This window comes from Lissotriton vulgaris, chromosome 2_1 (genome assembly GCF_964263255.1).
Source record: "Lissotriton vulgaris chromosome 2_1, aLisVul1.2, whole genome shotgun sequence".
Classification (NCBI taxonomy): Eukaryota; Metazoa; Chordata; class Amphibia; order Caudata; family Salamandridae; genus Lissotriton; species Lissotriton vulgaris.
In genome coordinates this window covers 1,365,305,790-1,365,449,968 of record NC_141687.1, presented here as the reverse complement: position 1 = coordinate 1,365,449,968, position 144,179 = coordinate 1,365,305,790, and positions in this window count along the sequence as shown.

Here is a 144,179-nt window from a genome sequence, read left to right as displayed (position 1 = left end):
TTAGCGCTCTAGTTGTTCTTTAGAACACTCTGGGACATTCTGTCATTGGGCTATACTTGGGCTACATCTGGGTGATATTTGGGCTACATTTGGGCTCTTTTGTCTCTGGTGGCCATTTTGGGAGACTGCATGTCAGAATGTTTTAATGAAATAGAAAAGGATTTGAGAAGTCACTCAAAATGTGCCCTAATTTTTCATTCTGCAGCACTAATCATACTTTCTATGGCAAAATATACCCCCTCATGTTGTTTCTTTTTAAATTAAATGTTTTAAGAGTTACCACTTTATTCCAATCAAGATGGCTTCAGGTGTGCCATACCTTTGTAATAAGTAGGACTGTTAGCACTCTAGTTGTTCTTTAGAACACTCTAGGAGGCTGCAGTAGAACACAAAGGAATCAACTGACAGTCTCTGTCCTTGTTGGATGTACATGTTTTACTGAGAATGTCAGACTTCATTTTCACATGACTGAGAAAGATAATGTGAATTTACAGAAAATATGCTTTCAGTTTAGCTTATAGATCCCCTTCCAAACCACTGTGGGAAAATCATGAGATATTAGTTTTCTTTCAAACAATATTCATGACATCACAGCAGAAGGTTTTTTCACATGGTAAAATCACCTTAGAACCCACCACAATTCCTAAAACGAGTATGGTACCATCAACAAATGATTTATAATGTAACTAAAGTCCTAAAACCCTCTATTAACTACAATGCTTTTTAATGAGGTGCTATCATGTATATTGGTCCCAAGATGGCTGCCAACACTTCTTGGATGAAGTGCTGACAGCCAATCAGATCAGATGTGTGGTTAGGCTCCGCCCAGATATATATCTTTTTTTGAACCTAAATTACTCAAAATCCACAGGAGCACATATATTGAGACCTAGCAAAGGCACATCGGGCTAACAGTCCCTACAATTTTGCCAAGTTTCGTGCAAATCCATTCAGCCGTTCGAGCTAAAAGTGAGGCCAACCGCCCTATGGAAATTAACATGGGAAAAACGCGTTTTGGGACCCCCCTTTTTTCTCGCCCCCCCTTGATGAAACCCCCCCAAATTGTCAGGGGCTGCTCAGAAACAAAATGTTCCATTTTCCTGAAAATTTCAGCCAATTCCGTCCACAAAAGCCAAAGTTATTAGACATAGAATTTTCAAAAATCCCATAGAGAAAAAATCCTAACTATATATACCTACTGGCGGCCGCCAGTAGGTAATATATATATATATATATATATATATATATATATATATATATATATATATATATATATATATATATATATATATATATATATATATATATATATATATATATTACCTACTGGCGGTCGCCAGTAGGTATATATAGTTAGGATTCCGCCAGTAGGTAATATATATATATATATATTCACTGAAAAAACCATAGGTTTCACACCAGTTATAGTTAGGAATTAGCATTTAAAAAACCTATTAAATTCACTGACAAAACCATAGGTTTCACACCAGTTATAGTTAGCTGGAAATTTTACTGACATAAAACCATTGAAATTCCCACGTTATAGTTAGTTGGACTCACTATAACTTGCGTGCCTGCAATGCACTGCTGATGACGTCATATATTACATCACTCATGACATGGTCAGTGACATCACTCATGACATCACTGATGACACCATCCAGTGAATGTGTGTCTTTCTGAAAAATAAATTTGTTTTATATATGTATTTGTAAAGGTCGATGGAAGAATAAATGTTTAAATAAGTGTGTAAATGGATGTTTTTTTAAAAAAAATTGGTTGGTTAACTGGCTTATTAAGTGTATCTTAGTGAATACATATATTAGCGAGTATTGTTTAAATATTTAAATGTTTGTATCAGTGTTTCTCTTTGTGTATAAGTGGCTGCAGGGGTTGGTGACTGACTCACTGTTTGTATGTGTTTTGAAGACAGCATATGTGCAGGACTGTATGGGTGGATGAGTGTGTTTATGTGTGTGTTAGTGAGTGAATGACTGTCTCACTAGTGTCTTCATTAGTAACGACATATGTTTTAATCTAGTATATGTGAGTATTGATGTATATAAGTGAGTATAGTATATATAGTGAGAGATTGTAGGAGTTCCTGTTTAAATAAGTATGTGTTTCTATAAGTGATTGTTTAAGAGAGTAAGTATGTGTAAGTTTCCTTAGAAGTAAGGTGGTAGTGTGTGTATAAATGTATATGCAAATAAATGGATGTTCAATAGTTTATTTGCATGTGTGAGTATGTGTGTGAGTAACTTTTGGATGACTGCTGATGTGTAACAGGATGTATAGGTGTATCACTACATATGATGAGTGAGTATATATATGAGTGACTATATAGAACTGTTGGTGAATGAGTGGATGTGTATATAGATGGTGGAATTACTGAATTGGTTGTTGTTACTGGTTTGGGTATCTCCATTTTTTTGAAAATGTTTGTTTCTATTTTTGAATATGTGTTTCAAGCGTTACATTACACTGAAATTAGGTCTGTCACTCTGTCACAAGGATGGTGTCATCAGTGATGTCATGAGTGATGTCACTGACCATGTCATGAGTGATGTAATATATGACGTCATCAGCAGTGCATTGCAGGCGCGCAAGTTATAGTGAGTCCAACTAACTATAACGTGGGAATTTCAATGGTTTTATGTCAGTAAAATTTCCAGCTAACTATAACTGGTGTGAAACCTATGGTTTTGTCAGTGAATTTAATAGGTTTTTTAAATGCTAATTCCTAACTATAACTGGTGTGAAACCTATGGTTTTTTCAGTGAATTTCAAAGGTTTTTTAAATGCTAATTCCTAACTATAACTGGTGTGAAACCTATGGTTTTTTCAGTGAATTTCAAAGGTTTTTTTAATGCTAATTCCTAACTATATAAGACCTGAAAGCCCACCAGGAATCTCCAGTATGCGCCAGGGGACTGCATTGCAGAGAGGTGTAATGAAGCCACAACCCTTTTTACACCTCTCTGCAACGCAGCCCCGTGCATGTTTGAAGAGGGGGAACTAATTCCCCTTTCATACTGGGGGCCCATGGGGGCCAATTAGCCCACCTGGAACCTCCAGTATGCGCCAGGGGCTGCATTGCAGAGGTGTAATGAGACTATGCCACTTGTTACACCTCTCTGCAACGCAGCCCACTGCCGCGTTTGCAGAGGGGGAACTAATTCCCCTTGCATACTGGGGGTCCCTGGGGTCAACTAGTCCACCAGGAGCCTCCAGTATGCGCGAGGGAGCTGCATTGCAGAGAAGTGTAATGAGGCCACACCCTTGTTACACCTCTCTGCAATGCAGGCCACTGGCGCGTTTGCAGAGGGGGGACTAATTCCCCTTGCATACTGGGGGTCCCCGGATCATATCTGCCCAAACACCGATATTCCGAACGATTGTAAATGACTTTTCTTGAGAAACATTTGGATTTGGATTATCATGCCCTATACTTTCAATTTTTGAAAGACAGACTTTGAGGATGCTATGAATTACTCGTCTGCCCGAATTGTGTGGGTAAAATTGATACCTAGTCACTTTGAATAAGAATATACTTATGTCTCGTCTAACATTTGGAAGAAATATCTAGTTATATGACAACTGGATACCGACATAACTTGAAGGAAATAAGAACGCCCTGAAGAAGTTCTGTTGTACAGAACGAAACGTTTCGGCTGGCTGTGGTACATAAACTTAAGGAAAATAAAAGCATTTGAATATACCCCAAGATTCAGCGCTTCAATAAGGACTCTAAGTGATATGATTTGATTGGACTCATTGTGAAAGTGGTGCTGTGCCAAACTTTGGAATATTCTCCACTACTCTCTACTACTTACTCTCTCCTACTCCACTACTCTCAAATACTCACTGGCTACTACTCATTCTCTACTACTCTACTACTCTCTACTACTCTCTCTCTACTACTCACTCCCTACTACTCGCTACTCACTACTCCCTACTACTCACTATCTACTACTCTCTACTACTCACTCTACTACTCTCTCTCTACTACTCACTCTTTACTACTCACTACTACTCTCTCCTACTCACTCTCTACCTCTCACTCTCTACTACTCTCTACTACTCACTCTCTACTACTCTCTCTCTACTAGTCTCTACTACTCACTCTACTACTCACTCTCTACTACTCACTACTATTCTCTCTGCTACTCATTCTCTACTACTCTCTACTACTCACTCTCTACTACTCACTCTCTACTACTCACTCTTTACTACTCTCTACTACTCACTTTCTACTGCTCTCTACTACTCACTCTACTACTTACTCTCTACTACTCTCTACTACTCACTCTCTACTACTCACTCTCTACTACTCTCTACTACTCACTCTACTATTCACTGTACTACTCTCTACTACTCACTCTCTGCTACTCTCTCTACTGCTCTCTACTACTCTCTACTACTCACTCTCTACTCTCTATTACTCACTCTCTACCTCTCTACCTCTCTCTTCTTCTCTCTCTACTAATCTCTACCTCTCTACCGCTACCTCTCTACCTCTACACCTCTACCTCTCTACCTCTCTCTACACGCACACATATACACATATATGCATATATATATGCATATGCATTTATATATATGTATGTGTATGTATAAAAAAACAACAAAACATTTTTTTTTTTAAACAGCTACTTTTAAAACTGTCATTCTTTTTCCCCATGGTACGCTCCCCGGTACGCTTACCGGTGCGTGTACCGGTGCGCGTACCGGGCGCTCACCCCGCGAAAATAAAAAAAAAATATTTTTTTTTTTTGCCCCGCGGGGCACTTTTATGGCCCCCACATCAAACCTAGGGGGTCAAGGGGGGTCTACTCTGCCCCCTTATGGTCATTTCCCTCTTTGTTTTGGCCACCTCTCGTGTCTCGATCCTACCGAGACACAAGATGGCGGCCGCTCCGGACTGTTTAGAATGTTTACAGACACCCCAGAACCAATCAGCTTTCTGCGCGCAAGCGCGGCTATAGATATATATATTTTTTTGAACCTTAATTACTCAAAATCCACTGGAGGACATATCTTGAGACATAGCAAAGGCACATCGGGCTACCAGTCCCTACAATTTTGCCAAGTTTGGTGGAAATCCATTCAGCCGTTCGGGCTAAAAGTGAAATCGACCGCCCTATGGAAATTAACATGGGGAAAACGCGTTTTGGGACCCCCCTTTTATCTCAGCCCCCGCTTGACGAATCCCCCCCAAACTTTTCAGGGAAGGACCGGAACACCGCGAGGCCATTTTCAGGAAATTTTGAGGCAGATTCGTCAACCGGCGCCAAAGTTATTCCAAATAGAATTTTGAGATTTAACATTGAAAAAAATCCTAACTATAACTACCTACTGGCGACCGCCAGTAGGTAATATATATATATATATATATATATATATATTACCTACTGGCGGTCGCCAGTAGGTATATATAGTTAGGATTTTTTCTCTATGGGATTTATATATATATATATATATATATATATATATATATATATATATATATATATATATATATGCTTTTTTACTCCAAACAAACGCCACTTCCAAGTCCACCCAGGACTGGCGAAGCAAGGTAGGAGACGGACCACTGAAATTCACAGATCCTTTATTGCACTGTCAGCTGGCAAAACAGGAGGGCAATACGCGTTTCGGGCTCCACGAGCCCTTGTTCACATGCAAAGATCTAGTCAAACTTTTTTGTTTTTGTAATGCTTAGTGACTTGTTTAAGCCCCACCTTCAATGTCGTCACATGACCATAGACATAGAAAACATTATATGTTTTGAGATATTCCTTGTGCAAATACGCAAAATAAGTTAGATACATATATATAACTTATCAAGACAATTTTAAATTCATAAATGAAATTCTTTTTTTTAAAAGAAACATGTCTTGTCGCGAAGTTTGTAAACATATGACTGGATAAATCCATAGAATGTTATATCATAGAGTATATAGTGAAGGTCTTCAACATTTACAGAGGCAAAACAAGATATCAAAGTGCAAATAATAGTGCTGCTAGATCATAGTCTAGTTGTGCAAAAAGCAGTGACACCCGTGCTTCAGAGAGAACAAATATATGTAATGTGCACGAAGCATGATAAAGTGACCTGTGTATAAAAATGCAATGATGCTTATTTCAACAATTAGGATAAAATCACAATTTTGTCATATAAAAAGCAATATTAAAACATTCCATACAGGTATAAAAATATTATCATGTTAAAAGTGCTAAAAACACCCCTTAAAAAAGTGCTAAAATGTGTAAAATGTGATAAATATGAATATACAAAAGGAAGTGAAGAATTCATTGAGTTGGTTGCCGTGACTAACAAGGAACTTGACTAGTCACGGAAACTGTTATATATAGAAACAGATATCATAAAGATCAATACAACGGACAATATGTCAATGGGAATGTTGTCTAGGTAACAGGGAGCCTGACTACCTAGACAAATGTTGAAGGCAGCACTGCACAATCCAGCAACAGAGCTATATAGTAGTCAGAGAAAGTTGCGTAGATCCTCAGTATTGTTTAGCCCATTCGGCCATTTACTGTCGTATTCGAGGATCATACTGGACTCTAACTGTCTGAGTTTCAGCTCTCTATTGCCTCCCCGCCTAAGTATAGGGACGGAGGCTACAACATAATAAGTTAAACAATTAACATCTTTATTATGTGTACTTTGGAAGTGCCGAGCCACCGGGTACGTTTGATCACAGTGCAGAATAGCCCTGATATGCTGCAAGATCCTGACGTGCACCTGTTGTTTAGTGCTGCCAATATAATTCAGGCCACAGGTGCACGTCAGGACATAAACAGCATATTCAGTTTTACAGGTATGGTAGCCCACAATGGGGGTATCAACTAGCTTGAATGGGGTACTGTAATGAGTTTTATTGATGCCAAATTGACATGCTCTACAATTGGAGCATTTGCGGAACCCCGATACCGGTTGTAACCAACTAGCTTTCTGCTTTAGCTCTGGACTGCTTTGGTCCAGAGCAGTTCCCGTACTCTGTGCTCTACGAAAAGTTACCAGTGGTTTTTTTGGTAACATGCATCCCAAAACAGTATCCGTCAGGACAGTAGGCCAGTTACGGTTGATAATTTGTCTGATCTTTTTGTCTTGGCTGCTGAATGCTGTAATGAATCTGGGGCACTCATTCACTACTGCATCTATTGAAATGACTGCTTCCTGATCATTACTGGTCTGTTCTGGGAATAAGCTAGATCTAGATCGTTTGTCGGCTTTAGCCAAAGCCCGATCAAACACTGGATCAGAGTACCCTCGAGCTTTCAATCTTGTTCTCAATTCCCTGATACATTTGAGATACTCATCTGGAGAGCTACATATTCTTTTAATTCGTAGGATTTCTCCTAATGGTATGCTTTCAATGGTGTGCATAGGGTGGAGACTAGAAGCATGCAAGGTCGTGTTTCCTGCAGTGGCTTTTCTGTGAAGGGTCGTCTGTAACCTATTATGTTTATCTATATAAACGCAGACATCTAAAAATTCAATTTGTTTGGCACTGATGTGAGACGTAAATTTAAGATTAAGGGCATTGTTATTAATTTCATCGATGAATTGACATGCTTCCTTTTCATCACCTTGCCATACTATAAAGATGTCATCTATGTAGCGTAAGTATTTGACAATTTTTTCTCTGACCCATACCTGGTTTGTGACATTAAGAACCTGCTCCTCCCACCAGCCCACGTGTAAACACGCATAGCTGGGGGAGAAGCAGGCTCCCATTGCCACACCTCTAAGTTGTCTCCATACCTCTTTACCAAAAGAAAAGTAATTGTTTTGTAAGCACCATTCCATTAAGCTAATAACCATTTTATTGTGCTCATGAAAATCCAATGGCCTTCGCCCTAAAAAATGAGCTGCTGCATTTAAACCACAACTGTGGGCTATGCTGGTGTACAATTGCTCAACATCTAAGGTTATGAGGAACATATCATCTTGCCATTCCAGGTTTTCTATTTTTTTCAAGAAATCGCTAGTGTCGCGAACATAGCTAGGCAATTCGCTTACCAAAGTCTGCAAGAAAAAGTCAATGAAACGTCCCACATTTTCCCCGCTGCTGTTAATTATATATATATATATATATATTACCTACTGGCGGTCGCCAGTAGGTATATATAGTTAGGATTTTTTCTCTATGGGATTTATATATATATATATATATATATATATATATATATATATATATATATATATATATATTACCTACTGGCGGTCGCCAGTAGGTATATATAGTTAGGATTTTTTCCCTATGGGATTTCTGAAAATTCTATGTCTAATAACTTTGGCGTTTGTGGACGGAATCGGCTGAAAGTTTCAGGAAAATGGCACATTTTGTTTCTGAGCAGCCCCTGAAAATTTGGGGGGGTTTCGTCAAGGGGGGGCCGAGAAAAAAGGGGGGTCCCAAAACGCGTTTTTCCCATGTTAATTTCCATAGCCGCGAACTGGGCCGCAAACTGGTAGCGAAATGGGAATTCGCCATTTTGTGCTTCGTTTTAATTAAATTACTAGGTATAAGGGGGTGCGGGAGACGTATCCTAATCCCTTATGTTTTCTGAGGGTGGCTGAGGAGGCTCATATATGTTGATACATGTCTTCCAGCGGCTGTGCGTGAGCTTTTTTTTTTTTTGCTGCGTGACGTCTGTTAACGTTCGATTCGATGGAAATCAGGAAGTGTTGACCGCCAATTTGTCAGTGCGATAAAATATTTTGTTATAAATGAATCCTTATTGATAAACATTGTCTGCGCCATCTCGCCTTTTTTCCAATGCCACAATTTTGTCGTGCACGGCAGCCATTTTAGATGCCAGGCCGGTCCCAGGCTATCACCTAGCCCTGCGGATGTAGTTTATGGCCCCAGCTGTAGAGAATCCAGACATGCCAACCCTCCCGATTCAGGCGTGAGACTACTGATTTCAGTGCTAGTCTCCCGCCTCCCGATTTCTGCAAGCAAAAACCCGGGGGCATATTACCAACAACTAGCGATAATTTTTGTCTCTAACTTGTTTAGAGACAAAAATTATCGCCGCACATCGGCGATTTTTATCGCAGATAAACCTTGCTATTAGCAAGGTTTATCGCAAATGCGATAAAAAACGGCCGCAATGCATGAATATCGCTGAAAAGTCAGCGATATTCATGCATTATCGAGCAAATGCTCTTAGCCATGTTATCCACCTCCCATTGGATAACATGGCTAAGAACTGTTCAGGTCAGGTGTTAGCTTTTGGAGATATTCGCGCTTAGCGCGAATATCTCCAAAAGTTGGTAATAGGAGATAGCGATGTTAGGGACTGTTTCCAGTCGCTAACATCTTGGCACGCCCACTTTGCATGTCATTAGTGATAAATATCACTGACATGCAAAGCGGGGCCCAAGATGGTCGCTATCTCCTTTTAGCTGTCACTAACTGGTGTTAGCGACAGCTTGGTAATAGGGAGATAATTTTATCTCCGCTTTCTTGGCTTTTAAAGCCAAAAAAGCGGAGATAAACCCCCTTGATAATATGCCCCACGATTCCTCGGGGGTTTTAGCTGACAAGGCTTGGTATTGTGTTACGTGGTAATTTTTCCAGGAAACGTCAGAGGGTCGATGCAGGGGTTCTAGAAGGGGTGATAAACCATTTAAGCCTCATGAACAAGCGCATGGTTTTTTAAAGATCTGTGAAGTACTCGGGGCGGCGGTGTGTGTGTGTCCTCTTTCAGGAGCGGGCGGGGGGGGGGGGGGGCACTGCCAGCAACTTGCCAGGCCAGGCAGTGTTCAACACTTGCATCACCCTTTCTCTGCCTGCTATTGCGCTCCATGCTTCGGAAAGGTAAGAAAAAGAACGTGCATTTGAGTTTGAAATGTCCGATCCTGTAGCAGTACACTTGCAAAGCCCACACATGACAATAACCGGATTCAAGGCCCCATTCACCCGATTTTTTAAAAATATATAGCACTCCAATAAAGTGGGATTATAAAACTTTATTAACTTTTAAATATAACGAACGGAACAAAAACTGTAACAAACATTTAAACATTTTTGACAAAAAAAAGCAACAATGGTCAGAAGCTGTCTTTTGTGCGAATAGTCCCAAGGCAGCACAACGTGCTGAGTTCTGGACGGCACCCAGGTGATGTCACCTGGGTGCCGCACTGGTTTTTGGGATCCTACAATGCAGCTCAGAAAAACAGCGTGGGGCGTCCCGGGTGGTGCGGGGGGAGGCCTCGTCAGTAGCGGTCTGTTGTGCGAATAGTCCCAAGGCAGCAGAACGCGCTGAGATGTGGATGGCACCCAGGTGATGTCCAGTAAACTGCCGCACTGGTTTTGGTATCCTACAATGCTGCTCCGAAAATTGGCATGGGACGGCCCGGGGGGGGGGGGCGTGGGGGAGGCGGCGTGAACGGGCCATCCCAGGTGGCGGCCATCCAGCTGAGTTGTGCCCGCTCTTGCGGCTACAGCGTCTCGCTCACCATGTAGTTGAGTTGCTCCCACTCTTGCAGTGCAGCGATAGGCGGGTGCCACAGGACTCTTAAAATGGCGGACGGCTCTTCGGTTTTGGGCCTGGTCCACTAAAATGGCCCTAGGACACCTTGGAACTCGGACGCTTGCCTGCTAGGGCTTGGGCTCCATTCTCGAAAGCGTCCCCTCAGCCGTGAAGATTCTACAAAAGTCTTGGGGGCCCTCGACTCCTGCAGGCTTCCGGTGGGGAGCGGCTGCCATGATTGCTCGCGGAATGACCACGACGGAGCCACGAGATGGTGGTGCTCTCATGGTGACGCCAGCTTCAGTCTGAATCATCCAGAAACAAGGTGGGGCTTTCATCGTTTGGGAAAAAAAAATGTTCTAAACCAATGAAAAGTGTTATTTTTAGGTCATATGACCAAGCCTTCCATCTTTAGGAAACCAAAAGTAAAATGAACCAATGAAAAGTTTTATAAACAAGTCACATGACCTGTTATGCGGTATAGGGCTACAAAAAGCGTAGAAAATCCGTTGGCACGTGAGGCGGCGTCAGTAGCGGACCGGTGTGCGAATAGGCCGAAGGCAGCACAACGCGCCGAGATCCGGATAACACCGAGGTGGTGTCCAGAAAATTGCCGTACTGGTGTGGCCATCCTACAATGCTGCGCCGAAAGACGGCGTGTTCAGCTGAGTTCCGGTCACTTTTGCGGTACAGTGACTCGAACGCGCCGAGATCCGGATGGCACCGAGGTTGTGTCCAGCAAGTTGCCGCACTGGTGTGGCCATCCTACAATGCTGCGCCGAAAGTCGGTGTGGGGTGCCCAGTTGGCTTATGAGGTGATGTCAGTAGTGGACCGATGTGTGAATAGGTCGGAACCAGCACAAGGCGCCAAGATCCGGATGGCAAGTCCTGGATGTTGAGTGCCATCGTTGAGAGTTCTGAGCAGTGCTTGTAAGACTGTCTGAAGCTTATTTGCACCTGCTGCAGCTTCACTATTGCCCTGGTGTGGCCAAAGATCGCCCATGACATAGGCGGCCGGCTCCCGAGGTCCGGCGGAACTTTTTTCCTTTTCCTTTCTGCTTCTTGTCCCACAATCCGTTTCACCTGAAGACACGACCAGGTCCCTGAATGTGTGCAGGGGGACGCTATTGATTGAATGAAAATGGCGGCTTGACACAAAGCTGACTCAAGAGTTGCTGTTGATGCTATACAGACAAAAATTGGTTTTCAGTTTGTACATTCTTCAGGATTTTTTTTTCCATCCAAGGCTGATTGAGAGTTTGTAGAAAAATGGCTTCAGATTTTCCACATATTACTCTTCAACATTCTTCCTAAATGTAACAATGTGAGACTCACTAGGAGAATGGCTGTTTATCTTTCCTTTCAAAATGCTGCCAACAATATTTTCTGAATGGAAGACACCATCTTGTAGCATAAAGGGCCGAAAGGGGTTCTGGTCTGGCCGATGGTTGGTGGAGACATTTTGACTATATCTTGGACTTGCCCGGCCTCGCCCAAAATGGCGCCGGTATAAATGGGACTCGTAACTCCTTGTTGTGTACTGGTTGAACAACCTTGATATCACGAGATATGAATGCAGTTTTGATGCTCATGGCGGGCGGGGACGAGAATTGATTGAATATTTCTACATCCCTATTGATATTAAGTTCTGATGTGTTATTTATTACTGTACTATTGAAAGTTCGAATTAACGTCACCTATGGTACTTGCACGCAAATGTATATCTAGATAACTTTTTTGTAAGTGGCCCTGTCGTATTTTAATTACAAAATGTACGTCCACCGATTCCGCAACTGTTAGACATCTTAGTTCTTGCAACCTAATGGCTCGCTCGTTACGTTCCTCTATAATGTAAATGTCTCCTCATCATATACGATTTCAGTTTGCTCCGTGGCCGGCCCACGTGGTTATAGGCCCGTATTTGTATACTGACATTTTCACAATAAAGGTTTTTAAAACAAAACATGGTAGTAGTATTTACATTGGTAAAGTTTTTACTTTTAGTCACTGTTTTAGAATCAGTAAAAGGCAAGTGAAATAAAGCAGTCCAATTACATGACGGATAAAAGGTATAATATGTAGGAACGCAGTAAAGATAAATGGTCAAGGGCAGTTGTGTTTTCCACTCCTGCAACATAAAGTGATCGATAAGAATCTGATAATCAGGCGTATCGGCGACTAAGACAGCAGGCCGAGTCTCTTTTACTCAACGGCTCCGTCATGGAACGAAGAAACACCCTTTTTCTCGAAAAAGGAATATATTTTACTTGCAGGACAGTTGTAAATTTTCCAGGAAAGTACATTAGCCTGGAATATTATAACATATATGTTATAAAAAAAAAAGTTCGAAATCAATAAAAAGTGTAATTTTTAGGTCATATGACCAAGCTTTTCATCATTAAAATAACAAAAGTAAAATGAACCAATGAAAAGTTTTATTAACAAGTCACATGACCTGTTATGCTTACGTTACGCGCTGCGCGCCGCGCCCCGGATCACTTCCGGGTGCGCTAACGCGGCGTGTCATATAACGCATTACGCGACAACGTAGGTCAAGAATACAGTCAAAATGTCTCCACCAACCAGCGTTCGGAACACAACCCCTTTCAGCAGTCCAAAAAGTTCGGTTAAATGACAACAGAGGGGACAGGCAACAAGAACCATCAGTCAAAGAGGGGAGGGCAAGTTCTTCTCTACCGGGTCATGTTGGGGCGCTACCGGAACTGATCGAATTGGTAGTCTACAGTGTTTCTGGATGTTTCAGACTAAAACTGGCGTCAGCATGAGAGCACTACCATCTCGTAGCTCCGTCGTGGCCATTCCACGAGCAGACATGGCAGCCGCTCCCCACCAGAAGCCTGCGGGAGTCGGGGGCCCCCAAGACTTTTGTAGAATCTTCACGGCTGAGGGGACGCTTTCGAGAATGGGACCCAAGCCCTATCAGGGAAGCGTCCGAGTTCCAAGGTGTCCCAGGGCCATTTTAGTGGACCAGGCTCAAAACCGAAGAGCCGGCCGCCATTTTGAGAGTCCTGTGGCAGTCGCCTATCGCTGCACCGCAAGAGCGGGAGCAACTCAACTACATGGTGAGCGAGACGCTGTAGTCGCAAGAGCGGGCGGTAAACAGCTGAATGGCGGAAGAGGCACAGTGTAGCAAAAGCGGGCGGAATGGCAACTAAAACGGTAAAGGGGCGCCCCACTACAGCGTGTCTTCAGGTCAAACGGATTGTGGGACAAAGTCCAGAATAGAAGAGTCATCAAAAGGCAAAAAGTTCCGCCGGACCCCGGGAGCCGGCCGCCTATGTCGGGGGCGATCTCAGGCTACACCAGTGCTATAAGACTTGGGGAGGGGGTCGGAGCCAAGCGTCTTCTCCGAGTCCGTGCCATCACACCGCCCCTCGGGGGCCTCCGTCAAGCGGTTTAGGGAGGTACCATATAACATTGTTTTCAAATGCAGTCAGGTCCACAAACGACCCTCACTTACTTTGAGAATAGTGAAGCTGCAGTAGGTGGAAATAAGCTTCAGACAGTCTTACAAGCACTGCTTTTCTAAACATTTTTTTATTTTTTTTTATTTTTGCACAGTTTTATATTTTTTTTTTGTTTTCGATGGAGGGGAAACAACAAAGCACAGGCATTGAAAAAGGCTCAAACTCAGAACTCTGAACTATGGCACCCAACATCCAGGACTTGCCATCCGGATCTTGGCGCCTTGTGCTGCTTCCGACCTATTCACACATCGGTCCGCTACTGACATCATCTCATAAACCAACGTAATGTAAATAGTTATTTAATAAAATGTTTTACCCTGTTACTTTGCTGGTGTGTTGTCTATATGTTTAATATTTGCATAGGGTTTGTCGTTATTTTGGGCGGGGTGGGTGACGGAGCCGAGCTGTCTTGCAGCCCTCATGGTGTGGAGCTCAGTTCATCTCACTATTTTCGTATTTCTCATGAAGGGTTGTTCCTAATGTTTCTATTTTAGCGAGGTCAAAAAGAGATCCAATTAGTGGCCTACTGATTTTGCTCGATTACTTTTATTTTTTTACACGATTTTTCACGATTTTTTACTATCTGCAAAGACTAAACAGAGTATTGCGACTTTGTGCTTGTTTGTAAATAGAGAATGAACCAAAGAGAATCAATTGTAAAACAGTAAATGATTGGATAACAATCAATCAAATGGAGAGACAAGCAGGCACGACGGATTACAACGGGGGTAAAGGCCTGCGTTAACTACTCTTCACTATCTGCAAAGAGAGAGTACTACTAAGAGAAAAGAGGGGAGGGGGGCAGCGTTCAAAGCACATCAGCGTGCATAAACACGAAAAAGTTTTTACCTATCACGTACTTGACATTTTACAGCTTTTGATATTTGCTATTAAAAAACCAATGAAATTCACTGAAAAAACCATAGGTTATAGGCCATATATAGTTAGGAATTTGCATTTACAAAACCTTGAAAATTCACTGAAAAAACCATTGGTTATAGACCATATATAGTTAGGGATTAGCCTTTTCAAAACCTTATTTTACTCACACAAAACCATTGAAATTTCATATATAGTTAGTTCCACTAACTATATATCGCGCACCCGCAATCCACTGCTGATGATGTCACATATTACATAATTCATGACATGGTTAGTGACATCACTGATGACATCACTGATGACATCTCAAATGACATCACTGATGACATCTCATTTGACATGACTGATCACATCACTGATGATATCATTCATGTGATAATACCATGAACCTCTTCAGACTCTAATATAACCTTAGATACAATCAGTGTAAACAGACAGTCACAGACTGTCACTCATCCATGGAGCTACTCACACACCTAGTCAGTTATGCAAAAAATTAATCACACCTCCATTTTCTCAACTATACAGTTATACACACCTTACTTATTCAAACATATACTAACACATATTTACTTTACTCTCTTATACAATCCCTGATACATGTTCACAATGATCCATACAGCCACTCACACATTCACTGGCTCTTATGCACAGTTATTTATATATGTCAACTCTCACATGTACTGTGTTTTACATATGTACTTACTTTGACATGTAGCACTGAGATATCCATTCACTCACTAATACACTCATGCACAGTCAACCGCCCATACAGCTGTTTCCACATGCACTTTTGAACCCATACATATAGTGAATCAACTACTCACACATCTATGTACAGAGTCACACACCTCCCAGCCACCCATACACACACACTCAGTTTCCCATACAAATACTTGGACAACCAATGAATAACCCATACAGTTACTCATATACCTACTGATCAACATATGCAGCAGTTTGTAGAACAACAGATATAATGATGCACAAATTAAAACAGTTTAGTCACTAACCCATGCACTCAGTGAGACACATTTAATCACTCACTCATACAGTCAGTCATGCACCTACTAAATCCTTCATCCAGACACTTACACATCCACTCATTCTTCAATATGTAAGACATATTTTAACTTTACAGAAACATACAGTCACTGGATGTTGTCATCAGTGATGTCATCAGTAATGTCATTTCAGATGTCATCAGTGATGTCATCAGTGATGTCACTAACCATGTCGCGAATGATGTAATATGTGACATCATCAGCAGTGGATTGCGGGTGCGCAATATATAGTTAGTGGAACTAACTATATATGAAATTTCAATGGTTTTGTGTGAGTAAAATAAGGTTTTGAAAAGGCTAATCCCTAACTATATATGGTCTATAACCAATGGTTTTTTCAGTGAATATATATATATATATATCGAAATTCACAATCCTGCAGCACATGGATTCCAGCGAACACCAGCACAAAAAGCAGGTACAAACCACAATGAAGGGTGAAGAAGTGCTTTATTTCAGAATGGGCAGCAGCATGACGTGTTTTGTCCGGGGAACCGGCCTGCCTGAGCTGCGGAAGGAGCCTGCTGTTTGACAGACCGGCAGATGTGTTAAACAACATGACTGCACACGGAGCAGGAGCCGAGTGGGGGGTGTTGAGGTGCCGGTTCTAGGAGCAAGCTGCATGCCGCAAATCCACTTGGATGAAATGTTGAATATTATTTCTGTAGATGACAAACGACCCACTGGGGCAAGAGATGGGCACTACAAGGACCAGGAGGCCACAGTGGTGGCCACGCCCTCAAAGGCGGGGACTTTAATTAAATACAGCTGCTTAAAAAACATTTTGCCATCTCACAGTTACAAGCCTCAGTTCCTGATAAAATGCAGTAGCATGAAACGCGTCGGACTTCACAGGCAATGATTGTGTCAGTGGCTTTTCCCTGAATGCGGCAACCTCTCATAAAGATTTAAGCTTCACTTACCTGCTGTGGGCTCTTCCTTTACAGGCACCCTTTGGCGTTTGGATTGTAGCGGCCTGCCTGAGCCACGGAAGGAGCCCTGTTGTTTGACAGACCGGCAGATGTGTTAAACAACATGACTGCACACGGAGCAGGAGCCGAGTTGGGGGTGTTGAGGTGCCGGGTCTAGGAGCAAGCTGCATGCTGCAAATCCACTTGGATGAAATGTTGAATATTATTTCTGCAGATGACAAACGACCCACTGGGGTAAGAGATGGGCCCTACAAGGACCAGGAGGCCACAGTGGTGGCCATGCCCTCAAAGGCGGGGACTTTAATTAAATACAGGTGCTTAAAAAACATTTTGCCATCTCACAGTTACAAGCCTCAGTTCCTGATGAAATGCAGTAGTATGAAACGCGTCGGACTTCAAAGGCTATGATTGTGTCAGTGGCTTTTCCCTGAATGCGGCAACCTCCAATAAAGATTTGAGCTTCACTTACCTACTGTGGGCTCTTCCTTTACAGGCACCTTTTGGCGTTTGGATTGTAGCGGCCTGCCGGAGCCGCGGAAGGAGCCCTGCTGTTTGACAGACCGACGGATGCACAAGGAGCAGGAGCAGAGTTGGGGCTGTTGAGGTGCCGGTTCTAGGAGCAAGCTGCATGCCGCAAATCCACTTGGATGAAATGTTGAATATTATTTCTGCAGATGACAAACGACCCACTGGGGTAAGAGATGGGCACTACAAGGACCAGGAGGCCACAGTGGTGGCCAGGCCCTCAAAGGCGGGGACTTTAATTAAATACAGGTGCTTAAAAAACATTTTGCCATCTCACAGTTACAAGCCTCAGTTCCTGATGAAATGCAGTAGCATGAGGCGCGTCGGACTTCAAAGGCAATGATTGTGTCGGTGGCTTTTCCCTGAATGCGACAACCTCCAATATAAATTTGAGCTTCACTTACCTGCTGTGGGCTCTTCCTTTACAGGCACCCTTTGGCGTTTGGATTGTAGCACCCTGCCTGAGCCGCGGAAGGAGCCCTGCTTTTTGACAGACCGGCGGATGTGTTAAACAGCATGACTGCACACGGAGCAGGAGCCGAGTTGGGGGTGTTGAGGTGCCGGTTCTAGGAGCAAGCTGCATGCCGCAAATCCACTTGTATGAAATGTTGAATATTATTTCTGCAGATGACAAATGACCCACTGGGGTAAGAGATGGGCACTACAAGGGCCAGGAGGCCACAGTGGTGGCCACGCCCTCAAAGGCGGGGACTTTAATTAAATACAGGTGCTTAAAAAACATTTTGCCATCTCGCAGTTACAAGCCTAAGTTCCTGATGAAATGCAGTATCATGAAACGCGTCAGACTTCAAAGGCAATGATTGTGTCAGTGCCTTTTCCCTGAATGCGGCAGCCTCCAATAAAGATTTGAGCTTCACTTACTTGCTGTGGGCTCTTCCTTTACAGGCACCCTTTGGCTTTTGGATTGTAGCGGCCTGCCTGAGCCGCGGAAGGAGCCCTGCTGTTTGACAGACCTGCGGATGTGTTAAACAACATGACTGCACACGGAGCAGGAGGTGAGTTGGGGGTGTTGAGGTGCTGGTTCTAGGAGCAAGCTGCATGCCGCAAATCCACTTGGATGAAATGTTGAATATTATTTCTGCAGATGACAAACGACCCACTGGGGTAAGAGATGGGCACTACAAGGACCAGGAGGCCACAGTGGTGGCCACGCCCTCAAAGGCAGGGACTTTAATTCAATACCGGTGCTTAAAAACGTTTTGCCATCTCGCAGTTACAAGCCTCAGTTTCTGATGAAATGCAGTAGCATGAAACGCGTCGGACTTCAAAGGCAATGATTGTGTCAGTGGCTTTTCCCTGAATGCGGCAACCTCCAATAAAGATTTGAGCTTCACTTACCTGCTGTGGGCTCTTCCTTTACAGGCACCCTTTGGCGTTTGGAAATATATATATATATATATATATATATATATATATATATATATATATATATATATATATATATATAATATATATATAATATATATATTAATATATATAGATTATATATATAAATATATATATATATTCACTTAAAAAACCATAGGTTTCAGGCCATATATAGTTAGGAATTAGCATTTAAAAAACCATTGAAATTGCTCCTATATAGTTAAATGTACTAACTATATTTCGCGCACCCGCATTCCACTACTGATGATGTCACATATTACATCATTCATGACATGGTCAGTGACATCATTGATGACATCACTGATGACATCTCAAATGACATCACTGATGACATCACGTATGACGAATCCCCCCGAAACTTGGAAGGAGCGGAGCGCAGCGAGGCAAATTTAAGGAAAATTACAGGCGATCCCTCAATTGGCGCCAAAGTTATTCCCAATAGAATGTTCGGAATTTCCTATGGTAACTAGGTCCTAACTATATATACCTTCTGGCGACCGCCAGTAGGTAATATATATATATATATATATATATATATATATTCACTGAAAAAACCATAGGTTTCAGACCAGTTATAGTTAGGAATTAGCATTTAAAAAACCTATTAAATTCACTAAAAAAAACATAGGTTTCACATCAGTTATAGTTAGCTGGAAATTTTACTGACATAAAACCATTGAAATTCCTACGTTATAGTTAGTTGGACTCACTATAACTTGCGCGTGTAATGCACTGCTGATGACGTCACATATTACATCACTCATGACTTGGTCAGTGACATCACTCATGACATCACTGATGACACCATCCTTGTGACACAGTGACAGACCTCCTCTCAGTGTAAAGTAACCCTTGAGACACTTTTTAAAAAATAGAAACTGAAATTTTTAAAAAATGGACATACCTATATCAGTTACAACAAGCAATTCTGTACTTTCACTATCTATATACACATCCACTCATTCACCAACAGTTCTATATAGTCACTCATACATATACTCACTCATCATATGAAGAGATACACCTATACATCCTGTTACACACCGACATTCATCCAAAAGTTACTCACACACATATTCACACGTGCAAATAAACTATTGAACAACCATTTATTTGAATATAGAGTTATACACACACTTCCACCTTACTTCTATTGAAAATTACACATATTTATTCTCTTAAACAATCACTTATACAAACACATACTTATTTAAACAGGAAATCTTACAATCTCTTACTCTCACATATACTCACTTATATACATCAATATTCATATATACTAGATTAAAACATATGTAGTTACTGATAAAGACACTAGTGAGACAGTCATTCACTCACTAACAAACACATATAGACACTCATCCACCCATACAGTCCTGTACATATGCTGTCTTCAAAACACATACAAACAAAGAGTCAGTCACTCATGCATCTATGTGCTAAGTAATACCCCCACCAAACCATATAGACACTCATACTGATACTAATAAAAATATCAAATAACCCATATACATACGCATGTAGCTACTTATCAACACATGTAGCCACTTATACACAAAGTGAAACACTAATATATGTATTTAAATATTTAAACATAACTCACTAATATTTATTTTTCAGAAAGACACATATTCACTGGATGGTGTCATCAGTGATGTCATGAGTGATGTCACTGACCATGTCATGAGTGATGTAATATGTGATGTCATCAGCAGTGCATTGCACGCGCAAGTTATAGTGAGTCCGACTAACTATAACGTGGGAATTTCAATGGTTTTATATCAGTAAAATTTCCAGCTAACTATAACTGGTGTGAAACCTATGGTTTTTTCAGTGAATTTAATAGGTTTTTTAAATGCTAATTCCTAACTATAACCGGTGTGAAACCTATGGTTTTTTCAATGAATTTCATCGGTTTTTTAAATGCTAATTCCTAACTATAACTGGTGTGAAACCTATGGTTTTTTCAGTGAATTTCATAGGTTTTGTTAATGCTAATTCCTAACTATAAGTTTCACTTTATAAATAAGACTGTTAGCACTCTAGTTGTTCTTTTTAACACTCTGGTACATTCTGTCATTGGGCTACAGTTGGGCTACATCTAGTTGAAATTTGGGCTACATTTACAATTTTTGGTCTCTGGTGGCCATCTTTGGGCTACATTGGGCTACTTTGGGCTACATTTGGGCTACATTTTGGCTCTAACATATATTAAGCCCAATGTAGCACAATACATATTTTTCTAAAGTTAATTTTTTTACAAACCACTTCAGAATAGGGCTACCTGTCCCTACAATTATCCCATTTTTTTTTTTTTAATTTTTGGGGGGAGCGCTCCCGGAGCGCGCCCCGGGGAGCGCCCCGAAAAGCGTATTTCTGAAAAGCGCCCCGGGGCGCGCTCCGGGGAGCGTCCCGTGAGCGCCAATATCGCAAACGAAAACATGATCGTGACGTATCGCGTAGCCGCGACCGCGTGATACGCACGGCGTAAGCGCACCCGGAAGTACTCGAGCGAATACGATCGCACAACGTAAACTTCCGACGCGCTTACGCTGCGCGCCCCGGGCGCGTAGCGTAAGCGCGTCGGGTCATGTGAGCAGAAAATAACACTTTTCATTGGTTCATAACAGTTTTAGTTTCATAATGATGAAGCCCCTGGTCTTGTGACCTGAAAATAACACTTCTCATTGGTTCAGGACAGTTTTTTTTTCTAAATGATGAAAGACCCCACCTTTTTTCCTTATTCTGACTTTGTCCTTTGACTGAGGAAGACCTGTTTGTTGCTCTCTCTACTTTTTTGCTCCAAATAATGGCTTCAGTAGTAGCATCAGCTGGTGCATCTGCCCCACCACCACCACCACAACCACCAAGAGGACCAGCTCCAAATTATATTGGTGGTCAAGAACAGGAGGAGGAGGAAGAGGAAGAGGAGGAGGGGAGAAGAAGATGGCTGCCAGAAGAAAATACACCTTACAAACCCAAACCACACATTGTATGGCAGTTTTTTTCAATCCCAGAGGGGAAAAAAAAGGTGAATGCGCCCAAGGTGACTTGCCTCATCTGCAATGATGAACTTTCACGGGGCAACCCAAACAAAAAATATTCTTTTGGTAACTATACCATGATTCGGCACATGACCAGAAAGCACCCAAACAACTACTCTCGTGCAGAGTTCAGGGAACTGGCCAGTAACCTCCCCCAGTCATCAAGGACCCCCTCCCAAAGAAACCAACCCACTTCATCAGAACCAGAAACATCCGAGGTGATGCCTTGCATTCAGCCGAGATTTGCTGATTTTAAAATCACTTGTTCTGCATGTGGCAAGCTTATCGCCTATGGCGAAAAAAGCGTTAAGCTCATCGTCCTTGCAGGTGATAATCACAAGTGCCCCAAAAAGAAGTAATTTTTTGGGTTTTTTGTTTTTTTGCTCCAGTTGAGCCAGTTTCAATTCCCTTTTTTTGTTTCTCCCCCTAAAAAAATACAAAAAAAATATAAAACTGTTTTGAAAAGCCAAAAAAAGTTCAAAAAGTTCAAAAAACACAAAAAATATATAAAACAACAAAAAGAAGAAAAAAAAAGTTCTTTTTAGAACTACCTCCAATTTCTAAATCAAAACTTCATTTTTTAAAAACTCTGTCACCTTTTTTCCTCATATTACGCTCCCCGGGCCGCTCCCCGGTGCGCGCACCGGGCGCTTCCCCCGCGCAAAACGAAAAAAAAAAAATATTTTAAATGCCCCGCGGGGCCCTTTTATAGCCCCCACATCAAACCTAGGGGGTCAAAGGGGTCTATCCCTGACGCCTTATGGTCATTTCCCCCTTTGTTTTAGCCACCTCTTATGTCTCGATTTTACCGAGACACAAGATGGCGGCCGCTCTGGACTGTTTCGAATGTTTACAGACACCCGAGAGCCAATCAGCTTTCCATGCGCACCTCGCGTCACGCGCCCGGAGCGCTCCCTGGTGCGCGCACCGGTGCGCTGCTATAGATATATATATTTTTTGGAACCTAAATTACTCAAAATCCACTGCAGCACATATCTTGAGACATAGCAAAGGCACATCAGGCTACCAATCCCTACAATTTTGCCAAATTTGGTGGAAATCCATTCAGCCGTTCGGGTTAAAAGTGAAATCGACCGCCCTATGGAAATTAACATGGGGAAAACGCGTTTTGGGACCCCCCTTTTATCTCGGCCCCCGCTTGACGTATCCCCCCCAAACATTCAAGGAAGGACCGGAGCTCGACGAGGCCATTTTCAGGAAATTTTCAGGCAGATTCGTCAACCGGTGCCAAAGTTATTCCAAATAGAATTTTGAGATTTAACATTGAAAAAAATCCTAACTATAACTACCTACTGGCGACCGCCAGTAGGTAATATATATATATATATATATATATATCCGTTCCACACTCCTACTAATCGGCAATGGACACCGACTCCACAGACGTAGGTACAGACCACAAAACTGCGCTTTTTTTCAGATTAAAGGTGGTTTATTGATCTTCTGTCCCCAGCATGACGCGTTTCGGCTGCAACACGGCAGCCTTGATCACATGATCACATTATATATATATATATATATTCAATGAAAAAACCATTGGTTTTAGGCCATATATAGTTAGGAATTAGCATTTACAAAACCTTATTTTACTCGCATAAAACCATTGAAATTCCATATATAGTTAGAAGCGCTAACTATATATCGCGCACCCGCAATCCACTGCTGATGATGTCACATATTACATCATTCATGACATGGTCAGTGACATCACTGATGACATCACTGATGACATCTCAAATGACATCACTGATGACATCACTGATCACAACATCCAGTGATTGTATGTGTCTGTAAAGTTTAAATATGTTTTACATATTGAAGAATGAGTGGATGTATAAGTGTCTGGATGAAGAATTTAGTAGGTGCATGACTGACTGTATGAGTGAGTGATTAAATGTGTCTCACTGAGTGCATGGGTTAGTGACTAAACTGTCTTAATTTGTTCATCAGTATGTTTGTTGTTGTGTAAGCTGCTGCATGTGTTGATCAGTAGCTATAAGAGTGGCCATATGGGTTATTGATTGGTTGCCCAAGTATTTGAATGGGAGGCTGAGTGTGTGTGTGGGTGGCTGGGAGGTGCGAGACTCTGTGCATAGATGTGTAAGCAGTTGATTCACTAGGAGTATGAGTTCAAGAGTGCATGTGGAAACAGCTATATGGGCGGTTGACTATGCATGGGTGTGTTGGTGAGTGAATGGATTTCTCATTGCTACATGTGCAAGTAAGTACGTATGTAAAACACAATACATGTGAGAGTTGAGATATATAAATAACTGAACATAAGAGCCAGTGAATGTGTGAGTGGCTGTATCGATCACTGTGAGCTTGTATCAGGGATTATATAAGAGAATAAATATGTGTTATTATATGTTTGAATAAGTAAGATGTGTATAACTTTATAGTTGAGGAAATGGAGGTGTGATTGATTCTTTGCATGACTGACTAGGTGTGTGAGTAACTCCATGGATGAGTGACAGTCTGTGAGTGTCTGTTTATGCTGAGTGTATGTAAGGTTATATTAGAGTCTGAAGAGGTTCATTGTATTATCACATGAGTGATGTGATCAGTGATGACAAATGAGATGTCATCAGTGATGTCATTTGAGTTGTCATCAGTGATGTCATCAGTGATGTCATTTGAGATGTCATCAGTGATGTCATTTGAGTTGTCATCAGTGATGTCATTTGAGATGTCATCAGTGATGTCATCAGTGATGTCACTGACCATGTCATGAATGATGTAATATGTGACATCATCAGCAGTGGATTGCGGGTGCGCGATATATAGTTAGCGCTTCTAACTATATATGGAATTTCAATGGTTTTATGCGAGTAAAATAAGGTTTTGTAAATGCTAATTCCTAACTATATATGGCCTAAAACCAATGGTTTTTTCATTGAATTTTCAAGGTTTTGTAAATGCAAATTCCTAACTATATATCCACTATAACCTATGGTTTTTTCTGTGAATTTCATTGGTTTTTTAATAGCAAATATGAAAAGCTTTAAAATGTCAAGTACGTGATAGATAAAAACATTTTCGTATTTATGCACGCTGATGTGCTTTGAACGCTGCACCCCCCCCCTCCCCTCTTTTGTCTTAGTAGTACTCTCTCTTTGCAGATACTGAAGGGTAGTTAACGCAGGCCTTTACCCCCGTTGTAATCCGTCGTGCCTCCTTGTCTCTCCATTTGATTGATTGTTGTCCAAGCATTTACTGTTTTAGAATTGGTTCTCTTTGGATCATTCTCTATTTACAAACAAGCACAAAGTCGCAATACTCTGTTTAGTCTTTGCAGATAGTGAAAAATCGTGTAAAAAAATAAAAGTAATCGAGCAAAATCAGTAGGCCACTAATTGGATCTCTTTTTGACCTCGCTAAAATAGAAATATTAGGAACAACCCTTCATGAGAAATACGAAAATAGTGAGATGAACTGAGCTCCACACCATGAGGGCTACAAGACAGCTCGGCTCCATCACCCATCCCGCACAAAATAACGACAAACCCTATGCAAATATTAAAAATATAGACAACACACCAGCAAAGAAACAGTGTAAAACATTTTATTAAAAAACTATTTACATAACGTTGGTTTATAAGATGATGTCAGTAGTGGACCGATGTGTGAATAGATCGAAAACAGCACAAGGCTCCAAGATCCGGATGGCAAGCTCCTGGATGTTGGGTGCCATAGTTTAGAGTTCTGAATTTCAGCCTTTTTCAATGCCTGTGCTTTGTTGAATCAAAATGGCGGCTTGACACAAAGCTGACTCAAGCGTTGCTACTGATGCTATGCAGACCAAAACTGGTCTTCAGTTTGTACATTTTTCTAGATTTTTCAATCCAAGTTTGGTTGACTTTGTAGAACGATGGCTTCAGATTTTCAACATACGGTGTGGTGGCGCTGACTGGGAGGGGGCGCTTCGCTCCTGCCCCCTCCCCAAGTAAGATTTTCATACGTGAAAGTACGTTAATGGTTTTGGTCCCTGAGATGCTTCGATGTCACTACCATTCTCAAATAGCATAAGTTCTGGATGTTGGGTGCCATAGTTAAGAGTTCTGAGCAGTGCTTGTAACACTGTCTGAAGCTTATTTCCACCTACTGCAGCTTCACTATTCTCAAAGTAAGTGAGTGTCGTTTGTGGACCTGACTGCATTAGAAAACAATGTGATATGTTACCTTCCTAAACAGCTTGACGGAGGCCCCTGAGGGGCGGTGTGATGGCCATGGACTCGGAGAAGACGCTTGGCTCCGACACCCTCCCCAAGTCTTATAGCACTGGTGTAGCCTGAGATCGCCCCCGACATAGGCGGCCGGCTCCCGGGGTCCGGCGGAACTTTTTGCCTTTTGATGACTCTTCAATTCTGGACCTTGTCCCACAATCCGTTTGACCTGAAGACAAGCTGTAGTGGGGCGCCCCTTTATCGTTTTAGTTGCCATTCCGCCCGCTTTTGCTACACTGTGCCTCTTCCGCCATTCAGCTGTTTACCGCCCGCTCTTGCGACTACAGCGTCTCGCTCATCATGTAGTTGAGTTGCTCCCGCTCTTGCGGTGCAGCGATAGGCGGCTGCCACAGGACTCTCAAAATGGCGGCCGGCTCTTCGGTTTTGGGCCTGGTCCACTAAAATGGCCCTGGGACACCTTGGAACTCGGACGCTTGTCTGCTAGGGCTTGGGTCCCATTCTCGAAGGGCGTCCCCTCAGCCGTGAAGATTCTACAAAAGTCTTGGGGGCCTCCGACTCCCGCAGGCTTCTGGTGGGGAGCGGCTGCCATGATTGCTCGTGGAATGGCCACGACGGAGCTACGAGATGGTAGTGGTCTCATGCTGACGCCAGCTTTAGTCTGAAACATCCAGAAACACTATAGACTACCAATTCGATCAGTTCCGGTAGCGCCCCAACATGACCCGGAAGAGAAGAACTTGCCCTCCCCTCTTTGACTGATGGTTCTTGTTGCCTGTCCCCTCTGTTGTCATTTAACAGAACTTTTTGGACTGCTGAAAGGGGTTGTGTTCTGAACGCTGGTTGGTGGAGACATTTAGACTATATTCTTGACCTACGTTGTCGCGTAATGCGTTTTATGACACGCGGCGTTAGCGCACCCGGAAGTGATCCGAGGCGCGGCGCGCAGCGCGTAACGTAAGCATAACAGGTCATGTGACTTGTTAATAAAACTTTTCATTGGTTCATTTTACTTTTGTTAATTTAATGATGAAAAGCTTGGTCATATGACCTAAAAATTACGCTTTTTATTATTTTCGAACAATATTTTTTTTTCAAACATATGTTATAATATTCCAGGCTAATGTACTTTCCCGGAAAATTTACAACTGTCTTGCAAGTAAAATATATTCCTTTTTTGAGAAAAAGGGCGTTTCTTCCTTCCATGACGGAGCCGTTGAGTAAAAGAGATTCGGCCTGCTGTCTTAGTCGCCGATACGCCTGATTATCAGATTCTTATCGATAACTTTATGTTGCAGACATGAAAAACACAACTGCCCTTGACCATTTATCTTTACTGCGTTCCTACATATTATACCTTTTATCCGTCATGTAATTGGACTGCTTTATTTCACTTGCCTTTTACTGATTCGAAAACAGTCACTAAAAGTAAAAACTTTACAAATGTAAATACTACTACCGTGTTTTGTTTTAAAAACCTTTATTGTGAAAATGTCAGTATACAAATACGGGCCTATAACCACGTGGGCCGGCCACGGAGCAAACTGAAATCGTATATGATGAGGAGACATTTACACTGTAGAAGAACGTAACGAGCGGGCCATTAGGTGACAAGAACAAAGGTGTCTAACAGTTGCGGAATCGGTGGACGTACATTTTGTAATTAAAATACGACAGGGCCACTTACAATAACATTTTCTAGATATACATTTGCGGGCAAGGAGTTACGAGTCCCATTTATACCGGCGCCATTTTGGGCGAGGCCGGGCAGGTCCAAGATATAGTCAAAATGTCTCCACCAACCATCGGCCAGACCAGAACCCCTTTCGGCCCTTTATGCTACAAGATGGTGTCTTCCATTCAGAAAATATTGGTGGCAGCATTTTGAAAGGAAACAGAAACAGCTGTTCTCCTAGTGAGTTTCACATTGTTACATTTAGGAAGAATGTTGAAGAGTAGTATGTGGAAAATCTGAAGGCATTTTTCTACAAACTCTCAATCAGACTTGGATGGAAAAAAAAAACCTGAAGAATGTACAAACTGAAAACCAATTTTTGTCTGTATAGCACCAACAGTAACGCTTGAGTCAGCTTTGTGTCAAGCCGCCATTTTCATTCAATCAATAGCGTCCCCCTGCACACATTCAGGGACCTGGTCGTGTCTTCAGATGAAACGCATTGTAGGAAAAGAAGCAGAAAGGAAAAGGCAAAAAGTTCCGCCGGACCTAGTGAATCTGCAGCAGGTGCAAATAAGCTTCAGACAGTCTTGCAAGCACTGCTCCGAACTCTCAACTGAGGCACTCAACATCCAGGACTTGCCATTCAGATCTTGGCGCCTTGTGCTGGTTCCGACCTATTCACACATCGGTCCACTACTGACATCACCTCATAAGCCAACGGGGCACCCCACGCCGACTTTCGGCGCAGCATTGTAGGATGGCCACACCAGTGCGGCAACTTGCTGGACACAACATCGGGGCCATCCAGATCTCGGCGCGTTCGACTCACTGTACCGCAACAGTGACCGCAACTCAGCTGGACACGCCGTCTTTCGGCGCAGCATTGTAGGATGGCCACACCAGTGCGGCAATTTGCTGGACACCACCTCGGTGCCATCCGGATCTCGGCGCGTTCGAGTCACTGTACCGCAACAGTGACCGCAATTCAGCTGGACACGCCGTCTTTCGGCGCAGCATTGTAGGATGGCCACACCAGTGCGGCAATTTGCTGGACACCACCTCGGTGCCATCCGGATCTCGGCGCGTTCGAGTCACTGTACCGCAACAGTGACCGCAATTCAGCTGGACACGCCGTCTTTCGGCGCAGCATTGTAGGATGGCCACACCAGTGCGGCAATTTGCTGAACACCACCTCGGTGCCATCCGGATCTCGGCGCGTTCGAGTCACTGTACCGCAACAGTGACCGCAACTCAGCTGGACACGCCGTCTTTCGGCGCAGCATTGTAGGATGGCCACACCAGTGCGGCAATTTGCTGGACACCACCTCGGTACCATCCGGATCTCGGCCCGTTGTGCTGCCTTCGGCCTATTCGCACATCGGTCCGCTACTGACGCCGCCTCACGTGCCAACGGATTTTCTACGCTTTTTGTAGCCCTATGCCGCATAACAGGTCATGTGACTTGTTTATAAAACTTTTCATTGGTTCATTTTACTTTTGGTTTCCTAAAGATGGAAGGCTTGGTCATATGACCTAAAAATAACACTTTTCATTGGTTTAGAACATTTTTTTTTCCCAAACGATGAAAGCCCCACCTTGTTTCTGGATCATTCAGACTGAAGCTGGCGTCAGCATGAGAGCACCACCATCTCGTGGCTCCGTCGTGGTCATTCCGCGAGCAATCATGGCAGCCGCTCCCCACCGGAAGCCTGCGGGAGTCGGGGGCCCCCAAGACTTTTATACAATCTTCACGGCTGAGGGGACGCTTTTCGAGAATGGAGCCCAAGCCCTAGCAGGCAAGCGTCCGAGTTCCAAAGTGTCCCAGGACCATTTCAGTGGACCAGGCCTAAAACCGAGGAGCTGTCCGCCATTTTAAGAGCCATGTGGCAGCCGCCTATCGCTGCACTGCAAGAGTGGGAGCAACTCAACAACATGGTGAGCGAGACGCTGTGGCCGCAAGAGCGAGCGCAACTCAGCTAGATGGCCGCCACCTGGGGAGGCCCGTTCACGCCGGCTCCCCCACGCCCCCCCCCCCGGGCCGCCGCACGCCAATTTTCGGAGCAGCATTGTAGGATACCAAAACCAGTGCGGCAGTTTACTGGACATCACCTGGGTGCCTGTCGTACATGTTGTGTCAGCCATGTGACACTGGACACAGACCGCTACTGACGAGGCCTCCCCCCGCACCACCCGGGACGCCCCACGCTGTTTTTCTGTGCTGCATTGTAGGATCCCTAAACCAGTGCGGCACCCAGGCGACATCACCTGGGTGCCGTCCAGAACTCTGCACGTTGTGCTGCCTTGGGACTATTCGCACAACAGACCGCTACTGACGAGGCCTCCCCCCGCCCCACCCGGGACGCCCCACGCCAATTTTCGGAGCAGCATTGTAGGATCCCTAAACCAGTGCGGCACCCAGGCGACATCACCTGGGTGCCGTCCAGAACTCTGCACGTTGTGCTGCCTTGGGACTATTCGCACAAAAGACAGCTTCTAACCATTGTTGCTTTTTGTGTTGAGAAATGTTTAAATGTTTTTAGTTTTTGTTCCGTTCGTTAAAGTTAGTAGTTAATAAAGTTTTATAACCTTACTTTGTTGGAGTGTTATCTATTTTTTTAAAAACGGGTGAATGGGGCCTTGAATCGGGTTATTGTCATGTGTGGGCTTTGGAAGTGTGCTGCTGCAGGATCGGACATTTCAAACTCAAATGCACGTTCTTTTTCTTACCTTTCCGAAGCATGGAGCGCAATAGCAGGCAGAGAAAGGGTGATGCACGTGTTGAACACTACCTGACCTGGCAAGTTGCTGGCAGTGCCCCCCCGCCCGCTCCTGAAAGAGGGCACACACACACCGCCGCCCCGAGTACTTCACAAATCTTTAAAAGACCATGCGCTTGTTCATGAGGCTTAAATGGTTTATCACCTCTTCTAGAACCCCTGCATCGACCCTCTGATGTTTCATGGAAAAATTACCATGTAACACAATACCAAGCCCTGTCAGCTGAAACCCCCAAGGAATCGTGGGGCATATTATCAAGGGGGTTTATCTCCGCTTTTTTGGCTTTAAAAGCCATGAAAGCGGAGATAAAATTATTTCCCTATTACCAAGCTGTCACTAACACCAGTTAGTGACAGCTAAAAGGAGATAGCCATGAAAGCGGAGATAAAATTATTTCCCTATTACCAAGCTGTCGCTAACACCAGTTAGTGACAGCTAAAAGGAGATAGCGACCATCTTGGGCCCCGCTTTGCATGTCAGTGATACTTATCACTAATGACATGCAAAGTGGCGTGCCAAGATGTTAGCGACTGGAAACAGTCCCTAACATCGCTACCTTCTATTACCAACTTTTGGAGATATTCGCGCTAAGCGCGAATATCTCCAAAATCTAACACCTGCCCTGAGCAGTTCTTAGCCATGTTATCCAATGGGAGGTGGATAACATGGCTAAGAGCATTAGATCGATAATACATGAATATCGCTGACTTTTCACCTGCCCTGAGCAGTTCTTAGCCATGTTATCCAATGGGAGGTGGATAACATGGCTAAGAGCATTAGATCGATAATACATGAATATCGCTGACTTTTCTGCGATAATAGCAAGGTTTATCTGCGATAAAAATCGCCGATGTGCGGCGATAATTTTTGTCTCTAAACAAGTTAGAGACAAAAATTATCGCTAGTTGTTCGTAATATGCCCCCGGGTTTTTGCTTGCAGAAATCGGGAGGCGGGAGACTAGCACTGAAATCAGTACTCACACGCCTGAATCAGGAGGATTGGCATGTCTGAATTCTCTACAGCTGGGGCCATAAACTACATCCGCAGGGTTAGGTGATAGCCTGGGACCAGCCTGGCATCTAAAATGGCTGCCGTGCACGACAAAATTGTGGCATTCGAAAAAAGGCAAGATGGCGCAGCCGCTGGAAGAGATGTATCAACATATATCAGCCTCCTCAGCCACCCTCAGGAAACATAGGGGATTAGGATACGTCTCCCGCACCCCCTTATACCTAGTACTTTAATTAACGAAGCACAAAATGGCGAATTCCCGTTTCGCTACCAGTTTGCGGCCCAGTTCGCGGCCCGTGAAGCGCTTCTACCGTGAAAAATAATTTTTTTTTTATTTTCCCCACGGGACCCTTTAATAACCCCAACAACATTCCTAGGGGGTCAAGAGGGGGATACCTTGCCCCCTTTCATTAAATTCCCCCTTAGTTTTTCACCTTTTCTTCTCTCTCGATCCTACCGAGAGACAAGATGGCGGCCGCTCCGGACTGTCACGCAGCAAAAAAAAAAAAAAGCTCACGCACAGCCGCTGGAAGAGATGTATCAACATATATCAGCCTCCTCAGCCACCCTCAGGAAACATAGGGGATTAGGATACGTCTCCCGCACCCACTTATAACTAGTAATTTAATTAACGAAGCACAAAATGGCGAATTCCCGTTTCGCTACCAGTTCGCGGCCGCGCTTCTACCGTGAAAAATCATTTTTTTTTTATTTTCCCCACGGGACCCTTTAATAACCCCAACAACATTCCTAGGGGGTCAAGAGGGGGATACCTTGCCCCCTTTCATTAAATTCCCCTTTCGTTTTCCACCTCTTCTTCTCTCTCGATCCTACCGAGAGACAAGATGGCGTCCGCTCCGGACTGTTTAGAATGTTGACAGACACCGGAGAGCCAATCAGCTTTCTGCGCGCAAAGTTCCGATAAGCGAAAAGTAAGCGGACCGGATCGCTGCCCAGAGCGCTGTTACAGATATATATCTTGGTTTGAACGTTAATTTCTCAAAAACTACTGGAGCACATATATTGAGACCTAGCAAAGGCACATCGGGCTAACAGTCCCTACAATTTTGCCAAGTTTCGTGCAAATCCATTCAGCCGTTCGAGCTAAAAGTGAGTCCAACCGCCCTATGGAAAAATGAATGGAAAAAACGCGTTTTGGGACCCCCCTTTTTTCTCAGCCCCCCCTTGACGAAACCCCCCTAAATTTTCAGGGGCTGCTCAGAAACAAAATGTGCCATTTTCCTGAAAATTTCAGCCGATTCCGTCCACAAACGCCAAAGTTATTAGGCATAGAATTTTCAAAAGTTCCATAGAGAAAAAATCCTAACTATATATACCTACTGGCTATCGCCAGTAGGTAATTACCTACTGGATATCGCCAGTAGGTATATATAGTTAGGATTTTTTCTCTATGGGACTTTTGAAAATTCTATGTCTAATAACTTTGGCGTTTGTGGACGGAATCGGCTGAAATTTTCAGGAAAATTGCATATTTTGTTTCTGAGCAGCCCCTAAAAATTTGGGGGGGGGTTCGTCAAGGGGGGGCCGAGAAAAAAGGGGGGTCCCAAAACGCGTTTTTCCCATGTTAATTTCCATAGGGCGTTTGGCATCACTTTTAGCTCGAACGGCTGAATGGATTTGCACGAAACTTGGCAAAATTGTAGGGACTGTTAGCCCGATGTGCCTTTGCTGGGTCTCAATATATGTGCTCCAGTGGATTTTGAGAAATTAACGTTTTAAAAAATTTATATATCTGTGACAGCGTCCCAGATAGCGCTCCAGATCGCGTACTTTTCGCGTCACGGAGCTTTGCAAAGCGATGCTGATTGGCTCTCCGGTGTCTGTCAACATTCTAAACAGTCCGGAGCGGCCGCCATCTTGTCTCTCGGTAGGATCGAGAGACAAGAAGAGGTGAAAAACGAAGGGGGAATTTAATGAAAGGGGGCAAGGTAGACCCCTCTTGACCCCCTAGGAATGAACATGGGGTTATTAAAGGGTCCCGTGAGGAAAATTAAAAAAAATTGATTTTTCACGGTAGAAGCGCTTCTCGGTTCGCAAATTAACGGCTGAATGGATTTGCACGAAACTTGGCAAAATTATAGGGACTGTTAGTCCGATGTGCCTTTGCTGGGTCTCAATATATGTGCTCCAGTGGATTTTGAGAAATTAACGTTTAAAAAACAGGTATATCTGTGACAGCGTCCCAGATAGCGCTCCAGATCGCGTACTTTTCGCGTAACGGAGCTTTGCGTAGCGAAGCTGATTGGCTCTCCGGTGTCTGTCAACATTCTAAACAGTCCGGTGCGGCCGCCATCTTGTCTGTCGGTAGGATCGAGAGACAAGAGGAGGAGAAAAACGAAGGGGGAATTTAATGAAAGGGGGCTAGGTAGACCTCTCTTGACCCCCTAGGAATGATGTTGGGGTTATTAAAGGGTCCCGTGGGGCAAATAATAAAAATTTGATTTTTCGCGGTAGAAGCGCTTCTCGGTTCGCAAACTGGTAGCGAAACGTGAATTCGCCATTTTGTGTTTCGATTTCATTAAATTACTAGGTATAAGGGGGTACGGGAGACATATCCTGACCCCTTTTGTTTTCTGAGGGTGGCTGAGGAGGCTCATATATGTTGATACATGTCTTCCAGCGGCTGTGCGTGAGCGTTTTTTTTTTTGTTGCGTGACGTCTGTTAAAGTTCGATTCGATGGAAATCAGGAAGTGTTGACCGCCATTTTGTCACTGCGAGTAAATATTGTGTTTTAAATAATTGTTATAAATGAATCCTTATTGATAAACATTGTCTGCGCCATCTTGTCTTTTTTGCAATGCCACACTTTTGTTGAGCACGGCAGCCATTTTAGATGCCTTGACCAGACCCACTCTCTGCACGCCGCCGATCCTCAGCATGGCTCCTCACCCTCGCAAGCATCTCCCCCACGCACTGGTCACCCCCGCTCTCTCTCTCATGCATGGGCCAGAAACCTCCTTCCATGTGCGCTGCTCTTCCCTGAGAATCACACCCTGTGCCCGCCCGACACCACCCTTTCACCCTATTCACTACCGCACCCTCTGACACTCCTCTTCCTCTGTGTCCGATTGTCCAGGCCGGTCCCAGGCTATCACCTAGCCCTGCAGATGTAGTTTATGGCCTCAACTGTAAAGAATCATCCCTCTTCAAAGGAGTTACAGTAGATCAAGGCCCCCACCCGATGAGATCCGTCACACCACACGCGTTCCTACTATCTGATAACCATCCTGTATTTTGCTTGGGGAGGGGATTCTCACTGTGAGGGTGTGTGGGACTGAGCCTGAAGCGGAAGATTCCAGGGATGCCTCTTTGTACATCAAAGTTTTTACAATTATGTGTCACATTAAAAATATATAGCACTCCAACAAAGTAGAAGGAAAATAACACTTTAATAACTTATAAATATATAGAACGCAACAAAAACAGTAAATACATTTAAACATTTTTTTTAAAAAGAAGCAACAATGGTCAGTAGCTTTGTTTTGTGCGAATAGTCCCAAGGCAGCACAACGTGCTGAGTTCTGGACGGCACCCAGGTGATGTTACCTGGGTGCCGCACTGGTTTTTGGTATCCTACAATGCAGCTCCGAAAAACGGCGTGGGGCGTCCTGGGGGGTGCGCGGGGAGGCCTCGTCAGTAGCGGTCTGTTGTGCGAATAGTCCCAAGGCAGCAGAACGCGCTGAGATGTGGATGGCACCCAGGTGATGTCCAGTAAGTTGTCGCATTGGTTTTGGCATCCTACAATGCTGCTCCGAAAAACGGCGTGGGGCCCCCCTCGGGGGAGGCGGCGTGAACGGGTCTCCCCAGGTGGAGGCTCGTCGGCTGTACTGGGGCGCCCCTTTACCGTTTCAGTTGCCATTCCGCGCGCTTTTGCTACACTGTGCCTCATCCGCCATTCAGCTGTTTATCGCCCGCTCTTGCGGCTACAGCGTCTCGCTCACCATGTAGTTGAGTTGCGCCCACTCTTGCGGTGCAGCGATAGGTGGCTGCCACAGGACTCTTAAAATGGCGGACGGCTCTTCGGATTTGGGCCTGGTCCACTAACATGGCCCTGGGACACCTTGGAACTCGGACGTCCCCTGAGCCTTGAAGATTTTACAAAAGTCTTGGGGGCTCCCGACTCCTGCAGGCTTCCGGTGGGGAGCGGTGCCATGATTGCTCGCGGAATGACCACGACGGAGCCACGAGATGGTGGTGCTCTCAGGCTGACGCCAGCTTTAGTCTGAAACATCTAGAAACAAGGTGGGGCTTTCATCGTTTGGGAAAAAAAATGTTTTAATCCAATGAAAAGTGATATTTTTAGGTCATATGATCAAGCCTTCCATCATTAGGAAACTAAAAGTAAAATGAACCAATGAAAAGTTTTATAAAGAAGTCACATGACCTGTTATGCTTACGTTACGCGCTGCTATAAAAAGCGTAGAAAATCCGTTGGCACGTGAGGCGACGTCAGTAGCGGACCGATGTGCGAATAGGCCGAAGGCAGCACAACGCGCCGAGATCCGGATGGCACCGAGGTGGTGTTCAGCAAGTTGCACTGGTGTGGCCATCCTACAATGCTGCGCCGAAAGTCGGCGTGGGGCGCCTGGGGGGGGGGGGGGGGGGTGGCGCAAACTGGCCTCTCTCGCCTCCTCAGGTGGAGGCACCTGATGTGCAGTGCGGCGCCCCTTATCTTTTCACTCGCCGACCAGCAGAGTTGCGCCCGCACTTGCTGCTACAGTAGGCCGAAGGCAGTACAACGCGCCAAGATCCGGATGGCACCGAGGTGGTGTCCAGCAAATTGCCGCACTGGTGTGGCCATCCTACAATGCTGCGCCGAAATTCGGCGTGGGGCGCCCCGTTGGCCTGTGAGGTCGCGTCAGTCAGTGGGGGCTGTTTGAGAAAGCAATGTGATGCTGTGCGTCGCCCCCAAGATGGAGGCTCCTCGGCTGCAGTGGGGCGCCGCTTGGTGTTTCACTCGCTATCCAGCTGAGTTGCGTCCGCACTAGCGGCTACAGTAGGCCGAAGGAAGCACAACGCGCCGAGATCTGGATGGCACCGAGGTGGTGTCTAGCAAGTTGCCGCACTGGTGTGGCCATCCTACAATGCTGCGCCGAAAGTTCCATGGTCCGGTGGAACTTTTTTCCTTTTCCTTTCTGCATCTTGTCCCACAATCTGTTTAACCTTTAGACACGACCAGGTCCCTGAATGTGTGCAGGGGAACGCTATTGATTGAATCAAAATGGCGGCTTCACACAAAGCTGACTCAAGCGTTGCTGGTGATGCTATACAGACAAAAAATGGTTTTCAGTTTATACATTCTTCAGGATTTTTCCATCCAAGTCTGCTTGAGAGTTTGTAGAACAATGGCTTTAGATCTTGCCCTCCCCTCTTTTGACTGTTGGTCTTGTTGCCTATGTCTTCTGTTGTCATTTAACTGAACCTTTTTTGACTGCCGAAAGGGGTTCTGGTCCGACCGCTGGTTGGTGGAGATATTTTGACTATATCCTGGACCTGCTCGGCCTCGCCCAAAATGGCGCCGGTATAAATGGGACTCATACCTCCTTGTTGTGTACTGGTTGCTCAACCTTGATATCACGAGATACGTATGCAGTTTTGAAGCACATGGCGGGCGGGAATGAGAATTGATTGAATATTTCGACATCCCTATTGATATTAAGTTCTGATGTGTTATTGATTACTGTACTATTGAAAGTTCGAATTAACGTCACCCATGGTACTTGCCCGCAAATGTATATCTAGATAATTTTATTGTAAGTGGCCCTGTCGTATTTTAATTACAAAATGTACGTCCACCGATTCCGCAACTGTTAGACACCTTAGTTCTTGCAACCTAATGGCCCGCTCGTTGCGTTCCTCTACAGTGTAAATGTCTCCTCATCATATACGATTCCAGTTTGCTCCGTGGCCGGCCCACGCGGTTATAGGCCCGTATTTGTATACTGACATTTTCACAATAAAGGTTTTTAAAACAAAACATGGTAGTAGTATTTACATTGGTAAAGTTTTTAATTTTAGTCACTGTTTTCGAATCAGTAAAAGGCAAGTGAAATAAAGCAGTCCAATTACATGACAGATAAAAGGTATAATACGCAGGAACGCAGTAAAGATAAATGGTCAAGGGCTGTTGTGTTTTTTACTCCTGCAACATAAAGTGATCGATAAGAATCTGATATTCGGGCGTATCGGCGACTAAGACAGCAGGCCGAGCATCTTTTGCTCAACGGCTCCGTCATGGGACGAAGAAACGCCCTTTTGCTAGAAAAAGGAATATATTTTACTTGCAGGACAGTTGTAAATTTTCCGGGAAAATACATTAGCCTGGAACATTATAACATATATGTTTAAGAAAAAATAATGTTCGAAAGCAATAAAAAGCGTAATTTTTAGGTCATATGACCAAGCCTTTACAAAAGTAAAATGAACCAATGAAAAGTTTTATTAACAAGTCACATGACCTGTTATGCTTACGTTACGCGCTGCGCGCCGCGCCCCGGATCCCTTCCGGGAAGCTGCGCTTCGCGCACTGGAGTACTTCCGGGTGCGCTAACGCGGCGTGTCATATAACGCATTACGCGACAACGTAGGTCCAGAATATAGTCAAAATGTCTCCACCAACCAGCGGTCGGAACACAACCCCTTTCAGCAGTCTAAAAAGTTCTGTTAAATGACAACAGAAGGGACAGGCAACAAGAACCATCAGTCAAAGAGGGGAGGGCAAGTTCTTCCCTACCGGGTCACGTTGGGGCGCTACCGGAACTGATCGAATTGGTAGTCTACAGTGTTTCTGGATGTTTCAGACTGAAGCTGGCGTTAGCATGAGAGCACCACCATCTCGTATCTCAGTCGTGGCCATTCCACGAGCAATCATGGCAGCCGCTCCCCACTAGAAGCCTGCGGGAGTCGGGGGCCCCCAAGACTTTTGTAGAATCTTCAAGGCTCAGTGGACGCTTTCGAGAATGGGGCCCAAGCCCTAGCAGACAAGCGTCCGAGTTCCAAGGTGTCCCATGGCCATTTTAGTGGACCACGCCCAAATCTGAAGAGGCGGCCGCCATTTTAAGAGTCCTGTGGCAGCCGCCTATAGTTGCATCGCAAGAGCGGGAGCAACTCAACTACATGGTGAGCGAGACGCTGTAGTCGCAAGAGCGGGCAGTAAACAGCTGAATGGCGGAAGAGGCACAGTGTAGCAAAAGCGGGCGGAATGGCAACTGAAACGGTAAAGGGGCTCCCCACTACAGCGTGTCTTCAGGTCAAACGGATTGTGGGATAAGGTCCAGAATGGAAGAGTCATCAAAAGGAAAAAAGTTCCGCCGGACCCCGGGAGCTGGCCGCCTATGTCGGGGGCGATCTTAGGCCACGCCAGGGCAACACGACTTGGGGAGGGGTTAGAAGTCAAGCGCACCCTCCCAGTCCGTGCCACCACACCGTATGTTGAAAATCTGAAGCCATCGTTCTACAAACTCTCAACCAGCCTTGGATGAAAAATCTTGAAGAATGTACAAACTGAAAACGAGTTTTTGTTTGCATTGCATCAGCAGCAACGCTTGCTATCAGAATGCATGAGTTTCATGCTCGATCGATTGAGCTAGCCGGATCAGGCAACAAAAAGTATAAAATAGTTATGTAAATAGTTATTTAATAAAATGTTTTACCCTGTTACTTTGCTGGTGTGTTGTATATATTTATAATATTTGCATAGAGTTTATCGTTATTTTGGGCGGGGTGGGTGGCGGAGCCGAGCTGTCTTGCAGCCATCATGGTGTGGAGCTCAGTTCATCTCACTAGTTTCGTATTTCTCATGAAGGGTTGTTCCTAATGTTTCTATTTTAGCGAGATCAAAAAGAGATCCCATTAGTGGTCTACTGATTTTGCTCGATTATTTTTATTTTTAACATGATTTTTCACTATCTGCAAAGACTAAACAGAGTATTGCGGCTTTGTGCTTGTTAGTAAATAGAGAATGAACCAAAGAGAATAAATTCTAAAATAGTAAATGCTTGGATAACAATCAATCAAATGGAAAGACAAGCAGGCACAACGGATTACAACGGGGGCAAAGGCCTGCGTTAACTATTATTATTATATTTGGGTTTGTAAAGCGCACAGATACCCAGGGGTGTCCCGGCGCTGATAGAGGAACAAGAAGCAGGGAGACACAAGATGGAAGAAGATCAAACAGAGAAAAGCCAGGTTTTCAGGCCTTTCCTGAATTTCAGGTGGCAAGTTTCAAAACGCAAAGAGATGGGGAGTGTGTTCCAGAGTGATGGCGCCAAATAGGAGAAGGAGCGACCACCAACTCTGGTGCGTTTGAAACGGGGCACGGAGAAGGTGCCAAGAGAGGAGGATCTAAGGGTGCGCGCTGGACAGTAAGGTTGAACCAGATTGGAGAGATAGGAGGGGGAGTTGCCTGTTTTAATCCGATGCATATAACAAAGGGCTTTGAATTTTGCTCTTGATTCAATGCGCAGCCAATGAAGGCTGCGCAGGGAAATGCTAACAGAGGCAGTTCTAGGCAGATTACAGAGCAGACGAGCTGCCATATTTTGCACCACCTGTAATTTACGTGTTACCTCCTTGCTAGCCCCAAGGAGGAGCACGTTGCCGTAGTCCAACCTGGAGGTTATTAAAGCCTGGACCACAGTTTTTTGGGTGTCTGGCGGAAGCATCCATGCAATTTTTCTCAGCCACCGCAAGATATTAGTGCAGGTGGCTGAGACTTTCACAACATGCTGTTTCATGGACAGTTGGTTATCAAATGTAACTCCCAGGTTGCGAGCCTTGGTGGATGGAACTGGCAGGGGACCCATTTGCTGAGGCCAGTGCTTAGGGCCCCAGAGAAAGGTGTCAGGACCGAATAGAAGAAGTTCGGTTTTATCGCCGTTTAGTTTTAATTTATTGGTCTGCATCCAGTTGGCGATATTAGTGAGTCCAGATTGGAGAGATGAGTTGGGGTCATGTTTATTAGAGGAGAGAGAAAAAATGATTTGGGTGTCGTCCGCATATGAAAATATAGAAAGACCAGATTGTTCTGCCAGAGAGGCGAGAGGACTAACATAGATATTAAAGAAAAGGGGACTTAAAATAGAACCTTGGGGTACACCGTGTGGGGACAGGAGGGCAGTGGAGGCAGAAGTGGAAGAAAAAACCTGAAAAGTATGTGCGGACAGAAAGCTAGCGATCCAGGCTAGAGCAGTGCCATGGATACCAGCGGCCTTTAGGGTGGAGAGGAGGATGTCATGGGAGACGGTATCGAGCGCAGCGCTTAAGTCCAGCAGGATAAGCGCCACCGTCTCCCCTCTGTCCACCTGCTGTCTGATAGCCTCTGTGACACCTAAAAGGGTAGATTCTGTAGAGAATCCAGCCCTGAAACCAGATTGGGATGGGTGTAGGAATTTCGTGTCCTCAATGTGTGAGGAGAGGCAAAGGTTGATGTGTTTTTCTAATACCTTGGACAAGCAAGGGAGAAGAGATATGGGTCGGAAATTAGAGGGGTTGTTGGGATCGGCGTTAGTTTTTTTTAGAAGAGGAACCACCATGGCGTGTTTCCAAGCTGCAGGAACGATGGCTTCCGACAGAGATGCATTCAGGAGGGCTAGGATAGGTGAAAGAACAGAAATGTCCAGGGTGCTTAGAATTTGAGGGGGCATGGCATCAAGTGGGGAGCCAGATTTGATTTCCTTTTGCCTTCCACTAATATTTGTTACAGTTGATATAAGACGGTTATCCTGTGGATACACAAGAGTGCGTTACATATGTACGACTCATTAATGAATGCAAATCGGTTTTAAATAAGTCCCTTGTAGCATCTCTTGACTTAAACTACAGATTTGATTTTAGCCATGAGTTTAAAAAAGAGTTCTAAAGAGATCGGATCCCATTTGTCAATGGAAGGGTGAGGGACAAGGGAGGTAGTAGTATCCAGAGGAGAAGTGGTGTCAGGATCTGTACTGTGAGGGTTGTCCAGTGCTCGAGGGGAGGCATCAAAACCGGCATAAATGCGGTCTATTTTCTCCGTGAAAAATTCAGCAAGTGTATTACATTGGGCAGTGTCCAAACAAGGGGCTTTTGGCGAGTTAGCTTGTCCGGAAAGTTCTTGGACTGCTTTAAAAAGAACTTTTGGGCGGTTTTGAGCTGATAGAATAGAGGTATTTACATAGTTTGCCCTGGCAGATTTGCACAGGGAGTGGTAGTGTCGAAGTTCCATTTTATAGATTTCTTTATCATTAGAGGAGTACTCAGATCTCCATATGCGTTCAAGTTTCTTGCACTTGGATTTAGCGCATTTGAGTTGGTCATTAAACCAGGGGGCAGGGGGGTGGGTAAATTTTTGTTTTCCATTTCGGACCGGGAGACAGATATCAATGGCTGAGGAAAGCCATGTGTTAATTAAACTTTCATCTTTGATGGTGATATTGTTGGGTAAAGAAGGTAGGGTTGAGACAAGGTGGCAGTTCAGTTGTGGCAAATTGAGTTTTTTCCAATTCCTATTAGGTCTGAGGGTCTGGATGTGAACTGGTGGACCAACAGTAGCACTGATCGGGATGTTAAATTCGACAATGAAGTGGTCAGACCAAATAATAGGTTTGGGAGGAGGGCAGGTAATGACATCGAGGTTCGAAAAGATGGGGTCAAGTAAATTACCTGCCTTGTGTGTCGGACCAGAGTTGTGAAGGTATAGATTAAGAGCGGCTATATCTTGAAGAAGGTGTGTACAGATAGGGCAGAGTGTGTTGTTAAAATGAATATTGAGATCGCCAAGGAGAAGAAAGTTAGAGGTTTGCATCAGTAGAGGCGCTATGTTTTCCGATAAAGAAGCGGCCCATGTGCCAGCAGCGCCCGGAGGACGATAGAGTAAAACGCCCGACAGGGTGTAGTTAGGATTCAATAATAATTTAAAGTAACCAGCTTCGCAGTTAGGTATGGCTAAATCCTCCCACTTACATGAGTAAGTCCGTTTGTATATGATGAACTACCCTTCACTATCTGCAAAGAGAGAGTACTTCTAAGAGAAAAGAGGGGGGGGGCAGCGTTTAAAGCACATCAGCGTGCATAAACACGAAAATGTTTTTACCTATCACGTACTTGACATTTGACAGCTTTTGATATTTGTTATTAAAAAACCATTGAAATTCAATGAAAAAAACCATAGGTTTTAGCCCATATATAGTTAGGGATTAGCATTTACAAAACCTTATTTTACTCGCATAAAACCATTGAAATTCACATATATAGTTAGATGCGCTAACTATATATCGCGCACCCGCAATCCACTGCTGATGATGTCACATATTACATCATTCATGACATGCTCAGTGACATCACTGATGACATCACTGATGACATCTCAAATGACATCACTGATGACATCACTGATGACATCTCAAATGACATCACTGATGACATCACTGATGACATCACTGATGACATCACTGAAGACATCCCAAATGACATCACTGATGACATCTCATTTGACATCTCATTTGACATTACTGAGCACATCACTAATGACATCATTCATGTGATAATACGATTAACCTCTTCAGACTCTAATATAACCTTAGATACACTCAGTGTAAACAAAAACTCACAGACTCACTCATCCATGGAGCTACTCACACACCTAGTCAGTCATGCAAAGAATCAATCACACCTCCATTTCCTCAACTATACAGTTATACACATCTTACTTATTCAAACATATACTAACACATATTTACTCCCTTATACAATCCCTGATACAAGTTTACAATGATCCATACAGCCACTCACACATTCACTGGCTCTTACACACAGTTATTTATATATGTCAACTCTCACATGTACTGTGTTTTACATATGTACTTACTTTGACATGTAGCACTGAGATATCCATTCACTCACCAATACACTCATGCACACAGTCAACCGCCCATGCAGCTGTTTCCACATGCACTCTTGAACTCATACATCTAGTGAATCAACTGCTCACACATCTATGCACAGAGTCACACACCTCCCAGCCACCCCCACACACACTCAGTCTCCCATACAAATACTTGGGCAACCAATCAATAACCCATATAGTTACTCATATAGCTACTGATCAACACATGCAGCAATTTACAGAACAACAGACATAATGATGCACAAATTAAGACAGTTTAGTCACTAACCCATGCACTCAGTGAGACACATTTAATCACTCACTTATACAGTCAGTCATGCACCTACTAAATCCTTCATCCAGACACTTATACATCCACTCATTCTTCAATATGTAATACATATTTTAACTTTACAGAAACATACAGTCACTGGATGTTGTCATCAGTGATGTCATCAGTGATGTCACTGAGCATGTCATGAATGATGTAATATGTGACATCATCAGCAGTGGATTGCGGGTGCGCGATATATAGTTAGCGCATCTAACTATATATGCGAATTTCAATGGTTTTATGCGAGTAAAATAAGGTTTTGTAAATGCTAATCCCTAACTATATATGGGCTAAAACCTATGTTTTTTTTATTGAATATATATATATATATATATATATATATATATATATATATATATATATATTACCTACTGGCGATAGCCAGTAGGTATATATAGTTAGGATTATTTCTCTATGGAACTTTTGAAAATTCTATGTCTAATAACTTTGGCGTTTGTGGACGGAATCGGCTGAAATTTTCAGGAAAATGGCACATTTTGTTTCTGAGCAGCCCTTGAAAATTTGGGGGGGTTTCATCAAGGGGGGGCTGAGAAAAAAGGGGGGTCCCAAAATGCGTTTTTCCCATGTTAATTTCCATAGGGCGTTTGGCCTCACTTTTAGCTCGAACGGCTGAATGGATTTGCACGAAACTTGGCAAAATTGTAGGGACTGTTAGCCCGATGTGCCTTTGCTGGGTCTCAATATATGTGCTCCAGTGGATTTTGAGATATTAACATTTAAAAAAATGTATATATCTGTGACAGCGTCCCAGATAGCGCTCCAGATCGCGTACTTTTTGCGTCACGGAGCTTTGCGAAGCGATGCTGATTGGTTCTCCGGTGTCTGTCAACATTCTAAACAGTCCGGTGCGGCCGCCATCTTGTCTCTCGGTAGGATCGAGAGACAAGAAGAGGTGAAAAATGAAGGGGGAATTTAATGAAAGGGGGCAAGGTAGACCCCTCTTGACCCCCTAGGAATGATGTTGGGGTTATTAAAGGGTCCCGTGGGGAAAATTAAAAAAAATTGATTTTTCACAGTAGAAGCGCTTCTCGGTTCGCGAACCGGGTCGCAAACTAACGGCTGAATGGATTTGCACGAAACTTGGCAAAATTATAGGGACTGTTAGCCCGATGTGCCTTTGCTGGGTCTCAATATATGTGCTCAAGTGGATTTTGAGAAATTAACGTTTAAAAAACAGATATATCTGTGACAGCGTCCCAGATAGCGCTCCAGATCGCGTACTTTTCGCGTAACGGAGCTTTGCGTAGCGAAGCTGATTGGCTCTTCGGTGTCTGTCAACATTCTAAACAGTCCGGTGCGGCCGCCATCTTGTCTGTCGGTAGGATCGAGAGACAAGAGGAGGAGAAAAACGAAGGGGGAATTTAATGAAAGGGGGCTAGGTAGACCCCTCTTGACCCCCTAGGAATTATTTTGGGGTTATTAAAGGGTCCCGTGGGGCAAATAATACAAATTTGATTTTTCGCGGTAGAAGTGCTTCTCGGTTCGCGAACCGGGTCGCAAACTGGTAGCGAAACGTGAATTCGCCATTTTGTGTTTCGATTTAATTAAATTACTAGGTATAAGGGGGTACGGGAGACGTATCCTGACCCCTTTTGTTTTCTGAGGGTGGCTGAGGAGGCTCATATATGTCGATACATGTCTTCCAGCGGCTGTGCGTGAGCGTTTTTTTTTTTTTGCTGCGTGACGTCTGTTAACATTCGATTCGATGGAAATCAGGAACTGTTGACCGCCATTTTGTCACTGCGAGTAAATATTTTGTTTTTGCAATGCCACACTTTTGTTGAGCACGGCATCCATTTTAGATGCCTTGACCAGACCCACTCTCTGAACGCCGCCGATCCTCAGCATGGCTCTCCACCCTCGCAAGCATCTCCCCCACGCACTGGTCACCCCCGCTCTCTCTCTCATGCATGGGCCAGAAACCTCCTCCCATGTGCGCTGCTCTTCCCTGAGAATCACACCCTGTGCCCGCCCGACACCACCCTTTCACCCTATTCACTACCGCACCCTCTGGCACTCTTCTTCCTCTGTGTCCGATTGTCCAGGCCGGTCCCAGGCTATCACCTAGCCCTCCAGATGTAGTTTATGGCCCCAGCTGTAGAGAATCACCCCTCTTCAAAGGAGTTACAGTAGATCAAGGCCCCCACCCGATGAGATCCGTCACACCACACGCGTTCCTACTATCTGATAACCATCCTGTATTGTGCTTGGGGAGGGGATTCTCACTGTGAGGGTGTGTGGGACCGAGCCTGAAGCGGAAGATTCCAGGGATGCCTCTTTGTACATCAAAGTTTTTACAATTATGTGTCACATTAAAAAAAATAGCACTCCAACAAAGTAGTAGGATTTTAACACTTTAATAACTTATAAATATATAGAACGCAACAAAAAACAGTAAATACATTTAAACATTTTTTTGAAAAAAGAAGCAACAATGGTCAGTAGCTGTGTTTTGTGCGAATAGTCCCAAGGCAGCACAACGTGCTGAGTTCTGGACAGCACCCAGGTGATGTTACCTGGGTGCCGCACTGGTTTTTGGTATCCTACAATGCAGCTCCGAAAAACGGCGTGGGGTGTCTCGGGGGGTGCGCGGGGAGGCCTCGTCAGTAGCGGTCTGTTGTGCGAATAGTCCCAAGGCAGCAGAACGCGCTGAGATGTGGATGGCACCCAGGTGATGTCCAGTAAGTTGTCGCACTGGTTTTGGCATCCTACAATGCTGCTCCGAAAAACGGCGTGGGGCGCCCCGGGGGGGGGGGGGGGGGGGTCGGCGTGAATGGGCCTCCCCAGGTGGAGGCTCGTCTGCTGTACTGGGGCGCCCCTTTACCGTTTCAGTTGCCATTCCGCCCGCTTTTGCTACACTGTGCCTCATCCTCCATTCAGCTGTTTATCGCCCGCTCTTGCGGCTACAGCGTCTCGCTCACCATGTAGTTGAGTTGCGCCCACTCTTGCGGTGCAGCGATAGGCTGCCACAGGACTCTTAAAATGGTGGACGGCTCTTTGGATTTGGGCCTGGTCCACTAAAATGGCCCTGGGACACCTTGGAACTCGGACGTCCCCTGAGCCTTGAAGATTTTACAAAAGTCTTGGGGGCTCCCGACTCCTGCAGGCTTCCGGTGGGGAGCGGCTGCCATGATTGCTCGCGGAATGACCACGACGGAGCCACGAGAGGGTGGTGCTCTCAGGCTGACGCCAGCTTCAGTCTGAAACATCTAGAAACAAGGTAGGGCTTTCATCGTTTGGGAAAAAAAAATGTTTTAATCCAATGAAAAGTGTTATTTTTAGGTCATATGATCAAGCCTTCCATCATTAGGAAACCAAAAGTAAAATGAACCAATGAAAAGTTTTATAAAGAAGTCACATGACCTGTTATGCTTACGTTACGCGCTGCTATAAAAAGCGTAGAAAATCCGTTGGCACGTGAGGCAGCGTCAGTAGCGGACCGATGTGCGAATAGGCCGAAGGCAGCACAACGCGCCAAGATCCGGATGGCACCGAGGTGGTGTCCAGCAAGTTGCCGCACTGGTGTGGCCATCCTACAATGCTGTGCCGAAAGTCGGCGTGGGGCGCCCCGTTGGCCTGTGAGGTCGCGTCAGTCAGTGGGGGCTGTTTGAGAAAGCAATGTGATGCTGTGCGTCGCCCCCAAGATGGAGGCTCCTCGGCTGCAGTGGGGCGCCCCTTGGTGTTTCACTCGCTATCCAGCTGAGTTGCGTCCGCACTTGCGGCTACAGTAGGCCGAAGGAAGCACAACGCGCCGAGATCTGGATGGCACCGAGGTGATGTCTAGCAAGTTGACGCACTGGTGTGGCCATCCTACAATGCTGCGCCGAAAGTCGGCGTGGGGCACCCCGTTGGCCTGTGAGGTCGCGTCAGTCAGTGGGGGCTGTTTGAGAAAGCAATGTGATGCTGTGCGTCGCCCCCAAGATGGAGGCTCCTCGGCTGCAATGGGGCGCCCCTTGGTGTTTCACTCGCTATCCAGCTGAGTTGCGTCCGCACTTGCGGCTACAGTAGGCCGAAGGAAGCACAACGCGCCGAGATCTGGATGGCACCGAGGTGGTGTCTAGCAAGTTGCCGCACTGGTGTGGCCATCCTACAATGCTGCGCCGAAAGTCGGAGTGGGGTGTCCCGTTGGCCTATGAGGTGGTGTCAGTAGCGGACTGATGTGTGAATAGGTCGGAACCAGCACAAGGCGCCAAGATCCGGATGGCACGGAGGTGGTGTCATAGTTGAGAGTTCTGAGCAGCGCTTGTAACACTGTCTGAAGCTTATTTGCACCTGCTGCAGCTTCACTATTGCCCTGGTGTGGCCAAAGATCGCCCATGACATAGGCGGCCGGCTCCCATGGTCCGGCGGAACTTTTTTCCTTTTCCTTTCTGCATCTTGTCCCACAATCCGTTTGACCTTTAGACACGACCAGGTCCCTGAATGTGTGCAGGGGGACGCTATTGATTGAATCAAAATGGCGGCTTCACACAAAGCTGACTCAAGCGTTGCTGGTGATGCTATACAGACAAAAAATGGTTTTCAGTTTGTACATTCTTCAGGATTTTTCCATCCAAGTCTGCTTGAGAGTTTGTAGAACAATGGCTTTAGATCTTGCCCTCCCCTCTTTTGACTGTTGGTTCTTGTTGCCTATCACTTCTGTTGTCATTTAACTGAACCTTTTTTGACTGCCGAAAGGGGTTCTGGTCCGACCGCTGGTTGGTGGAGACATTTTGACTATATCCTGGACCTCCCGGCCTCGCCCAAAATGGCGCTGGTATAAATGGGACTCGTAACTCCTTGTTGTGTACTGGTTGCACAACCTTGATATCACGAGATACGTATGCAGTTTTGAAGCACATGGCGGGCGGGAACGAGAATTGATTGAATATTTCGACATCCCTATTGATATTAAGTTCTGATGTGTTATTGATTACTGTACTATTGAAAGTTCGACTTAACGTCACCCATGGTACTTGCCCGCAAATGTATATCTAGATAATTTTATTGTAAGTGGCCCTGTCGTATTTTAATTACAAAATGTACGTCCACCAATTCCGCAACTGTTAGACACCTTAGTTCTTGCAACCTAATGGCCCGCTTGTTGCGTTCCTCTACAGTGTAAATGTCTCCTCATCATATACGATTCCAGTTTGCTCCGTGGCCGGCCCACGTGGTTATAGGCCCATATTTGTATACTTACATTTTCACAATAAAGGTTTTTAAAACAAAACATGGTAGTAGTATTTACATTGGTAAAGTTTTTAATTTTAGTCACTGTTTTCGAATCAGTAAAAGGCAAGTGAAATAAAGCAGTCCAATTACATGACGGATAAAAGGTATAATACGCAGGAACGCAGTAAAGATAAATGGTCAAGGGCTGTTGTGTTTTTTACTCCTGCAACATAAAGTGATCGATAAGAATCTGATATTCAGGCGTATCGGCGACTAAGACAGCAGGCCGAGCACCTTTTGCTCAATGGCTCCGTCATGGGACGAAGAAACGCCCTTTTTCTAGAAAAAGGAATATATTTTACTTACAGGACAGTTGTAAATTTTCCGTGAAAATACATTAGCCTGGAACATTATAACATATATGTGTAAGAAAAAATAATGTTCGAAAGCAATAAAAAGCGTAATTTTTAGGTCATATGACCAAGCCTTTCATCATTAGAATAACAAAAGTAAAATGAACCAATGAAAAGTTTTATTAACAAGTCACATGACCTGTTATGCTTACGTTACGCGCTGCGCGCCGCGCCCCGGATCCCTTCCGGGAAGCTGCGCTTCGCGCAATGGAGTACTTCCGGGTGCGCTAACGCGGCGTGTCATATAACGCATTACGCGACAACGTAGGTCCAGAATATAGTCAAAATGTCTCCACCAACCAGCGGTCGGAACACAACCCCTTTCAGCAGTCTAAAAAGTTCTGTTAAATGACAACAGAAGGGACAGGCAACAAGAACCATCAGTCAAAGAGGGGAGGGCAAGTTCTTCCCTAGCGGGTCACGTTGGGGCGCTACCGGAACTGATCGAATTGGTAGTCTACAGTGTTTCTGGATGTTTCAGACTGAAGCTGGCGTTAGCATGAGAGCACCACCATCTCGTATCTCAGTCGTGGCCATTCCACGAGCAATCATGGCAGCCGCTCCCCACCAGAAGCCTGCGGGAGTCGGGGGCCCCCAAGACTTTTGTAGAATCTTCAAGTCTCAGTGGACGCTTTCGAGAATGGGGCCCAAGCCCTAGCAGACATGCGTTCGAGTTCCAAGGTGTCCCATGGCCATTTTAGTGGACCCCGCCCAAATCTGAAGAGGCGGCCGCCATTTTGAGAGTCCTGTGGCAGCCGCCTATAGCTGCATCGCAAGAGCGGGAGCAACTCAACTACATGGTGAGCGAGACGCTGTAGTCGCAAGAGCGGGCGGTAAACAGCTGAATGGCGGAAGAGGCACAGTGTAGCAAAAGCGGGCGGAATGGCAACTGAAACGGTAAAGGGGCGCCCCACTACAGCGTGTCTTCAGGTCAAACGGATTGTGGGATAAGGTCCAGAATGGAAGAGTCATCAAAAGGCAAAAAGTTCCGCCGGACCCCGGGAGCCGGCCGCCTATGTCGGGGGCGATCTTAGGCCACGCCAGGGCAACACGACTTGGGGAGGGGGCAGAAGTCAAGCCCACCCTCCCAGTCCGCGCCACCACACCGTATGTTGAAAATCTGAAGCCATCGTTCTACAAACTCTCAACCAGCCTTGGATGAAAAATCTTGTAGAATGTACAAACTGAAAACCAGTTTTTGTTTGCATAGCATCAGCAGCAACGCTTGCTATCAGAGTGCATGAGTTTCATGCTCGATCGATTGAGCTAGCCGGATCAGGCAACAAAAAGTATAAAATAGTTATGTAAATAGTTATTTAATAAAATGTTTTACCCTGTTACTTTGCTGGTTTGTTGTATATATTTATAATATTTGCATAGAGTTTATCGTTATTTTGGGTGGGGTGGGTGGCGGAGCCGAGCTGTCTTGCAGCCATCATGGTGTGGAGCTCAGTTCATCTCACTAGTTTCGTATTTCTCATGAAGGGTTGTTCCTAATGTTTCTATTTTAGCGAGGTCAAAAAGAGTTCCCATTAGTGGCCTACTGATTTTGCTCGATTATTTTTTTTTTTTTACACGATTTTTCACTATCTGCAAAGACTAAACAGAGTATTGCGGCTTTGTGCTTGTTAGTAAATAGAGAATGAACCAAAGAGAATAAATTCTAAAATAGTAAATGCTTGGATAACAATCAATCAAATGGAGAGACAAGCAGGCACGACAGATTACAACGGGGGCAAAGGCCTGCGTTAACTACCCTTCACTATCTGCAAAGAGAGAGTACTTCTAAGAGAAAAGAGGGGGGGGCAGCGTTCAAAGCACATCAGCGTGCATAAACACGAAAATGTTTTTACCTATCACGTACTTGACATTTGACAGCTTTTGATATTTGCTATTAAAAAACCATTGAAATTCACTGAAAAAACCATAGGTTTTAGACCATATATAGTTAGGGATTAGCATTTACAAAACCATATTTTACTCGCATAAAACCATTGAAATTCGTAATATATAGTTAGTTGCGCTAACTATATATCGCGCACCCGCAATCCACTGCTGATGATGTCACATATTACATCATTCATGACATGGTCAGTGACATCACTGATGACATCACTGATGACATCTCAAATGACATCACTGATGACATCACTGATGACATCTCAAATGACATCACTGATGACATCACTGATGACATCTCATTTGACATTACTGATCACATCACTGATGACATCATTCATGTGATTATACGATGAACCTCTTCAGACTCTGATATAACCTTAGATACACTCAGTGTAAACAGACACTCACAGACTGTCACTCATCCATGGAGTTACTCACACACCTAGTCAGTCATGCAAAGAATCAATCACACCTCCATTTCCTCAACTATACAGTTATACACACCTTACTTATTCGAACATATACTAACACATATTTACTCTTTTATACAATCCCTGATACAAGTTCACAATGATCCATACAGCCACTCACACATTTACTGGCTCTTATGCACAGTAATTTATATATGTGAACTCTCACATGTACTGTGTTTTACATATGTACTTACTTTGACATGTAGCACTGAGATATCCATTCACTCACCAATATACTCGTACACAGTCAACCACCCATACAGCTGTTTCCACATGCAGTTTTGAACCCATAGATCTAGTGAATCAACTGTTCGCACATGTATGCACAGAGTCACACACCTCCCAGCCACCCCCACACACACACTCACTCTCCCATACAAATACTTGGACAACCAATCAATAACCCATACAGTTACTCATATAGCTACTGATCAACATGCAGCAGTTCATAGAACAACAGATATAATGATGCACAAATTAAGATAGTTTAGTCACTAACCCATGCACTCAGTGAGACACATTTAATCACTCTCTCATACAGTCAGTCATGCACCTACTAAATCGTTCATCCAGACACTTATACATCCACTCATTCTTCAATATGTAAGACATATTTCAACTTTACAAAAACAGACAGCCTCTGGATGATGTCATCAGTGATGTCACTGACCATGTCATGAATGATGTAATATGTGACATCATCAGCAGTGGATTGCGGGTGCGCGATATATAGTTAGCGCAACTAACTATATATTACGAATTTCAATGGTTTTATGCGAGTAAAATATGGTTTTGTAAATGCTAATCCCTAACTATATATGGTCTAAAAGCTATGGTTTTTTCAGTGAATATATATATATATATATATATATATTACCTACTGGCGGTCGCCAGTAGGTATATATAGTTAGGATTTTTTCTCTATGGGATTTTTGAAAATTCTATGTCTAATAACTTTGGCGTTTGTGGACGGAATTGGCTGAAATTTTCAGGAAAATGGAACATTTTGTTTCTGAGCAGCCCCTGACAATTTGGGGGGGTTTCATCAAGGGGGGGCCGAGAAAAAAGGGGGGTCCCAAAACACCTTTTTCCCATGTTAATTTCCATAGGGCGGTTGGCCTCACTTTTAGCTCGAACGGCTGAATGGATTTGCACGAAACTTGGCAAAATTGTAGGGACTGTTAGCCCGATGTGCCTTTGCTAGGTCTCAATATATGTGCTCCAGTGGATTTTGAGTAATTTAGGTTCAAAAAAAGATATATATCTGGGCGGAGCCTAACCACACATCTGATCTGATTGGCTGTCAGCACTTCATCCAAGAAGTGTTAGCAGCCATCTTGGGACCAATATACATGATAGCACCTCATTAAAAAGCATTTTAGTTAATAGAGGGTTTTAGGACTTTAGTTACATTATAAATCATTTGTTGATGGTGCCATACTCATTTTAGGAATTGTGGTGGGTTCTAAGGTGATTTTACCATGTGAAAAAACCTTCTGCTGTGATATCATGAATATTGTTTGAAAGAAAACTAATATCTCATGATTTTCCCACAGTGGTTTGGAAGGGGATCTATAAGCTAAACTGAAAGCATATTTTCTGTAAATTCACATTATCTTTCTCAGTCATGTGAAAATGAAGTCTGACATTCTCAGTAAAACATGTACATCCAACAAGGACAGAGACTGTCAGTTGATTCCTTTGTGTTCTACTGCAGCCTCCTAGAGTGTTCTAAAAAACAACTAGAGCGCTAACAGTCCTACTTATTACAAAGGTATGGCACACCTGAAGCCATCTTGATTGGAATAAAGTGGTAACTCTTAAAACATTTAATTTAAAAAGAAACAACATGAGGGGGTATATTTTGCCATAGAAAGTATGATTAGTGCTGCAGAATGAAAAATTAGGGCACATTTTGAGTGACTTCTCAAATCCTTTTCTATTTCATTAAAACATTCTGACATGCAGTCTCCCAAAATGGCCACCAGAGACAAAAGAGCCCAAATGTAGCCCAAATATCACCCAGATGTAGCCCAAGTATAGCCCAATGTCAGAATGTCCCAGAGTGTTCTAAAGAACAACTAGAGCGCTAACAGTCCTACTTATTACAAAGGTATGGCACACCTGAAGCCATCTTGATTGGAATAAAGTGGTAACTCTTAAAACATTTAATTTAAAAAGAAACAACATGAGGGGGTATATTTTGCCATAGAAAGTATGATTAGTGCTGCAGAATGAAAAATTAGGGCACATTTTGAGTGACTTCTCAAATCCTTTTCTATTTCATTAAAACATTCTGACATGCAGTCTCCCAAAATGGCCACCAGAGACAAAAGAGCCCAAATGTAGCCCAAATATCACCCAGATGTAGCCCAGGTATAGCCCAATGACAGAATGTCCCAGAGTGTTCTAAAGAACAACTAGAGCGCTAACAGTCCTACTTATTACAAAGGTATAGCACACCTGGAGCCATCGTGATGGGAATAAAGTGGTAACTCTTAAAACATTTAATTTAAAAAGGAACAAAATGAGGGGGTATAATATGCAATAGAAGGTATTATTAGTGCTGCAGAAAGAAAAATTAGGGCACATTTTGAGTGACTTTTCAAATCCTCTTCTATTTCATTAAAAAATTCTGACATGCAGTCTCCCAAAATGGCCACCAGAGACAAAAGAGCCCAAATGTAGCCCAAATATCACCCAGATGTAGCCCAAGTATAGCCCAATGACAGAATGTCCCAGAGTGTTCTAAAGAACAACTAGAGCGCTAACAGTCCTACTTATTACAAAGGTATGGCACACCTGAAGCCATCTTGATTGGAATAAAGTGGTAACTCTTAAAACATTTAATTAAAAAAGGAACAAAATGAGGGGGTATATTTTGCCATATGAATTATGATTAGTGCTGCAGAAAGAAAAATTAGGGCACATTTTGAGTGACTTCTCAAACCCTCTTCAATTTCATTAAAAAATTCTGACATACAGTCTCCCAAGATGGCCACCAGAGACAAAAGAGCCTAAATGTAGCCCAAATATCACCCAGATGTACCCCAAGTATAGCCCAATGACAGAATGTCCCAGAGTGTTCTAAAGAACAACTAGAGCGCTAACAGTCTTACTTATGACAAAAGTATGGCAGACCAGAAGCCATCTTGATTGGAATGAAGTGGTAAGTCTGAAAACACTCAATTTAAAAAGGAACAACATGAGGGAGTTAATTTTGCCATAGAAAGTATGATTAGTGCTTCAGAAAGAAAAATTAGGGATCATTTTGAGTGACTTCTCAAATCCTCTTCTATTTCATTAAAAAAACTCTGACATGCAGACTGAAACATGCACTTTGAATACCAGCAGCAGACGTCCCTGGTGAGCAGTAGCTTTACTACAGTGATCTTATGTGCAACTAGAGTGCTAACATTCAGAATTCATGGCAAATGTGTGACACATCTGAATGCCTTCTTGATGGAACCAAAGTAAACAAGCATTGAAAATGCAATAGATCTCGCCCTCGTTTAAGTTAAAGCCATTCTGTTTGTAATGAGGTGGCTTTTTAGCTTTGATTTTATTAGTGTTTTTTCAACTTTCATGTAAATAACATGCATCTGTATGCATATAAGTATATGTATGCATGCATTTATGTTTGTATTTATATAGATATACAGATGATATATGTTTATATATGTATGTATATATATATATTCACTGAAAAAACCATAGGCTATAGACCATATATAGTTAGGAATTAGCATTTACAAAACCTTGAAAATTCACTGAAAAAACCATAGGTTATAGACCATATATAGTTAGGAATTAGCATTTACAAAACCTTGAAAATTCACTGAAAAAACCATAGGTTATAGACCATATATAGTTAGGAATTCGCATTTACAAAACCTTATTTTACTCACACAAAACCATTGAAATTCCATATATAGTTAGTTGCACTAACTATATATCGCGCACCCACAATCCACTGCTGATGATGTCACATATTACATCATTCATGACATGGTCAGTGACATCACTGATGACATCACTGATGACATCTCAAATGACATCACTGATGACATCACTGATGACAACATCCAGTGACTGTATGTTTCTGTAAAGTTAAAATATGTCTTACATATTGAAGAATGAGTGGATGTATAAGTGTCTGGATGAAGGATTTAGTAGGTGCATGACTGACTGTATGAGTGAGTGATTAAATGTGTCTCACTGAGTGCATGGGTTAGTGACTAAACTGTCCTAATTTGTGCATCATTATGTCTGTTGTTCTGTAAACTGTTGCATGTGTTGATAAGTAGCTATATGAGTAAATATATGGGTTATTGATTGGTTGCCCAAGTATTTGTATGGGAGACTGAGTGTGTGTGTGGGTGGCTGGGAGGTGTATGACTCTGTGCATAGATGTGTGAGCAGTTGATTCACTAGATGTATGGTTTCAAAAGTGCATGTGGAAACAGCTGTATGGGCGGTTGACTGTGTGCATGAGTGTATTGGTGAGTGAATGGATATCTCAGTGCTACATGTCAAAGTAAGTACATATGTAAAACACAGTACATGTGAGAGTTGACATATGTAAATAACTGTGCATAAGAGCCAGTGAATGTGTGAGTGGCTGTATGGACCATTGTGAACTTGTATCAGGGATTGTATAAGAGAGTAAATATGTGTTAGTATATGTTTGAATAAGTAAAGTTTGTACACCTGTATAGTTGAGGAAATGGAGGTGTGATTGATTCTTTGCATGACTGACTAGGTGTGTGAGTAACTCCATGGATGAGTGACAGTCTGTGAGTGTCTGTTTACACTGATTGTATCTAAGGTTATATTAGAGTCTGAAGAGGTTCATCGTATTATCACATGAATGATATCATCAGTGATGTGATCAGTAATGTCAAATGAGATTTCATCAGTGATGTCATCAGTGATGTCATTTGAGATGTCATCAGTGATGTCATTTGAGATGTCATCAGTGATGTCATCAGTGATGTCACTGACCATGTCATGAATGATGTAATATGTGACATCATCAGCAGTGGATTGCGGGTGCGCGATATATAGTTAGTGCAACTAACTATATATGGAATTTCAATGGTTTTGCGTGAGTAAAATAAGGTTTTGTAAATGCGAATTCCTAACTATATATGGTCTATAACCTATGGTTTTTTCAGTGAATTTTCAAGGTTTTGTAAATGCTAATTCCTAACTATATATGGTCTATAACCTATGGTTTTTTCAGTGAATATATATATATATATATATATATATATATATATATATATATATATATATATATATATATATATATATATATTACCTACTGGCTATCGCCAGTAGGTATATATAGTTAGGATTTTTTCCCTATGGGATTTTTGAAAATTCTATGTCTAATAACTTTGGCGTTTGTGGACGGAATCGGCTGAAATTTTCAGGAAAATGGCACATTTTGTTTCTGAGCAGCCATTGAAAATTTGGGGGGGTTTTGTCGAGGGGGGGCCGAGAAAAAAGGGGGGTCCCAAAACACGTTTTTCCCATGTTAATTTCCATAGGGCGGTTGGACTCACTTTTAGCTCGAACGGCTGAATGGATTTGCACGAAACTTGGCAAAATTGTAGGGACTGTTAGCCCGATGTGCCTTTGCTAGGTCTCAATATATGTGCTCCAGTAGTTTTTGAGAAATTAACGTTTAAAACAAGATATATATCTGTAACAGCGCTCCAGGCTGCGCTCCGGTTTGCTTACTTTTCGCGAAACGGAACTTTGAGCGCAGAAAGCTGATTGGCTCTCCGGTGTCTGTCAACATTCTAAACAGTCCGGAGCGGCCGCCATCTTGTCTCTCGGTAGGATCGAGAGAGAAGAAGAGGTGAAAAACGAAGGGGGAATTTAATGAAAGGGGGCAAGGTATACCCCTCTTGACCCCCTAGGAATGTTGTTGGGGTTATTAAAGGGTCCCGTGAGGAAAATAAAAAAAAAATGATTTTTCACGGTAGAAGCGCTTCACGGGCCGCGAACTGGGCCGCAAACTGGTAGCAAAACGGGAATTCGCCATTTTGTGCTTCGTTTTAATTAAATTACTAGGTATAAGGGGGTGCGGGAGACGTATCCTAATCCCCTATGTTTCATGAGGGTGGCTGAGGAGGCTCATATATGTTGATACATCTCTTCCAGCGGCTGTGCGTGAGCTTTTTATTTTTTTTGCTGCGTGACGTCTGTTAACGTTCGATTCGATGGAAATCAGGAAGTGTTGACCGCCAATTTGTCACTGCGATAAAATATTTTGTTATAAATGAATCCTTATTGATAAACATTGTCTGCGCCATCTTGCCTTTTTTCCAATGCCACAATTTTGTCGTGCACGGCAGCCATTTTAGATGCCAGGCTGGTCCCAGGCTATCACCTACCCCTGCGGATGTAGTTTATGGCCCCAGCTGTAGAGAATCCAGACATGCCAACCCTCCCGATTCAGGCGTGAGACTACTGATTTCAGTGCTAGTCTCCCGCCTCCCGATTTCTGCAAGCAAAAACCCGGGGGCATATTACCAACAACTAGCGATAATTTTTGTCTCTAACTTGTTTAGAGACAAAAATTATCGCCGCACATCGGCGATTTTTATCGCAGATAAACCTTGCTATTAGCACGGTTTATCGCAAATGCGATAAAAAACGGCCGCAATGCATGAATATCGCTGAAAAGTCAGCGATATTCATGTATTATCAAGCAAATGCTCTTAGCCATGTTATCCACCTCCCATTGGATAACATGGCTAAGAACTGCTCAGGGCACTATCACTGACATGCAAAGCGGGGCCCACGATGGTCGCTATCTCTTTTTAGCTGTCACTAACTGGTGTTAGCGACAGCTTGGTAATAGGGAGATAATTTTATCTCCGCTTTCTTGGCTTTTAAAGCCAAAAAAGCGGAGATAAACCCCCTTGATAATATGCCCCATGATTCCTCGGGGGTTTCAGCTGACAGGGCTTGGTATTGTGTTACGTGGTAATTCTTCCAGGAAACGTCAGAGGGTCGATGCAGGGGTTCTAGAAGGGGTGATAAACCATTTAAGCCTCATAAACAAGCGCATGGTCTTTTAAAGATCTGTGAAGTACTCGGGGCGGCGGTGTGTGTGTGTCCTCTTTCAGGAGCGGGCGGGGGGGGGAATGCCAGCAACTTCCAGGCTAGGCAGTGTTCAACACTTGCATCACCCTTTCTCTGCCTGCTATTGCGCTCCATGCTTCGGAAAGGTAAGAAAAAGAACGTGCATTTGAGTTTGAAATGTCCGATCCTGTAGCAGTACACTTGCAAAGCCCACACATGACAATAACCCGATTCAAGGCCCCATTCACCCGTTTTTAAAAAAATATATAACACTCCAACAAAGTAACATTATAAAACTTTATTAACTTTTAAATATAATGAACGGAACAAAAACTGTAAAAACATTTAAACATTTTTCACCAAAAAAAGCAACAATTGTCAGAAGCTGTCTTTTGTGCGAATAGTCCCAAGGCAGCACAACGTGCTGAGTTCTGGACGGCACCCAGGTGATGTCGCCTGGGTGCCGCACTGGTTTTGGTATCCTACAATGCTGCTCCGAAAATTGGCGTGGGGCGTCCCGGGTGGTGCGGGGGGAGGCCTCGTCAGTAGCGGTCTGTTGTGCGAATAGTCCCAAGGCACTGAGATGTTGATGGCACCCAGGTGATGTCCAGTAAACTGCCGCACTGGTTTTGGTATCCTACAATGCTGCTCCGAAAATTGGCGTGGGGCGGCCCGGGGGGGGGGGGGGCGTGAGGGAGGCGGCGTGAACGGGCCTCCCCAGGTGGCGGCCATCCAGCTGAGTTGCGCCCGCTCTTGCGGCTACAGCGTCTCGCTCACCATGTTGTTGAGTTGCTCCCACTCTTGCAGTGCAGCGATAGGCGGCTGCCACATGACTCTTAAAATGGCGGACGGCTCTTCGGTTTTGGGCCTGGTCCACTAAAATGGCCCTGGGACACCTTGGAACTCGGACGCTTGCCTGCTAGGGCTTGGGCTCCATTCTCGAAAAGCTTCCCCTCAGCCGTGAAGATTCTACAAAAGTCTTGGGGGCCCTCGACTCCCGCAGGCTTCCGGTGGGGAGCGGCTGCCATGATTGCTCGCGGAATGACCACGACGGAGCCACGAGATGGTGGTGCTCTCATGCTGACGCCAGCTTCTGTCTGAAACATCCAGAAACAAGGTGGGACTTTCATCGTTTGGGAAAAAAAAATGTTCTAAACCAATGAAAAGTGTTATTTTTAGGTCATATGACCAAGCCTTCCATCTTTAGGAAACCAAAAGTAAAATGAACCAATGAAAAGTTTTATAAACAAGTCACATGACCTGTTATGCGGCATAGGGCTACAAAAAGCGTAGAAAATCCGTTGGCACGTGAGGCGGCGTCAGTAGCGGACCGATGTGCGAATAGGCCGAAGGCAGCACAACACGCTGAGATCCGATTGGCAACGAGGTGGTGTCCAGCAAATTGCCGCACTGGTGTGGCCATCCTACAATGCTGCGCCGAAAGTCGGCGTGGGGCGCCCCGTTGGCCTGTGAGGTCGCGTCAGTCAGTGGGGGCTGTGCGTCTCCCCCAAGATGGAGGCTCCTCGGCTGCAGTGCGGCGCCCCTTAGCATTTCACTCGCCTTCCAACTGAGTTGCGTCCGCACTTGCGGCTACAGTAGACCGAAGGCAGCACAACGCACCGAGATCCGGATGGCACCGAGGTGGTGTCCAGCAAATTGCCGCACTGGTGTGGCCATCCTACAATGCTGCGCCGAAAGACGGCGTGTCCAGCTGAGTTGCGGTCACTCTTGCGGTACAGTGACTCGAACGCGCCGAGATCCGGATGGCACCGAGGTGGTGTCCAGCAAGTTGCCGCACTGGTGTGGCCATCCTACAATGCTGCGCCGAAAGTCGGCGTGGGGTGCCCCGTTGGCTTATGAGGTGATGTCAGTAGTGGACCGATGTGTAAATAGGTCGGAACCAGCACAAGGCGCCAAGATCCGAATGGCAAGTCCTGGATGTTGAGTGCCATAGTTGAGAGTTCTGAGCAGTGCTTGTAAGACTGTCTGAAGCTTATTTGCACCTGCTGCAGCTTCACTATTGCCCTGGTGTGGCCAAAGGTCGCACATGACATAGGCGGCCGGCTCCCGAGGTCCGGCGGAACTATTTTCCTTTTCTTTTCTGCTTCTTGTCCTACAATCCGTTTCATCTGAAAACACTACCAGGTCCCTGAATGTGTGCAGGGGGACGCTATTGAGTGAATGAAAATGGCGGCTTGACACAAAGCTGACTCACGCGTTGCTGTTGATGCTATACAGACAAAAATTGGTTTTCAGTTTGTACATTCTTCAGGATTTTTTTTCCATCCAAGGCTGATTGAGAGTTTGTAGAAAAATGGCTTCAGATTTTCCACATACTACTCTTCAACATTCTTCCTAAATGTAACAATGTGAAACTCACTAGGAGAACGGCTGTTTATGTTTCCTTTCAAAATGCTGCCAATAATATTTTCTGAATGGAAGACACCATCTTGTAGCATAAAGGGCCGAAAGGGGTTCTGGTCTGGCCGATGGTTGGTGGAGACATTTTGACTATATCTTGGACCTGCCCGGCCTCGCCCAAAATGGCGCCGGTATAAATGGGACTCGTAACTCCTTGTTGTGTACTGGTTGAACAACCTTGATATCACGAGATATGAATGCAGTTTTGATGCTCATGGCAGGCGGGGACGAGAATTGATTGAATATTTCGACATCCCTATTGATATTAAGTTCTGATGTGTTATTGATTACTGTACTATTGAAAGTTCGAATTAACGTCACCCATGGTACTTGCACGCAAATGTATATCTAGATAACTTTTTTGTAAGTGGCCCTGTCGTATTTTAATTACAAAATGTACGTCCACCGATTCCGCAACTGTTAGACACCTTAGTTCTTGCAACCTAATGGCTCGTTCGTTACGTTCCTCCATAATGTAAATGTCTCCTCATCATATACGATTCCAGTTTGCTCCGTGGCCGGCCCACGTGGTTATAGGCCCGTATTTGTATACTGACATTTTCACAATAAAGGTTTTTAAAACAAAACATGGTAGTAGTATTTACATTGGTAAAGTTTTTACTTTTAGTCACTGTTTTCGAATCAGTAAAAGGCAAGTGAAATAAAGTAGTCCAATTACATGACGGATAAAAGGTATAATATGTAGGAACGCAGTAAAGATAAATGGTCTAGGGCAGTTGTGTTTTTCATTTCTGCAACATAAAGTGATCGATAAGAATCTGATAATCAGGCGTATCGGCGACTAAGACAGCAGGCCGAGTCTCTTTTACTCAACGGCTCCGTCATGGAACGAAGAAACGCCCTTTTTCTCGAAAAAGGAATATATTTTACTTGCAGGACAGTTGTAAATTTTCCGGGAAAGTACATTAGCCTGGAATATTATAACATATGTTTAAAAAAAAATAATGTTCGAAAACAATAAAAAGCGTAATTTTTAGGTCATATGACCAAGCTTTTCATCATTAAAATAACAAAAGTAAAATGAACCAATGAAAAGTTTTATTAACAAGTCACATGACCTGTTATGCTTACGTTACGCGCTGCGCGCCGCGCCTCGGATCACTTCCGGGTGCGCTAACGCAGCGTGTCATATAACGCATTACGCGACAACGTAGGTCAAGAATATAGTCAAAATGTCTCCACCAACCAGCGTTCGGAACACAACCCCTTTCAGCAGTCCAAAAAGTTCTGTTAAATGACAACAGAGGGGACAGGCAACAAGAACCATCAGTCAAAGAGGGGAGGGCAAGTTCTTCTCTTCCGGGTCATGTTGGGGCGCTACCGGAACTGATCGAATTGGTAGTCTACAGTGTTTCTGGATGTTTCAGACTAAAGCTGGCGTCAGCATGAGAGCACTACCATCTCGTAGCTCCGTCGTGGCCATTCCACGAGCAGACATGGCAGCCGCTCCCCACCAGAAGCTTGCGGGAGTCGGGGGCCCCCAAGACTTTTGTAGAATCTTCACGGCTGAGGGGACGCTTTCGAGAATGGGACCCAAGCCCTATCAGGGAAGCGTCCGAGTTCAAAGGTGTCCCAGGGCCATTTTAGTGGACCAGGCCCAAAACCGAAGAGCCGGCCGCCATTTTGAGAGTCCTGTGGCAGCCGCCTATCGCTGCACCGCAAGAGCGGGAGCAACTCAACTACATGGTGAGCGAGACGCTGTAGTCGCAAGAGCGGGCGGTAAACAGCTGAATGGCGGAAGAGGCACAGTGTAGCAAAAGCGGGCGGAATGGCAACTGAAACGGTAAAGGGGCGCCCCACTACAGCGTGTCTTCAGGTCAAACGGATTGTGGGACAAGGTCCAGAATAGAGAAGTCATCAAAAGGCAAAAAGTTCAGCCGGACCCCGAGAGCCGGCCGCCTATGTCGGGGGCGATCTCAGGCTACACCGGTGCTATAAGACTTGGGGAGGGGGTCGGAGCCAAGTGTCTTCTCCGAGTCCATGGCCATCACACCGCCCCTCGGGGGCCTCCGTCAAGCTGTTTAGGAAGGTTTCATATCACATTGTTTTCAAATGCAGTCAGGTCCACAAACAACACTCACTTACTTTGAGAATAGTGAAGCTGCAGTAGGTGGAAATAAGCTTCAGACAGTGTTACAAGCGCTGCTCAGAACTCTGAACTATGGCACCCAACATCCAGAACTTATGCCATTTGAGAATGGCAGTGACATTGAAGCAACTCAGGGACCAAAACCATTAACGTACTTTCACATATGAAAATCTTACTTGGGGAGGGGGCAGGAGCGAAGCGCCCCCTCCCAGTCCGCGCCACCACACCGTATGTTGAAAATCCGAAGCCATCGTTCTACAAAGTCAACCAACCTTGGATTGAAAAATCTAGAAAAATGTACAAACTGAAAACCAGTTTTGGTCTGCATAGCATCAGTAGCAACGCTTGCTATCAGAGTGCATGAGTTTCATGCTCGATCGATTGAGCTAGCCGGATCGGGCAATAAAAAGTATAAAATAGTTATGTAAATAGTTATTTAATAAAATGTTTTACCCTGTTTCTTTGCTGGTGTGTTGTCTATATTTTTAATATTTGCATAGGGTTTGTCGTTATTTTGGCGGGGTGGGTGACGGAGTCGAGCTGTCTTGCAGCCCTCATGGTGTGGAGCTAAGTTCATCTCACTATTTTCGTATTTCTCATGAAGGGTTGTTCCTAATATTTCTATTTTAGCGAGGTCAAAAAGAGATCCAATTAGTGGCCTACTGATTTTGCTCGATTACTTTTATTTTTTTACACGATTTTTCACTATCTGCAAAGACTAAACAGAGTATTGCGACTTTGTGCTTGTTTGTAAATAGAGAATGAACCAAAGAGAATCAATTGTAAAACAGTAAATGCTTGGATAACAATCAATCAAATGGAGAGACAAGCAGGTACGACGGATTACAACGGGGGTAAAGGTCTGCGTTAACTACCGTTCACTATCTGCAAAGAGAGAGTACTACTAAGAGAAAAGAGGGGAGGGGGGGTGCAGCGTTCAAAGCACATCAGCGTGCATAAATACGAAAATGTTTTTATCTATCACGTACTTGACATTTTAAAGCTTTTCATATTTGCTATTAAAAAACCATTGAAAATCACTGAAAAAACCATAGGTTATAGTCGATATATAGTTAGGAATTTGCATTTACAAAACCTTGAAAATTCAATGAAAAAACCATTGGTTTTAGGCCATATATAGTTAGGGATTTGCATTTACAAAACCTTATTTTACTCGCATAAAACCATTGAAATTCCATATATAGTTAGATGCGCTAACTATATATCGCGCACCCGCAATCCACTGCTGATGATGTCACATATTACATCATTCATGACATGGTCAGTGACATCACTGATGACATCACTGATGACAACTCAAATGACATCACTGATGACATCTCAAATGACATCACTGATGACATCACTGATGACAACTCAAATGACATCACTGACAACATCACAGATGACATCATTCATGTGTTAATACGATGAACCTCTACAGACTCTGATATATCCTTAGATACACTCAGTGAAAACAGACACTCACAGAATGTCACTCATCCATGGAGTTACTCATACACCTAGACAGTCATACAAAGAATCAAACACACCTCCAATTCCTCAACTATACAGTTATACACACCTTACTTATTGAAACATATTCTAACACATATTTACTCTCTTATACAATCCTTGATACATGTTCACAATGATCCATACAGCCACTCACACATTCACTGGCTCTTATGCACAGTTATTTATATATGTTAACTCTCACATGTACTGTGTTTTACATATGTACTTACTTTGACATGTAGCACTGAGATATCCATTCACTCACCAATACACTCATGCACACAGTCAACCGCCCATATAGCTGTTTCCACATGCACTCTTGAACTCATACACCTAGTGAATCAACTGCTTACACATCTATGCACAGAGTCACACACCTCCCAGCCACCCACACACATACTCAGTCTCCCATACAAATACTTGAGCAACCAATCAATAACCCATATAGTTATTCATATAGCTACTGATCAACACATGCAGCAGTTTACAGAACAACAGATATAATGATGCACAAATTAATACAGTTTAATCACTAACCCATGCCCTCAGTGAGACACATTTAATCACTCCCTCATACAATCAGTCATGCACCTACTAAATCCTTCATCCAGACATTTATACATCCACTCATTCTTCAATGTGTAAGACATATTTTAACTTTACAGAAACATACAGTCACTGGATGTTGTCATCAGTGATGTCATTTGAGTTGTCATCAGTGATGTCATCAGTGATGTCACTGACCATGTCATGAATGATGTAATATGTGACATCATCAGCAGTGGATTGCGGGTGCGCGATATATAGTTAGCGCATCTAACTATATATGGAATTTCAATGGTTTTATGCGAGTAAAATAAGGTTTTGTAAATGCAAATCCCTAACTATATATGGCCTAAAACCAATGGTTTTTTCATTGAATATATATATATATATATATATATATATATATATATATATATATATATATATATATATATATATATATATATATATATATATATATATATATATATATATTCACTGAAAAAAACATTGGTTATAGACCATATATAGTTAGGGATTAGCCTTTTCAAAACCTTATTTTACTCACACAAAACCATTGAAATTTCATATATAGTTAGTTCCACTAACTATATATCGCGCACCCGCAATCCACTGCTGATGATGTCACATATTACATCATTCATGACATGGTTAGTGACATCACTGATGACATCACTGATGACATCTCAAATGACATCACTGATGACATCACTGATGACAACATCCAGTGACTGTATGTTTCTGTAAAGTTAAAATATGTCTTACATATTGAAGAATGAGTGGATGTATAAGTGTCTGGATGAAGGATTTAGTAGGTGCATGACTGACTGTATGAGTGAGTGATTAAATGTGTCTCACTGAGTGCATGGGTTAGTGACTAAACTGTTTTAATTTGTGCATCATTATATCTGTTGTTCTACAAACTGCTGCATATGTTGATCAGTAGCTATATGAGTAACTGTATGGGTTATTCATTGGTTGTCCAAGTATTTGTATGGGAAACTGAGTGTGTGTGTATGGGTGGCTGGGAGGTGTGTGACTCTGTACATAGATGTGTGAGTAGTTGATTCACTATATGTATGGGTTCAAAAGGGCATGTGGAAACAGCTGTATGGGCGGTTGACTGTGCATGAGTGTATTAGTGAGTGAATGGATATCTCAGTGCTACATGTCAAAGTAAGTACATATGTAAAACACAGTACATGTGAGAGTTGACATATATAAATAACTGTGCATAAGAGCCAGTGAATGTGTGAGTGGCTGTATGGATCATTGTGAACATGTATCAGGGATTGTATAAGAGAGTAAAGTAAATATGTGTTAGTATATGTTTGAATAAGTAAGGTGTGTATAACTGTATAGTTGAGAAAATGGAGGTGTGATTGATTTTTTGCATAACTGACTAGGTGTGTGAGTAACTCCATAGATGAGTGACAGTCTGTGACTGTCTGTTTACACTGATTGTATCTAAGGTTATATTAGAGTCTGAAGAGGTTCATGGTAATATCACATGAATGATATCATCAGTGATGTGATCAGTCATGTTAAATGAGATGTTATCAGTGATTTTATCAGTGATATCATTTGAGATGTCATCAGTGATGTCATTTGAGATGTCATCAGTGATGTCATTTGAGATGTCATCAGTGATGTCATCAGTGATGTCACTAACCATGTCATGAATGATGTAATATGTGACATCATCAGCAGTGGATTGCGGGTGCGCGATATATAGTTAGTGGAACTAACTATATATGAAATTTCAATGGTTTTGTGTGAGTAAAATAAGGTTTTGAAAAGGCTAATCCCTAACTATATATGGTCTATAACCAATGGTTTTTTCAGTGAATTTTCAAGGTTTTGTAAATGCAAATTCCTAACTATATATGGCCTATAACCTATGGTTTTTTCAGTGAATTTCATTGTTTTTTTAATAGCAAATATCAAAAGCTGTAAAATGTCAAGTACGTGATAGGTAAAAACTTTTTCGTGTTTATGCACGCTGATGTGCTTTGAATGCTGCCCCCCTCCCCTCTTTTCTCTTAGTAGTACTCTCTCTTTGCAGATAGTGAAGAGTAGTCAACGCAGGCCTTTACCCCCGTTGTAATCCGTTGTGCCTGCTTGTCTCTCCATTTGATTGATTGTTATCCAATCATTTACTGTTTTACAATTGATTCTCTTTGGTTCATTCTCTATTTACAAACAAGCACAAAGTCGCAATACTCTGTTTAGTCTTTGCAGATAGTAAAAAATCGTGAAAAATCGTGTAAAAAAATAAAAGTAATCGAGCAAAATCAGTAGGCCACTAATTGGATCTCTTTTTGACCTCGCTAAAATAGAAACATTAGGAACAACCCTTCATGAGAAATACGAAAATAGTGAGATGAACTGAGCTCCACACCATGAGGGCTGCAAGACAGCTCGGCTCCGTCACCCACCCCGCCCAAAATAACGACAAACCCTATGCAAATATTAAAAATATAGACAACACACCAGCAAAGTAACAGGGTAAAACATTTTATTAAATAACTATTTACATTACGTTGGTTTATGAGATGATGTCAGTAGTGGACCGATGTGTGAATAGGTCGGAAGCAGCACAAGGCGCCAAGATCCGGATGGCAAGTCCTGGATGTTGGGTGCCATAGTTCAGAGTTCTGAGTTTGAGCCTTTTTCAATGCCTGTGCTTTGTTGTTTCCCCTCCATCAAAAACAAAAAAAATATATAAAACTGTGCAAAAATACAAAACAATCAAAAAATGTTTAGAAAAGCAGTGCTTGTAAGACTGTCTGAAGCTTATTTCCACCTACTGCAGCTTCACTATTCTCAAAGTAAGTGAGGGTCGTTTGTGGACCTGACTGCATTTGAAAACAATGTTATATGGTACCTCTCTAAACCGCTTGACGGAGGCCCCCGAGGGGTGGTGTGATGGCACGGACTCGGAGAAGACGCTTGGCTCCGACCCCCTCCCCAAGTCTTATAGCACTGGTGTAGCCTGAGATCGCCCCCGACATAGGCGGCCGGCTCCCGGGGTCCGGCGGAACTTTTTGCCTTTTGATGACTCTTCTATTCTGGACTTTGTCCCACAATCCGTTTGACCTGAAGACACGCTGTAGTGGGGCGCCCCTTTACCGTTTTAGTTGCCATTCTGCCCGCTTTTGCTACACTGTGCCTCTTCCGCCATTCAGCTGTTTACCGCCCGCTCTTGCGACTACAGCGTCTCGCTCACCATGTAGTTGAGTTGCTCCCGCTCTTGCGGTGCAGCGATAGGCGACTGCCACAGGACTCTCAAAATGGCGGCCGGCTCTTCGGTTTTGAGCCTGGTCCACTAAAATGGCCCTGGGACACCTTGGAACTCGGACGCTTCCCTGATAGGGCTTGGGTCCCATTCTCGAAAGCGTCCCCTCAGCCGTGAAGATTCTACAAAAGTCTTGGGGGCCCCGACTCCCGCAGGCTTCTGGTGGGGAGCGGCTGCCATGTCTGCTCGTGGAATGGCCACGACGGAGCTACGAGATGGTAGTGCTCTCATGCTGATGCCAGCTTTAGTCTGAAACATCCAGAAACACTGTAGACTACCAATTCGATCAGTTCCAGTAGCGCCCCAACATGACCCGGTAGAGAAGAACTTGCCCTCCCCTCTTTGACTGATGGTTCTTGTTGCCTGTCCCCTCTGTTGTCATTTAACCGAACTTTTTGGACTGCTGAAAGGGGTTGTGTTCCGAACGCTGGTTGGTGGAGACATTTTGACTATATTCTTGACCTACGTTGTCGCGTAATGCGTTATATGACACGCCGCGTTAGCGCACCCGGAAGTGATCCGGGGCGCGGCGCGCAGCGCGTAACGTAAGCATAACAGGTCATGTGACTTGTTAATAAAACTTTTCATTGGTTCATTTTACTTTTGTTATTTTAATGATGAAAAGCTTGGTCATATGACCTAAAAATTACGCTTTTTATTGATTTTGAACTTTTTTTTTATAACATATATGTTATAATATTCCAGGCTAATGTACTTTCCCGGAAAATTTACAACTGTCCTGCAAGTAAAATATATTCCTTTTTCGAGAAAAAGGGCGTTTCTTCGTTCCATGACGGAGCCGTTGAGTAAAAGAGACTCGGCCTGCTGTCTTAGTCGCCGATACGCCTGATTATCAGATTCTTATCGATCACTTTATGTTGCAGGAGTGGAAAACACAACTGCCCTTGACCATTTATCTTTACTGCGTTCCTACATATTATACCTTTTATCCGTCATGTAATTGGACTGCTTTATTTCACTTGCCTTTTACTGATTCTAAAACAGTGACTAAAAGTAAAAACTTTACCAATGTAAATACTACTACCATGTTTTGTTTTAAAAACCTTTATTGTGAAAATGTCAGTATACAAATACGGGCCTATAACCACGTGGGCCGGCCACGGAGCAAACTGAAATCGTATATGATGAGGAGACATTTACATTATAGAGGAACGTAACGAGCGAGCCATTAGGTTGCAAGAACTAAGATGTCTAACAGTTGCGGAATCGGTGGACGTACATTTTGTAATTAAAATACGACAGGGCCACTTACAAAAAAGTTATCTAGATATACATTTGCGTGCAAGTACCATGGGTGACGTTAATTCAAACTTTCAATAGTACAGTAATAAATAACACATCAGAACTTAATATCAATAGGGATGTAAAAATATTCAATCAATTCTCGTCCCCGCCCGCCATGAGCATCAAAACTGCATTCATATCTCGTGATATCAAGGTTGTTCAACCAGTACACAACAAGGAGTTACGAGTCCCATTTATACCGGCGCCATTTTGGGCGAGGCCGGGCAGGTCCAAGATATAGTCAAAATGTCTCCACCAACCATCGGCCAGACCAGAACCCCTTTCGGCCCTTTATGCTACAAGATGGTGTCTTCCATTCAGAAAATATTGTTGGCAGCATTTTGAAAGGAAAGATAAACAGCCGTTCTCCTAGTGAGTCTCACATTGTTACATTTAGGAAGAATGTTGAAGAGTAATATGTGGAAAATCTGAAGCCATTTTTCTACAAACTCTCAATCAGCCTTGGATGGAAAAAAAAATCCTGAAGAATGTACAAACTGAAAACCAATTTTTGTCTGTATAGCATCAACAGCAACGCTTGAGTCAGCTTTGTGTCAAGCCGCCATTTTCATTCAATCAATAGCGTCCCCCTGCACACATTCAGGGACCTGGTCGTGTCTTCAGGTGAAACGGATTGTGGGACAAGAAGCAGAAAGGAAAAGGAAAAAAGTTCCGCCGGACCTCGGGAGCCGGCCACCTATGTCATGGGCGATCTTTGGCCACACCAGGGCAATAATGAAGCTGCAGCAGGTGCAAATAAGCTTCAGACAGTCTTACAAGCACTGCTCAGAACTCTCAACGATGGCACTCAACATCCAGGACTTGCCATCCGGATCTTGGCGCCTTGTGCTGGTTCCGACCTATTCACACATCGGTCCACTACTGACATCACCTCATAAGCCAACGGGGCACCCCACACCGACTTTCGGCGCAGCATTGTAGAATGGCCACACCAGTGCAGCAACTTGCTGGACACAACCTCGGTGCCATCCGGATCTCGGCGCGTTCAAGTCACTGTACCGCAAAAGTGACCGGAACTCAGCTGAACACGCCGTCTTTCGGCGCAGCATTGTAGGATGGCCACACCAGTGCGGCAATTTGCTGGACACCACCTCGGGCAATAGTGAAGCTGCAGCAGGTGCAAATAAGCTTCAGATAGTCTTACAAGCACTGCTCAGAACTCTCAACTATGGCACTCAACATCCAGGACTTGCCATTCGGATCTTGGCGCCTTGTGCTGGTTCCGACCTATTCACACATCGGTCCACTACTGACTCATAAGCCAACGGGGCACCCCACGCCGACTTTCGGCGCAGCATTGTAGGATTCATTTATAACAAAATATTTTATCGCACTGACAAATTGTCGGTCAACACTTCTGATTTCTATCGAATCAAACGTTAACAGACGTCACGCAGCAAAAAAAAAAAAAAGCTCACGCACAGCCGCTGGAAGACATGTATCAACATATATGAGCCTCCTCAGCCACCCTCAGAAAACATAAGGGATTAGGATACGTCTCCCGCACCCCCTTATACCTAGTAATTTAATTAAAACGAAGCACAAAATGGCGAATTCCCGTTTCGCTACCAGTTTGCGGCCCAGTTCGCGGCCCGTGAAGCGCTTCTACCGTGAAAAATATATATTTTTTTATTTTCCCCACGGGACCCTTTAATAACCCCAACAACATTCCTAGGGGGTCAAGAGGGGTATACCTTGCCCCCTTTCATTAAATTCCCCCTTCGTTTTTCACCTCTTCTTCTCTCTCGATCCTACCGAGAGATAAGATGGCGGCCGCTCCGGACTGTTTAGAATGTTGACAGACACCGGGGAGCCAATCAGCTTCGCATCGCAAAGTTCGCGAAAAGTAAGCGGACCGGAGCGCAGCCCGGAGCGCTGTTACAGATATGTATCTTGTTTTGAACGTTAATTTCTCAAAATCCACTGGAGCACATATATTGAGACCTAGCAAAGGCACATCGGGCTAACAGTCCCTACAATTTTGCCAAGTTTCGTGCAAATCCATTCAGCCGTTCGAGCTAAAAGTGAGGCCAAAGGCCCTATGGAAATTAACATGGGAAAAACGCGTTTTGGGACCCCCCTTTTTTCTCGGCCCCCCCTTGACGAAACCGATACCGTCCACAAACGCCAAAGTTATTAGACATAGAATTTTCAAAAGTTCCATAGACAAATAATCCTAACTATATATACCTACTGGCGAACGCCAGTAGGTTATATATATATATATATATATATATATATATATATATATATATATTACCTACTGGCGATAGCCAGTAGGTATATATAGTTAGGATTTTTTCTCTATGGAACTTTTGAAAATTCTATGCCTAATAACTTTGGCGTTTGTGGACGGAATCGGCTGAAATTTTCAGGAAAATGGCACATTTTGTTTCTGAGCAGCCCCTGAAAATTTGGTGGGGTTTCGTCAAGGGGGGGCTGAGAAAAAAGGGGGGTCCCAAAACGCGTTTTTTGCATTGAGTTTTCCATAGGGCGGTTGGACTCACTTTTAGCTCGAACGGCTGAATGGATTTGCACGAAACTTGGCAAAATTGTAGGGACTGTTAGCCCGATGTGCCTTTGCTAGGTCTCAATATATGTGCTTCAGTGGATTTTGAGAAATTAATGTTTAAAACAAGATATATATCTGTAACAGCGCTCCGGGCAGCGCTCCGGTTCGCGAACTTTTCGCGTATCGGAACTTTGCGAAGCGAAGCTGATTGGCTCTCCGGTGTCTGTCAACATTCTAAACAGTCCGGAGCGGCCGCCATCTTGTCTCTCGGTAGGATCGAGAGACAAGAGGAGGCCAAAACAAAGGGGGAAATGAAGGAAAGGGGGCAAGGTAGACCCCTTCTGACCCCCTAGGATTGATGAGGGGGATATTATAGAGCCACGCCGGGCCCAAAAAAAAAAAAAAAAAATCCGATTTTTTCGCCGAAGAGACGCGTCTTGGTTCGCGAACCGGGCAGCTAACCGGGCAGCTAACCGGGAAGCTAACCGTCAGTGTAACCCAAAAAAAAATATAAATAAATTCCGATTTTTTCGCCGTAGAGACGCGTCTTGGTTCGCGAACCGGGCAGCTAACCGGGAAGCTAACCGGCAGTGTAACCCCAAAAAAAAAAAAAAAATCCGATTTTTTCGCCGTAGAGACGCGTCTTGGTACGCGAACCGGGCAGCTAACCGGGCAGCTAACCGGGAAGCTAACCGGCAGTGTAACCCAAAAAAAAAAAAAAAAAATCCGATTTTTTCGCCGTAGAGACGCGTCTTGGTACGCGAACCGGGCAGCTAACCGGGCAGCTAACCGGGAAGCTAACCGGCAGTGTAACTCAAAAAAAAAAAAAAAATCAGATTTTTTCGCCGTAGAGACGCGTCTTGGTACGCGAACCGGGCAGCTAACCGGGCAGCTAACCGGGAAGCTAACCGGCAGTGTAACGGGAGTCTGAGGAGTAGCTGATTGGCTGTCAATATTGTAAATAGTCCGGAGCGGCCGCCATCTTGTCTCTCGGTAGGATCAAGAGACAAGAGGAGGCCAAAACAAAGGGGGAAATGAAGGAAAGAGGGCAAGGTAGACCCCTTCTGACCCCCTAGGATTGATGAGGGGGATATTATAAAGCCACGTGGGGCCAAAATAAAAACAAACAAAAAAATCCGATTTTTTCGCCGTAGAGACGCGTCTTGGTACGCGAACTGGGCAGCTAACCGGGCAGCTACCGGGAAGCTAATCGGCAGTGTAACGGGAGTCTGAGGAGAAGCTGATTGGCTGTTATCATTGTAAACAGTCTGGAGCGGCGCCATCTTGTCTCTCTGTGGGATCGAGAGACAAGAGGAGGAAAAAAAAAAGGTGTAAATGAATGAAAGGGGTAAGGCAGACCCCTCCTGAACCCCTAGGATTGATGAGGGGGCTATTAAAGTTCCCTGGGGGGGTGAAAAAAAAAATTTGCGATTTTTCGCGGTAAAGGTGCTTCCTGGTACGTTAACCGGGCAGCTAACCGGCAGCGTAACGGGAGCCCGACATATTGTGTTTTTTGAACGTTTGTGATATGTGCACGTGTGGATTTTGTCTAATTAAGGTTAAAAAAATATATATATATCTTTAAGCGTGTTCTGGCGCGCTTACGTTTTGGGTTTGGTTTGCGCTGCAGAGACGATACGTCACGGTTATGCGATGCATCATGAGGCGTCTCACGGGCTACGTGATAAGTCACTTAATAAAGAATATATTTTACAGCTATAGATATTAGCTTTTAAAAAACCAATGAAATTCACAGAAAAAACCATAGGTTATAGACCATATATAGTTAGGAATTTGCATTTACAAAACCTTGAAAATTCACTGAAAAAACCATAGGTTATAGACCATATATAGTTAGGGATTAGCATTTAAAAAACCTTATTTTATTTGCACAAAACCATTGAAATTCCATATATAGTTAGTTGCACTAACTATATATCGCGGACCCCCAATCCACTGCTAATGATGTCACATATTACATCATTCATGACATGGTCAGTGACATCACTGATGACATCACTGATGACATCTCAAATGACATCACTGATGACATCACTGATGACAACACCCAGTGACTGTATGTTTCTGTAAAGTTAAAATATGTCTTACATATTGAAGAATGAGTGGATGTATAAGTGTCTGGATGAAGGATTTAGTAGGTGCATGACTGACTGTATGAGAGAATGATTAAATGTGTCTCACTGAGTGCATGGGTTAGTGATTAAAGTGTCTTAATTTGGCAATCAATATTTATGTTCTTCTGTAAACTGCTGCATGTTTAAATCAGTAGCTATATCAGTAACTATATGGGTTATTGAATGGTTGCCCAAGTATTTGTATGGGAGACTGAGTGTGTGTGTGGGTGGCTGGGAGGTGTATAACTCTGTGCATAGATGTGTGAGCGGTTGATTCCCTAGGTGTATGGGTTCAAAAGTGCATGTAGAAACAGCTGTATGGACAGTTGACTGTGTGCATGAGTATATTGGTGAGTGAATGGATATCTCAGTTCTACATGTCAAAGTAAGTACATATGTAAAACACACTCCATGTGAGAGTTGACATATATAAATAACTGAACATAAGAGTCAGTGAATGTGAGAGTGGCTGTATGAATCATTGTGAACTTGTATCAAGGATTGTATAAGAGAGTAAATATGTGTTAGTATATGTTTGAATAAGTAAGGTGTGTATAACTGTATAGTTAAGGAAATGGAGATGTGATTGATTCTTTGCATGACTGAATAGGTGTGTGAGTAACTCCATGGATGTGTGACAGTCTGTGAGTGCCTGTTTACACTGAGTGTATCAAAGGTTATATTAGAGTCTGAAGATGTATTATCACATAAATGATATCATCAGTGATGTAATCAGTAATGTCAAATGAGATGTCAGTGATGTCATCAGTGATGTCATTTGAGATGTCATCAGTGATGTCATCAGTGATGTCATTTGAGATGTCATCAGTGATGTCATCAGTGATGTCACTGACCATGTCATGAATGATGTAATATGTGACATCATTAGCAGTGGATTGCGGGTCCGCGATATATAGTTAGTGCAACTAACTATATATGGAATTTCAATGGTTTTGTGCAAATAAAATAAGGTTTTTTAAATGCTAATCCCTAACTATATATGGTCTATAACCTATGGTTTTTTCAGTGAATTTTCAAGGTTTTGTAAATGCAAATTCCTAACTATATATGGTCTATAACCTATGGTTTTTTCTGTGAATTTTATATATATATATATATATATATATATATATATATATATATATATATATATATATATATATATATATATATACATAAATTCACTGAAAAAACCATAGGTTTCAGGCAGGTTATAGTTAGGAAATATCATTTAAAGAACTTTTGAAATTCACTGAAAAAAACATAGATTTCAGGGGTGTTATAGTTAGCTGGACATTTTACTCATACAAAACCTTTGAAATTCCTCTGTTATAGTTAGTTGTACTAACTGTAACTCTCTAACCCGCAATCCACTGGTGATGATGTCACATATTACATAATTTATGACATGGTCAGTGACATCCCTGATGATATCACTGATGATATCTCAAATGACATCACTGATGACATAATCCATGTGACAATCAGATACACCTAAGTGGGTTTTTAGATACTTGTATTGCTGTGTCAATGGATTCAAATATGGTACTCTGTGTTTTACAGTGAGTGATGAAAGGGTATACTAGTGTATGATGAGGCTTATCTGCTCCTACCTTTGCACAGCAGAAGCCATAAACCGTTTATGATTGAATATCTGTGTATGATATTATGATGACTACTCTACTTGATACCAACAGCAACGTAATAAAATGGAGTCGAGCACACGTGCCCGTACCCACTTCAACTATCTATCTGTGTCTGTATACTTATTATATTTGTAAAATACTGCCCCTGTGCTCTAACACATTATAATGTGCTGTAAATAGCGTATGCAACCATCTTACCTCTGCCAATAACAAAAACTTTGATTATATAACTTTCTCTCGCTCATTCTACAAATAAGAACGAGCAAAGCAGATCATTACAATACTGCAAAGAAACTGTATAGTCAATTTATAAATGTGTACTATTTCATTTTTTTTTGTATATTTATATAGCGCGAAGTCGACCTAATGTTATTTCAACAATTCACATGAGCGCCGTATTTACAGTACATTGTCAGGCATGCGTTGATTACGTCATTACTCTACAATAACAGGATGTGGACGCGACTCTGAGCCTTGAACAATGATTTCCAGCACCAAGTTGGACAGTATACCTGAACGACCACATACGTATAAATATTATCTGTCCTTCATGTGCTAAAAGCTGCAACCTAAACTTCTCACAGCCCTGTATTACTACAGCTACAACACTCCACTAAATGTACAACAAACATTCATATTCGCAGAAATATGTCATGTCCACCATCTTTTATGTGTGCATCTATGGATGAATATAGGGTCAGTGATACCCCGTACCTTTCATGTTAGCCATATTGTAGAGCTTTACGGACATAATGACACATTTGCATGTCAGACCCGGGTGACAGCAGCACTACAACACGAACACCCAAATCAGTGGATTTTTCATATAACTCACGATGGAACCACGCCCATAGCTCCAGATTCATCATTCATAGCCTCGCGCAGCACTGTCATACATCAGTCCAGCCCACACAACAACGCTACATGGCCCAGATTTCCATTGTAGTGATTTCTTACTTCCAGGTCTAGTTGTCAGAACGGCACACACACTCCCTCATGGCTGGTATACACCCACACCACACCCATCCAGCACATGAGTCACTACACATGTGACCCTACCAATAAAAAAGACGGGTGCATGTGCGCTACGCCATTTTAGAGTTGCTCCCATCGCAAGTGCTGTGATGGCCCGTTCTAGGGGTTCGGATACCTCATGTAAGCCGGAACCACAGAGCAGGGGTGCCCACCACTATGCCCGTGGCCTCTTTGGTCACTGAGTTAGTTGTACCCCAAGGACTGACCGGGTGAAGAACCTGCGATGATGATGGGAACACGAGTATGTCGTTAGCAATAGCGATATCAAGACTCAACACCATATGTTACACTTCTTGGTTGCAGAGCGGGACTGCATGATGTAGAAGGTGCCTGGTCCACGAAAAGATGAGCAGTGAAACCTGAGTGCCCAGCGGAGGGAGTAGATGGGGTGCAACAGACTGGATACAAAAAGGTGACTCAGCAATTTAAGAGTATGCAGTCATATGTACCGTATCTTATTGCATTTGTATTTTTTTCCAATGGCAGGAAAGCTTTTATGATCAGTCCAGTGTCCGTCGCTTGTGATGATCGAAAGCAGGTGTATCACTGCGGACCACTTGCTTTCACAACCGGATAAAAAACATTACTACTATAGTAATTTTACAAAAATCGAAGCCTATTAAACAAGTTGGAACTGTACAAATAGTTATTTTTTTAATGTGGGAGGGAGGTGTGTGAAAGGACTATGTAATTCTACTCCACATTAAGATACAATTACCAATCATAACATCTTTCTTTTAGATGTAAAGTTTCAGGGTGCATTATGTCCCGGCACGTGGTGAAGACACACCGGTGAAAGAAAGGTGAGCTGCCAATATTCTTTTCAGTCACTCTTTCACTTCCTCTCTCGTTTGATAAAGAAATTATGCACAATTTTAACTTCCTTTTTATCTTACAGTTTGTGTTTCACAAATTGGCGTTACCCCCAACACCTCCAAAGCTCAACGTTTGAAGATTCTGCGATGGTGCGTGGCCATCGTAGCAACGTCTGAGGAGGCTGCTTCGACACTTGGTGCACCCTCTTTGAGTCACGCCAATGGCACAAGGTGAGCAAAGAAGCTTGTTTCCGAAGCAACAAAAAGTCACATGTGTGCAGAGAGAGTGGGAAGTGTGCAGCAGTTTGCGTACGAATGTACATTTACCTCAGGACACTGAGAGTGGATAGGTTGCAACAGTCTGAGGGGCAGATTGACAAGCCCCTTGCACCACTTTTGTGTCACTTTTCCCATGTATTAAGTGATATAAGAGTGACTCAAGTACCTTGTAAATCTGCCACATCGCATATTAAACATGCTTAAGTCTACTTCAGAACAGATGTTAGGATCCGACATAAACCACAATTAGCAAGAGTTTTCCTATCGGTCCTCAAAACCAGGGCCGCCTTGTAAATACAACACTATTGTCATACCTCCCTCTTCCTTTTTATATTCTCATGGAAACACCTACCTTGCAACTGAGAACACCTACATTGCAATTCATTGGAGATGCAAGGTGAGCCCTTAGCAAACCAGCTGCTAACATGCATTAATGCATCTTAGCGTCACCTAGTAAATAGGGCTATATAATTTTCACCTAATTTTTGGCTTTTTTTTTTAATTGCGGCTAAATGGCACTTGTTAATATGCCCTCAAGTTTCCTATGACAGAGCGGGAACCTCGACTCCCGCCCTGCCATACCAAACAGCAGTATCCTGGGGTAGACACCCCGAGACACAGCAGGAGCCGCTCCTGGGTGGTGGTGTTCCCCAAGGCTTTTGACTGCTCCAGAATGCAGACCACACGGTCCCCCTCCCAAAATATAAAATGCCCCGGAGGGTAGTAATCCCCGAGGCTTAGACGGACCTTTGAGCTCCCTCACCCATTTATTTTTTAGCACTGAGTGAATGGCGGTCCCCAGGCTAGAGGGCCCCCCAGGACTCCCATCAAATGTAATATTTTAGACCCCGGGATTTGGCCCTTCCCAGATAGCTAATTTTTAAACAAGCACAGGAGCCCACGCTTCATTTTTATTTTTATTACGATGGATCCATGCACCCAACACACATTTCTCTGTTTTAAAAAAAAATCCCTGTGGGACCCCTGAGCAGGTCTAAAGGGTCAAAATATTTCTTACCTGCCCCCTTTATATATTTTGAACACTTGTTCCACTAATTTCTAGACCCTCTCTTCAACTAAAGCACAAAATGGCTGCCAACACTTCCTGGTTTCGAATGTTCACAGCCACTTGAAAACCAATTAGTGTTCAGTGCGTGATCGGGACGGTGCACTTAGTGTGCATGGAAGAAACGCGCATTCACTGAGGCCATAGATATATATGTACTTTTACTTGTAATTTTCTCAGAAACTACTGAACATATTTACACCATTTAAGCAAAACGCATGAGGCTGAACCGAGGACTACCTCTTTCCCTAATTTGGTATAATTCCATTCAACCGTTCGGGCTGTCGCCACAGTAAACAGTTCTTATGGAAAATTGCATGGGAGTAAGCATGTTTTGGGACCCCCCTTTTTTCTCAGCCCCCACTTCACAAATCCCCCCAGACTTTCAGGATAGGAGCGGGCTGGAGGGCCCCACCAGTTTTGAAAATTTTGCGAAGATTTGTCAACCGGTGCTAAAGTTATTCCAAATAGAATATATTGCCTATTGGCGGTCGTCAGTAGGTAGTTATAGTTAAAACCTAGTTTCCATAGGAAATCCGCAACATACTATTTGGAATAACTTTGGCCCTGGTGGACGAATTTTCGGGAATTTCTCCATGAAAATGGCCTGCTCCGCTCTGCTCCTTCGCTGAAAAGTTGGGAGTGACTAGTCAAGTGGGGGCTGAGAAAAAAGGGGGTCCGAAAATGTGTTTTCCCCATGCAATTTTCCAAAGGGACCTTTAGCCAGGGCTACAGCCCAAACGGCTGAACAGAATTACCTCAAATTTGGCAGAGAGGTAGAGTTTGGTTCTCAGATTCTGCTTTTTGTTAAATTTTGTAAATCCGTTCAGTAGTTCCTGAGAAAATCAAAAGTAAAATCATAGTGATAACGAAGTACAGTACGCATACCGAAAACCATACAATTACGAGCACGAGCTGCATGCTGATTGGCTGACAATTGTTTGTAAAGACTCCAAACTAGGAAGTGTTGGCAGCCATCTTTTGCCTCGGTAGAACCGAGGCACAAAAAAACAGAAAAAGAAACGCAAAAAAACGTGAAAAGGAGCAGGGTAGAAACACCATGACCCCCTAGGCCTGCTTAGGAGGTCCCACAAGGACCCCCAAGGCCCAAAAAATGATTATTTTTTGTTAAAAAAATTGCGGGATACGCGTATGGTACGGACACCCTGCCGATACCCCCAAAAAAATTTAAAGCACCACTCTGCAAACGCTCCCCCTGGTGCGTTTGCAGACGGGGAAATGATTCCCCTTGAATACTGGGGTCCCGGGGGGCCAAGTAGCCCACCAGGAACCTCCAGTATGTGCCAGGGGGCTGCCTTGCAGAGACGGGTAAAGAGGCCATGCCCCTTTTTACACCTCTCTGCAACGCAGCCCCCTGGCGCATACGGGAGGTTCCTGGTGGGCTGGTTGGCCTCCAAGGACCCCAGTATTCAAGGAGAATTAGTTGCCCCTCTGCAAACGCGCCAGGGGGCTGCCTTGCAGAGATGTGTAAAGGGGCTACGCCCCTTTTTACACCTCTCTGTGGGCAGCCCCCGGGCGCATACTGGGGGTTCCTGACCCCCTAGGCCTGCTCGGGGGGTCCCACAAGGACCCCCAAGGCACCACCCCCACATTTTTTTGGGAAAAAAACCTGGGATACGCATAGGGTACGCGCACCCTGCTGATCCCCCCATAAAAAATAAAGGCACCACTCTGCAAACACGCTCCCTGGCGCATTTGCAGAGGGGGAAATAATTCCCCTTGAATACTGGGAGTCCATGAGGGCCAAGTAGCCCACCAGGAACCTCCACTATGCGCAAGGGGGATGCCTTGCAAAGACTTGTAAAGAGGCCACGCCCCTTTTTACACCTCTCTGCAATGCAGCCCCCTGGCCCATACTAGAGGTTCCTGGTGGGCTAGTTGGCCCCCGGGGACCCCCAGTATTCAAGGGGAATTAGATCCCCCTCTGCAAACGTGCAGAGGGGGAAGTAATTCCCCTTGAACACTGGGGGTCCCGGGGGGGCCAACTAGCCCACCAGGTACCTTCAGTAAGAGCCACTGAGCTGCGTTGCAGAGTGTTGTAAAAAGGGGCGTGGCCTCAATACACCTCTCTGCAATGCAGCCCCCTGGCGCATACTGGAGGTTCTTGATGGGCTAGTTGACCCCCAGGGACCCCCAGTATGCAAGGGGAATTAGTTCCCCCTCTGCAAACGAGTCAGGGGGCTGCCTTGCAGAGAGTGTAAAGAGGCCACGCCCCTTTTTACACCTTTTTGCAAGGCAGCCCCCTGGCGCATACTGGAGGTTCCTGACCCCTAGGACTGCTAAGGGGGTCCCACAAGGAACCCCAAACTCCCCCCCCAAATTTGTTTTTAAAAATCCTCGGATACGCGTGGGGTACTCGCACCCTGCCGATCCCTCCCCAAAAAGTTAAGGCACCACTCTGCAAACGCGCCCCCTGGCGCATTTGCAGAGGGGGAAATAATTCCCCTTGAATACTGGGGGTCCCTGGGGGCCAAGTAGCCCACCAGGAACCACCGGTATGCCCCAGGGGGCTGCCTTGCAGAGATGTGTAAAGAGGCCACACCCCAGTTTACACCTCACTGCAACGCAGCCACTGGCGCATACTGGAGGTTTCTGGTGGGCTAGTTGACCTCCAGGGACCCCCAGTATTCTCTGCAAACGCACCAGGGGGCTGCCTTGCAAAGACATATAAAGAGGCCATGTCCCTTTTTACACCTATCTGCAACGCAGCCCTCTGGTGCAAACTGGAGGTTCCTGGTGTGTTAGTTGGCCCCCAGGGACCCCAAGTATTCAAGGGGAATTACTTCCCCCTCTGCAAATGCACCAGGGGCTGCCTTGTAGAGATATGTAAAGAGGCCACGCCCCTTTTAACACCTCTCTGCAACGCAGCCCCGTGGCATATACTGGAGGTTCCTGGTGGGCTAGTTGTCCCCCGGGGACCCCCAGTATTCAAGGGGAATTACTTCCCCCTCTGCAAACGTCTCAGGGTGCGCGTTTGCAGAGTGGTGCAATCCTTCACCTCAAGCCCCGTCCCCTCCCTGCACCACTCTGCAAATGTGCCCCCGGGCACGTTTGCAGAGGGGTAAGTAATTACCCTTGAATACTGGGGGTCCCTGGGGGCAAACTAGTCTACCAGGTACCTCCAGTAAGCACCACGGAGCTGTGTTGCAGAGTGTTGTAAAAAGGGGCGTGGCCTCATTACACCTCTCTGCAATGCAGCCCCCTGGCACATACTGGAGGGTACTGGTGGGCTAGTTGGCCTCCAGGGACCCCCAGTATGCAAGGGGAATTAGTTCCCCCTCTGAAAACATGCCAGGGGGCTGCCTTGCAGAGAGGTGTAAAAAGGGGCGATGTCTCATTACACCTCTCTGCAACGCAGCCCCCTGGTGCATACTGGAGGCTCCTGGTGGGCTAGTTGTCCCCCAGGGACCCCCAGTATGCAAGGGGAATTAGTTCCCCCTCTGAAAACGAGTCAGGGGGCTGCGTTGCAGAGAGGTGTAATGAGGCCACTCCCCTTTTTACACCTCTCTGCAACGCAGGCCCCTGGAGCTTACTGTAGGTTCCTGGTGGGTTAATTGGCCCGCCAGGGAACCCCAGTATGCAAGGGGACTTAATCCCCCAACTTAGAACACGCTACGGGACGCGTTTGCACAGTGGTGAAGGTAAGGGGCGGGGCTTGATGTGATATGTGTGCAAACATGCCCTGTGGCATGTTTTAAGTTGGGGAATTAATTCCTCTTCAATCAAGAGGTCCCCTAGGGGCCAAATACTCCTACAGGTACCTCCAGTACGCACCACTGAGCTGCGTTGCAGAGTGTTGTAAAAAGGGGGTGTGCCTACTGAACACCTCTCTGCATCACAGCTCCCTGGAGCATACTGGAGGTACCTGGTTGGCCAGTTGGCTCACAGGGGACCTCAGGATTGAATACCACCTAAAACATGCCACAGGGCTTGTTTGCACTCATGTCACCTCAGGCCCCTCCCCCTTCCTTTACTATTGAGCCCAATAGTCCTCTAAAATCAGCGGAACTATGAATTCTGATTTACTCACCTGTTTTCAGGAGAGACATCAGTGCTGCATCTTTCAGCCCACTACTGATCCTGAGAAGTAATTCTAACCATACTTACAGTAACTTCAATTTCTTTCCATAGGCTAACATTGACTGGTTTCATTTGGAAATGTTTTTAAGTGTGGAGTTTTGGAACTTAAAAAAATTCCTCTAAAATCAGCCGAACTACAAATTCCGATTTACTCACCTGTTATCAGGAGAGACCTAAGTGCTGCGTCTTTCAGCCCACTACTGATACTGAAACGTAATTCTAATTGTAGTTACAGTAACTTGAATTTCCTTCTATAGGCTAACATTTTCCTAGCCCCGCCATATTCCACGACACAATTGTCCCCAGTAGGCGACCCCCGTTCTATTGTTTTTGCCCCATTCAAAGTACTTGCGATTCAACTCCATTTTGACACCTCATCTCCGTCTATACTAAGGACCTCTTGGGCCTCAGGTGCTGAAAACCTAATTTCTCTTACACCCGATACCCTTCCTACTGTGATTTCCATGTCCTCAAATTTTATGGGTATGTTCTCCTCCTCATGTTCAATGAACCCTCTCCCTTGCCGATGATAAGGTGTTTCGAGACTTTTAGGCGGAGCACCATGCGGTACCGTACTAATAAGAACATCTATTCCTCTTTTCCTGAAGCTGTCTACATTTGCTAAGACGAGCGAATACACTACCCCAGATGTAAAAATAGCTCTAGTTACATATGGTTTGAACCTCCAATCTAAATGAGCTCTTATTGTGTCCTAACATTCCTGTAAGATAGTTAAGTTACCATGCGCATCCCCTTAGAATCATAGCTTCTAGTTAGTCATTTGTAAGAAATGTCCTGGAATAGGGTATTTACTGCTGGCACTTTATTTAATGCATTTAGCACTTTATTTAGCACTTTATAAAAATATTTGCTGATATTACTATTCCATGCTCATCTCCCTAAAAAAGTTTTTAACTATTTTTGTTAATTGTTATGTGTATATTGGATGAAAATGTTACTTTTTTTCTTAACTATGTGCCACCCCAAAACACAGATTATTTTATTAAACTAGGGTGATAGCCAAAAGTTTTATCTACCTGATAATGATTGTTATTGGCCACCAGTGTACTCTACTAGAACATTGTTGTGCACTGTAGTGACGAATTTAATGAAGAATAGAGATTACCACCTTTGGGAGGACTTAAATTAGGAAAATTTAAGTTATAATTTTTCGTGTTTTAGACACTGATCTCTGCTATCCTCGGTAGTGCAGAGTCTAAGGAAGAAAGGTGATTACGTACTCTTGGGTGTAATTTAGGAAAATTGAAGTTGTAACTTTTCGTGCTTTAAATACTTTGATCTGTATGAAATGATGTTTTATTCTGTATTTTATGTGAAATTCCTTGGAATTCCAAATCATAATCAAATAATTGAATTGAATTGAGTACATATGATGAGTGAGTATATATATGTATGAGTGGCTATATAGAACTGTTGGTGAATGAGTGGATGTGTATGTAGATTTTGAAATTACTGAATAGGTTGTTGTAACTGGTATTGGTATCTCCATTTTTTTAACATTTTAGTTTCTATTTTTTAATGTGTGTATCAAAGGTTATATTAGGGTGAGAGGAGGTCTGCCACTCTTTCACAAGGATGATATCATCAGTGATGTCATCAGTGATGTCATTTGAGATGTCATCAGTGATGTCATGAGTGATGTCCCTGACCATGTCATGAGTGAAGTGATATGTGACGTCAGCATCAGTGCTTTGCGGGCGCGCAAGTTATAGTTAGCTGAACTAACTATAACGGGGGAATTTTAATGGTTTTGTATGAGTGAAATGTCCAGCTAACTATAACATGTGTGAAACCTATAGTTTTTCAGTGAATATATATATAGATATAGGTTTCACACCAGTTATAGTTAGGAATTAGCATTTAAAAAACCTATTAAATTCAATGAAAAAAACATAGGTTTCACACCAGTTATAGTTAGCTGGAAATTTTACTGATATAAAACCATTGAAATTCCCACGTTATAGTTAGATGGACTCACTATAACTTGCGCGTGCAATGCACTGCTGATGACGTCACATATTACATCACTCATGACATGGTCAGTGACATCACTGATGACATCACTGATGACACCATCCTTGTGACAGAGTGACAGACCTAATTTCAGTGTAATGTAACGCTTGAAACACATATTCAAAAATAGAAACAAACATTTTCAAAAAAATAGAGATACCCAAACCAATAACAACAACCAATTCAGTAATTCCACCATCTATATACACATCCACTCATTCACCAACAGTTCTATATAGTCACTCATATATATAGTCACTCATCATATGTAGTGATACACCTATACATCCTGTTACACATCAGCTGTCATCCAAAAGTTACTCACACACATACTCACACATGCAAATAAACTATTGAACATCCATTTATTTGCATATACATTTATACACACACTACCACCTTACTTCTAAGGAAACTTACACATACTTACTCTCTTAAACAATCACTTATAGAAACACATACTTATTCAAACAGGAACTCCTACAATCTCTCACTATATATACTATACTCACTTATATACATCAATACTCACATATTCTAGATTAAAACATATGTTGTTACTAATGAAGACACTAGTGAGACAGTCATTCACTCACTAACACACACATATACACACTCATCCACCCATACAGTCCTGCACATATGCTGTCTTCAAAACACATACAAACAGTGAGTCAGTCACCAACCCCTGCAGCCACTTATACACAAAGAGAAACACTGATACAAACATTTAAATATTTAAACAATACTCGCTAATATATGTATTCACTAAGATACACTTAATAAGCCAGTTAAACAACCATTTTTTAAAAAAAAAACATCCATTTACACACTTATTTAAACATTTATTCTCCCATCGACCTTTACAAATACATATATAAAACAAATTTATTTTTCAGAAAGACACACATTCACTGGATGGTGTCATCAGTGATGTCATGAGTGATGTCACTGACCATGTCATGAGTGATGTAATATGTGACGTCATCAGCAGTGCATTGCACGCGCAAGTTATAGTGAGTCCATCTAACTATAACGTGGGAATTTCAATGGTTTTATATCAGTAAAATTTCCAGCTAACTATAACTGGTGTGAAACCTATGTTTTTTTCATTGAATTTAATAGGTTTTTTAAATGCTAATTCCTAACTATAACTGGTGTGAAACCTATGGTTTTTTCAGTGAATTTCATAGGTTTTTTAAATGCTAATTCCTTTGTATATCGAGTTTCTAACCCTTTTTTTTTTTTTACAATTTGCTGTTTTTTTTAAAGTATTCATTTTTTTTATATAATTTTTTTCTTTTGCGCTCTGGGTGCGCGCTCCGGGAAGCTTTCAGCTAAGCTCTCCGGTAAGCTTTTCCGTGAGCTCATCTGAAAGCGCACCCAGAGCGCTACTGTCGTTCGTGAAAAAAAATATGAATGAAAAGTTAATAATAATGCAAAACATTTCGTACCATACAAATAAAATTAGTTTTTTTTAATAAGGAAAATGATTATGCATTTCTGTAAAAGTTTGATGACGTCACTTCGGCGCGCAACGTAAGTGCCCTCGGAAGCGCCTACGTTCGCGGCGCGTAAACGCACGCAAAAGCGCCTACGATCGCGTCACGTTTGTGCCCCGGAAGCGCATACGATCGCGCTGCGTAAACGCACCGGAAGTGCTTCGGAGCGCGTAGCGTAAACGCGTCGGGTCATGTGACCCTAAAATAACACTTTTCATTGGTTGCTAACAGTTTTTTTTTACAATGAATGAAATCCCCACCCATTCCCTTCACTTCTTCTTTCACTTTTGTGACTGAAAGACCTGCCTTTTTGCTCTTGCATATTTCTTGGATAATCATGGCTGCCAGACCATCCAGCAGTGAAGATGAGCCTGAATTCATTGATGAAGAGCCTCCTCAGCTGAAGGTCAAAGAGCATTTCATCTGGAAATTTTTTAAGTTTCCAGCAGACCAGAAAAAGGTGAATGCACCAAAAGTGGAGTGCAGGATCTGCAAACAGGTCCTGTCACGGGGTAACCCCCCAAAAAAGTACTCTTTTGGCAACTTTACCATGATTCGCCATGTGGAGAGGAGGCACCCCCAGAATTTTGCCCGGGAAAGTGTCAGGGCTCTGGCACAAGAGGTTCCCAGAGATGGGGCCTCTACATCAACCGGAGGAGCAACTTCTTCTGGGAGAGAGCAATCGCAGGAGCAGGTGGCAAACATACAACCTGCATTTAACCATGGGGTCCTCAGATGCAGATACTGCAATCAACTCCTCACCTATGGGGAGCAAAGTGTCCTGCTCATGGTTCGAGCATTGGAGAACCATCGCTGCCCTTCCCACCCTTAATTTTTTTGTTTTCTTTTTGCTCCTGTTGAGCAGTTTCCATTCCCTGTTTTTGTTCCTGTTCAGTTAAAAGAAGAAAACCAAAAGTTCTTTTCAGAACTACCTCCAATTCTCATCAAAGAGCTATATTCTTAAAAAAATGAAGAGTAAGTGAAATATAGTGCATTGATAATTGAAAGGAGAATGAGTAAGAAAGAACAGAAAGGTATGAGAGGTGAAAGGAAGTGAAGTAGGAGGAATGAAAGAAGGTGAGTGTTAGAAAAGAAAGTTATGACACAGTGAATAAACTGGAGGCCTCATTTCTGAAAAGTGACGCATCGCTACGTGAAAACAGCAATGCTTCACTTTTGTGAACGCACTCCTTATGACATTCCAGATATGTCATATTTAATATATGACTAATCAATTCGCAAGGAGTTACAGATATGTCAGTATTTCTGACGTATCTGTAAACACAAAAGTAACGCATTGCTGGAGTGCGTCACAAAAGTGACGCAACTCCAGTAATGTGTCCTTTCACATGGAAAAAGCACCATGTGAAAGGTTTGCTGTGAAGCAGGCACAAGATTTTGACGCAACAGCATCCTAAAAGTGACGCACTGCGTCATTATTACCAAGCTTTTTGCAGGGGAACACCCCCTCTGCATGCATTATACCTGACGCTACTTTTAAAAAGTGACGCATCTAGGTACATGGGTCACTTTTTAAAACTCTGCGCCACATTATATCTGCATCAGGTATAATGTATGCAGAGGGGGCAATCCCTCGCAAAAAGCTTCGTAATAACGACGTACTGAAATCTATGAGATTTCTCTGCGTCACTTTTAGGATGCTGTTGCGTCAAAATCTTGCGCCTGCCTCTCGTCACTTTCATGTTTACAGATATGTCAGAAATACTGACGTATCTGTAACTCCTTGCAACATGATTCATCATACATTAAATATGACACATCTGGAATGTCATAAGGAGTGCGCACAGAAAAGTGACGCATCACACCAGCAGTGTAATAAAATGTGCCTCGTTGCACTATATTTAAAGGACGCAACAGCATCCTAAAAGTGACGCAGTGAAATCTCAAACATTTCACTGCGTCGCTATTACAAAGCTTTTTGCGGGGGAACACCCCCTCTGCATGCATTATACCTCACGCAGATATAATGTGGCGCTTGATTTTAAAAAGTGACCCATCTACCTAGATACGTCACTTTTTAAATATAACGCAACGAGGCACATTTTTTTACACCACTGGTGCGATGCGTCACTTTTCTGTGCGCACTCCTTATGACATTCCAAGTAACGCATTGCTGGAGTGCGTCACAAAAGTGACGCAACTCCAGTAATGTGTCCTTTCACATGGAAAAAGCACCATGTGAAAGGTCTTGCGTCAGTCTAACACCTGCTGTAAAGCAGGCGCAAGATTTTGACGCAACAGCATCCTAAAAGTGACGCAGTGAAATCTCAAAGATTTCACTGCGTCGCTATTACAAAGCTTTTTGCGGGAGAACACCCCCTCTGCATGCATTATACCTGATGCTATTTTTAAAAAGTGACGCATCTAGGTACATGGGTCACTTTTTAAAACTCTGCGCCACATTATATCTGCGTCAGGTATAATGTATGCAGAGGGGGCATTCCCCCGCAAAAAGCTTGGTAATAACGACGTACTGAAATCTATGAGATTTCTCTGCGTCACTTTTAGGATGCTGTTGCGTCAAAATCTTGCGCCTGCCTCGCGTCACTTTTATGTTTACAGATATGTCAGAAATACTGATGTATCTGTAACTCCTTGCAACATGATTCGTCATACATTAAATATGACACATCTGGAATGTCATAAGGAGTGCGCACAGAAAAGTGACGCATCGCACCAGCAGTGTAAAAAAATGTGCCTCGTTGCACTATATTTAAAAAGTGACGCATCTAGATAGATGCGTCACTTTTTAAATATTGCGTAACAATGCGCATTTTTTTACACCGCTGGTGCGTCACAAAAATTGACGCACAGGAAGCGCAAAACTGGCAGCGCAAGGCCTTCATAAATATGGTCCTGGATTTTCCCCGTGCTTTGCCGGTGCGCGTACCATGCGCTTCCCCCGCGCAAAACGAAAAAAAAATAAAAAAATTAATGCCCCGCAGGACCCTATTTTAGCCCCTACATCAAAACTAGGGGGTCAGAGGGGGTCTACTCTTCCCCCTTATGGTCATTTGCCCCTTTTTTTTTTGCGTAACAATGCGCATTTTTTTACACCGCTGGTGCGTCACAAAAATTGACGCACAGGAAGCGCAAAACTGGCAGCGCGAGGCCTTCATAAATATGGTCCTGGATTTTCCCCGTGCTTCGCCGGTGCGCGTACCATGCGCTTCCCCCGCGCAAAACGAAAAAAAAAATAAAAAATGTAATGCCCCGCGGGACCCTATTTTAGCCCCTACATCAAACCTAGGGGGTCAGAGGGGATCTACTCTTCCCCCTTATGGTCATTTGCCCCTTTTTTTTTCAAACCCCTTGTGTCTCGATTTTACCGAGACACAAGATGGCGGCCACTCCAGACTGTTTAGAATGTTTACAGACACCCAAGAGCCAATCAGCTTTCTGCGCACAAGTCGCGTGTCGCGCCTGGAGCGCTCTCCGGTGCGCGCACCGGAGAGCGCCTATAGATATATATATTTTTTTGAACCTAAATTACTCAAAATCCACTGAAGCACATATCTTGAGACATAGCAAAGGCACATCAGGCTACCAGTCCCTTCAATTTTGCCAAGTTTGCTGGAAATCCATTCAGCCGTTCGGGCTGAAAGTGAAATCGACCGCCCTATGTAAATTTACATGGGGAAAACGCGTTTTGGGACCCCCCTTTTATCTAGGCCCCCGCTTGACGTATCCCCCCCAAACTTTCAAGGAAGGACCGGAGCTCGACGAGGCCATTTTCAGGAAATTTTCAGGCAGATTTGTCAACCGGTGCCAAAGTTATTCCAAATAGAATTTTGAGATTTAACATTGAAAAAAATCCTAACTATAACTACCTACTGGCGACCGCCAGTAGGTAATATATATATATATATATATATATATATATATATATATATAAACACAGAATTGTGGCTGGTCCTTTGCCTCTATGTCGGCGGGCTCACGGCAGGGGTAGCCACCCCCTTTAAATCCACACAAACAACCAGCGTTCACTTTCAGCAGTCCCCGAAAGTAAAAACACAGGAGCCGTGGCCTCAGTGAGTGATGCAGATTTAATGCAGTTACAACGTCCAACGCGTTTCGGAGTAAGCCTACTCCTTCATCACGGGCAAACTTTGCATGTTTCAATGTGTATAATAAAGTAAAAAAGTATGTCACATGATAACAACATGAACAGAAATAAACAAAATACTTCGCACCTTACAAATTTTCAAAACGGTGTAAGTACTTATGTTTTAACATGACTGAAACGAGTATTATTAAAACATCAACATTATTCAAAGTCCATTATGAGAGTGCAATTTGCGCAATGCATTTGAAAAACTTTTTTGCATGGACTACCTAGCCGACCCTTGAATCAGGTAAAACATAGCATCTGCCATTTCAGCCAAGGTTTTAAATGTTCAAGCAAACCACAAATTAATGTCAATGATAAGCATTAAATTGATATGCCTTAAAATTAGAATTAGTTTGCATTCATGCTCATTTGCCAAGAGAAGGTTCGAACCTCCAACCTCAAAAGAGATACATATGCGGAGGCACAGCTCGATGAGCTAAATAGTAAACCGCGTGTTGACAACTGGAAATTCCCCAGAAAAGATGTTAAGTCCATATAGTCCAATGAAACAATGTAGCCCGAGTGGGCCAAAATGTGTATGTATAATAACGCCATACTTTCTCAAAAAATAAAAGAAAAGAAAGTTATAGCCCAAGTGGGCCAAAATTAATTTAACTGAGCACAGAAAAAAAAAAAAACTTTTCAGATTTCAAGTACTGAAAATATAGCCCAAGTGGGCAAAACCATGTAGCTTGGCAGCGTGATTCTTCAAGAACAGTTCATGCTTAAAGGGTCAGTCATAATCAAATCTCTGTGGGCTGGTACTCTGATGGAGGTCTATGTTATTCTCCGCAGTCAATGTTGGGTAAGTACTTGTAACACCTAAGACAATGATAAAGGCAAAGTCCTATTAAAATCCTCATCGATGAGGAGACACACAAAATTCTAAAACATCATACAGAAGGTGGTAGCAGCAAAGATTCTAAGACATAGTAATAACTGGTTCAATGTATATGTACTGACAATTCCTCGTCCATGTTCAACCCCTGGGGCACCATGGTATTGAACCTTATGATAAATTTAGACTCTAGTTTCCTGAGTTCAAGAAGTCTATTTCCACCTCTCTTGTTTGGGGGCATGCAATCAATAACGGCAAACTTCACGAGATTGGCGTTACTTTTGTGATGCTCGTGAAAGTGCCGAGCTACAGGATAAGTTTTGTCATTCTTAGTGATCGCTCTCAGGTGTTCTAATACCCGCTTCTTGCCCTTGTGGATGGTACTTCCAATGTAGTATTTTGAACATGGACATTTTAATGTATAGATGGCATATTCAGTGTTGCAATTTAAATGTTTTTGTATGATCCATGGAGTTTCATTATCACTGAATTTGAGAGATTTAACACTGCTACTGAATTTGCAGGCCTTGCATTGATTGCATGTAAAGAAACCTTTAACAGCATTGACTTTTTTGGGCTGGGGAATCATGTTACTACACAGTTGGTCACATAGTGACCTGGGTTTCCGAAAAGTTAAGGAAGGATGTTCACCTATACAATCCCTTAAATCATTGTCGGTTTTTAGGACTTCCCAAAATTTATTGAGGCTTCTTGTCACGTCCCACACCTGAGTGCTGTAGGTGGTAATAAATCTGACAGTATTTTCAGATTCAGCCTGAGAATCATTGTGTTTAGGTAATAACAGTTCTTGCCTATTCAGACTTTCCACTCTTATGGTGGCTTCTTTTACAATCTTAGGGCTGTAACCCCTTGATAGGAATCTTTCATTCATGATTGCTTTCTCCTGTTCGAACTTCTCAGCTGCACTGCAGTTTCTCCGTGCTTGTAGTAGCTCCCGGAAAGGTATACTGTTGATTAGGTTACGGGGATGGCAACTGCCTGCATGGTGCAAGCTATTGCCAGCCGTGGCTTTCCTGAATAATGAGCTAACTATGGTATTACCGCTTACCTCTAGTTTCAGGTCTAAGAATTCCATAGTATCTTTACTCATTTGGTGGGTGAATTGGAGATTCAACTGGTTATCATTAAGTTTTTGCACAAATTCTGTTGCTTGTGTGTCAGTGCCACTCCACACACAGAAAATGTTGTCTATGTAGCGTAGCCAGAGGACGGCGTGGTCTTGGAAAAGCCCGATGTTATGGAATACCTGCTCCTCCCACCAGCCCAGGTAGATACCTGCAAAGCTGGGGGCGAAGCAGGTTCCCATCGCCGTCCCCTGTTTCTGCCTGAAGATGGTATTATCAAAAAGGAAAAAATTGTTGCTCAAGCATAACTCAATCATCTTGAGTAACATCTCTGTGTGTTGGAGAAAACCTAAAGGTCTTTCTTTGAAGAACTGTCTGCAAGCTTCTAGACCTAGATTCTGTGGAATACTAGTGTACAGGCTGCACACGTCTAGGCCTAGCATTAGGTAATTGGGAGACCACTCAATGTCATTGATTTTACGTAGGAAATCACTCGTATCAAGAACAAAAGATGGTAGCGATTGTACTAAAGGTTGTAGAAAATAATCTACATACTTAGAAGTGTTCTCCAGGGCACTTCCACATGAAGACACAATAGGTCTTCCAGGTGGCCTCTGAGCATTCTTATGTAACTTAGGAAGTAAATATAGCACAGGAAGTTTTGGATATTTACAAGCCAAAAAGGAAAATTCTTCATTGCTCAGTATACATTTATCTTTCCATTCAGTGATTTGAGTAGCTACGTTCAACATAGCTTGATCATATTGTGTTCTAGTGGTTTGGCAGTATCTATTAGTATCAGATAACTGTGAATAGCCCTCTTGTTTGTACATATCTAGCGGCCAAATAACAACATTGCCCCCTTTGTCACTTTGTTTGATAACAAATTCATGATTACATTCTAGTTCAATCACGGCTTTATATTGTTTAGCAGTTAAATTATTTCTGATGAATTTCTTCTGTGATCTGAGTCTCTTGAGCTCATTGATCATGCCTTTCTCAAAACAATTAATTGCTTCACAATTGACTTGGGGTAAAAATACTGATTTGGGTCTAAATGGTGTAGAAGCCATCAAATCTGTTGTTAAACCGTTGTTGGCCACATCCAAGGCGGGGTCACCACTTAACGTGCCCACCTCTGCTAGTTCATGGACAGTGTGTAAAGTCTCCACATCTCCTATTTGTAAACCCACATGATCACTCACAAGTTCACTGGTTTGTTTGGTCGGTTTGTGTGAAAACCATTTTTTAAGTTTCAACTTCCGTATATAATGGAATAAGTCAATTCTTGATTCAGTATAGTTAAACTTGGAAGTAGGACAAAAAGATAATCCTAACATTAATACCTCCAATTCATCTTCACTGAGAATGTAATTAGAAAGATTTACCACAGTTTTGGTCTTCATAACTTCTTGGCGAATTTGCCCCTTGTTCTTGTTCCCACTGGGCTGTCTGTTGGTGTGGAGTAATTTGGCTTTCTGCCTCCTCTTCCTCCTCTTCCACGCCCTCTTGCCGGGCTGGCGTTGCTGGCTGTAGCGATTGACCTTTCTTTCGTTAACAGCTTGTACTCCTTTAAAAAACGTGCTTTTAACACTTCTGCATCATTACTGGTTCCTTCCTGTAAGGCTTCCGTGTCACATTGCATGATTTGTTCTGTTAGTGGGGATATTCCATCAGTAGAGACTGCTGCCTCCTCCTCACCTGATATTCCTGGTGGTGTCCCCGCCTTGGATTTAGTTTGTGAAGTTTGTTCCTTTCTCAACTTCTCAAACTTTTTGCCAAAGGTTAGGATTTGGCCATTTCTATAGTCTATTTCGTCTCTTTCAAATTTAGACAGTTTCTTCATTTTAATTTCCTCTTCCAATTTTTCCAAGCGTTTATTCATTTTGTCCATCTCAGTGTTGAATTCCTCATCTCCAAGTAATTCTTTCAATTTCTCAATCAGCTCTTCGCTTTCCTGAGTTAATTTTATGCTCTCTTTTTCAGCCGATTTAATTAATAATTTCAGCATGTTCAGTGAACAAATATGGTTGTTCTCCATCCACTCAGATATTAATTCCGGATCAGGTTGTTGAAGTGTTGGGGTTATGAAGATACGCAAGCCCCGCGGTATTCTGTTGCATTCTACATACTGCTGGAGTGCTGTTGCTTCCCACCACTTGGACTGTTCTTTTTTGAGCACTCTCCATAACATGTCCCAAAGCTTCCTTTTATCTTTTATATTGTCAATGGCGGTTTTGGTGGTGGTTCCGTCCTCATCAGTACGGGTGGTTTTGTCAAATAGTCTCGTTGCTGCTTCCTTCCGCTTGGTGTTTCTTGTATCTGCCATTGTTTGTATAACGACCTCGATGTCCGATCGTTACTCCCGTTAGTCTTCGGGCTGCAAGTACACACACCGCGATTAGTAATTACTCGCTAATCGTCTGATACGATTTCCACGTACAGGCTCACCACTGAACAGAGCTCCCGCGGCGTTGGTAATGGTTCACCGGCAAATCCAGGAAGGTGAATGCAGCTCCCTGCTCCTCCTCCTCTCGACTCGACCTGCGTTCCGATTACCCGCTCCTCGCTATGTTTTCTTCCAGTGGCGTCTCCGTGTGGGCAAAGGCTTTTGAAAATAGGAACACAGAATTGTGGCTGGTCCTTTGCCTCTATGTCGGCGGGCTCACGGCAGGGGTAGCCACCCCCTTTAAATCCACACAAACAACCAGCGTTCACTTTCAGCAGTCCCCGAAAGTAAAAACACAGGAGCCGTGGCCTCAGTGAGTGATGCAGATTTAATGCAGTTACAACGTCCGACGCGTTTCGGAGTAAGCCTACTCCTTCATCACAGGCAAACTTTGCATGTTTCAATGTGTATAATAAAGTAAAAAAGTATGTCACGTGATAACAACATGAACAGAAATAAACAAAATACTTCGCACATTACCAATTTTCAAAACGGTGTAAGTACTTATGTTTTAACATGACTGAAACGAGTATTATTAAAACATCAACATTATTCAAAGTCCATTATGAGAGTGCAATTTGCGCAATGCATTTGAAAACATGTTTTGCATGGACTTCCTAGCCGACCCTTGAATCAGGTAAAACATAGCATCTGCCATTTCAGCCAAGGTTTTAAATGTTCAAGCAAACCACAAATTAATGTCAATGATAAGCATTAAATTGATATGCCTTAAAATTAGAATTAGTTTGCATTCATGCTCATTTGCCAAGAGAAGGTTCGAACCTCCAACCTCAAAAGAGATACATATGCGGAGGCACAGCTCGATGAGCTAAATAGTAAACCGCGTGTTGACAACTGGAAATTCCCCAGAAAAGATGTTAAGTCCACATAGTCCAATGAAACAATGTAGCCCGAGTGGGCCAAAATGTGTATGTATAATAACGCCATACTTTCTCAAAAAATAAAAGAAAAGAAAGTTATAGCCCAAGTGGGCCAAAATTAATTTAACTGAGCACAGAAAAAAAAAAACTTTTCAGATTTCAAGTACTGAAAATATAGCCCAAGTGGGCAAAACCATGTAGCTTGGCAGCTTGATTCTTCAAGAACAGTTCATGCTTAAAGGGTCAGTCATAATCAAATCTCTGTGGGCTGGTACTCTGATGGAGGTCTATGTTATTCTCCGCAGTCAATGTTGGGTAAGTACTTGTAACACCTAAGACAATGATAAAGGCAAAGTCCTATTAAAATCCTCATCGATGAGGAGACACACAAAATTCTAAAACATCATACAGAAGGTGGAAGCAGCAAAGATTCTAAGACATAGTAATGACTGGTTCAATGTAAATGTACTGACAATTCCTCGTCCATGTTCAACCCCTGGGGCACCATGGTATTGAACCTTATGATAAATTTAGACTCTAGTTTCCTGAGTTCAAGAAGTCTATTTCCACCTCTCTTGTTTGGGGGCACGCAATCAATAACGGCAAACTTCACGAGATTGGCGTTACTTTTGTGATGCTCGTGAAAGTGCCGAGCTACAGGATAAGTTTCGTCATTCTTAGTGATCGCTCTCAGGTGTTCTAATACCCGCTTCTTGCCCTTGTGGATGGTACTTCCAATGTAGTATTTTGAACATGGACATTTTAATGTATAGATGGCATATTCAGTGTTGCAATTTAAATGTTTTTGTATGATCCATGGAGTTTCATTATCACTGAATTTGAGAGATTTAACACTGCTACTGAATTTGCAGGCCTTGCATTGATTGCATGTAAAGCAACCTTTAACAGCATTGACTTTTTTGGGCTGGGGAATCATGTTACTACACAGTTGGTCACGTAGTGACCTGGGTTTCCGAAAAGTTAAGGGAGGATGTTCACCTATACAATCCCTTAAATCATTGTCGGTTTTTAGGACTTCCCAAAATTTATTGAGGCTTCTTTTCACGTCCCACACCAGAGTGCTGTAGGTGGTAATAAATCTGACAGTATTTTCAGATTCAGCCTGAGAATCATTGTGTTTAGGAAATAGCAGTTCTTGCCTATTCAGACTTTCCACTCTTATGGTGGCTTCTTTTACAATCTTAGGGCTGTAACCCCTTGATAGGAATCTTTCATTCATGATTGCTTTCTCCTGTTCGAACTTCTCAGCTGAACTGCAGTTTCTCCGTGCTCGTAGTAGCTCCCCGAAAGGTATACTGTTGATTAGGTTACGGGGATGGCAACTGCCTGCATGGAGCAAGCTATTGCCAGCCGTGGCTTTCCTGAATAATGAGCTAACTATGGTATTACCGCTTACCTCTAGTTTCAGGTCTAAGAATTCCATAGTATCTTTACTCATTTGGTGGGTGAATTGGAGATTCAACTGGTTATCATTAAGTTTTTGCACAAATTCTGTTGCTTGTGTGTCAGTGCCACTCCACACACAGAAAATGTCGTCTATGTAGCGTAGCCAGAGGACGGCGTGGTCTTGGAAAAGCCCGATGTTATGGACTACCTGCTCCTCCCACCAGCCCAGGTAGATACCTGCAAAGCTGGGGGCGAAGCAGGTTCCCATCGCTGTATATATATATTCACTGAAAAAACCATAGGTTATAGACCATATATAGTTAGGAATTAGCATTTACAAAACCTTAATTTACTCGCACAAAACCATAGAAATTCGCATATATCGTTAGTTGCAATAACTATATATCGCGCACCCACAATCCACTGCTGATGATGTCACATATTACATCATTCATGACATGGTCAGTGACATCACTGATGACATCACTGATGACATCATCCAGTGACTGTAAGTTTCTGTAAAGTTAAAATATTTCTTACATATTGAAGAATGAGTGGATGTATAAGTGTCTGGATGAAGGATTTAGTAGGTGCATGACTGACTGTATGAGTAAATGATTAAATGTGTCTCACTGAGTGCATGGGTTAGTGACTAAACTTTCTGAATGTGTGCATCAGTATGTCTGTTGTTGTGTAAGATGCTGCATGTGTTGATCAGTACCTATATGAGTAACTATATGGGTTATTGATTGGTTGCCCAAGTATTTGTATGGGAGATTGAGTGTGTGTGTGTGGGTGTCTGGGAGGTGTGTGACTCTGTGCATAGATGTATGAACGGTTGATTCACTAGATGCATGGGTTCAAAACTCCATGTGGAAACAGCTGTATGGGTGGTTGACTGTGTGCATGAATGTATTGGTGAGTGAATGGATATCTCAATGCTACATGTCAAAGTAAGTACATATGTAAAACAAAGAACATATGAGAGTTCACATATATAAATTACTGTGTATAAGAGCTAGTGAATGTGTGAGTGGCTGCATGGATCATTGAAAACTTGTATCAGTGATTGTATAAGAGAGTAAATATGTGTTAGAATGTGTTTGAATAAGTAAGGTGTGTATAACTGTATAGTTGAGGAAATGGAGGTGTGATTGATTCTTTGCATGACTGACTAGGTGTATGAGTAACTCCATGGATGAGTGACAATCTGTGAGTGTCTGTTTACTCTGAGTGTATCTAAGGTTATATTAGAGTCTGAAGAGGTTAATCGTATTATCACGTGATTGATGTCATCGGTGATGTTGTCTGTGATGTCATTTGAGTTGTCATCGGTGATGTCATCAATGATGTCATTTGAGATGTCATCAGTGATGTCATCAGTGATGTCATTTGAGATGTCATCGGTGATGTCATCAGTGATGTCATTTGAGATGTCATCAGTGATGTCATCAGTGATGTCACTGACCATGTCATGAATGATGTAATATGTGACATCATCAGCAGTGGATTGCGGGTGCGCGATATATAGTTATTGCAACTAACTATATATGCGAATTTCTATGGTTTTGTGCGAGTAAATTAAGGTTTTGTAAATGCTAATTCCTAACTATATATGGTCTATAACCTATGGTTTTTTCAGTGAATTTCAATGGTTTTTTAATAGCAAATATCAAAAGCTTTAAAATGTCAAGTACGTGGTAGGTAAAAACATTTTCGTGTCTATGCACACTGATGTGCTTTGAACGCTGCCCCCCCCTCCTCTTTTCTTTTAGGAGTATTCTCTCTTTGCAGATAGGGAAGGGTAGGTAACGCAGGCCTTTGTCCCCGTTGTAATCCATCGTGCCTGCTTCTCTCTCCATTTGATTAATTGTTATCCAAGCATTTACTGTTTTAGAATTGGATCTCTTTGCTTCATTCTCTAATAACAAACAAGCACAGAGTCGCAATACTCTGTTTAGTCTTTGCAGATAGTGAAAAATCGTTTTAAAAAACAAAAGGAATCGAGCAAAATCAGTAGGCCACTAATGGGATCTCTTTTTGACCTCGCTAAAATAGAAACATTAGGAACAACCCCTCATGAGAAATACGAAACTAGTGAGATGAACTGAGCTCGACGCCATGATCGCTGCAAGACAGCTCGGCTCCGCCACCCACCCCGCCCAAATTCTATAAGTTCCGGTGGAGCCCCAACATGAACAGGTAGAGAAGAACTTGCCCTCCCCTCTTTGACTGAAGGTTCTTGTAGCCTGTCCCTTCTGTTGTCATTTAACAGAACTTTTTGGACTACTGAAAGGGGTTGTGTTCCGACCGCTGGTTGGTGGAGACATTTTGACTATATTATGGACCTGCGTTGTCGCGTAATGCGTCATATGACGCGCCGCGTTAGAGCACCCGGAAGTACTCAGGTGCGCAAGGCGCAGCTTCCCGGAAGCGATCCAGAGCGCGGTGCGCAGCGCGTAACATAAGCATAACAGGTCATGTGACTTGTTAATAAAACTTTTCATTGGTTCATTTTACTTTTATTATTCTAATGATGAAAGGCTTGGTCACAATAACGCTTTTCATTGCTTTCGAACATTTTTTTTTTTAAACATATATGTTATAATGTTCCAGGCGAATGTATTTTTCCGGGAAATTTACAACTGTCCTGCAAGTAAAATATTCCTATTTCGAGAAAAAGGGCGTTTCTTCGTCCCATGAGGGAGCCGTTGAGCAGAAGAGGCTCGGCCTGCTGTCTTAGTCGCCGATAGGCCTGAATATCAGATTCTTATCGATCACTTTATGTTGCAGGAGTAGAAAACACAACATCCCTTGACCATTTATCTTTACTGCGTTCCTGCGTATTATACCTTTTAACCGTCATGTAATTGGACTGCTTTATTTCACTTGCCTTTTACTGATTCGAAAACAGTGGCTATTATTCAAAACTTTTCCAATGTAAGTACTACTACCATGTTTTGTTTTAAAAACCTTTATTGTGAAAATGTCAGTATACAAATACGGGCCTATAACCACGTGGGCCGGCCACGGAGCAAACTGGAATCGTATATGATGAGGGGACATTTACACTGTAGAACAACGTAACGGGCGACCCATTAGGTTGCAAGAACTAAGGTGTCTAACATTTGCGGAATCGGTGGACGTACATTTTATAATTAAAGTACGACAGGGCCAGTTACAATAAAATTATCTAGATATACATTTGAGGGCAAGTACCATGGGTGACGTTAAATCGAACTTTCAATAGTACAGTAATCAATAACACATCAGAACTTAATATCAATAGGGATGTCCAAATGTTCGATCAGTACTCGTCCCCGCCAGCCATGTGCTTCAAAACTGCATACGTATCTCGTGATATCAAGGTTGGGCAACCAGTACACAACAAGGAGTTACGAATCCCATTTATACCGGCGCCATTTTGGGCGAGGCCGGACAGGTCCAGGATATAGTCAAAATGTCTCCACCAACCAGCGACTATGATGATGTTCATAAGCTCTATTGATTAGAATAACACTCCTCTCTCCACATGAAATTAATTTGCCGCAAGTTAAACATGTCATTTTCATTTGTCCAAAGTTCTTCTAAAGATTTAGAACCGTTTCCCTTGCCTCTGATTCTGTCACTGCCACTTCATTGGTGGATGTACTGGCAGGTCGCGGATTATCCACCAAATCAAACTGCAGATGAGATGCCTTCACCTGGGGAGGCAGAAGAGGTCCATTTACGCCGCCTCTCCCCCCCCCCCCCCCCCCCCCCCCCCGGGCACCCCACGCCGTCTTTCGGCGCAGCATTGTAGGATGGCCACACCAGTGCGGCAACTTGTTGGACACCACCTCGGTGCCATCCGGATCTCGGCGCGTTCGAGTCACTGTACCGCAAGAGCGGGAGAAACTCAGCTGGACACGCCGTCTATCGGTGCAGCATTGTAGGATGGCCACACCAGTGCAGCAACTTGCTGGACACCACCTCGGTGCCATCCGATCTCGGCGCGTTCGAGTCACTGTACCGCAAGAGCGGGAGAAACTCAGCTGGACACGCCGTCTTTCGGCGCAGCATTGTAGTATGGCCACACCAGTGCGGCAACTTGCTGGTCACCACCTCGGTGCCATCCGGATCTCGGCGCGTTGTGCTGCCTTCGGCCTACTGTAGCAGCAAGTGCGGGCGCAACTCGGCTGGACGGCGTGTGAAACGCTAAGGGGCGCCGCACTGCAGATGAGGTGCCTCCACCTGGGGAGGCGAAAGAGGGCCGTTCGCCCCGCCTCCCCCCGGGCACCCCACACCGTCTTTCGGCGCAGCATTGTAGGATGGCCACCCCAGTGCAACTTGCTGGACACCAACTCGGTGCCATCCGGATCTCGGCGCGTTGTGCTGCCTTCGGCCTATTCGCACATCGGCCCGCTACTGACGCCGCCTCATGGGCCAACGGATTTTGTACGCTTTTTATAGCCCAAAGCCGCATAACCGGTCATGTGACTTGTTTATAAAACTTTTCATTGGTTCATTTTACTTTTGGTTTCCTAATGATGGAAGGCTTGATCATATGACCTAAAAATAACACTTTTCATTGGATTAAAAGATTTTTTTTTCCCAAACGATGAAAGACCCACCTTTTTTTTTCTCACTCGGCAATCAAAAAAGGTTCCGTTAGATGACAACAGAGGGGACAGGCAACAAGAACCATCACTCAAAAAAGGGGAGGGCAAGTTCTTCCCTACCGGGTCACGTTGGGGCTCCACCGGAACTCATCGAATTGATAGTCTACAGTGTTTCTGGATGTTTCAGACTGAAGCTGGCGTCAGCATGAGAGCACCACCATCTCGTAGCTCCGTCGTGGCCATTCCGCAAGCAATCATGGCAGCCGCTCCCCACCGGAAGCCTGCGGGAGTTGGGGGCCCCCAAGACTTTTATAGAATCTTCAAGGCTGAGGGGACGCTTTCGAGAATGGAGCCCAAGCCCTAGCAGGCAAGCGTCCGAGTTCCAAGGTGTCCCAGGGCCATTTTAGTGGACCAGGCCCAAATCGGAAGAGCCGGCCGCCATTTTAAGAGTCCTGTGGCAGCCGCCTATCGCTGCACCGCAAGAGTGGGCGCAACTCAACTACATGGTGAGCGAGACGCTGTAGCCGCAAGAGCGGGCGATAAACAGCTGAATGGCGGATGAGGCACAGTGTAGCAAAAGCGGGCGGAATGGCAATTGAAACGGTAAAGGGGCGCCCCACTACAGCAGACAAGCCTCCACCTGGGGAGGCCCGTTCACGCCGCCTCCCCCCCCCCCGGGGCGCCCCACGCCATTTTTCAAAGCAGCATTGTAGGATACCAAAACCAGTGCAGCAACTTAATGGACATCACCTGGGTGCCATCCAGATCTCAGCGCGTTCTGCTGCCTTGGGACTATTCGCACAACAGACCGCTACTGATGAGGCCTCCCCCCCCCCCCCCGGGGTGCCCCACGCCGTTTTTTGGAGCAGCATTGTAGGATACCAAAACCAGTGCGGCACCCAGGTGACATCACCTGGGTGCTGTCTAGAACTCAGCACATTGCGCTGCCTTGGGACTATTCGCACAAAAGACAGCTACTGACCATTGTTGCTTCTGTTTTTAAATTTTTTTTTATTGTGTTTACTGTTTTTGTTGCCTTGTATATATTTATAAGTTATTAAAGTTTTATAATCCTACTACTTTGTTGGAGTGCTATATATTTTTAATGTGACACATAATTGTAAAAACTTTGATGTACAAAGAGGCATCCATGGAATCTTCCGCTTCAGGCTCGGTCCCACACACCCTCACAGTGAGAATCCCCTCCCCAATCACAATACAGGATGGTTATCAGATAGTAGGAACGCGTGTGGTGTGACGGATCTCATCGGGTGGGGGCCTTGATCTACTGTAACTCCTTTGAAGAGGGGTGATTCTTTACAGTTGAGGCCATAAACTACATCCGCAGGGCTACGTGATAGCCTGGGACCGGCCTGGACAATCAGACACAAAGGAAGAGGAATGTCAGAGGGTGCGGTAGTGAATAGGGTGAAAGGGTGGTGTCGGGCGGGCACAGGGTGTGATTCTCAGGGAAGAGCAGCGCAGATGGGGGGAGGTTTATGGCTCATGCATAAGACAGAGAGTGGGGGTGACTAGTGCGTGGGGGAGATGCTTGCGAGGGTGGGGAGCCATGCTGAGGATCGGCGGCGTGCAGAGAGTAGGTCTGGTCAAGGCATCTAAAATGGCTGCCGTGCACGACAAAAGTGTGGCATTGGAAAAAAAGCAAGATGGCGCAGACAATGCTTATCAATACGAATTAATTTATAACAATTATTTTTAACAATATATTTACTCGCAGTGTCAAAATGGCGGTCAACACTTCCTGATTTCCTTCGAATCGAACGTTAACAGACGTCACGCAGCAAAAAAAAAAAAAAAACGCTCATGCGCAGCCGCTGGAAGACAAGTATCAACATATATGAGCCTCCTCAGCCACCCTCAGAAAACATAGTGGGTCAAGATACGTCTCCCGTACCCCCTTATACCCATTTCTCACATTGTTTTTCCTCCATCTTGTAATTTAATTAAATCGAAACACAAAATGGCGAACCGGAAAGCGCTTCTACCGCAAAAAATCAATATTTTTTTATTTGCCCCACGGGACCCTTTAATAACCCCAACATCATTCCTAGGGGGTCAAGAAGGGTCTACCTTGCCCCCTTTCATTAAATTCCCCCTTCGTTTTTCTCCTCCTCTTGTCTCTCGATCCTACCGGGAGACAAGATGGCGGCCGCTCCGGACTGTTTAGAATGTTGACAGACACCGGAGAGCCAATCAGCTTCGCTACGCAAAGTTCCGATACGCGAAAAGTTCGCGAACCGGTGCGCTATCCGGGACGCTGTCACAGATATATCTGTTTTTTAAAACGTTAATTTCTCAAAATCCACTGGAGCACATATATTGAGACCCAGCAAAGGCACATCGGGCTAACAGTCCCTACAATTTTGCCAAGTTTCGTGCAAATCCATTCAGCCGTTCGAGCTAAAAGTGAGGCCAAACGCCCTATGGAAAACTCAATGTTAAAAACGTGTTTTGGGACCCCCCTTTTTTCTCAGCCCCCCCTTGAAGAAACCCCCCCCCCAAATTTTTAGGGGCTGCTCAGAAATACAATGTGCCATTTTCCTGAAAATTTCAGCTGATTCCGTCCACAAACGCCAAAGTTATTAGACATAGAATTTTCAAAAGTTCCATAGAGAAAAAATCCTAACTATATATACCTACTGGCGACCGCCAGTAGGTAATATATATATATATATATTCACTGAAAAAAACATAGCTTTCACACCAGTTATAATTAGGAATTAGCATTTAAAAAACCTATTAAATTCACTGAAAAATTTTACTGACATAAAACCATAGAAATTCCAGCGTTATAGTTAGTTGGACTCACTATAACTTGCGCTCCTGCAATGCACTGCTGATGACGTCACATATTACATCACTCATGACATCGTCAGTGACATCACTGATGACACCAGCCAGTGAATGTGTGTCTTTCTGAAAAAACAATATGTTTTATATATCTATTTGTAAAGGTTTATGGAAGAATAAATGGTTAAATAAGTGTGTAAATGGATGTTTTTTTAAAAAAAATGATTGGTTAACTGCCTTATTAGGTGTATCTTATTTAATACATACATTAGCGAGTAACTTTTAAATATTGAAATATATGTATCAGTGCTTCACTTTGTGTATAAGTGGCTGCCTGGGTTGGTGACAGACTCACTGTTTGTATGTGTTTTTAAGACAGCATATGTGCAGGACTGTATGGGTGGATGAGTGTGTATATGTGTGTATGTTAGTGAGTGAATGACTGTCTCACTATTGTCTTTTTTAGTAATGACATATATTTTAATCTAGTGTATGTGAGTTTTGATGTATATAAGTGAGTATATGTGAGAGTAAGAGATTGTAAGAGTTCCTGTTTAAATAAGTATGTGTTTCTATAAGTGATTGTTTAAGAGAGTAAGTATGTGTAAGTTTCCTTAGAAGTAAGGAGGTAGTGTGTGTATAGTTGTATATACAAATAAGTGGATGTTCAATAATTTTTTTGCATGTGTGAGTAACTTTTGGATGACTGTCGGTGTATAACAGGATGTATAGATGTATCACTACATATGATGAGTGAGTATATGTATGAGTGACTATATAGAACTGTTGGTGAATGAGTGGATGTGTATATAGTTGGTGGAATTACTGAATTGGTTGTTGTAACTGGTATGGTATCTCCATTTTTTTGAAAATGTTAGTTTCTATTTTTAAATATGTGTTTCAAGGGTTACATTACACTAAAATGAGGTCTGTCACTCTGTCACAAGGATGGTGTCATAAGTGATGTCATGAGTGATGTCACTGAAGATGTCATGAGTGATGTAATATGTGACGTCATCAGCAGTGCATTGCAGGCGCGCAAGTTATAGTGAGTCCAACTATCTATAACGTTGGAATGTCTATGGTTTTATGTCAGTAAAATTTCTAGCTAACTATAACTGGTGTGAAACCTATGGTTTTTTCAGTGAATTTAATAGGTTTTTTAAATGCTAATTCCTAACTATAACTGGTGTGAAACCTATGGTTTTTTCAGTGAATTTCATAGGTTTTTTAAATGCTAATTCCTAACTATATATAGGGCCTTAAACCTATGAAATGTAATATTTTTTATAATGAATCCTATATTGTATATTTATATAATACTATTTTTTATTAATTTTTTTTGCCCTGGTGCGCGCCCCGGTGTGCACACCGGAAAGCGCAGTTTTCCGGAGCGCCCCGGGTCGGGTGGCTATTGCCGCGAATGAAAACATCATGTTGACGTATCGCGTAGCCGCGTCTACGCGATACGCACGGCGTAAGCGCACCCGGAAGCACTCGAGCGAATACGATCATGGAATGTAAGCATCTGACGCGCTTACGCGATGCGCCCCGTGGCGCGCCCTGTGGTGCGCCCCCGAGCGCGCCCGGGGGCGCGTCGCGTAAGCACGTCGGGTCATGTGACCTGAAAATAACACTTTTTATTGGTGCAGAACAGTTTTAGTTTCCAAATGATGAAAGCACGGGTCATGTGACCTGAAAATAACACTTTTCATTGGTTCAGGACAGTTTTTTTTTCCAAATGATGAAAGCCCCCACCTTTTTTCCTTATTCTGACTTTGTCCTTTGACTGAGGAAGATCTAAGAGTAATATTTTGTACTTTAAAATGGCTACAGTAGCGGCAGCAGCTGGAGCATCTGCACCACCACCACCACCACCACCACCACCAAGAGGACCACCACAACATCACATTGGTGGTCAGGAAGAAGAGGAGGAGGATGAGAAGGAGAAGGAGGGGAGGAGGTGGCTGCCAGAAGACAATACCCATTACAGGCCAAGGCAGCACATTGTATGGGAGTTTTTTTCCATCCCAGAGGGCAAGAAGAAAGTCAATGCGCCAAAGGTGACTTGCAAAATCTGTGGCATTGAACTTTCAAGGGGGAACCCTAATAAGAAATATTCATTTGATAATAACACCATGATTCGACACATGCAGCGCAAGCATCCCAACAGCTATGCTGCGGCAGAGGTGAGAGAACTGGCCAGCAACCCTCCCCAATCTACACCCAGCACCTCCAAATGAAAGCAACCCACTCCATCGGGACCAGAAACAAGGGAGATGGTCCCAAACATTCAATCAAAGTTTGGGCAATACAAAATCTTTTGTATTTTTTGTGGTAAGACCATCACCTATGGTGAGCAAAGCATAACTCTCATCAACCGTGCTGGTGACAACCACAAATGCCCCAAAAATCCTTAATTTCTTCCTGATTTTTTTTTGCTCCAGTTGAGCCGTTGTCAATTCCCCTCTTTTGTTTCTCCCCATAAAAATAACAAAAAATATATAAAAAATTTCCTAAAAGCCAAAAACAGTACAAAATGTTCAAAAAAACATTAAAAAAAATATAAAACAACATAAAGAAGAAAAAAAACCAGTTCTTTTTAGAACTACCTACAAATTATAAAAAAAGGCTACATTTTTAAAAAACTCTATCATTCTTTTTTCCCCATGGAACGCTTCCCGGTACGCTCCGCGGTGCGCGTACCGGGCGCTCCCACTGCCCAATTAAAAAAAAATGTTTTTAAATTTTTTTAAAATGATTTTGTCCCGCGGGGCCTTTTTATAGCCCCCACATCAAACCTAGGGGATCAAGGGGGGTCTACTCTGCCCCCTTATGGTCATTTCCCCCTTTATTTTTTCCACCTCTTGTGTCTCAATCCTACCGAGACACAAGATGGCGGCCGCTCCGGACTGTTTGGAATGTTGACAGACACCCGTGAGCCAATCAGCTTTCCGCGCGCGAACTCGCGTAGCTCGCTGGTTAGCGCCCCGGAGCACGTACCGGGGCGCGCTTATAGATATATATATTTTTTTGAACATAAATTATTTAAAATCCACTGGAGCACATATCTTGAGACATAGCAAAGGCACATCGGGCTACCAGTCCCTCCAATTTTGCCAAGTTTGGTGGAAATCCATTCAGCCGTTCGGGCTAAAAGTGAGGTCGACCGCCCTATGGAAATTAACATGGGGAAAACACGTTTTGGGACCACCCTTTTATCTCGGCCCCCGCTTGATGAATCCCCCCCAAACTTTCAGGGAAGGACCGGAACGCCGCGAGGCAAATTTGAGGAACTTTTCATGCAGATTCCTCAACCGGCGCCAAAGTTATTCACAATAGAATGTTGAGATTTTCATTTGAAAATAATCCTAACTATAACTACCTACTGGTGACCGCCTGTAGGTGATATATATATATATATATATATATTTATATATATATATATATATATTCACTGAAAAAACCACAGGTTTCACACCAGTTATAGTTAGGAATTAGCATTTAAAAAACCTTTGAAATTCACTGAAAAAACCATAGGTTTCACACCAGTTATAGTTAGGAATTAGCATTTAAAAAACCTATTAAATTCACTGACAAAACCAGTTATAGTTAGCTGGAAATTTTACTGATATAAAACCAATGAAATTCCACGTTATAGTTAGTTGGACTCACTATAACTTGCGCGTGCAATGCACTGCTGATGACGTCACATATTACATCACTCATGACATGGTCAGTGACATCACTCATGACATCACTGATGACACCATCCAGTGAATATGTGTCTTTCTGAAAAATAAATATTAGTGAGTAATGTTTAAATATTTAAATATATATATTATTGTTTCACTTTGTTTATAAGTGGCTACATGTGTTGGTAAGTAGCTACATGCGTATGTATATGGGTTATTAGATGTTTCTCTTAGTATCAGTAAGAGTGTCTATATGGTTTGGTGGGGGTATTACTTAGCACATAGATGCATGAGTGACTGACTCGCTGTTTGTATGTGTTTTGAAGACAGCATATGTGCAGGACTGTATAGATGGATGAGTGTGTATATGTGTATGTTAGTGAGTGAATGACTGTCTCACTAGTGTCTTTATCAGTAACTACATATGTTTTAATCTAGTATATGTGAATATTGATGTATATAAGTGAGTATATGTGAGAGTAAGAGATTGTAAGAGTTCCTGTTTAAATAAGTATGTGTTTCTATAAGTGATTGTTTAAGAGAATAAATATGTGTATTTTTCAATACAAGTAAGGTGGAAGTGTGTGTATAACTCTATATTCAAATAAATGGATGTTCAATAGTTTATTTGCACGTGTGAGTATGTGTGTGAGTAACTTTTGGATGACTGTCGGTGTGTAACAGGATGTATAGGTGTATCACTTCATATGATAAGTGAGTATATGTATGAGTGACTATATAGAACTGTTGGTGAATGACTGGATGTGCATATAGATGGTGGAATTACTGAATTGCTTGTTGTAACTGATATGGGTATCTCCATTTTTTTTAAAATTTCAGTTTCTATTTTTGAATATGTGTTTCAAGGGTTACATTACAGTGAAAGGAGGTCTGTCACTATGTCACAAGGATGGTGTCATCAGTGATGTCATGAGTGATGTCACTGACCATGTCATGAGTGATGTAATATGTGACGTCATCAGCAGTGCATTGCACGCGCAAGTTATAGTGAGTCCAACTAACTATAACGTGGAATTTCATTGGTTTTATATCAGTAAAATTTCCAGCTAACTATAACTGGTTTTGTCAGTGAATTTAATAGGTTTTTTAAATGCTAATTCCTAACTATAACTGGTGTGAAACCTATGGTTTTTTCAGTGAATTTCAAAGGTTTTTTAAATGCTAATTCCTAACTATAACTGGTGTGAAACCTGTGGTTTTTTCAGTGAATTTCAAAGGTTTTTTTAATGCTAACTCCTAACTATATAAGACCTGAAAGCCCACCAGGAATCTCCAGTATGCGCCAGGGGACTGCATTGCAGAGAGGTGTAATGAAGCCACAACCCTTTTTACACCTCTCTGCAACGCAGCCCCCGTGCATGTTTGAAGAGGGGAAACTAATTCCCCTTGCATACTGGGGGCCCCTGGGGGCCTATTAGCCCACCTGGAACCTCCAGTATGCGCCTGGGGCTGCATTGCAGAGGTGTAATGAGACTATGCCCCTTGTTACACCTCTCTGCAACGCAGCCCACTGCCGCGTTTGCAGAGGGGGAACTAATTCCCCTTGCATTCTGGGGGTCCCTGGGGTCAACTAGTCCACCAGGAGCCTCCAGTATGCACGAGGGAGCTGCATTGCAGAGAAGTGTAATGAGGCCACACCCTTGTTACACCTCTCTGCAATGCAGGCCACTGGCGCCTTTGCAGAGGGGGGACTAATTCCCCTTGCATACTGGGGGTCCCTGGATCATATCTGCCCAAACACCGATATTCCGAACGATTGTAAATGACTTTTCTTGAGAAACATTTGGATTTGGATTATCATGTCCTATACTTTGGAATTTTTGAAAGACTGACTTTGAGGATGCTATAAATTACTCAAGTCTGCCCGAATTGTGTGGGTAAAATTGATACCTAGTCACTTTTAATAAGAATATACTTATGTCTCGTCTAACATTTGGAAGAAATATCTAGTTATATGACAACGGGATACCGACATAACTTGAAGGAAATAAGAACGCCCTGAAGAAGTTCTGTTGTACAGAACGAAACGTTTCGGCTGGCTGTGGTACATAAACTTAAGGAAAATAAAAGCATTTGAATATACACCAAGATTCAGCGCTTCAATAAGTACTCTAAGTGATATGATTTGATTGGACTCATTGTGAAAGTGGTGCTGTGCCAAACTTATTCTCCACTACTCTCTACTACTTACTCTCTCCCACTCTCTACTACTCACTCTCTACTGCTCTCTACTACTCACTCTACTACTTACTCTCTACTACTCTCTACTACTCAGTCTCTACTACTCACTCTCTACTACTCTCTACTACTCACTCTACTATTCACTCTACTACTCTCTACTACTCACTCTGCTACTCTCTCTACTGCTCTCTACTACTCTCTACTACTCACTCTCTACTCTCTATTACTCACTCTCTACTCTCTACCTCTCTACCTCTCTACCTCTACACCTCTACCTCTCTACCTCTCTCTACACGCACACATATAGACATATATGCATATATATATGTGCATATGCATTTATATATATGTATGTGTATATATAAAAAAAACAACTAAACATTTTTTTTTCTAATCAGCTACTTTTAAAACTGTCATTCTTTTTCCCCATGGTACACTCCCCGGTACGCTTACCGGTGCGCGTACCGGGCGCTCACCCCGCGAAAATCAAAAAAATTTTTTATTTTTTTTTTGCCCCGTGGGGCCCTTTTATGGCCCCCACATCAAACCTAGGGGGTCAAGGGGGGTCTACTCTGCCCCCTTATGGTCATTTCCCCCTTTGTTTTGGCCACCTCTTGTGTCTCGATCCTACCGAGACACAAGATGGCGGCCGCTCCGGACTGTTTAGAATGTTTACAGACCCCCCAGAGCCAATCCGCTTTCTCCGCGCAAGTCGCGTGACGCGCCCGGTGCGCGTACCGGGCGCTCACCCCGCGAAAATCAAAAATTTTTTTTATTTTTTTTTTGCCCCGTGGGGCCCTTTTATGGCCCCCACATCAAACCTAGGGGGTCAAGGGGGGTCTACTCTGCCCCCTTATGGTCATTTCCCCCTTTGTTTTGGCCACCTCTTGTGTCTCGATCCTACCGAGACACAAGATGGCGGCCGCTCCGGACTGTTTAGAATGTTTACAGACACCCCAGAGCCAATCAGCTTTCTCCGCGCAAGTCGCGTGACGCGCCCGGTGCGCGTACCGGTGCGCTTACCGGAGCGCTGCTATAGATATATATATTTTTTTGAACCTTAATTACTCAAAATCCACTGGAGCACATATCTTGAGACATAGCAAAGGCACATCGGGCTACCAGTCCCTACAATTTTGCCAAGTTTGGTGGAAATCCATTCAGCCGTTCGGGCTAAAAGTGAAATCGACCGCCCTATGGAAATTAACATGGGGAAAACGCGTTTTGGGACCCCCCTTTTATCTCGGCCCCCGCTTGACGAATCCCCCCCAAACTTTCAGGGAAGGACCGGACCGCCATGAGACCATTTTCCTGAAAATTTCAGGCAGATTCGTCAACCGGCGCCAAAGTTATTCAAAATAGAATGTTGAGATTTAACATTGAAAATTATCCTAACTATAACTACCTACTGGCGACCGCCAGTAGGTAATATATATATATATATATATATATATATATATATATATTCACTGAAAAAACCATAGGTTTCACACCAGTTATAGTTAGGAATTAGCATTTAAAAAACCTATTAAATTCACTGACAAAACCATAGATTTCACACCATTTATAGTTAGCTGGAAATTTTACTGACATAAAACCATTGAAATTCCCACGTTATAGTTAGTTGGACTCACTATAACTTGCGCGCCTGTAATGCACTGCTGATGACATCACATATTACATCACTCATGACATGGTCAGTGACATCACTCATGACATCACTGATGACACCATCCAGTGAATGTGTGTCTTTCTGAAAAATAAATTTGTTTTATATATGTATTTGTAAAGGTCGATGGAAGAATAAATGTTTAAATAAGTGTGTAAATGGATTTTTTTTAAAAAAAAATTGGTTGGGTAACTGGCTTATTACGTGTATCTTAGTGAATACATATATTAGCGAGTATTGTTTAACTATTTAAATGTTTGTATCAGTGTTTCTCTTTGTGTATACGTGGCTGCAGGGGTTGGTGACTGACTCACTGTTTGTATGTGTTTTGAAGACAGCATATGTGCAGGACTGTATGGGTGGATGAGTGTGTATATGTGTGTGTTAGTGAGTGAATGACTGTCTCACTAGTGTCTTCATTAGTAACGACATATGTTTTAATCTAGTATATGTGAGTATTGATGTATATAAGTGAGTATAGTATATATAGTGAGAGATTGTAGGAGTTCCTGTTTAAATAAGTATGTGTTTCTATAAGTGATTGTTTAAGAGAGTAAGTATGGGTAAGTTTCCTTAGAAGTAAGGTGGTAGTGTGTGTATAAATGTATATGCAAATAAATGGATGTTCAATAGTTTATTTGCATGTGTGAGTATGTGTGTGAGTAACTTTTGGATGACTGCTGATGTGTAACAGGATGTATAGGTGTATCACTACATATGATGAGTGAGTATATATATGAGTGACTATATAGAACTGTTGGTGAATGAGTGGATGTGTATATAGATGGTGGAATTACTGAATTGGCTGTTGTTACTGGTTTGGGTATCTCCATTTTTTTGAAAATGTTTGTTTCTATTTTTGAATATGTGTTTCAAGCGTTACATTACACTGAAATTAGGTCTGTCACTCTGTCACAAGGATGGTGTCATCAGTGATGTCATGAGTGATGTCACTGACCATGTCATGAGTGATGTAATATGTGACGTCATCAGCAGTGCATTACAGGCGCGCAAGTTATAGTGAGTCCAACTAACTATAACGTGGGAATTTCAATGGTTTTATGTCAGTAAAATTTCCAGCTAACTATAAATGGTGTGAAATCTATGGTTTTGTCAGTGAATTTCAAAGGTTTTTTAAATGCTAATTCCTAACTATAACTGGTGTGAAACCTGTGGTTTTTTCAGTGAATTTCAAAGGTTTTTTTAATGCTAACTCCTAACTATATAAGACCTGAAAGCCCACCAGGAATCTCCAGTATGCGCCAGGGGACTGCATTGCAGAGAGGTGTAATGAAGCCACAACCCTTTTTACACCTCTCTGCAACGCAGCCCCCGTGCATGTTTGAAGAGGGGAAACTAATTCCCCTTGCATACTGGGGGCCCCTGGGGGCCTATTAGCCCACCTGGAACCTCCAGTATGCGCCTGGGGCTGCATTGCAGAGGTGTAATGAGACTATGCCCCTTGTTACACCTCTCTGCAACGCAGCCCACTGCCGCGTTTGCAGAGGGGGAACTAATTCCCCTTGCATTCTGGGGGTCCCTGGGGTCAACTAGTCCACCAGGAGCCTCCAGTATGCACGAGGGAGCTGCATTGCAGAGAAGTGTAATGAGGCCACACCCTTGTTACACCTCTCTGCAATGCAGGCCACTGGCGCCTTTGCAGAGGGGGGACTAATTCCCCTTGCATACTGGGGGTCCCTGGATCATATCTGCCCAAACACCGATATTCCGAACGATTGTAAATGACTTTTCTTGAGAAACATTTGGATTTGGATTATCATGTCCTATACTTTGGAATTTTTGAAAGACTGACTTTGAGGATGCTATAAATTACTCAAGTCTGCCCGAATTGTGTGGGTAAAATTGATACCTAGTCACTTTTAATAAGAATATACTTATGTCTCGTCTAACATTTGGAAGAAATATCTAGTTATATGACAACGGGATACCGACATAACTTGAAGGAAATAAGAACGCCCTGAAGAAGTTCTGTTGTACAGAACGAAACGTTTCGGCTGGCTGTGGTACATAAACTTAAGGAAAATAAAAGCATTTGAATATACACCAAGATTCAGCGCTTCAATAAGTACTCTAAGTGATATGATTTGATTGGACTCATTGTGAAAGTGGTGCTGTGCCAAACTTATTCTCCACTACTCTCTACTACTTACTCTCTCCCACTCTCTACTACTCACTCTCTACTGCTCTCTACTACTCACTCTACTACTTACTCTCTACTACTCTCTACTACTCAGTCTCTACTACTCACTCTCTACTACTCTCTACTACTCACTCTACTATTCACTCTACTACTCTCTACTACTCACTCTGCTACTCTCTCTACTGCTCTCTACTACTCTCTACTACTCACTCTCTACTCTCTATTACTCACTCTCTACTCTCTACCTCTCTACCTCTCTACCTCTACACCTCTACCTCTCTACCTCTCTCTACACGCACACATATAGACATATATGCATATATATATGTGCATATGCATTTATATATATGTATGTGTATATATAAAAAAAACAACTAAACATTTTTTTTTCTAATCAGCTACTTTTAAAACTGTCATTCTTTTTCCCCATGGTACACTCCCCGGTACGCTTACCGGTGCGCGTACCGGGCGCTCACCCCGCGAAAATCAAAAAAATTTTTTATTTTTTTTTTGCCCCGTGGGGCCCTTTTATGGCCCCCACATCAAACCTAGGGGGTCAAGGGGGGTCTACTCTGCCCCCTTATGGTCATTTCCCCCTTTGTTTTGGCCACCTCTTGTGTCTCGATCCTACCGAGACACAAGATGGCGGCCGCTCCGGACTGTTTAGAATGTTTACAGACCCCCCAGAGCCAATCCGCTTTCTCCGCGCAAGTCGCGTGACGCGCCCGGTGCGCGTACCGGGCGCTCACCCCGCGAAAATCAAAAATTTTTTTTATTTTTTTTTTGCCCCGTGGGGCCCTTTTATGGCCCCCACATCAAACCTAGGGGGTCAAGGGGGGTCTACTCTGCCCCCTTATGGTCATTTCCCCCTTTGTTTTGGCCACCTCTTGTGTCTCGATCCTACCGAGACACAAGATGGCGGCCGCTCCGGACTGTTTAGAATGTTTACAGACACCCCAGAGCCAATCAGCTTTCTCCGCGCAAGTCGCGTGACGCGCCCGGTGCGCGTACCGGTGCGCTTACCGGAGCGCTGCTATAGATATATATATTTTTTTGAACCTTAATTACTCAAAATCCACTGGAGCACATATCTTGAGACATAGCAAAGGCACATCGGGCTACCAGTCCCTACAATTTTGCCAAGTTTGGTGGAAATCCATTCAGCCGTTCGGGCTAAAAGTGAAATCGACCGCCCTATGGAAATTAACATGGGGAAAACGCGTTTTGGGACCCCCCTTTTATCTCGGCCCCCGCTTGACGAATCCCCCCCAAACTTTCAGGGAAGGACCGGACCGCCATGAGACCATTTTCCTGAAAATTTCAGGCAGATTCGTCAACCGGCGCCAAAGTTATTCAAAATAGAATGTTGAGATTTAACATTGAAAATTATCCTAACTATAACTACCTACTGGCGACCGCCAGTAGGTAATATATATATATATATATATATATATATATATATATTCACTGAAAAAACCATAGGTTTCACACCAGTTATAGTTAGGAATTAGCATTTAAAAAACCTATTAAATTCACTGACAAAACCATAGATTTCACACCATTTATAGTTAGCTGGAAATTTTACTGACATAAAACCATTGAAATTCCCACGTTATAGTTAGTTGGACTCACTATAACTTGCGCGCCTGTAATGCACTGCTGATGACATCACATATTACATCACTCATGACATGGTCAGTGACATCACTCATGACATCACTGATGACACCATCCAGTGAATGTGTGTCTTTCTGAAAAATAAATTTGTTTTATATATGTATTTGTAAAGGTCGATGGAAGAATAAATGTTTAAATAAGTGTGTAAATGGATTTTTTTTAAAAAAAAATTGGTTGGGTAACTGGCTTATTACGTGTATCTTAGTGAATACATATATTAGCGAGTATTGTTTAACTATTTAAATGTTTGTATCAGTGTTTCTCTTTGTGTATACGTGGCTGCAGGGGTTGGTGACTGACTCACTGTTTGTATGTGTTTTGAAGACAGCATATGTGCAGGACTGTATGGGTGGATGAGTGTGTATATGTGTGTGTTAGTGAGTGAATGACTGTCTCACTAGTGTCTTCATTAGTAACGACATATGTTTTAATCTAGTATATGTGAGTATTGATGTATATAAGTGAGTATAGTATATATAGTGAGAGATTGTAGGAGTTCCTGTTTAAATAAGTATGTGTTTCTATAAGTGATTGTTTAAGAGAGTAAGTATGGGTAAGTTTCCTTAGAAGTAAGGTGGTAGTGTGTGTATAAATGTATATGCAAATAAATGGATGTTCAATAGTTTATTTGCATGTGTGAGTATGTGTGTGAGTAACTTTTGGATGACTGCTGATGTGTAACAGGATGTATAGGTGTATCACTACATATGATGAGTGAGTATATATATGAGTGACTATATAGAACTGTTGGTGAATGAGTGGATGTGTATATAGATGGTGGAATTACTGAATTGGCTGTTGTTACTGGTTTGGGTATCTCCATTTTTTTGAAAATGTTTGTTTCTATTTTTGAATATGTGTTTCAAGCGTTACATTACACTGAAATTAGGTCTGTCACTCTGTCACAAGGATGGTGTCATCAGTGATGTCATGAGTGATGTCACTGACCATGTCATGAGTGATGTAATATGTGACGTCATCAGCAGTGCATTACAGGCGCGCAAGTTATAGTGAGTCCAACTAACTATAACGTGGGAATTTCAATGGTTTTATGTCAGTAAAATTTCCAGCTAACTATAAATGGTGTGAAATCTATGGTTTTGTCAGTGAATTTAATAGGTTTTTTAAATGCTAATTCCTAACTATAACTGGTGTGAAACCTATGGTTTTTTCAGTGAATTTCAAAGGTTTTTTAAATGCTAATTCCTAACTATAACTGGTGTGAAACCTATGGTTTTTTCAGTGAATTTCAAAGGTTTTTTTAATGCTAATTCCTAACTATATAAGACCTGAAAGCCCACCAGGAATCTCCAGTATGCGCCAGGGGACTGCATTGCAGAGAGGTGTAATGAAGCCACAACCCTTTTTACACCTCTCTGCAACGCAGCCCCCGTGCATGTTTGAAGAGGGGGAACTAATTCCCCTTGCATACTGGGGGCCCCTGGGGGCCAATTAGCCCACCTGGAACCTCCAGTATGCGCCAGGGGCTGCATTGCAGAGGTGTAATGAGACTATGCCCCTTGTTACACCTCTCTGCAACGCAGCCCACTGCCGCGTTTGCAGAGGGGGAACTAATTCCCCTTGCATACTGGGGGTCCCTGGGGTCAACTGGTCCACCAGGAGCCTCCAGTATGCGCGAGGGAGCTGCATTGCAGAGAAGTGTAATGAGGCCACACCCTTGTTACACCTCTCTGCAATGCAGGCCACTGGCGCGTTTGTAGAGGGGGGACTAATTCCCCTTGCATACTGGGGGTCCCTGGATCATATCTGCCCAAACACCGATATTCCGAACGATTGTAAATTACTTTTCTTGAGAAACATTTGGATTTGGATTATCATGTCCTATACTTTGGAATTTTTGAAAGACTGACTTTGAGGATGCTATAAATTACTCAAGTCTGCCCGAATTGTGTGGGTAAAATTGATACCTAGTCACTTTGAATAAGAATATACTTATGTCTCGTCTAACATTTGGAAGAAATATCTAGTTATATGACAACTGGATACCGACATAACTTGAAGGAAATAAGAACGCCCTGAAGAAGTTCTGTTGTACAGAACGAAACCTTTCGGCTGGCTGTGGTACATAAACTTAAGGAAAATAAAAGTATTTGAATATACACCAAGATTCAGCGCTTCAATAAGGACTCTAAGTGATATGATTTGATTGGACTCATTGTGAAAGTGGTGCTGTGCCAAACTTTGGAATATTCTCCACTACTCTCTACTACTTACTCTCTCCTACTCCACTACTCTCAAATACTCACTGTCTACTACTCATTCTCTACTACTCTACTACTCTCTACTACTCTCTCTCTACTACTCACTCCCTACTACTCGCTACTCACTACTCCCTACTACTCACTATCTACTACTCTCTACTACTCACTCTCTACTACTCTCTCTCTACTACTCACTCTCTACTACTCACTCTTTACTACTCTCTACTACTCACTTTCTACTCCTCTCTACTACTCACTCTACTACTTACTCTCTACTACTGTCTACTACTCACTCTCTACTACTCACTCTCTACTACTCTCTACTACTCACTCTACTATTCACTCTACTACTCTCTACTACTCACTCTCTGCTACTCTCTCTACTGCTCTCTACTACTCTCTACTACTCACTCTCTACTCTCTATTACTCACTCTCTACTCTCTACCTCTCTACCTCTCTCTTCTTCTCTCTCTACTAATCTCTACCTCTCTACCGCTACCTCTCTAACTCTACACCTCTACCTCTCTACCTCTCTCTACACGCACACATATACACATATATGCATATATATATATGCATATGCATTTATGTGTATGTGTATGTATAAAAAAAAACAACAAAACATTTTTTTTTTAAACAGCTACTTTTAAAACTGTCATTCTTTTTCCCCATGGTATGCTCCCCGGTACGCTTACCGGTGCGCGTACCGGTGCGCGTACCAGGCGCTCACCCCGCGAAAATCAAAATTTTTTTTAATTTTTTTTTTGCTCCGCGGGGCCCTTTTATGGCCCCCACATCAAACCTAGGGGGTCAAGGGGGGTCTACTCTGCCCCCTTATGGTCATTTCCCTCTTTGTTTTGGCCACCTCTCGTGTCTCGATCCTACCGAGACACAAGATGGCGGCCGCTCCGGACTGTTTAGAATGTTTACAGACATCCCAGAGCCAATCAGCTTTCTGCACGCAAGTCGCGGTAAGCGCCCGGTGCGCGTACCGGTGCGCGTACCGGAGCGCAGCTATAGATATATATATTTTTTTGAACCTTAATTACTCAAAATCCACTGGAGCACATATCTTGAGACATAGCAAAGGCACATCGGGCTACCAGTCCCTACAATTTTGCCAAGTTTGGTGGAAATCCATTCAGCCGTTCGGGCTAAAAGTGAAATCGACCGCCCTATGGAAATTAACATGGGGAAAACGCGTTATCTCGGCCCCCGCTTGACGAATCCCCCCCAAACTTTCAGGGAAGGACCGGAACGCTGCGAGGCCATTTTGAGGAAATTTTCAGGCAGATTCGTCAACCGGCGCCAAAGTTATTCCAAATAGAATTTTCAGATTTAACATTGAAAAAAATCCTAACTATAACTACCTACTGGCGACCGCCAGTAGGTAATATATAAATATACATATATATATATTAACTACTGGCGGTCACCGGTAGTTAGTTATTTTAGGACCACGTTTTGGCACCGTTTGAGGAATCCTCGTCAAATATTCAAAACTAGTGGGGCGTCTTAAAAGTTTAGGAGTGCTTCTTCAAGTGGGGTCCAAGAAAAAAGGGGGGTTCCCAAAACACCTTTTCCCCATGTTAATTTCCATAGAAATTTTGAAACAGGTTACAGCCCGAACTGCTGAACGAAATTACACCAAATTTGGCAAAAAAGTAGCCCTTGGTTCAGAAAGATACCTTTTTTAAATGGTGTAAATCCATTCAGTAGTTCCTGAGAAATAAAATAAAAGTATATTGGTATCTGAGCACCGAGGAGGAATCGCAAACCCTCCGGGCTACAAACTTCACTCTGAATGGCTGCCAACACTTTAAACCAGGAAGTGTTAGGAGCCATCTTGTGACTCGGTAACCGAGTCACAAGAAATACGTGGAAACAAAGTTGAAAAACAAGAAAAAGGGGCAGGGTAGAAACACCCTGGCTCCCTGGGCCTGCTCAGTGGGTCCCACAAGGGCCCCCAGGACCACAAAAAGCATTTTTTTTAAAACAGCAGATTTCGCATTCACTTCATTTTCAAAAAGCCCCCGGATGGGCCAGGTCTTGGGTCACTCACCAATTAATTTGCGGGGCCCCCACAGCCCCAGGAATAGCTACCTCCCCGGGGCTTATTTTATTGTATGCGAGGAGCACTATCGCCCCCGTACCCACAAAGACCGCCACCTTTCTGGGGCTTTGAGAATGAAATACGAGGGGCACGCGGCCTCGCAGCTCCGGGGACCGTCACCTCCCTGGGGCTCTGTACCAAAATTAAAATGTTGTGTGGGGGAAGACCTCAACCACATGCCCCAGGGACCACCATCTCCCGGGACACATACTAATTAAAAATGTGGGGTCCATAGCGGACACCATGGCCCCAGGGATCACCATCTCCCTGGGGCTTTATACACATAGTAGTGGGGCCATGCCTCCCCCCTGCTGGAGGCCTCAAAGGCCCTTGGGGACCACCACCACCCAGGGCTGGCTCCTGCAGTGTCCTGGGGTTACTTCCCCAGGACACTGCTGTTTGCTATGACAGGGAGAACAGAATTGCTTTTGAGCAAGGGGAGCTGCATGTCAGCAGCTCCCCTTGCTCAAAAGCAATGCCGGCGAGGAGCCGGAGGGACCGTGAGGACCGTGGGGGCACTAGGGCACTAGGGCTCCCCCCACAGTCCCCAACAGAGGGGCCAGGACCCAGGGAATGGGGTCCCTGGGGCCAGAAGTGACCCGGGAGGGGGCCACACAGCCCCCTGTTAAAAAATATTATACAAAAATAAATAAATATGTGGCCCCGGGGGATGGGGTATCCAGGGCCCCAAAAATGGGAAAAGAAGTGGGGCCAGACAGCACCCCTTCTGGAAAAAAATTGTAAAAAGCTGGCATCACGACGGAGGACCCACCCCCTCCCTGAAGCACACTGCAAACATGCCCCCTGGCAGCTTCTGGTGCACTGCTGGTGGGGGGATGAGGTCCTCTGGTGTCCTGAGGACCTCAGGACACAAGTGGACTTCATCCTCAAAGCAGCAGCGCACCAGAAGCTGTGTTTGCAGCGTGGTGTAAAAAGGGACTTGGCCTCGCAACCCCTCTCTGCAACACAGCTATGTGGCGCTTACTGGAGGTACCTTGTGGGGTACTTGGCCCTCAAGCTTCAATGAGATTTAATCTCCCAACTTACAATGCACCAGGGGCGCCTTTGCAAAGTGGTGCAGGGAGGGGCGGGCCTGATATAACAAGTTAGCAATCCTGCTGTAAGGGACTTACTGGAGGTTATAAAAGGGTAGTTGGCCCCCAAGGTTGACGTTGGAGGCTAACTATCCCTTCTGTTACCTTCGCTAAATCCCACACAGGGGGATTGCTAAAAGGTTAGCCCTTAAAAAATCTTTGAAATTCACTGAGAAATCCATAGGTTTAAGGAACGTTATAGTTAGAAATTAGCATTTAAATTATTTTTGAATTTTGCTTGAAAAACCATAGCTTTCAGGCATATTATAGTTAGAAATTAGCATTTAAAAAACCTAAGAATTTCACTGAAAAACATAGGTTTTAGGGGCATTTCACTTGTACAAAACCTGAGAAATTCCACTGTTATAGTTAGTCCAGCTAACTATAACTCACGCCCCGCAATGCACTTTAATGAATGAATGATGGGAGACTTGTATCGCGCAACTCAGCCCAAGGGCATCAAGGCACCTAAGCAGGTCCAATAATATGTGGTAACAGAAGAGGTATTCTACAAATAAGCTTCAGAAAAAAGCCAAGTTTTCAGTGCTTTGCGAAACAGAGCGATCAACGGTTGTCCCAGGAGTTCGGGAGGAAGAGAATTCCATAGCCTGGGTACAACCGAGGGAAATGCTCTGCCTCCCCATTTGGCTCTTACAAACTTGGGAACCTCAAGAAGATTTTATTAGATGAGCGAAGGGGTCGACTAGGAGAGTAAAGATGAATAAGTGACTGAAGACCCACAACACCCGTGCCATGAAGGGCCCCATAGGCAAGACAAAGAATTTTAAAAAAGATCCTGGAGGGGGCGTGGCCGAGACAGCGATGTGAGCGGACGTGTCCCGAGCGAGCTCCGTCGTCCCGCTGTGTCATGAGCCTAAGCATGGGCGGAAAATCCGTTTCGCTCGCGGATTTTGCGGATTTTCTGTAAATTCGCAATCCGCGAGATTCGCGAATCTCGCGCAAAATCCGCAAATCCGCGAGCAGCGGATTTTATGGCTTGCTCGCACTGTTCGCGTGAGTTCACGGCTTCCCAGTACAACTTCGCGCCCCGCGAATAAGCGCTAAATTGCAGAAATACGATCTTAGCAAAACTGAACCTACTTACCAGGTTCAAAAGTTCAGGCTCATCATTAGTAGCCATTTCCTGTAGTGCTTCCTGATGGGCCCCTCCAGAGTTCAGTTGCCAGTTGCAACTATTATGTGACCCTGCTCTGAACCTCAGAATAGTTACACATATGCCACAAAGGTCCTGAATTACAGCTAAGGGAGACAAGCAGGAGCCAGGCTGGAAGTTCAAATCCATTAATCAGCCCCTAATTCATTATTGTCAGTTGGGGCAGGGCAGGTGTTGTAACTAATTTTGCAACAATGAAAGCACTTAGCAAGTGCAAAAGATCACTAATCAGGAAGCACTAAGGAAGCAGGTGCCAGCTAAAAAAATGTTCTGTGACACATTAATCAGCCCCAAATTAATTCAGGTCACTTGAGGCAGGGAAGGTTGCCACAATAATGTACACTGACTGGACAACCAGAGGGTGCTGTGATGAAACAGAGGGTGGCATGGGTGGGCCAGAGGGTGGCATGAGTAGTCAGAGAGTGGCAGTGGTGACAGAGAGTGGCAAACACAAAAAAAAATCCGCAAATTCGCGAGAATTCGCGGATTTTGCGGATTGCGAGTTCGCAAATCCGCAAAATTCGCGAACGCGAGATTCGCAAAATTCGCCCATGCTTACATGAGCCTGATTGAATGAAGTTCGGGGGGTATTTCTGGGGGCCCCCCCAGCTGAAGCAAGCCCTATCTACATCGAAACCCCCAGAGTGAGTCCTGGACGTGGGGGAGTCCGCTGGGAGCAACCGGAGCTCTGAGACCTCCGCGGTCACCATCTTGCGGAAGGGTCTGCCGCCAGGACGCCCGGCCCTGCTCCTCCTGAGGCCGATCCCCGACATCGGGGAAGTAGCAGAATTTGCCTGTGCACCGCCTGCGACGGAACCCCCCGGGGATGAATTGCTAACGGGGGTCCTCCGGGCGGAGTGAGCGCGGCTGTTGGCACAGAGACTTCCCTGCCCAGAGGCGCTGAGGACACCCGGGCGCTGCCGCCAAGAGAGGCCCCGGCTTCGGCGGAGACTGGTGGCCGAGCCTAGAGCAGTTGCAGGAAGACCTACACCTGCGAGACCCGGCTCAAGATCCCCGGACCGACACAAGAAAACACCGGTGAGCTGCCCTCCCTGTGCTTCCCTTCCCCGTCTACTACCGACTGTGTCCAGCTGCGGGTGGGCCTTACAACGGTGCTCACCGCCATCTTAACCCCTTAACAGGCGCAGTGGGGGGGACCTTGCCTGCCCACGCGGCCCCCACTACAACGGAGTTAACGGCCAAGAAGCGGTGAGACCGGTTGGGGCACCCTCCCCCTTGCCTGTGGGGACTCTTGCTTCTACCCGCCATCTTCTGCCCCGCTGCTTGGCGCCATCGACCTCGGGCCCCGACCTGCTTGATTACTGAGGTCCTGGTGAGTGGCGGCTACCGGGTGGGGAGACGCCGAGCCTGGACGGGCCACCACAGCTGGGCGCTGTGGCCTGAGGAGACCTGCACTGGCCCTTCACTCGACTGCAGCACGCATCTGACGCCCACCCCTGCGGCCCTGTGCTGGATCCTCACCCTACAGCGGTTGGCATCGCCTGGGGGCCACGGAGACGGACTGTGTGCTTCTCCCTCCCCCCCTGGAAGCAGACGGAGGAACTGCCCGGAGGCGCGTGAGTACCCCTCCACCTCCACTAACAGTCCGGGGGGGCTGGAGCACGGTCTCCCGCTGTTGGGGAGACACAGGCCACTGGCGGTTGGGGAGCTGAGGGGCCCGTTGCGTGCCCACGGGGGTGCCCTCACTTCAAGCCGGGGGGGCCACTATAGCGCCTCTGATTGGGGGAGAAACCCTTCACCCACCACAGACTCGCGTTGGGACACCCTCATGACCCCAGGAGACGCAGCCTGCACCCCACGCATCGGACTAGGGGGACCTCCACTAGAGACGCTACTGGTGTGGGCGGGAGGCCACTGGTGGCAGATCACCCATTCCCACACTGCTGTGGTGCCTGCAGTGATACGCACCCGTTGTTGAGAGCGGCGCATTAGGGGACGGTGCCCCGCACCTGGAGCGGACGATGACCCGTGGCAGAGGGGGCAAGACGGACCCGCCGGTGGCGACAACCAAGGGCACATCGGTGGCCACCATGTGGGGCAAATCGGGCACGCCGCCCTCCTCTGGAGGACCGCCGCAGCCGCCCGCCGACACCCCCCGGTGACCCAGGCTTTTATGTCCTTCATGACTGAACTGAAATCCGAAATTGGGTCCCTGAGATCGGAGGTCCACTCGTGTGTCAAGGAGCTACGTAAGGAGGTGACCGACCTGGGCGATAGGGTTGATGGCCTTGAGAAAATAGTCGACACCCGCACGGAAGACCTGGAGCAGCTATGGCAGAGAGTGGCGGCCCTGGAGGAACAGAACATCGAGCTCCAGGTCAAGCAGGACGACCTTGAAAATAGGGGACGCCGCAATATCCTCCGGATACGGGGAGTGCCACTCGGAGAAGAGGGGACTGACGCCATGGCCTATGTGGCCCAACTCCTGCACAAGGTGTGGAGCAAAGATGACGCTTCCCCACCGCTCCTGGATCGTGCCCACCGAGTCTTTGGGGCAGGAAACAAATCAGGCCTCCTACCTGATATCGTTACCAGACTGCACTACTTTACGGAGAAGGAAGCATACTGAAGAGGGCGAGGGACAAACCGGACCTGCGCTACGGAGGGCACAAGATCCAGATCTTCCAAGATCTGGCCCCCAACACGCTCCACAGGAGGAAAGTCTTCCGTCCGGTCACTGAGAGACTGCGGGCCCTCAACATTTCCTACCAGTGGGGGCATCCCTTCGCCCTCATCTTTCGGTGGGAGGATAAACGCAGGGCCATCCGGTCCTACCGCGAAGCGGCCCAACTGCTTGGCATGTCAGAGTCCCCAGAGCACAGCCCCTCTCGCCCTCACCGCCAGGAGAAGGCCCCTCCCGCCCGGACTGGTCCACGGTGCGCCGACATCGCCGAACCCCCCCAGTGGATAGCTGCTCCACCTCTCAGGCCAAGCAGGACATCATAGCGCACATTCGCTCCCTCGAGGGCGACCGCCAAGAACAGGCCTCCCAGCCCCTAGCCTCTGAGACCGAAGGAGAAGACCAACCCCCGACTCCAGATGACCATTGACTGGCAATGACATGGCGGGCACTCCTCTAGGAAGGACACATGCACCGGAGGTTGGAACTGCCCCACAACTGTCCGGGGTTACCCAGTCACTAACAGTAGACTTACCCTGCTGCCAGTACCGATGGGGACCCCAATCGTTCTTCACGGGGCACCTCCGCCCCCCCTAGTGGATTGGAGGGAGCAGTCTGTGACACCCCTCTTCCGCGGTGCCTGGACCCTCCCTATCGAGCCTTGCTGTCCACTTGCACCTTCGGACAAGGCACATCTCCCTTTGAGAGGTTTGGTTCTGGCTGCCCCCGAACTTGCTCGAGACAGCGGGGCAGACGGGCAGCGGGACGATCAGACCTCTTACCTTCAGACAACCGCCCCCCCGCTTTGTCCCGTAGGAAGTGACATTCCTGTGTTCATCCGATCCCTTGGGAAGAGGATGCCCGGTACCTGGGACAATGTATTGTGGCCCTGTTGGCCTGTTGTGGTTACACTCTCTCCACATACTCTCCATTTTCCTACTTTTCCTCTTTTTCCTACTTTTTGCCTGCACTATCCTCTCTTCTGGCTCATTTTCCATTCATGTGGTGTGGTGGCCTGGTGGACACCGCAGATGCTGGCACAATGGGGGTGGAGGGAAGAGTGCACTGCCCTGTCTGCGGGGGGAGGTGAACCATGGGTGCTAGAGCGGCCTCAACTCCCTTAGTGCGATGACGGCGACTATTCCCGCTCCCCTAAAGATCCTCTCGCTAAATGTCAAAGGACTTAATTCCCCCAATAAGCGGAATCAGGTATGGCGCTATCTTCTACACCACTCCCCCGACATCATCCTCCTCCAGGAGACACACCTTATGCGGGGGGACACCAGGCGCATGGCGCACCCTAGATACCCCACGGAATTCTGGGCGTCAGCTGACACTAAAACGGCAGGGGTGGCTATTTTATGTAGGGCTGGCTTTAGACGGGGACCCACTAAACCCTACAAGAGTACTGACGGGCGTTTCCTCCGGGCCACGGTACAGCTGGGGGGCACACAGTTCACTCTGGGTTGTGTATATGCACCCAACCAGTCGCAGGATAAATACTTCCAAGCGCTTCTGCGAGACCAGTTTAGACCTAGCGACACCCACACGATACTGGGAGGGGACTTCAATCTCGTGTTGGATCCGGAGCTGGACCGAGCGGGGGCTGCGTTCAATGGCACGGGCGCAATGTCCTCTGCCCTTAGGGCACAGATCACGGACCTAGGACTCGTGGATGTGTGGCGTTACCACAACCCGGGAACCCGGGATTACTCCTTTTACTCGCACTCTCACAGGACGTACTCCCGTATTGACTATCTCTTCACTTCCCTTGAGCTGACTCGAGATTCGCTGAAGGCCACCATCTCAGATATCTCGCTGTCGGATCATGCACATGTGGAACTTCTGCTACAAGACCCACTGGCCCACGCCCCTCGGGAGCGGAGATGGACCCTCCCTCCGAGCATCCTTCGGGACCCGGAGGATGTTGCCAGCATCCGGGAAGCCATAGACTCGTACTTCGCCATTAATGATAACTCGGACACGCCCTTCCCGATAGTCTGGGATGCCTTCAAGGCCACCATTAGAGGCCACATTACCTCCCTGGCGGTAGCAAGAAGACGGGAGGCGTTTAAAATGGAGAATGACTTAACACGCGAGATCAAGCAGGCGGAGGCCCAGGACAGAGACTGTCCCTCGCAGGCGTCTAGGAGAACCCTCGCCAACCTTAGGGGGCAACTCCGAACACTGCGCACTGCGCTCCCTGCTGGCACTTAAACAACAATATTACGAGGGTGGGGACAAGGTAGGGCATCTTCTAGCTGGTAGACTGCAGGCACGAACGGCTAGAGCTCATATAGCCAATATACGACGGCAGGACGGCACCTATGCCGCTACTGAAAGAGCTAAGCAGGAGGCCTTTGTTGCTTATTATTCCTCCCTATATGCGGAGGAAACTACAACGGCGGAGGCACGAGCGGCTGTCCTTGTTGACTATGACGGGACCCCGCTGTCACCGGCCTGTGCGGCTGAGCTGGAAGAACCCATACAGGAGGAGGAGATCTCTGCGGCTGTCAAAGACCTCCCCACCGGGAAAACACCGGGACCTGATGGCCTGCCGCTGACCTTCTACTGCGTCTTCCTGACCCAGCTTCGCCCGTACTTACTGAGGCTATACAGCTCCTTCTCTGACACCTCTGGCCCGTCCCCCAATATGGGTCCGGCGGAAATCGCCTTGATACCTAAGCCAGGGAAGGATCCCAACCTGTGCACTTCCTACCGCCCTATCGCCCTCCTGAATACCGACCTAAAGATTTACACCAAGATGCTGGCCAAACGACTCGATCCGTATATGCCAGGGCTGGTAAATCCGGACCAGGTGGGGTTCATTCGGGACCGTCAGGGGGCTGACAACGTGCGCAGGTTGGCACATATAGTAGGGAAGGTGCGGCACTGGGACTTCCCGGCTTGTCTTCTCTCGCTCGACGCGGAGAAGGCCTTTGATCGGATCGACTGGGCCTTTCTGAGGGAGGTTCTCCAGAAAGTCGGTATCGGTCCCAAAATGATCGCTAGGATCATGGCCCCTTATCTTGGGCCGCAAGCCAGAATCAGGGTCAATGGCCAGCTGACACCGCCGCTCTCGATTCACAGGGGCACAGGGCAGGGGTGCCCGCTCTCGCCACTCTTGTTCGCTCTCGCGGTGGAGCCGCTGGCGGCTCTGATAAGGAGTGCTCCTAATATCCACGGAATACCGCACGGGGGACGAGACAACAAGGTGGCGCCATTTGCAGACGACCTGATCCTCAGTCTTACGCGCCCTTGTGACTTCCTCCCAGCGGTTCACGAGGTGCTTTGCCAGTACGAGAGGGCGTCCTGCCTTAAAATAAACCACACCAAATCCTGGGTGCTCAACCTCACCATACCTGAGGAAGAGATCCCGTTCCTGAAAGGGGCTGTACCCTACCAATGGGCAGAGAACCACATCAAATACTTGGGCCTCGATTTGACGCCCCATTTAGACTCTTGGTCATCAGTGAACTGGACGGAATGCCGCAAAGAAGTCCTGGCAGATCTCCGGAAGTGGAAGCCCTTGATGGTCTCGTGGCAGGGGCGCCTCAACGCAGTTAAAATGTCGATTCTCCCCAGAATTCTTTATATCTTTCAATGTCTGCCCACCCCGATCCCACTCCACTGCATTAGAAGCCTCCAACGGACCTCACGTCTTTCATCTGGGGTGGAAAACGCCCCCGGTTCTCCCAGAAGGTCCTTATGGAACCGAGAGACAGAGGCGGCCTCGCCTGCCCGAACCTACTACACTACTATTGGGCAGCGCACCTCCGGTTCGTGGTGGAATGGGGTGCACGTGAAAGTGACAAGCACTGGTTCCACATGGACCGGGCGGTCACAGGGCGTACTATATGGGATCTACCCTGGCTGCCGCAAGTGGCGCGATCCAGGAGTGCGTACATGGCGGTCCCGACAAAAACGGTCCTGGATATCTGTGTCCAAAGGCCTAACTACGTTCCCATCCCCACATACCCCAATCGCTGGAAACCCGCACTTTCCTCCTGCCACCCAGACTCGAGCGTTCAAGAACTGGACACACGGAGACTGCAGGGTCATAGGAGACCTCTTCATTGGAGGCTCGCCCAAAACGTGGAAGGACTGCAGGGAGGAATTCGGAATACCTTCGACTGCTGGCCTGCAATACGCCCAGCTGCGCCATTGGACTATGGGTGACGACATGTACCAGGCGGCCACCAGGGCCTACACACCCTTCGAGAAACTAGCACGTTCCCTAGGGGGGCTGAAGAGGCTGATCTCTCAAATATATCACATACTGCAACACCCTACCTTGACGCCCACACACCCCTATCAGAGGCAATGGCAGTTGGCAGCAGGCGTCGACATAGAGCCCTCCCAATGGAACAGGCTGTGGAACGATATCCCCAAAATCTACCGCAGCATTCCTCAAAGGGAAAATGCTTACAAGTTGCTCACCCAATGGTACTATACCCCGCTGAGACTTAGCAGAATGTTCCCTAACACCTCGCCGCTGTGCTGGAGGTGTGGATCTGCACCTGGTGACTTTGTGCATATATGGTGGACGTGCCCCACCCTAGCTGTCTTCTGGAAGGAGGTACTAAGCCACATCAAAAGGGTGCTGGGCTTTCCCCTGCCCGAGGAGGTGTGCACGCTATTGCTAGGCATCCGACCCCCCGCGCTTAGGGCCCTCACGCGCAGCGACTGGATCCTCACGCTTCAAATGCTAGGCGCAGCTAAGCAACTCATCGCTTTGTACTGGAAGCAGGCCGAAGCACCGCCGATAGCTTCCTGGTTTGTGCGCCTCTGGCAGGTCCTGGCTATGGAAATGCTTACGGCGCAGATACAAGCGAGAGACGCGCGCTTCAAAGCAGTTTGGGAGCCCCTTGTACGCCACCTATGCTCAGTCAGTTACGCGCGACACATGCCTCCCAGACTCCGTGCTCTACACCTCTTTGACAACGCCTTTATCCCAGCAGATCCCGACAGACTTTGCCCCTGACTACCGCTCTCCCCGCAGGCGCTGTTGCAGCCACGCAAGCCCTCCCGCACTCTGCCCCCTGACCAGACACTCGATGTTGCCGCATCTTCTCCCTGCCCCCCTTTCCTCTCTGCCTAGCAACCCTCTGACTCTTTTCTCTTTTCCTACTTGCCACCCTGGCTCCCGCCTCACTACGGGGCAGTTGAGCCCTGTTGGGCCTTAAATTTCTGTGACACTACAGTTAGCTAATCACTGTGCGCCTCACTCGTGTAGCAACATAGCACCCGCGCGAGGCCAACATCTGCATCCTTCACCCTTAAGCCCCGCAGCCGGCCCCCCTCGGGGGTTGTAGGCAAGGCGCTGTGTTAACGCTTCTTACCCGCCCCGGTTGGTATACACCCAGGAGTTCTTATATGCGCGGCCGGCCTCAGCATGAGGTTGTAGGCTTATCGCTGTGTTCACAATAAAAACAGATTTGAACAAAAAAAAAAGATCCTGGACTGAATGGGAAGCCAATGTAGACTTCTCTGGGCTGCCGTGGCTGAGGCAAGTCTAGGAAGATTTAAAACCATCTTAGCCGCCGTGTTCTGGACCATCTGGAGACGATGGATGAGGCTATTGTTTATGCCCACATAGAGGGCATTACAGTAGTCCAGTCTTGAGGAGACTAAAGTCACTGTGGCCAGCTTGCGGGCATCAGGGGAAAGATAGTGGTCAATCTTTCTGAGAACCTTGATGATACCACAGCAGGTGGAAACAGTCCTACTGACCTGACAGTCGAAGGAGAGAGCCATGTCCACCAGCACTTCTAAGTTTTTAGCAAACTGACGGGGAAGAGGGCAGTCCCCGAGAGAGGCAGGCCACCAATCTTTAGACCAGATACCCTGACTGCCCCCGAAAATCAGCACCTCCGTATTCTCCCCGTTTAGTTTCAGGAAGTTTTGAACCATCCACTGAGACTCGGCCTCCATACAGTTCCTGAAGTTCAGAGCAGAATCCTTCAAGGGCTGTGAGAGGGAGACCATTATTTGAGTGTTATCAGCGTACAACAGTACTTCCAACCCAAGAGATCTAACTACCCTGGCAAGTGGGGCCACATAGATATTAAATAATGTAGGGCTCAATGAAGAGCCCTGGGGGACCCCACAATGCACAGGTTTAGGGGCAGAAAGAAACTGGCCCACCTTCCCTCTCTGCTCCCTTTTATTTAGAAAGGAAGCCAGGAAGCTCAGTGCAAGATCTCCGACCCCTATGTCCCTGAGGTGGGTGACCAGAATAGATGGAGACAAAGTGTAAAACGCTGCCGTCAGGACCAGCAGGACCAGGAGGGTGGTGTGGCCCTTATCAACCTGACAGCGGATGTTATTAACAACAGCCGTAAGGGCAGTCTCAGTAATATGAGATCTCCTAAAGCCATGCAGGGAGAGGTCCAGAAGAGCCGAGTCCCCTAGGAAGGAGCTAAGGTGCCGATTTAGATGGGATTCCAGCATCTTTTCAGGGGCAGGGAGAAGTGAAATGGCGTGAAATATTTCAATACCCCTGGATCTAAAGTAGACTTTTTAAGAAGGGGTTTAACAACCGCCATTTTCCATAAAGAGGGGAACACTCCCTCCGAGATAGCCCGATTCATGACATTCATGAGGGGAGGGATAAGCACGTTCCTGGCAGGCCTTCAGAACTTTAAGCGGGCAAGGATCTAAAGGAGAGCCCGATTTAGTGTTATCCAAAAACTGTATCATCAGTTCAGGAGTAAGAAGGGGAAAGGACAGGAAACTCGGGGGTGTCCATCGGACAAGCTCCAATCTCTGGAGGAAGAAAGTCAATAGGGGAGGGCATACCCAGATTCAAGAGAGGTGTAGATATCAAGGATCTTTAAATGGAAGAAGGCCGAGATGTTATCACACAACTGCTGAGAATACGCTGTTGAATCAACTACCGGGGGAGGTGATAAAGAGTCTATGATTTTGATAAGCTCTCTAGGGGAATTAGGAGAAGCAGTGATCTTGGAGAAATAGGCCCTCTTCTCCTCCATAATGGCTAGTTTGTAATCCCTTAGACAGAGTTTATGTTGTTCCCTCTCTAGGGGATCCAGCCGGGCCCTCCAGAGCCTCTCCTGTTTCCGACATCCTTGTCTCAACATCCTAAGTCTGTCAGAGAACCAAGGAGCCGACGGACTCTTTCTCGCAGAGTAATGTAATTTGAAGGGAGCCACGATATCCAGAGCCCCTGAGATAGTACTTGCAAGTTCAAGGGCAGACGAGTTGACATCCTGTAGTTTAGCCAATTTCAATTCTTTCAAGAAAGGAGAGAGAGCCACATTGTTAATGGCTTTAAAGTTCCTTCCAAGTTCCCAGTTCTTGGAATCCGAAAGAGAGGTAAGAGAATCCTGAACTGACAGTTTTAGCAGGACAGCCGCATGGTCGGACCAAACTAGGGGAACCGTAGGGTCCACCTTGAACCTGGGGTCATTAGAAAAGACTCCATCAAGTGTATGCCCAGCCAGATGAGTGGGACCGACCACCAATTGAGTCAGACCACAAGAATACAAGGGTATCTAGGAGTGTCTGGGTGTCCTTAGATCCAATATTTTCCAAATTGAAATTGAAGTCACTCAGAAGAGTGATATTGGGTCTCTCAATAGAGGGCTCTAGGAACTCACTCAGATCCTGACTAAAAGAAGATCTAGGGCCCGGCTGTCTGTAAAACAGGGGGCCAGAGAAAGAGACAGAGGGAGTGGAATTGATAGAAAAGTACAAGGCCTTGAAAGGGTCAGAGGGAGTGGAAAGAAACTTAGTACGACTTCTGATGAAGTCACATAGTACATAATTCATGACATGGTCAGTGACAAAGGGGCACATGCATCAACCTATTTAGAAAGTGCAAATGGTGCGAGTCGGTAAATTCGGCCATTTGCGATTCCTAAATAGGTTTTTGGGATGCATCAACATTTTTGGGGAAAATCGCTATTTTTAGCGAATTCCAAAAATGCGATTGCTTTTAAGGAATCGCAAATTTGCGATTCCTTAAAAGCAATGCATGATTGCTTTTAAAATTGCGAATTCGCAATTAGGGGGTGCAAATTACCACGAGGGTGAACCTCGTGGTAATTTGCGAAAAACTATTAAAATGCTCAAATTAGCATTTTAAACACTGTCATGTTACAGACACACATGTCGTTAGGACATGTGTGTGTGAAACATGCACTTTAAAATACATTTCAGGGGTGCAGGGGGGGCCTTTGGACCCCCCCCTGCACCCATGGAATGCATTAACATTTTGCGAATCGCTAATTGAAATTCGCAAAATGTCAATGCCTTCCCATTGATTCCTATGGGCCTTTTGGCCCATAGGAATCAATGGGAATTGCGAAATCGCAAATTAGAATTCGCATAATATTTGCGATTCGGTAAAAATTGCGATTTTTACCAAATCGCAAAAATTATGCGATTAAATTGATGCATCCCGTTTTGCGATTCCTTATTTGCGATTCCCTATTTTTCGCAAATAAGGAATCGCAAAACCTTACATTGATGCATGTGGCCCTTAGTCTGAGCGTATTGTCATCTACCTTGGGTTTTCTTCCCTCCTTTTCCGTTCGAATCAATGATTCCCTAGGTCTATCCCCCACTTTCTTTACTGCCTCCTTGAGAATAGAGTCACTGTATCCTCTCCTCTTAAATCTGGTGAGTGCTTCTTGTGTGCATTCATCAAGATCGCTTTGTGTACTGCAAATTCTTTTATGCTGTAAGAGTTCACCAAAAGGGATGCTTTTAACTAGGTGTTTTGGGTGTGCACTGCTTGCATGAAGCATGGAATTGCCTGCAGTGGCTTTCCTATACAAAGTGCTCGCTACCTTCCGATCTTTAACATACACCCTCACGTCTAGGACCTCAATGCTTTCCTTGCTCTCATGTGAAGTAAACTTGAGATTGGCAGTATTCACTTTAATAATTTTAACACAATTTATGACACTTTCCTCATCACCTTTCCACACCACAAACCATCCTCAATATAACGTAGCCAATGCTTTACATGTTGTGAATGCATCTCAGAGTGTGTTATTTTGAGACCCCCCCCAGTCGTCCGGCCCCGAACCCCTTCACTGTTTCCAACAATACTGTGCGCTTTTACCTTAAAATCACCACTGACAACATTGGTTTGGTGCCTAAATAGGTCGCAGTTTATTCATCAACATACATTTTTTACATAAAATGTTATACATTTCCCATGTCTATGTTCTAACTTTGCATCTATTGCTCCTTGCAATTCTTTTTCTTGCCTTAAGGACCCAGCCATTCTCAATATTCTGGGAGGGGTCTGGCCACCTTTTTGGGCCTTCGAATTACAGGTCTAGGCTTCAGCTTGCTACCGATTTTGGAGGGTGTCTGTCTGGACCAGCCCGGGCTGCAAGTGCCGTCCCGCTTGCCCTGTACCCTTTCGTGGGCCCTCCTTTCTCCCCGGGGTCCCTGCCATGTGGCATCCCAAGGACCTTACTTGAGCATCTACTCTACCTCTCTGGAGGCTGAGTTCTTGCCATCTACTCCCTCGGTACCCTTGCCGTGAGGCATCCCAAGGGTCCTGAGGGAGAATCACATCTATTTTCTTCTGGGGGCACACTGTCCCTTGGCTCCCTCAGTGCCCTGCCGTGTGGCATCCCAAGGACACTGTGAGAGCCTTCCATCTACCTTCTAGTATCTCTTTCTACTAGCTTCCTTGTGTTCGTTCCGCCATGCTTCCAAAGGTTTCTTGATCGGAGGGAGCTCCCCCCCTCCTCCGGCCTCCCCATTTTCTCCTTGTTGAAACCCAATTGCTCCAGAATTCCCACAATGTTCAGTAGGAACATGTCCATTCCCACCCCGGTGAAGTTTTCCCCATTTTCCAAGTGGTAGCCTGGAGACCTCAAGTTTATAAAGCTATGCCTCACGAAACCCCATCCATTAGCCAAACACACCTTGGCCATGGTGATATTAGGTTTTCTTATGGATCTCTCCACTGCTCCCAGGTCTAACGCCCACACCAGGTCTTCTGCACTATGATCTCAGAGAAGATTAATTCTGCGGGAAGATCAAGCGTGCCAAAGCCGTTAGGCTTTTCTGCATGTCCTCCAGCAGCGCCCACCTTCCTAATGCTGCCAAGTCATTCCCTCCCAGGTAGACCACTACCGCATCTGGTCTGCCACCTTGTTTCAATGCTTCCCGTGCCATGGGTAGCAGCTGGTCCCATTTCATTCCTGGGTGCCCCCACCATTCCATTTCTGTGTCCCGTAGCCATATCTCACTGGATTTTCCTCTGGCCGCCACCCACTTCTGTGCCCGCGTCACGTAGGGGTGTCCTATGAGCCATACCTTCTTTCACGGTTTTCCGGAACCCAAATGGGGGGGGAGAAATTGGACTCAGTATGTTGTCGGGCGTATCTAGCGCTTAAATGCTAAAGCGACCTATACCCTTGATCACGCCATCCTCCAGCCCTAGTCCCGCTGCAGTTTTGGCCACCCCTATCCTGAAAGAGAGGGAGCCATATGCGCGTGCGGAAAGCCGTAATGTCCCCATCTTTTTCACATTACGGCTACGAATTGGAAACGGCTGAGGAACGACTCGTCGCTATGCCTAACAGTGGCACCCGGTTTGGGGCCCAGTGCCCTAGGTGTTCTTTTAGTAGACACACTGGTCAGTAATTTGCATCCTTGATGCAGTGTATCCTGGTCATTTTCCCCTTGCCTGTCTGGTCTGTCTTGGACCGCCGAAACCGCAGGTCCATGTGGCCTTTGCCTATTTCTACATCTTTTCTGTGGATGCAGGCTGGTCCTGGATCCTTCATTGATGGGGCTACCAGCTGGCTGACCCTGTAAGCCCCAAAAAATGCCATCGTGAACGCTGCGTGAAAAAGCGCTGTCTCCTGCCTTGAGGAGCAAACTTCTGCCATTGCCCCCAGCATCCCTTGCGGCATGTTAAAGTGGATGGGTTGCCTAGCGTCTTTCTTTGGCTGTTGAAACCTGCCCCACCCTTCATTGCCATACTGCATTTGAAAACCCTGGTTTGTTTGGCCTGATCCCCCAAATTTGAATAGTATGCTACTGTGTTTAGGTGTGCCTAGCCCAGGTCTTTGTCTCCCCGATACAAACGTCCACCCAATGAACTCCATGACCTCCTCCTGAGAGGCCCATTTGTTCCCCTCTAGCCCTGTCCTGGACCTGAAAGTGTCCCAGCACATACTGTAATGGTTGCTTGGTTTTGGGGCCAGTGCATTTGTCAGCAATGTCTTCAAGCCTGGTCCACCCATGCCCACGCCTCTTCCGGCATGGGGTTCATCCTTTTGTCTGCTGTTGGGGCGAGTGTTCTGAATTTGTCACACTGAAAATGAGATATGGCATTTTCAACTGAGTTGTATATTCCTGGGATGTGTCTTGCCCTAAGCGCGATATTGCCCTTCAGCTGATAGCCAACTAGCTTGCGCAACAGGGTTGCCACTGTTGGGCATTTTGCTGCCCCTGTGTTGATTGTCTGTATCACTGTGTGGTTGTCTGACCACAGCTTAATCTGTCTATTTGCCAGCTGCTGGGCCCATATGTGGAAAGCCAATATGGGGAACAATTCTAGCAAGGATATGTTTTTTGTCAGTCCGGTGCTGTGCCAGGCCTCTGGCCACTCCACTGCTGATGTTGCGGTCCCTATTATTGCCCTAAAGCCGTATTCCCCTGCTGCATCAGTGTAGAGTTCCAGTTCGCTTGCCTGTACCCAGGGGTCTCGCCATATCAGGGTGCCATTGAACTCTGCCAGGAAGGCGTCCCACTTGTGTGGTGCGGACGCTGTGGTGTTTTTGTGTCATGCACCTGGTTAGCCATGTTAGCCGCCTTGTAAATGCGTGCCCAGCTGAGATCACCCTTGTGGCGAAATGTAATTTTCCTAGCAGTTTTTGTATCTCCCCCAGTGTTGCCTTTTTTTACTGCCTTAACTCTTGAATGATGCTGCGCAGGTCAGCTACCTTATCCTATGGCAGCCTGCGTGTCCTGGCTATTGAGTCCAACTTGATTCCCAGGAATGACAGTTTTGTTGTCGGGCCTTCTATTTTGTCTAGTGCCAGAGGGATGGCTAACTCCTGCGCCATATGTATACATTTGCTTAGCAGTGTGTCACAAACCTTTGTGCCTGCTTTTCAGAGAAACAGAAAGTCATCTAGGTAGTGGACCCGCCTGCCTCTTGGCGATCGTGCACCCAGCTCCCACTCTAGTAAACTACTGAAAGCCTCGAAGTGCGCACATGATATTGAGCACCCTATGGGTAGGCATTTGTCGTAATAGTATTGGCCCTCGAACTTGAACCCTAACAGGTGGTAGCTGTCTGGGTGTACAGGCAATAACCTGAAAGCTGCTTTTATGTTAGATTTAGCCATCAGGGCTCCCTTCCCTTCCTGTCTAATCAAGTCCACCGCATCGTCTACGGATGCGTATGCCGCCTTGCAGGCACCTTGGTCCAACCAATAATTGATGGAGTCCCCTTCTGGGTGGGATAGGTAATGGATCAGCCGGAATTTTCCTGGCTCCTTTTTGGAGACCACCACGAGCGATGACACCACCATGTCTTTCAATTGGGGTGCATGGAAAAGGTCGGCCACTGACCCTCAGCCATACTGCCTTCTCTACCTTTTCTTTTGCCACCCCGAGGTTGTCCCTCACCGACTTTAGGATCAGGCTCACCCGCTCGCCCTTGGATCCTTTGTAGGGGATTGGGAAACCTTGTGTGAAAACTACTGCCAATAGCTGTCTATCCTTTGTTTTGTGGTAACCTTGTAGTAAGTGCAGTAGTCTGCCTGTTTTGATGGGTGTTGGTGCCGTCTGTACTCCACCCCTTTCCCTGCTTAGAGGGACATGTGCCTCACTTTTTTACGTTGGTACGATCTTTGCTGGCTCCCGACCCTGTGTTCCGTCTGCAGAGTATGGTGGGGTGGTTTAACCCACATGACCCACAAGCATGCTTGAACCTGCATGACGCTCCCCATTTACATTCATCTTTGTTGAATTTCCAACATGCTTTATTCGCCTTGGGCCCTGATTTGTTTTTGCCCTTGAAGTCTTTCCTTGGCCCTCAAATTTGCCCTTACTCCTGTAAGGACGGAAATTGTTCTCTTTGGTGCCTATGCCTTCTCTGACTGCCACTATGTGTTTTGTGAACCTTTCCATGTCCTGGCAGTCCTATTCCAATATTGCCCATATTTGCATCTTTTCCCTAAACCCTTCATCGTATTGCAGCTATTCATCGCCCTGATACTGCTGCTGCGCCATCTGCACTTTCTGCTCATACAAGAAAAGTGCTGCAGCGCTCTTGGGGAACTTCTCAATGAAAATGCATTCTAGCGTTCTAAATAACTTTAGCCAGTTCTCTATTGATCTAGCCACTCTCTGCTTTCTGGGTGCCCTACTATCCTCATCCTTTTTTATCCTGTGCCGTCAGGTTGAGACCTGCTTGGCGCACCTCCAATAGTGAGAAGATGTCTATGAATTCTTTCCTCCAAATACTCTCCTTAACTGTCAGTGGGATGAGGTTGGCGAGCCCTATCATTTTTGTCGTTGGGAGAGGGTCGCTTGGGGAGGGGCGCAGGTACTTACTGGCTGGCTTTCCATTACTGTCCTTTCCTTCTCTGCCCTTGTTCCTATTTGGACTACCCCCCACAGGCCCCTGTATTCCCTTGTGGGGCTACCGTGGTTGCTGTTGTCTCTCCCTGTTGGACCTGGTTTGTCATGCCTGCCTTTCTCCCAGTCACACTTTTCTTGCTTGCCATTTTTGTTCCTTCCTTCTCCGGCAGTTCAATTCTGTTTGCTCTTTCCCAGCTCTTCCAAAAGTAATGGGCAGTAGATTGCACCCCACTGTGCTCTGGTGCTTTTTTGCACCTTTTCTATCACCCCTCGATCGGTTATACTTTTCCTCAGGTTCCCGGTCCGGTGATGCGGGGGATTTGAAATCATATACATTTAACCACATCTGCAGCCTTGAAGAACCTTGAATGGTTCATTGTAGTTGTCTGCATGTTCTTAAACTGCCTGCCTTGTCACTTTGAGCACTCCTTAATACCCTGCCCAATTACCTTTATTTCCACATAGCCTGCATGTGGTTAGGAGAAAAAACCTTCAGAGTGGCAATTCTTTACTTTGAAAATTGCTTCCTTAGTCCTGCTCTTTTTCCTTCTCTATAATTACAACTGACCTGCTGGCAATAGTCAGACTAACTCCTCGTTCCACTCTTTCTACCATAGCCTCAAGATACATTGATAAAATACCTCAAGCCTTCAATTATCTCCAAATTCTTTATTTCCCACAACTTCAGTTGCATACCTTCCATTTACCCCATGTCTGCACTTGTGTACCTTTCTGAGACGCTTTCTAATGGTCGGACCTTGTATCCTCTTGTTAAGGTGCTTGATGATGCGGCACTCATGATCTGTAATGCTGCTAGTCATTGGATGTCTTTACAAGCTAGCCACCCTTGCTATGATCTGATCACTGATAATAACTGTAATTTTCTTCAATAGGGATGCTACTTTGTAAAACAATTGTTCTTTAGTATCTTGAATGCATAATCATATACCTCATGTTGCTAATGTATTAAGCAAAGGACATATAACTTTCTGTTTATATTTGGTATCCATATCTATATCTATATCTATATCTATATTTATATTTATCTCAAATGACATCACTGATGACATCACTGAAGACATCATCTAGTGACTGTGAGTTTCTGTAAAGTTTAAATATGTTTTACATAATGAAGAATGAGTGGATGTATAAGTGTCTGGATGAAAGGTTCAGTAGGTACATGACTGAATGTATAAGTGAGTGATTATATGTGTCTTACTGAATGCATGGGTTAGTGAATAAACTGTCTGAATGTGTGCATCGGTATGTCTGTTGTTGTGTAAGCTACTGCATGTGTTGATCAGTAACTATATGAGTGGCTATATGTGTTATTGATTGGTTGCCCGAGTATTTGTATGGGAGACTGAGTGTGTGTGTGGGTAGCTGGCATGTATAAATGACTATACATAAGAGCCACTGATTGTGCGAGTGACTGTATGGATCATTGTGTACTTTTATCAGTAATTCTATAACAAAGTAAGTATGTGTTAGTATATGTTTGAATAAGGAAGGTGTTGTGTGTATAACTGTATAGTTGAGGAAATGAAAGTGTGATTGATTCTTTGCATGACTGACTAGATGTGTTAGTAACTCCATGGATGAGTGGCAGAGTGTGAGTGTTTGTATAGGTGTTTGAGTGCAGATGATAGTGTTGTATTGATGAGTGACTTTATGTATGAGTGATTCTATGGGTAAATGATTGGATGTGTGTATAGACCTAGCAATCAGTGTGTGCGTATGTAGTAAATGGTATTGGTGTGTCAATGGATTCAAGAATGGTAGTCTGTGTTGAACACTGGGTGTATTAAAGGTTATATTAGAGTGTGAAGAGGTGCATCGTATTTTCACACGAATGATATCATCAGTGATGTGATCAGTGATGTCAATTGAGATGTCATCAGTGATGTCAGCAGTGATGTCATTTGAGATGTCATCAGTGATGTCATCAGTGATGTCACTGACCATGTCATGAATGATGTAATATGTGACATCATCAGCAGTGGATTAAGGGTGCGCGAAATATAGTTAGTACAACTAACTATATAGGAGCAATTTCAATGGTTTTTAAAATGCTAATTCCTAACTATATATGACCTGAAACCTATGGTTTTTTCAGTGAATTTGCAAGGTTTTTTAAATACTAATACCTAACTATATATGACCTGAAACCTATGGTTTTTTCATTGAATTTGCAATTTTTTTTTAAGGCTAATACCTAATTATATATGACCTGAAACCTATGGTATTTTTAGTGAATTTGCAAGGTTTTTTTAAATGCTAATACCTAACTATGTAAGGCTTGAAACCTATGGTTTATTCAGTGAATATATATATTTAATATAATATATATATAATTTTTATTTTCAAGTTTTTTTTTATATGATTACAGGGGCTGCGCACCGTGAGCGCTCCGTAAACACACCGTAAACGCTCTGAGGTCTTACCCCGACACATTTTTTAAGTTTCTAAAACATAATATCTACGTTTTTAACGTAGATTTTAAAGGTAGACAATATCTGCTTAAATGTAGAAAATGTTTTTTAAAAACTTTTAACAACAGTATATTACTTTTTTGAGTAGTAACAAATCTCACGAGGGTGCGTCGCACATGCACGCAACGTAGGAGCACCATCCGCGCACCGTAAAAGCTTCGAGCTCTTACCCCCGAAAGTTTTATAAACTTGAAATCATTATATCTACGTATTCATTGCACAATATAAAGGTACAACTTATCTGGGATAATAAATAACATGTTAGTTTAAAATTTTAAAGACCATATATAACTTTATGCAATTATAAATCTCGCGAGGGTGCGTAATACGTAAACGCGTCGTAAGATGACGTCAGCGCTCCGTAAATAGAGAGTAAATGCACCGTAAGCTTACGTAAACGCTCCGTAAACGCAACGTAAGCGATCCGTAAGCTTACGTACAACCATGTGACCTCAAAACAAAAGATTTAATTGGTTTATAATACGTCCTACTTCAATTGTTAAAGACCCCTCCCATGTTCATCATTCTTCTTTGGCTTTCAGAGAAGCAACATCTTTTTTCTACAGCTCCTAGCTACAGAAAAATACTTACAAATGGTTGAACATCCAGACTCTGACCATTCTACTAATGAAGACTTTGTTGAAGAGGACCCTCACCCAAGTAAGAAGAAGGAGTCCATAGTCTGGAAATTATTCAGCTTTCCAGAACATCAAAAGAAGGTAAATGCACCACTGGTCACCTGCAAGATCTGTGACACAGTGTTATCAAGAGGAAATCCAAATAAGAAATATTCTTTGGGAACCCACAGCATGGAACGCCATATAAAAAATATACACCCCAACAATTGGAGTAGAGCTGTGGTGCAAAGATCTCAGGAGGAAGACTCTTCTCCTAGTACATCTATAGCAACAACCGGAGTACCACCAATGCCATCTTCAATGGTGGCGAACATTCAGCCAGAACTGAAAAATGTAATGATGTAATGCATACATTGCAGTAAATTATTAGCCTTCGGACACCAGTCCATCGAAGTAATTTTACAGAAGAACAGGAACCACAGATGCAGCAAATAATTTTTTTCTTTCAATTTCATAGTTTGTTCCTGTTGAACAATTATTTTGTGTAAAAAGTTCATTTTTCTACGTTTTCCAAGCAAAACAAAACAAACAAAAAAACAGTTATTTTTAGAACTACCTCTTCTGGTTAAAGAAAGAACTACATTTCTATGTTTGTATGTAAAAGTTTGATATAGTGAATGTCAAAGTGCAAAACTATAAGGATGTGGTACCACATAAACCTATAAGGTGTTTACCTATACTATACTGTACTACTTCCAAAGCACTGAAATGTAACATACATATATAAATATGTTACAAATCAATGGGCCAGATGTACGTAATCTTGATTTACCTACTCATAAATACCGAGGGCCCGATAGAGGTAATCCCAGATTACCACTTCTTAAATACCGAATCATACCAATTCGGTATTTAGGAACTGGCAATGGGGATGTAGGTATTTTTACCAAATTAATTACCGATTTGGTAAAATTCGGTAATTACCTATTCGATAATTACCAAATCTGTATTTGCCATTGATTCCTATGGGCTTCAAAGTCCATGGCAAATATCGATTCGGTAATTACCGAATCAGTAAATACCGAATCCTGCCAGGGGGAACAGGGTGTCACTTTAACAACCTGTAGCACCCATGTTTTTGGCTTCTGTGCAATATGATACACATGCATGCCCTTAGAGCATGTATGTGTGCCACATGGCACAGGTGTACATGCACAGATGTGCATGCACACAGGAATTCCTTATTTACCACCCAATTGTGTTGGGTGGTAAGTAACGAATTCTTAGACACCTCTAGCACTGTCAACAGTGCTACCTACATTAGAATTGACAGATTTGGTATTTTTACTGAGTCTGTATTTACTGATTCAGTAATTTTACAGATTCGGTAAATACAGAATAGGTAAAAATACCAAATCTGTAAATAAATGCCTCCTACATAGGAAAAGGCATTTACCGGTCAGCAAAGGCCAAATTCAGCCATTACCGACTGGTAAATGCCTA